Source organism: Chrysemys picta, chromosome 17 (assembly GCF_011386835.1).
Source record: "Chrysemys picta bellii isolate R12L10 chromosome 17, ASM1138683v2, whole genome shotgun sequence".
NCBI classification, from domain to species: domain Eukaryota; kingdom Metazoa; phylum Chordata; order Testudines; family Emydidae; genus Chrysemys; species Chrysemys picta.
In genome coordinates, this window is record NC_088807.1 from 22,182,452 (window position 1) to 22,322,560 (window position 140,109).

At 55.7% G+C, this 140,109-nt stretch overlaps 4 protein-coding genes and 1 long non-coding RNA gene across 7 annotated transcripts in view; all 5 read right to left on the minus strand.

The window, feature by feature from the left end:
• Nucleotides 1-4,194, minus strand: part of LOC122173306 (osteoclast-associated immunoglobulin-like receptor) — a 12,306-nt gene extending 8,112 nt beyond the window's left edge. The window contains exons 1-4 of the mRNA XM_065571545.1: nucleotides 4,104-4,194; nucleotides 3,778-3,813; nucleotides 2,999-3,112; nucleotides 866-1,156 (exon numbers count right to left, since the gene is read on the minus strand). Of these exons, the coding sequence (XP_065427617.1) occupies nucleotides 866-1,156; nucleotides 2,999-3,112; nucleotides 3,778-3,813; nucleotides 4,104-4,134 (472 nt within the window). The 5' untranslated portion in view covers nucleotides 4,135-4,194. The remainder of the gene's footprint in view (nucleotides 1-865; nucleotides 1,157-2,998; nucleotides 3,113-3,777; nucleotides 3,814-4,103) is intronic.
• An 18,567-nt stretch (nucleotides 4,195-22,761) lies between these two features.
• On the minus strand, nucleotides 22,762-41,746 carry LOC101938264 (immunoglobulin superfamily member 1-like). The gene is made up of 9 exons (XM_042847557.2): nucleotides 41,496-41,746; nucleotides 35,245-35,306; nucleotides 32,536-32,751; nucleotides 32,170-32,205; nucleotides 30,732-31,016; nucleotides 29,373-29,663; nucleotides 27,216-27,494; nucleotides 25,895-26,015; nucleotides 22,762-25,797 (listed from the first exon to the last, which is right to left on the minus strand). The coding sequence occupies exons 3-9, from the start codon at nucleotides 32,564-32,566 to the stop codon at nucleotides 25,728-25,730; spliced, it is 1,113 nt and encodes a 370-aa protein (XP_042703491.2). The 5' UTR covers nucleotides 32,567-32,751; nucleotides 35,245-35,306; nucleotides 41,496-41,746; the 3' UTR covers nucleotides 22,762-25,727.
• A 7,356-nt stretch (nucleotides 41,747-49,102) lies between these two features.
• On the minus strand, nucleotides 49,103-57,990 carry LOC103307065 (V-set and transmembrane domain-containing protein 1-like). 2 transcript variants are annotated; one of them, XM_008177119.4, is made up of 8 exons: nucleotides 55,083-55,276; nucleotides 54,519-54,554; nucleotides 53,024-53,308; nucleotides 52,500-52,622; nucleotides 51,935-51,962; nucleotides 51,631-51,680; nucleotides 51,073-51,110; nucleotides 49,103-49,566 (listed from the first exon to the last, which is right to left on the minus strand). In XM_008177119.4, exons 1-8 carry the CDS (start codon nucleotides 55,111-55,113, stop codon nucleotides 49,411-49,413), a joined length of 747 nt encoding a protein of 248 aa, XP_008175341.1. In that variant the 5' UTR covers nucleotides 55,114-55,276; the 3' UTR covers nucleotides 49,103-49,410. The 2 variants fall into 2 exon arrangements, with proteins under 2 accessions (XP_008175341.1, XP_065427797.1); XM_065571725.1 differs by lacking the exons at nucleotides 54,519-54,554; nucleotides 55,083-55,276 and adding an exon at nucleotides 57,816-57,990.
• Nucleotides 57,991-73,745: 15,755 nt separating this feature from the next.
• LOC122173010 (immunoglobulin superfamily member 1-like) lies at nucleotides 73,746-83,206 on the minus strand. Of its 2 annotated transcripts, XM_065571727.1 has the most exons (8): nucleotides 83,041-83,206; nucleotides 82,762-82,797; nucleotides 81,658-81,948; nucleotides 80,530-80,814; nucleotides 78,483-78,773; nucleotides 76,958-77,248; nucleotides 75,595-75,867; nucleotides 73,746-74,301 (listed from the first exon to the last, which is right to left on the minus strand). In XM_065571727.1, exons 1-8 carry the CDS (start codon nucleotides 83,069-83,071, stop codon nucleotides 74,297-74,299), a joined length of 1,503 nt encoding a protein of 500 aa, XP_065427799.1. In that variant the 5' UTR covers nucleotides 83,072-83,206; the 3' UTR covers nucleotides 73,746-74,296. The 2 variants fall into 2 exon arrangements, with proteins under 2 accessions (XP_065427799.1, XP_065427800.1); XM_065571728.1 differs by lacking the exon at nucleotides 82,762-82,797.
• A 34,771-nt stretch (nucleotides 83,207-117,977) lies between these two features.
• Nucleotides 117,978-119,532, minus strand: LOC135976387 (uncharacterized). Its single transcript, XR_010593529.1, has 2 exons — nucleotides 119,246-119,532; nucleotides 117,978-118,537 (listed from the first exon to the last, which is right to left on the minus strand). It is a non-coding gene; the product is annotated as an uncharacterized LOC135976387 (long non-coding RNA).
• Between the last annotated feature and the right edge of the window lie 20,577 nt (nucleotides 119,533-140,109).

The following is a 140,109-nucleotide window of genomic DNA, read 5'->3' on the forward strand; positions in this document are numbered from 1 at the left end:
TTCCCGGCTTCCCCCACATCTCATCGGCCCTGTTTAGCTGGTCCACCCTTGCTGGGCAGCCTCCCTCCAAACTCTACCAGCCATTTCCACCAGGAGCACTGGGGGTGGGAGAGGAGCTGCTGGCTGCTGTCCCTCGCTGTTTTCTTTCTCACCCCACAACAAAAAATCCCGCCCCAGGCTCGAGCTCCCCCCACTTCCACTGCCCGGGAATCCTTGGGGGTCTCCCCACAGCTGTTGTTTCCAGGCTGCCTCTGAGCAGCCAACGTGTGCAGCTCCCACTGCTCTTGAACCCTACAGCCCCCTGCCCCGGTGAGCACCACACAGCCAGCCCTGGAATGCAGGCACAGGTGGGGGGGCAGGACTGGCTGGGCAGCCCCTGGGCCCCGACTCCTCTCTGCATCCCCAGAGCGGGGAAGGCTGGGGCAGCATCCCCCTGGGAAAGTCCCTTGCTCTGCAGCTCCCTCTGGGGCAGGGATCCCTCCTTCCTCTGCCTTGAACCTTCAGCAGCTGCTGCTGCCCCCTTGCTGGGGAACCCACCATTAATTCCGTCCCTGCCCCCTAGCCGGGCGTCCCCTCTGCTGGGCCCAGGGCTCCGGGCAGAGCCTGGCTCTGAGTGCCCCATTGGTGCAGAGACCCCCCTGATCAGGGGCATTAACAGGAATAAAAATGTGGTCGCTTTTGGAGAGACACTTTGTGTGCCCCCCGCAGCCAGAGGAGCTGGCTCTGCTCCCCCAGAGGAGTTCTGTGCTCCGGCCCCATTGATTCAGTCGGCCCTGCACCTGCTTCCCCCTTGCACATGCCCCTGCCCCTGAGAGTCTGGCTGGGGGTGGGGCTGGGGGTGGGGATACTGAGCCGGGCCTCTCACCTGCTACCACCAGCTCCACGGGGTCACTGGGATGTGACCAGATGAACGAGAACCAATAGTGGTGATAATAGCAGCTGTAGTTCCCTGCGTCTCTCCGGCTCACGTTGCGAATGAGAAACTCAGCCAGGTCCCCAGCAGGCTCCGCGTCCTGCAGTGTGGTCAGGTTCCCTTCTTTGTACAGAAGGAACCTCATGTTCCAACCCCAACCCCTACACCAGACAGTCACAGCTCCCCCCAGGGGGACCCCCCCGCTGGGGCTCAGCGAGATGGAGGGTTTGGGGTAGCTGAGCTCTGCAGTGAGAAGGAGACAGGCCGTGAGACAGACCCCGGCACAGTCACTGCGCCCCATCCTCACCGCACGGTCCCAGAGACGGGGCCCCTGGGGGAAAACCCAGCCAGAGGAACCTCTCCGAGATCCCAGAGATTCCTGGGAGCTATGCCCGAAACTGCCTGAAATCCAGAGCACCCCTCTGTACCCTATACCTGTCTATCTACCTAAATGGGCCCAGAATTTCTCCACAATAGCAGGACCATTCTCCCGCTGACACTAGGAGCGGGGTCAGTGGCAGCCCTGCCCGTCCATCCGGAGAGTGAAACGAACCGGTTCCTCCCCCAAAGCCGGGCTGGGAGTCAGGACTCCTGGGTTCTATCCCTGGCTGTGGGAGGGGAGTGGGGTCTAGTGGTTAGATTGGGAGGGGGCTCAGAGTCAGAGGTGCTGGGTGCTCCACAGACACAGTGAGAAAAGGCCCCCGCCCTAAAGCCAAGTCCTGACGATCTAACCTGCCACAAGGTGCAGGAGGGATGATTATCCCCCATTCGTACAAGGGGAAATGGAGGCACAGGCAGGTTAAGTGACACCCAAGGAGTGTTACACCTGCCCAGAGACCCCCATGACAGTCTGGTTGGGTGTGGGGCTGGGAGTGGGGACGCCGAGCCAGGCCTCTCACCTACAACTATGTCCTACTACAGGAACGGCTGCATTGTGCCCCAGGACCCAGGGAACCTGACTGCAGGGGCCTCAGTGACCCCGGCCAGAGAAGGAGCTCAGCAGCGGAGGGTGCCCAGGGGACAGAGCAGCCCCGTGCTCCCTGGGGGCAGGACCCAGGGAGAGGGGCTGGGGGGTGAAGAGGGTGCTAAGCCCCTGCCTGGGGTGGTGCTGTGGAACCTGCAGATTTGGGGTGGGAACAGGCTGGAAATCACTTTCCTCCCCCTTCACCCCCACCTGAGCTTAGCTGAGGGGCAGAGAGGCTTCCCCATGCCAGCGCTGTGCGGGGCTGTGGCCAGGGCCGACAAGGGGTGGGAAGCCGGTACAAATTACCCGGGCCTGGCAGTCCGGAGGGGGCCCGGGGCCCGGCTTCCCCCATCTCGTCGGCCCTGTTTAGCCGGTCCGCCCCTTGCTGGAGGACCTGAAAATTTTTTTCACCGGGGCTTGAACCCGCTCTTGGCGGCCCTAGCTGTGGCACACCCAGGGCTCGGCTCCTCCTGGCCAGTGCCCCAGGCCGGAGGGTCTTGGGCTTTCCCGGGTGGTGTCCCAGCCAGAGGCAGTGGGGGGAGGAAGGGAGGAGCCTGCCGGCCAGGTTGTGGGTGAGCTGAGCGCTCTGACCAGGGGCTGGGTCTCCCCACAGCGCTGGGTTGGGCTGCGCCCCGCTGGGGGGGATATGGAGGTGCAGCCGGGCTCCGGGGGAGGTGAAGGGGCAAAGCAGGGAGAGGACAGTGAGAGGGGGTGACATTAAGGGCCGATGGGTGGGCAGCAGAGGTGACACGTCACCGTCCGCTGCCTGGCACCTGCCTGCACCCACCAGCCACCGCAGCTTGTGCCGGGTGGAAACGGGATGGGGGGCAGGGCCCTGCTGGCCAATAGATGGCATGAAGTGACTCTATTGGCCGCTGTAGCTCCCTGCATCTCCCCGGTCTGTGGGGCCCCCGTGGTGGGGCTGTGCGTTGGGGGGAAGCTCTCCCAGGCCCTGTCCCCACCAAGCCAATCTGGCAACTGTCCAGTGACACCCCCCGGCATATGAAATGAGTCCGTGGGCAGTGTTCAGATGGGGCATTCAGTGTGGGGATCTGCCCCCATCCCACCCAGCCATCTGTTTGTGACTCCCCCCCGGGGGCGGCTCCTTGGGCTGTACAAACCTCTTTCTGGGAGAGTTGATGTCGAATGCCTGCCCCCAGCACTGGTAACTGGCTGTATGCTGCTTAGGAAGGTGGGAGCTGGCGTGGTTGTCATGTGAGGCAGGTCAGTTCCCCCTGCGGGAATAGAACCAGCGTCTGTTAAGGGCAGGGCCTGGGGGTGAGAAAGCTGGAGCCCTGGTGTCTGTGGTTAGTTATACAGGGACCCCCTCTCCCAGTCGGCCATGGTGGCTCTTCCCCTGGGGAGAGGACGGGACCCAGGGATTCGGGCCGGCTCAGCACCCCCGGGATCCCAGAACGGGGAGGATCGGCCCAGTGACACCCGCAGCAGGGGTTGCGCTGATGGACTAGCAGGGGAGCTGCCAGCTCCACACACTGCATCTTTGCCCCACCACCAGCCTTGCACACCCAATGCGTCATCTGTCATTGGACTCCGCCGCTCACCATTGGTGGGCAGACGGCTGGCGAGCAGGGATCCGGCCAGTACTGATGGGGGGAGACAAAACATACAGGACAATTTGCCTGTTTTTCAGAAAAAGTCAGGACAGCTGCAGGAGGGTTAAATATAGGACTGTCCCTTTAAAAACGGGATCAGGACTCACCCCCGACTGAACTGGAGGCAGGGTCAGGTTCTGATCTCAGCCCCCTGGGATCAATACAAGGAGGTTGAACTGATTTTGGGGGTAAAGGTTCAGGTCTCAGCTCCTCTTTTCCACTCCCCTTTTCCCCCTCCCCATCTGATTCCTGAACACGATAGTTTCCCCTGCTCCACAAATACTCACAACCTGACACCTCGCTCTGCCCGGCCAGCCAGCAGCCTGGAGAGGAGATGGGTCATTAGGGACCAGATCCCAGAGCAACTGGATCCTACACCCTGGTCTCAGATCCCCTCCGCGCCCCCCGGACACACGCCCTGGTCTCATATCCCCCCATGGACACACGCCCTGGTCTCATATCCCCCGCATGGACACATGCTCTGGTCTCAGATTCCCCCTCCTCCTCGCATGGACACATGTCTTGGCCTCACATCCCCCACCCCCATGGACACACACCCTGGTGTCAGATCCCCCCTCCATGGACACATGCCCTGGCTGTCTCAGAAACTCACTGAGGATGAGGACGACGAGAGCAGATGCCATGACGGGAACAGCAAGGGGCCCCTCAGGGCTGCCTCCAACACCCGGTGTCCAGCTCCACTGAGCCCTGAATGAGGAACTCAGCTGGTGGCTCCAGCTACAGGAAGTCGATGATCTCGCATCTCTTCCTGCGTCTATCATACATTGTCTCTAATGTGCAGGTGAAATCTACAGAGGTCAGAGTAAGCAGAGGGCTTTGCAAAACCCCCAAACCCCAGGGACTGTCAGCCTGGCCAAGCATCATGCAGCTCCCAGCTTGTGTGTGTCTCTGTGGAGAGGGGGGACAGGTCACCCTCAACCTATCCTGCAGCCTTGAGAAAGATGCATCAGGCTGAGAGCCGGGCGAACATGGGGTCTGGTCTTCAATCTTCCACTGACCACAATTTCCATGAAAATTCCATCCCCTTTTCATTCTGGGTTCAAGCCTGGCTGGTGAGCCATGTCACTCTCTGTCCGGATGGGCAGGGCTGCTGCTGACCCCGCTCCTAGTGTAAGTGGGGGAATGGTCCTGCTATTGTGGGGAACTTTCCTGGCTTATATATACCCCGGTGGGATTGGCTAGAGAAAGAATCTGAGTCCTCGCTCCCACTCTCTTTACCCAGAGGCCTGCCTGACCTCGAGGGCTCCCCTTCCTCCCTCCCGTGCAACAGAGTCCTTGTAACCCCAGCAAGGCTGGGCCCGGATCCCTGGGAGCTCGACCCTCAGTATTGTCATGGTCACTTAGGACAGGGGCGAGGGTGTCCCCACTCTGGGGCACTCTCTTTGCACCGGATGCTTCCCTGACCCACTGATCATTACACAGAGTTCAAAGCACGTACAATTTATTAAACAGCAACTCATAGAAAATACGTAAAAATGGGGAAGGATAAAGGAAACAAGACACCCACCCTGTGGGCACGGAAACACCAGAAACAGCCGCCTCCGCAAGGGACAGGAAGTTCACAGTCTGTTCCTCTCACATCCCAGGTCTCTTTCCCAGGCCCAGGCCATGCCGCCGGTGATAACACAGGGTGACAATCTGTACCTCAAACTGAGTCCCACCCCTCTCTGCCTGCAAACCATTGGAAAAACAAGGAAAAAATGAGAAACCCCCCCACTTTGTCACAATGTGTTACCCTTGTATGGGAAGTTCTGAAGCATTGCTGTGTGTGCTACTGAAATATGTCGTGAGGTTGGCAGATGCCCACAGCCAAACTTTCAACTGCAAGAGAGGACCAGCCAGATACAGTTAATGGCTCATCAACACCCCTCAAGGAAAGAATCCACTATCCCAGTGACTATGTGCAATGGAGATTGTTGGACGAATGGGGACTGCCTGATCCCTGGGTCAGAGCAAAGATCTTTCCAGCAAACTTTAAAAAAAATATAAAAGAGGGGAAGGGACATAATCCCTGGGCTTCTCTTCCCCACAACGTAACACTTGGAGGAACATCTGGAGGACAAAGACTTTGCACTGGGGAAGGGTGGCCCCAGGCTGGAATGGAGTCCAGTCTGTGTATTGAGGATCTGTAACCTGCTTGTCCCATCTGACGGGGGAGACACTGCCTGATTCAAATCCTGTTTCGTTTGTAGAACTTAGACTGTGAATATATTTTTATTTCTTAAGCAACCAACTCTGATCTCTGCACCAGCTCCTTATAACCACTTATAATCTCTCCTTCTGCAGTTAATAAATCTGTTTTATATTTGACCTAAAACAGTGTGTTTTGGTTGAAGTGGTTGGGAAATCTCAGCTCAGTACCGTTCTTTGGCACTGGGAGCTGGGCAACCAAAACCCCCACAACGTGTCAGTGAGGGGCCAACACTCCCCTCACATTAGCAAACGGACAGATGGGAGGCTGGGGAGAGACAGGATGGAAATGGGGGTGAAATGCAGCTTCTGGGGATGGTGTCAGGCGCTGGACATGGGTTAGTGACAAGCGGGTGCGTTGGCTGGGAAGGTGACTCCGACCCCTGCTGCTCGGACCCTGGGTGGTTACAATCCCGGCAGGGCCGGTCCTGTGTTGGGTCCGGTCTCTTTATGCAGGGCAGGCGGGGTGGGTGCCACACACCCGACTGCAGCATCCAATGGAAAGCCAGGAGTGTGAGCTAGGAGAGGAGGCAAGACAGAGTAGGGCAGAAAATAACCCAACCAGGGAAGGGAAAAGGATCTCCAGGGCCTTCGCGGCGCTGCTAATCACCTATCCCCACGGGCGAGATGGGGGTGTGGGCCCAGATGCCCCCAGATAGGGTTGCCAACTGTCTAATCATTGAAACCCAAACAGCTATCCCACAGTTCCCGCAGTCTCCGCTGCCCATTGGAATTCTGGGTTGAGATGCCAATGCCTGATGGGTCAAAAACAGTGTCGCGGATGGTTCTGGGTACATGTCATCAGGCCCCCGCTCTCTCCCTCCATGAAAGCAACAGCGGACAATTGTTTCGAGCCTTTTTCCCTGGGTTACCAGTGCAGATCCCATACTATGGCAAGCATGGAGCCCGCTCAGCTCACTGTCACTATATGTCTCCTGGGTGCTGGTAGACGTGGTACTGCATTGCTACACAGTAGCAGCTCATTGCCTTTTGACAGCAGACGGTGCATTACAACTGGTAGCCGTCATCGTCATCTCCTGGGTGCTCTTTTAGCCGACCTCGGTGAGGTCGGTCAGGGGCGCCTGGGCAGACATGGGAGTGACTCCAGGTTGTTCTCTTTTGAAGTTTCGTCTCATGGAGATTCAGTCCTGTCTGCAGTTGTACTGTGAGCAGCCAAGACGACGATGACTAGCAGTGATACTACACCGTCTGCGGCCAGCCTAAGATGTATAAGAGAGATGGAGTGGATCAAAAAAAGAAAAAGACCAGATTTGTTTTGTAGTCATTTGCTCCCTCCTCCCTCTCTCTGTGCATAGTGGGGGGAGGGATAGCTCAACTGTTTGATCACTAGCCTGCTAAACCCAGGGTTTTGAGTTCAATCCTTGAGGGGGCCATTCTGTGTGACAGTTGTGTGTGTTTCTCCTTGATGCAAACCCACCCCCTTTGTTGATTTTAATTCCCTGTAAGCCATGTCATCAGTCGCCTCTCCCTCCATCAGAGCAATGGCAGACAATCATTTCGTGCCTTTTTTCAGCGGAGACACCATAGCACGGCAAGCATGGAGCCCGCTCAGATCACCGCGGTAATTATGAGCAGTGTAAACACCACACCCATTATCCTGCAGTAAATGCAGAACCAGAACCTGCAAAAGCAAAACCAGGTGAGGAGGCGACGGCAGCGCGGTGACGAGAGTGATGAGGACATGGACACAGACTTCTTACAAAGTACGGGCCCCGGCAACATGCACATCATGGTGTTAATGGGGCAGGTTCATGCTGTGGAATGCCGATTCTGAGCCCGGGAAACAAGCACAGACTGGTGGGACCACATAGTGTTGCATGTCTGGGACGATTCCCAGTGGCTGCGAAACTTTCGCATGCATAAGGGCACTTTCATGGAACTTTGTGACTTGCTTTCCCCTGCCCTGAAGTGCAAGAATATCAAGATGAGAGCAGCCCTCACAGTTCACAAGCGAGTGGCGATAGCCCTGTGGAAGCTTGCAATGCCAGACAGCTACCGGTCAGTCGGGCATCAATTTGGAGTGGGCAAATCTACTGTGGGGCCTTCTGTGTTCCAAGTAGTCAACGTAATCAAAGAGCTGCTGATATCAAGGGTAGTGACTCTGGGAAATGTGCAGGTCATAGTGGATGGCTTTGCTGCAATGGGATTCCCTAACTGTCGAGGGGCGATAGACGGAACTCAGATCTGTGAGAGTAAGGGGGAGAGGTTTATGGTGGGGTGGGAGGTTGAGGCAAATTGCCTGGCTGCTGATTATGTGCAGCCAGACACCAGGGCGATTAGAAGAGCACACCAGGAAGCGCTGTGCATCAGAGAAGCTTTGAAAACCAGTTTCATGACTGGCCAGGCTAGAGTGTGAAATTTCTGTTTGTTTCTCCTTGATGAACCCCCCACCCCTTGGTTCACTCTACTTCCCTGTAAGCTAACCACCCTCCCCTGCCCCCTTCGATCACCATTTGCAGAGGCAATAAAGTCATTGTTTCTTCACATTCATGCATTTTATATTAATTCATCACACAAATAGGAGGATAACTGCCAAGGTAGCCCGGGAGGGCTCGGGGAGGAGGGAAGGACAAGGCCACACTGCACTTTGAAACTTATTGAATGCCTGCCTTCTGTTGCTTGGGCAATCCTCTGGGGTGGAGTGGCTGGGTGCCCGGAGGCCCCCCCACCGCGTTCTTGGGCGTCTGGGTGAGGAGGCTATGAAACTTGGGGAGGAGGGTGGTTGGTTATACAGGGGCTGTAGCGGCGGTCTGTGCTCATGCTGCCTTTCCTGAACCTCAACCATACGCCGGAGCATATCAGTTTGTTTCTCCAGGAGACTCACTGTTGCCTCTTGCCTTCTGACGCCACCTATCATCTTCAGCCTGCCACTTATTATCTTCAGCCCGCCACCTGTCCTCGTGTTCATATTGTGCTTTCCTGGACTCTGACATTGTCTGCCTCCACGCATTCTGCTGTTCTCTTTCAGTGCGGGAGGACTGCATGAGCTCAGAGAACATTTCATCGAGAGTGCATTTTTTTTGCCTTCTAATCTTCGCTAGCCTCTGGGAAGGAGAAGATAGTGTGAGCGTTGAAACATTTGCAGCTGATGGAGGAAAAAAAGGGAAAGTGGTAGTTAAAAAGACACATTTTAGAGAACAATGGGTAGACTCTTTCACGATAAACCTTGCTGTTAACATTACATAGCACACGTGCTTTCGATACAAGGTCGCATTTTGCCTCTTATTGAGGGTATGCCAGTTTGGTGTGTGAGATCACTCATGCAGGGCCAGGCAACAGAATTCAGCTTGCAGGCAGCCATGGTAAGACACAGTCTTTTGGCTTCTTTAACATTCACAACATGTGGGAATGGTTTCAAACAGCAGTGCCCTCATTTCCCATACCAAGCGGCCGTTGGGTTGGCCATTTAAAATGGGCTGGTAATTTAAAAGGAGGGGCTGTGCTTTTCGGGTTAACATGCAGCACAAATCCAACTAACCCCCCCCCCCCACACACACACACACACACACACAATTCTCTGGGATGATCGCTTCACCCTGTGACAAACTGGGACTGTTCTTACTGTGGTCTGTGAATGCTGACAGGGGAGTGTGGCTAGGATAGTCTGCATTGGGGGATGGGAGACTGACCGATGGAGAATACCTGAGCATGTAACATGAGAACCCAGGAAGGGGTTAGAGGCCAGGTGACACCTTTGCCCGGGAAACTGAACGAAGTCTGTGGGAGGGGTCGCTGAAGGCAGAGTTTCAGGAGCGGGCTGGTGATGTGGCTGGGAGGCAGACAGGGCTCTGACCTCCCAAGGGGGCTGTGGTGCCCTGGGACCCCAAGATGGACCTAACTGAGGGGGGTCCTGTTGTCTGTGCCTGCAAGACCCGTCTTGGACTGTGTTCCTGTTGGCTAAATAAACCTTCTGCTTTACTGCTGGCTGAGAGTCATGGTGAATCGCAGGAAGCCAGGGGTGCAGGGCCTTGTGTCCCCCCACACTCCGTGACAACTGGTGGCAGAGGTGGGATCTACTGCACCCCGTGGACGGCGCTTCCTGCAGTAAGTGACTGGGGAGCAGTAAAACGAAGGGGGATCGATGGGGACCAGGTGGGCTGAAGAGTCAGAGAGAGACGGTTCAGGGGGCAATTGACCCCTGGGAGTGTGTGACCAGAGAGAAGGACTGTTGCAGTAACAGGATACCCCGGGGGATCGCAGCGAGCGGGCCCGGGGTGGAGGAGTCTGCAGCTCGACCCTGGCAGAGAGGTGGTGACCTGAAGAAGGGCTGGCACACTAGGGGTCTCCCTGGAACGGTGGAAAGCGGAGAACACAGGCCGGTGAGTGGCCAGCAGGAGGATGTATGCTAAACGCCTTAAGAGCGACCTGGTGGAGCTGTGCAGGCAGAGGGGGCTGCGCATTGGGAGGTCCACCAAAGAACAGCTAATTGCCCAGCTGGAGGAGAGGGATCGCTTGGATGAACCGAGCCCTGTCCCTGAGGGAAGCCACCCGGCGGATGCTGCATGGGCCCCGGGGCCTGACATGGTTGGGAGGGGTCAGACTGCTGCTAAGGACATCCCGAGACCCTGCCTACCTATACCTAGGGGAGGGGTTGGGGGAAGCCCAGCGAATACCGAGGGTGCCCTGACCCCGGTGGCCAGCAGGGGATCGTCCCGGCAGAGCTCCCCATCACGGGAGCCGATGCAACTGGAATATGACAGGGAGCTGAGAATGAAAGAGCTCGAGTTAAGGCAGCAAGAACTGAAGCAGGAGCGGGAAGAGAATGAGGAACAAAGTCAGCATGAGCAGGAAGAGAAAGAGAAACAACATCAGCATGAGCGGGAAGAGAAGCAGAACCAGCATCAGCATGAGCTGGAACTGGCCAGGCTGAGGAGCAGTGGGGCCCCAGCTGCGTGGCCCAGCGTAAGGAGGGGGAGGACATGGATAACTTCCTGACGGCCTTTGAGAATACCTGTGAGCTGCTCCAGGTTGACCCTGCAGACAGGCTCCAGTTTCTCATCCCCTCACTGGACTCCACAGCCAGGGAGGTGTACAGCCGACTGAAAGGGGCAGAGACAGGGGACTACGAACTGTTCAAAAAGGCCCTGCTATGCGAGTTTGGGCTGACCCCTGAGATGTACCGGAAAAGGTTCTGGAGTCAGCGTAAAACCTGTGAGGTCACATACCTACAACTAGCCAACCGGGCGCAGGGGTATGCCCGCAAGTGGACAGCAGGGGCCCAAACTATAGAGGACCTCCTTGACGTATTCGTACTGGAGAATGTGTATGAGCAGTGCCCATCCGACCTGAGACGATGGTTGATGGACCATAAGCCAGAGAACCCGCAGCACGCAGGCCAGTTGGCCGACGAGTTTGTGAACAGTCGGGCAGGGGATAATAGGGAGGAGTCCCAAAGGAACAGTCCCTCCACAATGCAGAGAGAGGGTCACCATGGGACCTCCCAGCGGGGAAATATGGAGAACCCCCACCAAAGGGGAACGTCCAGCATCAGGTCCATTTGACCCACTCGAGGGGACCCATGGGACATGGGATGCTATCACTGTGGCCAAAGAGGTCACATACGGGCCCAGTGCCTCAGGCTCAGGGACAGACTGAGCGAACCCAACCCACAGAGGGTTGACTGGGTAGAGACCCAGCCGGACGAGGGGAAGATGGCCCAGGCAAGGGGGGCTGACAGCTTCCCAATGGCTCAGGAGAGAGGAGGGCCCCAGGCCAGCTCCTCTGGGGGGCTGGATGCTCCAGACTCAGGGTTTTTGGTCTATACGGTGGGCGCAGGGCTGTCCCTCTGGAGAGAGTACCTTGTTCCCCTGGAGGTGGATGGGAGAAAGGTCAATGGATACTGGGATACGGGCGCAGAGGTGAGGCTAGCCCGGCCCGAGGTGGTGGCCCCAGATCGAGTGGTGCCCAACACCTACATGACCCTGACAGGGGTGGGTGGGACCCCATTCAAGGTGCCTGTGGCGAGGGTACACTTGAAGTGGGGGGCCAAGGAGGGCCCCAAGGACGTGGGGGTACACCCGTATTTGCCCACTGAGGTGTTGATGGGGGGTGGACCTGGAGCACTGGCCAAGCAACCTCCAGGGTGCCCTGGTTGTGACCCGCAGTCAGAGCTTGCGAGGGGTACTGCACCCTGACCTTGGGGAGGGGGCCTTGCCCGAGGCGCAGGACCCTAACCTGGTGGGAAGGGAACACCCAGGGACACGATTCAGGAAGGCTGCAGCTTCAGACCCCGGCGAGAGAGAGCAGGTGGCCATCTCTGTCCCAGCTGCTGAGTTCCAGGCTGAGTTGCAGAAAGATCCCTCCTTGCGGAAGATAAGGGACCTGGCCGACCTCAGTGCAGTACAGACCATGGGGAGAGGTGGCCGGAAAAGGTTCCTGTGGGAGAAAGGGTTCCTGTACCGAGAATGGGCTCCCCCAGGGAAAATGGAGTCAGGGGGGATCAGGAGGCAGCTGGTGGTACCCCAGAAATGTCACCGCCAGCTGCTGTACCGGGCCCATGACATTCCCCTCTCAGGGCACCAGGGAACCTGGCGTACCCAGCAGAGGCTGCTACGGAGCTTTTACTGGCCTGGGGTCTTTGTTACTGTCCGACAGTACTGCGGATCCTGTGACCCCTGTCAGAGGGGGAGGAAGGCCCGGGACAAGGGGAAAATGGCTTTAGGACCCTTACCCAGCATAGAGGAGCCTTTCCAGAGGGTGGCCAAGGTTCAAAGGGGGGCTCTGAACCAAGAGAGCCCGAATCACCGACCTCCAGACTGGAACGCTGGGAGAAGACCCCAGCCCAGTTGGAACCCCAGGGGTATTGGGGTGGGAAAAGGGCACAGGCCGCATAAACCTTCCCACATGTGAACTACGAGTGCCATCGAGCACCCCTGACCTAAGGGGGGGTATGAAACTGGAGGGGCCTGGTGTAATTCTCCCCAAGGAATGGGAGGGATGCTGGGGCATCCACGGGAACGGGGGTAGGTTTGAACTTCCACGGGTCACTGGCTAAAGTGACCCCTCTCAGTTCGGTCTCGAAGGGGGAAGAGATGTGACAAACTGGGACTGTTCTTACTATGGTCTGTGAATGCTGACAGGGGAGTGTGGCTAGGATAGTCTGCATTGGGGGATGGGAGACTGAGGGATGGAGAATACCTGAGCATGTAACATGAGAACCCAGGAAGGTGTAAGCAGAGTCAGGATGAGCTCTACCCTGACATCTGGTGGTGAATTATGGCGAGTGTGGAAAAGAACTCCAGGGGCTGATCTTGTTTGCATAGGCACACCCACTCGCCTGGCATGAAACAACAGCAACTGAAAGTAGTTACTTTGGCTGGTGTGGGATGCCCAGTTTTCTCCATTATTGGGGCAGGAAGAATAAAGTTTTGTTACCCTGATTTTGTGACTCAAGGCCAGTGGAACTGTTGTATGACAGAAGGACTGAGTGAGTCTTTCACCATTACCTAAGTAGCACTTGCTTGACAAGGGCCCCTCAGCGCTGCCACGAATACCCCAGTGCCCAGGTCCGCCAAGCCCGAAATAAGCAACTCAGCTGGTGGCTGCAGCTAAAGGAGGCCGATGATGTCTCATTTCTTCCAGTGCCCATCACACCTTGTCTCTAATCTTCAGGTGTAATCTCGTGCAGTCAAAATAAGCAGAGGTCTCACTTCTTGCATCTGAAGAAGTGAGGTTCTTACCCACGAAAGCTTATGCTCCCGAAACTTCTGTTAGTCTTAAAGGTGCCACAGGACCCTCTGTTCATATTTTTTCATGGTTTTCCAATGGTTTGCATGGAGAGGGGGTGGCACTCAGTTTCCCTGGGTGTTACTGGTTTAACGAGGTGAGGGGAGAGGGAGTTTGTGGGTACACAGGACTGGAGAGAGAGCTTGGGACCCCAGCCGATGGCCGGGAGAATGGAGACCCCAGCGACTGGTGACCTGACGACCCGGAGACCCAGCTCAGGAGTCGCAGCCGGTTCTGGCCAGTGGGAGGACAATGGTCTGCGATGAGAGGACCCCGGTGACCTGACCAGCTGGTTCCAGCCAGAGGAGGGCGGAGAGGAGAGGAGGCCCAGACGACCCTGTTTACCTGGAAAGAAGACAATGGACAGAGGCGGGGCCTGGAGCCGGTGATCTCAGATGCCGTCTGGGAAGCAGGGGGGCTCTGGGCTGGAGGGAGTGAGCAGCCAGAGCCCACCTGGATGCAGGGAGACTGGGATGTGCTGGGCTGGGGAGGCCAGGCCTGAGGGTCAGAGAGTTTCCTGTGCTGTCTTCAACGCTCAATAAACCCTCCTGTTTTACGCTGGCTGAGAGTCACTCCGGTCTAGAGAACAGAGTTGCATCGTCCCCTTCGGGGGTGGAGGCCCCGGGGGTCCAGAGTGAGTGGACTCCCTGAGGGGGCCCACAGCGAGAGACGGACGTGCTCAGGCTCAGAGAGGTGCGGCTCCAGGAGGTGGAGGGGCCTGACCCCGAGAGAGAGTGGACCCCCGAGAAGGGATGTCTCACTGAAAGGGGCACCCCCCACGGACCGCACGGGGCCAAGAGTGGGCACGATCTGTGAGTCCGTGACACCCCCGGTACCTGGCCCCGCGCTGACCGGGTGGTTGGGAGTCGGCATCGCTCCAGGCAAAGTCGGGTCGGTTGCCCCAGGCAGGAGTTTGGGGTGCAGGCTGCCCCAGGGCTGCAGCGGGGAGAGAGGACTCCCCCCAGCCCTCTCTCACTGCAGCAGCCTGGGGCTGGGGGAGAGGTGCGTCTCCTTGGCCACGGCAGCTTAGCGGGAACTTACGGGCAGGGATCCCCCTTCCCTCAGCCCCGAATCTGCAGTGGCTGATGCTCCCGCACAGGTGAGGACCCCCCCAGTGACTCCGTCCCCTCTCCCCGGCTGAGCATCCCCTCTGCTGGGCCCAGGGCTCTGGGAAGTGCCTGGTTCTGAGCATCCCATTGGCACTGAGCCCTGCCAAGGGTTCGGCTGGGTGTGGGGCTGGGAGTGGGGACACTGAGCCGGGCCCCTCACCTGTTACCACCAGCTGCACGGGGTCGCTGGGCTGCGAGGAGACAAAGGGCTTTGATCAGGGCTGGTAACTGCAGCTGTAGCTCCCTCAGGGTCTGGCCCTGGGTCTCTTCCCCAAAATGGCCTCTGCTGAAAGTCACTGGTTTCTGTGCTAACAAGCTCTGTTCTACACTTTGTTCCTGTCAACTAATAAACCACCTGTTTTACAACGCTGGCTGAGAGTCATTGCTGACCATGGAGCGGGGATGCAGGGCCCTCTGGCTTCCCCAGGGGTCCCGTCCAGGTGGACCCGCCAAGGGGAAGTGCACGGTGTGACCAGGGATGCTGAATGCTCCGAGGTCAGACCAGGAAGGCAGTAGCCCAGGATGCTTTTTGCCCTGGACAGCGTGCCCTTAGGGGAGTTGCACCACCCTACAGTCTTGGCTGGCTGCATACAGAGCAGTTCCAGAGCATCAGACCTGTGACTACTGGTGGCAGCGGTGTGATCCACTGCAGCCCCTGGACGGAGCATCCCGCAGTAAGTGACTGGGGAGCAGTAGAACAAAGGGGGATTAGTGAGAGACAGGCGTGTTGAAGGTTCAGACAGGTGCGGTTCCAGGAGGAGCCTATAGCTTAACCCTCGATGGAGATTGTGATCCCTGAGAAGGGCTGTCGCACTGAAGGGGATCCTCCCAGGGACCGTGAGGAGCTGAGAGAGCACAGGCCTGAGTCCGTGACCACTTGGGAACAGGGTGGAGATGGCCTGTAACCATCTCCTGAAGAAGGACATTGCAGAGCTGTGCAGAGAGATGGCTGCGTGTTGGAAAGCTCACCAAGGCACAGCTGTTTGCTCAGTTGGAAGAGGACGGTCGCTCTGAGCCGGTTCCTGACCCAGCTGGGGCTGCGAGGGAGGCTGGGAGCAGCCGGGCGTCCCCTAGACCCATGTCCCTGACCAGCAGGGGCTCCCCCCGGGGGCAGCTCCTTGGGCTGCACAAACCTGTTTCTATGAGGCTTGATGGCGATTTACTGCCCCCAGACTCAGTACCTGGCCCCACGCTGCCTGGGTGGATGGGAGTCGGCACCGTTCCTGAATGAGTTGGGTCAGTTTCCTCTGCGGGAATAGAACCAGCGTCTGTCAGGGGTGGGGTGCAAGGGTGAGAAATCTGGAGCCCTGGTGTCTGTGGTTAGTTATACAGGGACCCCATCTCCCAGTTGGCAATGGTGGGTCTTCCCCTGAGGATAGGACGGGATCCATGGATTTGGGCTGTCTCAGTGCCCCTGGGATCCCAGAATGGGGAGGATCGGCGCAGCGAGACCCCACATGCTGCATCTTCATCCCCGCCACCGGCCTTGCACCCCCACCTCTGTCGTCGGCCATTGGACTCCACCGCTCACCGTTGGTGGGCATGCAGTTAGCGAGCAGGGATCCGGCCAGTACTGATGGGCTGGGGGGAGACAGAAAATACGGGACAATTTGCCTGCTTTTAAGAAAAAGTCAGGAAACCTGCAGGAGGGTTAAATACAGGACTGTCCCTTTAAAAATGGGAGGTCTGATCATCCTACACCCCTGCCCTCAACCAAGAGCCACCCCTGACTGCACTAGGGGCAGGGCCAGGTTCTGATCAGCCCCCTGGGATCAAAACAAAACAAGGAGGTTGAACTGATTTTGGAGTGGGGAGTCAGACAGCGAAGCCTATCTGCAGGGTCAATCTGGTTCAGTTCACAAGCCTTCTCAAAGGCTGTGAGGTAGGCATCAATATCCCCCCCCTCCTCGAACTGGGGCAGCAGTTTGGTGTCTAAACTCCCCCAACACCGGCATCTCTGGGCCCTTCCCCACTTACCCCCCGGCAGGCCCTCTTGGCCCACCTCTTGTCCATCTCCAACTCATGCTTCTGCTGTTCTGAACGGTCCACCAGTCTCCGATCCTCCAGCTCCAGCTCCTTCACTTTCAGCTCCAGCTCCAGTCTCCGCAGCTCCTCTAGGGAGGAACCTGACTGGGGTCTCCCTGTACTGACTGGGGATTCAGGACTGACCCACTCCCGGTCACTACACAGACTGCCCCCACAGCTACTCCCCGGCTCTCCGGGCACCCCGGGAGCGCCCCTGGGGTCTGGAGCCTGTGCCTCAGACGGGTCATTCTCTACAAGCAGAGCAATCAGCCGCTCCTTAGTGAGCTTCCCCATGTTCAGCCTCTCTCCCTGCAGAGACGTGCCAGGTGGCTCTTACAGACCTGGTTCTAGGCCATTTCCAGGCTGGTTCCGTTCAATACCCTCGTTCTATCGCTGGCAGCCACTCACTGCAAAGTGCCTGCACCCGCAGCCAACGTCTACAGGGTGCATCTACAAAACATCCCACTGCTGACACCATGTTGTCACGGACTCACAGATCGTGCCCACTCTTGGCCCCGTGCGGTCCGTGGGGGGTGCCCTTTCAGTGCGACAGCCCTTCTCGGGGGTCCACTCTCTCGGGGTCAGGCCCCTCCACCTCCTGGAGCCGCATCCCTCGGAGCCTTAGCACGTCTGTCTCTGCCGTGGGCCCCCTCAGGGAGTCCACTCGCTCTGTACCCCCCGGGCCTCCACCCCCAAAGGGGTTGATGCCACCCTGTTCTGTAGACCGGAGTGACTCTCAGCCAGCGTAAAACAGGAGGGTTTATTGAGAGTTGAACACAGCACAGGAAACTCTCAGGGCCTCAGGCCTGGCCTCCCTCAGCCCAGCATATCCCAATCTCTCTGCATCCAGGTGGGCTCTGCCTGCTCACCCTCTCCAGCCTAGAGCCCCCCTGCTCCCAGCTGGGCATCTGAGATCCCCGGCCCCTCTGTCCATTGTCTTCTCTTCAGGTAAACAGGGCCGTAAACTGGGGCCTTCTCTCCTCGCTTCTGTCCTCTGGCTGGAACCGGCTGGTTAGGTCAGGGGGTCCTCACTCTGCAGCCCATTGTCCTCCCACTGGCCAGAACCGGCTGTGTCTTCTCAGCTGGGCCTCCATGTCACCAGGTCACCAGGTCACCAGTCGCTGAGGTATCCATTCTCCAGGCCATTGGCTGGGGTCCCAAGTTCTCTCTCCGGTCCTCTATAACAACAAACTCCCTCTCCCCTCACCTCGTTAAATCAGTAACCCCCAGGGAAACTGAGTCCCACCCCCTCCGCATGCAAATCATTGAAACCCCACTGAAAACAAGGAAAAAACAAGAAAATCCCTCACTTCGTCACATTGTGCCAAACAAAGTGTTGTGTAAGATCCTAGTCCAGCGTACATCAGAGGCAGTTGATAGCGTTCTCAGAAAAGAGCAAGCTGGTTTTCGGAAAGGGCGTGTGGATGCACAGACCAGATCTTCACTCTACGAAACATAACAGAACAGTGCTTAGAATGGCAACAGCAACTCGACATACGTTTCATAGACTGTGAGAAGGCTGTTGATAGCATTCACAGGACCAGCCTATGGCGCATTCTGCGGGCATGTGGAATTCCTTTCCGTATCATCAACGTCATCAAAAGCTTCTATTTCAACTTTACAGGCAGTGTTAATCACAGTGAGCTCAGTTCTGAAGTCAAAGCAGAAGTACGTCAGGGATGTGTCATGTCTGCAATCCTCTTCAGCATTGCCATCGACTGGGTAATGTGGCGTACAACAGAAGACATGCCAAGAGGCATTAAATGGACACTCTTCTCATCCCTTGAAGACCTGGACTTCGCAGATGATGTCACTCTCCTATCACATACTCAACACCATATAGAAGAAAAACAACTCGACTCAATGCATTCAGCCAACAAATTGGACTGAAAATCAACCGCAATAAGACAGATATCATGATCTTTAATATTACCTCACCAGTACGGAGAGAGGATTATGTTCTCACCAATGTAGAAACATTCACATACTTGGGCACCACCATCAGCCAGGACGGTGGAACAAGCCAGGACATCCGGAACAAAATCAGTAAAGCCAGGAACACCTTCAGGAGTTTAAATACAGTCTGGAAATCATCAAAATACAACACCAACACCAAACTCAAGATTTATCAGAGCTGCGTACTTTCAACACTACTTTATAGTGCAGAATGCTGGGGAATGAGAAAGTCTGACATGTCCAAACTGGCTTCATTCCATACAACCTGCCTCAGAAAACTCCTCCGTATCTTTTGGCCCAGAACAATCTCAAACCAAGATCTATTGACACAGTGCAGCCAAGAGGATCTGAGCAGGGTCATTGCCAGGAGGCGTTGGAGATGGATCGGTCGTGTGCTTCGGATGGAAACTGATTCCATCACCAGAGTAGCAATCAGATGGTCACCTGAAGGGAAGTGAAAACGAGGCCTCCCAAAAACAACATGGTGAAGAGCTGAGGAAGTCGAGCTGAAAAACCTGGGGCACAGCTGGAGAACCATTGAAAGACTTGCCCGAAACAGACAGGAGTGGAGGAGCTTCGTCACTGCCCTAAACGCCAGAGGTGTCATAGGAACATGATGATGATGATGAAGGGCGGGCAGGAGGGGGTCAATCAAGTGGGGTCAGAGCAAGCAAGATTTGGGGGATTTAGGTGCTAGGGGGCGCAGGTCTGCAGGGGGCTCAGTAGGGGGCGCTCTCCCATGGCAATCAGGCCTGGCCCCAATGTCCCTGTGTGGCACTAGGGGGTGCTGTCTGAGTAATCATTTCCATCCCACTGCCGCTCGCCACTGCCCCTCATGGTACCATGGCACCAGCCAGGCCTGGCCACACCAGCTGAGGCTGAGGGGCCCATCTAGCCCGGCATCCTGCCTTCCATGCTGGCTGCTCCTGACTGCTTCGCAGGGAGCTCCAGCCCCATGGCCACTGATGGGCCCAGCTGCCCCCAGAGAAAGCCTCCGGCCACCCCATTAAAGGAAGGCTCGTGTCTGAAGCAGGAGGCTTCTCTCCCCTCCCAAATCCGTTGGTGAGTTTGGGAGGAGTCACTACCCCTGAGAACAGCCTCCATGCCTCTCCCTAAGCAACCACGGGGGGAAACTGCCCCATAATCTGTGACTCAATAGATTCCCTGCTGGCCCCAGTACCTGGCCCCGCACTGCCCGGGCGGGTGGGAGTCGGCGCCACTCCAGGCTGGGTCAGGTCGGTTCCCCCTATGGGAATAGAACCAGCATCCGTCAGTGATCCCCCCTCCCCCCACCGTGACTCAGCATCGATTATCAGGGTCCATCCCGGTGTGTGTGTGGGATTTACGTGGCTGGGACGGTGCCGGCTAGTCAGCCCCTGGGCCCCAACTCCTCTGTGCGTCCCCTGAACAGGGGCAGCCTTGGGGAGCATCCCCCTGGGAAAGGCCCCTGCTCTGCAGCTCCTCCCTGGGCCCAGGGTCCCCCCTCAGGACCTCCAGCGGTAGCTTTTCCTCTCTGGCTGCGGCCCCCTAGTGACTCTATCCAACTCTCCGGCTGGGGGCCCCCTCTCCTGTGCCCAGGGCTCAGGGCAAAGCCTGGCTCTGAGTGTCCCATCAACACAGAGACCCCCACAGAGGCTGGCTGGGGGTGGGGCTATGAGCAGAGACACTGAGCCGGGCCCCTCACCTGCTACCACCGCTGGGATGTGACCAGATGAACAGGTACCATTTGTTGTGATAATGAAGCTGTAGCTCCCGGCGTCTCTCCGGCTCACGTTGCGGATGGGAAACTCAGCCTCTGCCAGTTCAACATCCTCCAGCGCGTTCGGGTTCCCATCTTTGTACAGAAGGAACCTCGCGTTCTGGTGCCAACCCCAACACCGGACGGTCACGGCTCCCCCCAGGGCGACCCCCATGCTGGGGCTCAGGGAGATGGAGGATTTGGGGTAGCTGAGCTCTGCAGTGAGAAGGAGACAGGTCATGAGACAGACCCCGGCACAGTCACTGTGCCCCATCCTCACCGCACGGTCCCAGAGACGGGGCCCCTGGGAGAAAACCCAGCCAGAGGAACCTCTCCGAGATCCCAGAGATTCCTGGGAGCTACGCCCGGAACTGCCTAAAATCCAGAGCACCCCTCTGTACCCGTCTATCTACTTAATGTGGCCCCACAGCCTGGGAGCCAGGACTCCTGGGTTCTATCCCTGGCTCTGGGAGGGGAGTAGGGTCTAGTGGTTAGATCAGGAGGGGGCTCGGAGTCAGAGGTGCTGGGTGCTGCACAGACACGGCGAGAAAAAGCCCCTACCCTAGAACCAAGCCCTGATGATCTAACCAGCCACAAGGTGCAGGAGGGATGATTATCCCCCATTTGTACGAGGGAAAATGGAGGCACAGGCAGGTTAAGTGACACCCTAAGGTCGCCTGGGGACAGGGATCCTCATCCCCTAATCTCCAGGGGCTGGGAAACCCCCCTTTTACTCAGTCCCTGATACTCACCTGGGAGTCCCCCTGCTGGGCCCCAGGCTCAGGTGAGAGCCTGGCTCTGAACCTGCCATTGGCCCAGAGACCCCTGTGCATCTGGCAGGCTGTAGGGCTGGGAGTGGGGATGCCAACCTGGACCTCTCACCTGCTACAACAATCCACACATAATCACTGGGATCTGACCAGCTGGGTGGCTCTAATCTGGAGCGAGATCGGCAGCTGTAACTCCCTTCCTATCTGGCGCTAGGGATGGTGAATTTACCCCCATCCCCATAGCATCTAGCTCCTGGATTCGGCATCCATCTTTAAACAGAAATAACCTCCTGGCCTCACACCGACACTGACAGCGGATGGTGACGGCTCCCCCCAGGGCGATCACCCCGCTGGGGCTGACGGAGATGGAGGGTCCGGGCACAGGGAACTCTGCGTTCACACACAAACAGGAGTGAGTTGGGGAGACACAAACCCCTTCCCGTGTGTCTGTAACCTGCCCTTAGCGCCCAGTCCTAGGACAGCACCAGGGCTAACAGGCTAGGGTTGCCAATTTTGGTTGAATGTATTCCTGGAGATTTCATCACAGGACATAATATTTAATTAAAGATTAATCTTTAATTTCTGGAAACTACAGGCCAATCCTGGAGGGTTGGCAACCCTAGAACAAGCACAATTCAGCTGTTCTGCTTAATTTTGTTTTTTCCCCCGCAGAAAATACATTCTGCCCAAGAAGTGCTGAAGTTCCACCTTTTGCCCCCAGAGGCCGCTGTGGCGCCAGACCACCCAGCAGCATGAACACAGCCCTCTGTTCTGGCGCCACAGCGGCCCCTGGTGGGCATAAGGTGGAACTGCAGCACTTGTGGGGCAGAATGTATTTTCTGTGGGGAACAAATTTCTCTGCCTGCCCCGTGCTGCAGAATTCCCCCAGGAGCAGAAGTTCATCACAGCACCTGCCGCAGAGCCAGGTTAGGGCAGAGTGGGGCACCCAGGGCTGCTGGGGGGTCACAGACTGGGGCTCAGGAGCTAGTGGGGTGACAGCATTGAGTCTGGGGATGGGGAAAGGGGCCTGCAAGGACATATGGGGGTTGTGGGGACAGGGGCTGATGTGCCTGACTGAATGGGAGAGGCTTGAGGTGAGATAGGGTCTGCATGGGGGAGGCTTCCCAGATCCCTAACAATCCCCCCTCCCACCAAAAAACCCTTCTCCCACCCGCACCCAACCCCTTCCAGTTTCACTCATAGGCTCCTTCCCTGTCCCTCAGCTCCTCTGTTACCCCTGAGTCCCCCATGGCTTTGCGCTGCTTCTGACAGGTGCAGGAAATATAATTCTGTAGTGTGATTTAAATGAATTACTCAAAGTTCTGTGTAAATACGCGGTGACGTGTTTGGTCATGGAGATGCCCTTGGGACTGTCACCTGACATGCTGAAATTACCTCTGAGCTCGTTTTTCCTGCCAACTTGGTACCTTAGAAGACCCTGCCTTGTTGAGCCAGACACGCTAGTCCACTGCAACACAGACCCAGGTCTGGTCCACACCCCAAAGCTGCAGACTAAACTGAAAACAGCTCAGCAAGTATTCCTCTCTCCAGCACCCAGACACCCAGTTCCCAATCGGATCCAAACCACAAATAAATTAGTTTTCCTCTGTATAAAGCTTATACAGGGTAAACTCATAAATTGTCTGCCCTCTATAACACTGATAGAGAGACATGCACAGCTGTTTGTTCCTCCGGGCATTAATCACTTACTCTGGGTTGATTAATAAACAAAAGTGATTTTATTAATTATTAAAACTAGGGTTTAAGTGAATTCAAGTAATAACAGACAGAACAAAGTAAGTTACCAAGCAAAATAAAACAAAACACGCAAGTCTAAGCCTAATATATTAAACTGAATATTGGTAAATCTCATCCTCAGTGATGCTCCAATAAGCTTCTTTCACAGACTAGACTCCTTCCTAGTCTGGGCCCAATTATTTCCCTGGTACAGTCCCTGTTAGCTCCAGCTCAGGAGGTAACTAGGGGATTCCTCATGACTGGCAGCCCCCTTTGTTCTGTTCCACCCCCTTTTATAGCTTTGGCACAAGGCGGGAATCCTTTGTCTCTCTGTGTTCCCACTCCTCCTTCTAAATGGAAAAGCATCAGGTTTACGATGGATTCCAGTATCCTGTGACATGATCACATGTCCTGTGAGCCCTCTTGTTTCTTTCAGGATTGGCCCACAGATATGCAGTGGAGGCTTGCAGGAAAACAGAGCCATCTACAGTAACTCATCCTAGTCAATGGGAGCCATCAAGATTCTAAACCACCATTAATGACCCACACTTTGCATGATTACAAGAGAACCTCAGAGTTATGCTACATATTTCTAGTTTCAGATACAAAAATGATACATTCATACAAATGGGATGAACACACTCAGTAGATTATAAGCTTTGTAATGATACCTTACAGGAGACCTTTTGCATAAAGCATATTCCAGTCACATTATATTCACACTCATAAGCATATTTCCATAAAACATTATTGAGTTCAACATCACACCTTCCTCCTGAACTTACTGCCAGAGACTTGGACACTGTCCGTGGCAGAGACACGATACCTAAGATTCCGGTTTTCTGGACAGGGCATCTGCTACCCAGTTCTCTTTTCTTCTCCTCCTGGGCAGCTTTCAGTGCTTCGATCTCTTTGTCTTCTAAGTTCAGTGCTTGCTGGTGTGCAGCCCTTTGTCTGGCTGCTTCTGCCTCCACGGCAGCTTTTTCCCGGGCAAACTGTGCATCGATTTCCATTTGTTTCCCCTCGAGACTGTCACCTGAGGGCCTGGGATACCACTGAGAACAACCCTCCTGCCAGTACAGCTGCCTCTTCACTCCTGTCTTGCTGAGTTAGATATTCCAGGTAGCTTCAGCACAGACCGAGAGGTTGGGCCACGTCTCTCTGCAGTTCACTGAATTTGAGATTCACGCAGCTCAGGGGCTTCTCAGTTAACCGGGACTTTTTTCCCAGCGCTCAGTGTTTAGCCTTTCTGGGCACTCTGCAACCTGTGCAGTTCTAGCTTCTTCTGAGCTTCTCTCTTACTTATTTCGCTTACTTTTCTGTGCCTATTTCCCTTACCCAAAATAAGCAAACAGAAAACAACAAACCACTAAACACTTGGTCTGTTCTCCAGCCACCACACTTAAAACTCACTTAAAATCACTACCAGTATCTCAAAGAAATCAGCTGTGCACAGACCCTGCTTGACTACGCCACTGGGATGGATTCAGTCACAGAGACCTCCTTGGGACTGTCACCTGATGTGCTGAAATGACCTCTGAGCCTGGTTTCCCTACCAGCTTGGGACTCCAGAACCCTGCCTTGTGGAGCCAGACACACCAGCCTGCTGCAACACAGACCAGGTCTGGTCCACACCCCGAAGCTACAGACTTTATCCAAAAACTGCTCAGCAGGTCACCTATCTCCAGCACCCAGACACCCAGCTCCCAATGGGATCCAAACTCCAAATAAATTCATCTTACTCTGTATAAAGCTTATACGGGGTAAACTCATAAATTGTCCGCCCTCTATAACACTGATAGAGAGATATGCACAGCTGTTTGCTCCCCCAGGTATTAATCACTTACTCTGGGTCAATTAATAAACAAAAGTGATTTTATTAAGTATAAAAAGTAGGATTTAAGTGGTTTCAAGTAATAACAGAGGGAACAAAGTAAGTTACCAACCAAATTAAAACAAAAACACTCAAGTCTAAGCATAATATATTAAGAAACTGAATACAGATAAATCTCACCCTCAGAGATGTTCCAATGAGCTTCTTTCACAGACTAGACTCCTTCCTAGTCTAGGCCCAATCCTGTCCCCTGGTACAGTCCTTGTTAGCTCCAGCTCAGGTGGTAACTAAGGGATTTCTCATGACTGGCAGCCCCCTTTGTTCTGTTCCACCCCCTTGTATAGCTTTGGCACAGGGGGAATCTTTTATCTCTCTGTGTGTTCCCACTCCTCCTTCTAAATGGAAAAGCACCAGGCTAAAGATGGATTCCAGTATCCTGTGACATGATCACATGTCCCATGAGCCCCCCTCCATTCTTTCAGGATTGCCCCACAGGTATGCAGTGGAGGCTTGCAGGAAAACAGAGCCATCTAAGTAACTCATCCTAGTCAATGGAAGCCATCAAGATTCTAAACCACCATTAATGGCCCACACTTTGCATGTTTACAAGAGGACCTCAGAGTTAACTTCATATTTCTAGTATCAGAGGGGAAGCTGTGTTAGTCTGGATCTGTAAAAAGCAAGAGAGAGTCCTGTGGCACCTTTAAGACTAACAGATGTATTGGAGCATAAGCTTTCGTGGGTGAATACCCACTTCGTCAGATGCATGCTCCAATACATCTGTTAGTCTTAAAGGTGCCACAGGACTCTCTCTTGCTTTTCATATTTCTAGTTTTAGATGCAAGAAAGATACATTCATACGAATAGGATGAACACACTCAGTAGATCATAAGCTTTGTAATGATACCTTACAAGAGACCTTTTGCATAAAGCATATTCCAGTTACATCATAGTTACACTCATAAGCATATTTCCATAAATGTATGGAGTGCAACGTCACACACGGCATCGGGGGTTCAATCCTGGGGTGCCGCTGTCAGGTCGAGAGCTGTTTGTGGGGGAGATTCTCTGAGGCAGGGGTGTTTGGGGGCAGGGGGTTTGTGCCGGTGTCTCAGCACCCCACGGGGAAGCCACTTGTCCCCCAGGGAGATTCTCTTCCCTGCATGGCTGGATTCAGGCTCCTGGGGGTGCAGAGAGACGGTGCGTTAGAGGGGTCCGTGTCACCCTCAGCCCAGCCGCTGGGGGAGCAAGGGGCACAGAAGGGGGGGGTAACCTCACCTAGGGTGCCCCCTTGGGCGGCTGTAACAGGCCTCAGCCAGGATCAGCCCCAAGATGAGCAGGACCACGGCACTCAGCCCCAGGCGGGCGATGTTGGCATTGGTGAAATCCAGGGGGGCTGCTGCGGGGGAAGGGTAAAGTCACTCGGTGGCTCAGACGAGGAAATCAGCAGCTGGTGCTACCCTGGGATCGGAGCCCCCAACCGCCCGTCCGGCAGGTCCAGCCCAGCCCCCTCTAGGGTCTCCCAAGTGCTGCAGCTCTAGGGCCTCCCTGGGGCCAGACCCCCTCAGGGGAGGCTGCATCCTACTGCCCCGGGGGGCTGAGCCTCAGTTTCCCCGGTGAAGGGGGCTCCCAGGTGGATGAACTGCCCCAAGACACCCGGCATCCCAGCACTGGGCCAGGGGATGGGGACAATCAGAGCCTCAGTGTCTTAACCCCCCAGAACTGGGAACCACCCCAGCTCCCTGTCCCCATAGGATCCCTCTGTCCACCCCCACAGGTGCCTCTGCCCCGGCCTGTCTGCTGTGAGGTGAGCCTGTCCCCGGGGTATCTCAGCTGCTGCCAAACACAGCCAGGCAGTGCGCACGGGGGGGGGAGAAGCTGGTACTTCAACAGCTGCCCCCCACCCTCGGGCGGTGGCCAGGGCCCTGGGGACCAGGGCACAGCCAGAGGCAACAGAACATCTACTGCGGGAAGGCTCAGGGGTCCCCTGGGAAGCAAGAACAGAGGGAATTCTGGGTAATACTCACTCCTATTGCCAGCGGGATGTCATGTGGCCCAAGAAGGGGGGTTATTGCCCCAGGACTATGGCACCTAGTTGGTCCCAATTTCACAGTCCAGCCCCCCAGATCCTGCCCCTCCCCTGGCATCCCCCAGCAGATTCTAGGCAGTGACCTGCAGGGCAGGAGGCATTGGGGGGGCTGGGGATCTGGCAGTGAGTGAGGGGCAGGGGGCTGCCCCTCCCACTCATGTCTGGGCCCCACCCACCCAGAGTTACTGCCCCCATAACCTCAACCAGCCCCAGCCCCTAGGCACCATGACCTGTTTCCATGGCTGGTTCAATGGTGGATTCCACCTCCCACCCCCGCCCAGACCAGGGGGCAGAAATCCCCCCCGTCAGCCCTGAAACTCCAGCTGCTGCTGCTCCCCCAAGCTGGAAACCCTCTAGTGACTCCATCCCTGCTCCCCGGCCTGGCGTCCACTCTGCTGGGTCAGGGCTCAGGGCAGAGACCAGACCTGAGTGTCCCATTGGAACCGAGCCCTTGTGAGGGTCTGGCTGGGGGTGGGGCTGGGAACGGGGACGCCGAGCCTGGCCCCTCACCTCTCACCACCAGCTCCACAGGGTCACTGGGGTACGACACGGCGAACGGCTCCGTTCTGCTGTGATAGGAGCAGCTGTAGTTCCCACTGTACTCCCGAGACATGTTGATGGAAAATACAACTTCAAACCTGTCCGAGTTCACAGCTTGGAAATGGCGTCCATCTTTATTCAGCACGAACCGCATTCCCTGGCGCTGCCCCCAACACTGGACAGCCATGGCTCCCCCCAGGGAGACCCCCCTGGGGCTCAGGGAGATGTTGGGTTTGGGGTAGCTGGGCTCTGCAGTGGGAAGCAGACAGGCCATGAGACGCAGACCCCGTCACTCAGTCCTTGGGCCTGTCCTCACCATGTGGCCTCAGTGGTGGGTCAGACCCGGCGGCCCTGGGGACGGGCTCCTGGATGCCTTTACACAGGGGCCAGAGTTTCCTCTGAGCGCTGGGCTAACAGCATGAGACACGGAGCAACCCCAGCCCCTGGGGGCCCAGAGCTCTGCTCCTTGGCAGGTGACAGCCCAGTCTAGTCTCCAGGGTCCATTCACTGCCTGGCTTCTCTGCTGGGAGGGCTGGGAGCCAGGACTCCTGGGTTCTGTCCCTGGCTCTGCAGGGGTGTGGGGTCTAGTGGGGCGAGCAGGGAGGATGGGGGCCAGGACTCGTGGGTTCTGTGCACAGCACCACCACTGACTTGTAGGTAGGGTTACCATATTTCAACAAGCAAAAAAGAGGACGGGAGGAGCCCCGCCCTAGCCCCGCCCCTGCCCCTCCCACTTCCCGCCCCCCCAGAACCCCCAACCCTCCCCCTGTTCCTTGTCCCCTGACTGCCCCCTCCTGGGACCCCTGCCCCTAACTGCCCCCCAGGACTCCACTCCCTATCTAAGCCTCCCTGCCTCTTGTCCCCTGACTGCCCCAACCCTTATCCACACCCCCACCCCCAGACAGACCCCTGGGACTCCCACGCCCCATCCAACCAGTCCCCACCCCCTGACAGCCCCCCCCAGAACTCCCAACCCATCTAAACCCCTCTGCTCCCTGTCCCCTGACTGCTCCGATCCCTCTCCCCACTCCTGCCCCCTGACAGCTCCCCCCCAGAACTCCCAGCCCCCCACCCCCCCGCTCCTTGTCCCCTGACTGCCCCCTCCTGGGACCCCTGCTCCTAACTGCCCTCCAGAACCCCACCCCCTACCTAAGCCTCCCTGTTCCTTGTCCCCTAACTGCCCCCTCCTAAGACCCCCCCAACTGCCCCCCAGGACCCTACCCCCTACCTGTACCCTGACTGCCCAAAACGTTCTCCACTCCCCCCAAAAAGCCCCCCCCGTTTCTTGACTGCCCCCTCCAGAACCTCCCTGCCCCTTCTCCTGCCCCCTGGCCCCCTTACCCTGCTGCTCAGAACAGGGTGTTGGGCTCTGTGCCAGCCGGACACGTGGCTGAGCTCCCCAGCACAACAAAACCCGGTCCCTGGCCCTGCACAGTGCTGCCGGACCGGGCTGCAGGGGAGAGCTGCCCTTGTATCAGCACAAAGTGCTCTCGCTCCCGTTTTGCTACGCTGCATGGCAGAAACCGCTCCCAGTTGCAAAAGGGGAGGGCTGCACTTTGTGCTGATACACTTGCTCAGAATGCAGGGCGGATCCGGCTCCTCTACAGCTGCTCCGGAGTCCAGCCCGGGACTTTCCTGCAGCCCTCCCAGCCGCTCGCTCTGCTCTGCTCTGCCGGGGGAGGGGGGAAATCCCGGACATTGTGAGTGATTTACAAATTCCCCCCGGACGCTATTTTTAGCACAAAAAGGAGGACATGTCCGGGTAAATCCGGACGAATGGTAACCCTACTTGTAGGGGACTGTGCAAGTCTGTACTATACACTGAGGTTTAAAACCTTCAGCTCCGCCCATCACCCCCTAACTGATGTGTTGCCTGGAAAAGGCCCTCCCTGCTCTGCAGCTCCCGGGATCCCCCCTCCCTCTGCCCCAAATCTTGTGTGTCTGCTGCTCCCCCTGGCTGGGGAACTCCCCAGTGACTCTGTCCCCACTCCCTGGCTGGGCGTCCCCTCTGCCGGGCCCAGAGCTCAGGGCAGAGCCTGACTCTGAGCATGGCATCCGTGGAGAACCTACCCGAGGATCCGGCTGGGGGTGGGGTTGGGAGCAGAGACACCGAGCTGGGCCCCTCACCTGCTACCACCAGCTGCACGGGGTTGCTGGGCTCTGAGGAGACAAAGGGCTCTGATTGGGGCCGGTAGCTGCAGCTGTAGCTCCCTCCATGCTGATGGCCCACGGTGGGGATGTGGAACTCAGCCCCATCCCCAGCAGGGTCCATGTGTCGCTGCGGGTTCAGGTCTCCAGCCTTGTGCAGGAAGAACGTCACGTTCCGGCGCTGTCCCTGACACCGGATGGTGACGTCTGCCCCTGGGGCGGTGACCCCAGTCGGGCTCAGAGAGATGGATGGTCTGGGTAAGCTGGGATCTGCGCACAGGAGACAGTCTGTGAGAGCCAGACCTGGTCACCCACCCAGCCCCGGCCTCCCCGTCCGGCTCCAGCCATGGGCAGATCCAGGGACCCCACACAGAGATTTTCTCCCTGATCCCAGAATTTCCCCCACCCAGAATCCTTGCCCTGCGAGCTGGGCTCCCAGCCCCACAGACACTGAGCCGCAGCTCCCTAGTGCTTGGGATCCTCATATGCCCATGTGTGGGTGTGGCCCCCACCTCATTCACTGCGTCTGCCCCCCGAGCACAGAGCGACTGACGGGCTGGTCTCTGGTGCCCAGCACCACAGGGCCCAAGCTCCACACAGGAAGGGAGTCAGCCCCCGTGGGGAGATAGGGAGGGGTCCTTATCAACTTCTACACAGGGGAAACTGAGGCACAGAGATTCATTTTCCTTAGTGAGCTCCCAAGGCAGCGACTGTCTCTTCACTCTGTGTTTATGCAGCACCTGGCACAACGGGGCCCTGATCATGGCAGACAGGCCCATGCTCCCCCAGTGCTATTGAGGCCAATGCTTGTAGAGGTCTCCAGTAATGGTGGTTGCCTCGGTTTGTGGGGGCTCGGCTTGAGATGCCCCAAGACTGGGGCCCCCCCACAAGGAAGGACACTTTTGAAAACCGCGACGTGCTCCCATCACACAGAGTCTGTGGCCCCACCAGGAGCTGGGCCAGATCTCCTGGGTCCCAGCCCAGTGCCATGTCCACCAAGCCACCGCTTCTCCTGCAGCCCCTGCCTCATTCAGCTCCGGCCGCGGCACTGCCTGGGGCAGGGCCTGGCGAACAGAGGGGATGGGATCACGGGATTAAATAGCGACTCACGGCTCGTACGCACAAGGGGCAGCGTTAAAGTCACCTCCCTGCCCTGAGTCTCCAGGGGCTGCTGCTCCCTCCTGGCTGGGGAACCCCCCAATGACTCCGTCCCCGCTCCCCGGCTGGGCGTCCCCTCTGCTGGGTCATGACAGAGACAGGATCTGAGCATCCTATTGACACGTGAGGGTCTGGCTGGGGGTGGGGCTGGGAACGGGGACGCCGAGCCGGGCTCCTCACCTCTCACCACCAGCTCCACGGGGTCGCTGGGGTACGACACGGTGAACAGCTCCGATCTGCTGTGATAGGAGCAGCTGTAGTTCCCGCCGTGCTCCCGGCGCACATTGCTGATGGGAAACACAACCTCAAACCCGGCCGAATCCACAGGTGGGAAATGGCGTCCTTCTTTATTCAGCACGAACCGCACGCCCCGGTGCTGCCCCCGACACCAGACGGTCACGACTCCCCCTAGGGAGACCCCCCCGCTGGGGCTCAGGGAGATGCTGGGTTTGGGGTAGCTGGGCTCTGCAGTGGGAAGCAGACAGGCCGTGAGACGCAGGCCCCGTCACTCAGTCCTGGGGCCCGTCCTCACCACACGGCCTCAGTGGTGGGTGCAGGGCCGGCTCCAGGCACCAGCTGAGCAAGCTGGGGCTTGGGGCGGCAGATTGTTCGAGGCGGCATTCCGCCCAATCCTAGGGCGGCACGGCCGCTTTTTTTTTTTGGTGGTGGTGTTCTGCTCCAGCCGCCCTGTAGGGGGCGGTGGCGTGGAGGACGGGAGTGCCCTGCAGCAAGCGCGGCAGGGCAGTCCTCGTCCTTCCCTCATAGCCGACCGGAGCAGCGCAGAGCCCTCCCCGCCTCACCTGCCCCCCCCACCCCGCCTGAGGCCAGCCAGGGAGCCTGACCAGCAGGGCCGGCTCCAGGCACCAGCTTGCCAAACAGGTGCTTGGGGCGGCCACTCCGGAGAGCGGCGGCACGTCCAGCTGTTCGGCGGCAATTCGGCAGACGGTCCCTCACTCCTGCTCGGAGCAAAGGACCTCCCACCGATTTGCCGCTGCAGATCACGATTGTGGCTCTTTTTTTTTTGTGCCACTTGGGGCAGCAAAAACCCTGGAGCCGGCCCTGCTGATCAGTGGGCCCCCTGCAGCTCTGCCACCCACCCCGGGGTTGGAAATAGAGTCTGTGACCCTACGGGAGTCACACAAGACCCACCTTTCCCCAGGCCTTGGGATGCAGGGGGGGGACTGTGAGAGCAGGGGAGGGAGCTGTTAGGAGTGGATCTGGGGGCAGGGGCAGATCTGGGGGGTTCTCCCCACGGCTGCACAGACAGTGAATGTTTCGGTTCCCCGAGGGGATCTAGAGCCCACAGACGGATCCTGTTAGTGTTTGTATGAGCTGAAATAAATCCACAGGCCGCCCCAACTCCCTACCCCCAATCCTCACAGCCTGGGGGGGGGGGGGCAGGACATTGAACCAGGGGACGGTTCCCATCTGCTTTGTCAGACCCTGGGAGCCAGATTCAGCTCCTAGTTACTGCATGGGGTTGCGGGGCTGGGTCTGAGCTCACAGGGGGAGTTTGGGCTCAGTTTTGTGGGGTTCAGGGCTCAGTTCCTCTTTTCCCCACCCCATGCAACCCCCCCCATCCTTGATGTTACCGTCCTCCCCACAGACTGATACTCACCTCCCCACACCCTGTTGTGCCCGGCCAGCCAGCAGCCTGGAGAGGAGACGGCTCGTTAGTGACCAGATCCCAGAGCAACTGGATCCTACACCCTGGTCTCAGATCCCCGACCCCCATGGGCACATGCCCAGGTCTCAGATCCGCACCCCCCAGGATCACATGCCCTGATTTTGGATCCCCCGTCATGGGCAGATGCCCAGGACTCAAATTCCCCCTATGGGTGCACGCTCTGGTCTCAGATTCTCCCCCCCCCCCCCCCCCGCATGGACATGCCCTGGTCTCAGAATCCCCCGCCCATGGACTCACTCCCTGGTCTCAGATCACCACCCCCCATGGGCACACGCCCTGGCTGTCTCCGATACTCACCGAGGAGGAGGACGGTGAGAGCAGATGCCATGACAGGGGCAGTGGGGGCCCCCTCAGCGCTGCTACAAACGCCTCAGTGCTGAGCACCTCCAAGTCTGAGGCCCGAGTGCGAGCGGAATGAGGAACTGCACTGGGGGCTGCAGCCCCAGAAAACCCGTGATACACTCGGCCCCTTTCTCCTCATCAGATGGTTTCTCTGCAATCTCCAGGCCAAATCTACCGTGGTCAGAACAAAGCCAGATCCCTCCATGCCCAGCAAACCACATCCCCTCCTACAGCTCCTTGGTTCCCCCCCCTCCCCCACCTCCCAGCCCCACAGGGAGCTGCCCAGTCTGGAGACCAGCTGGGAACGGGGCAATCTCAGGAGGTATCAAGAGGTGCCGAGGTTGCCCTGATCTTTTCCAACAGGCCCGTTTAGCCTCCCTAGAGCAGCAGTTCAGAGCAGAGGAGGGCTCCCCACCACACACACACACTGTGCCCCCCACCGAGTGACCCTCTCCCATGGAGCGGGGCAGAGATTCCTTCCTGACCCAGCTGGGTCCAGAACCTACCCTGGAGCATGAGGGTGGAGGAACCTGACCAACCGCCTTCTCAGGTAGAGTCACTGCCGATGCTGTTCTTAGATAAGTGATGTGAGACAGAGACCAGGCAGAGGGGCTGTCGGTGCAGGCCCCTGTGAGGGAGGGATACATTTGGATCCTAAGTTGCTAAAGGAGCAGCCAAAAAATGTGTGAAAAGGAGATGTGTGTCCAGAGCCAGCGCCCGCTTGCTGTTTCTGTTATTGCCTGTGAAACTCAGCATAAACCTGATTCTCCGGCAGCGCCCCTGTAATTTATCCCAGCTCTGGGAGGGGACGGGGTGTAGTGGTTAGAGCAGGAGGGCCCCCCTGCCCCCCCCTCGAGCAATCCCATCTCCCCTAGGTGTGACACACACTCCCGGAGCAGGGATGGGGGGCTGGGAACTGCCCACGGGGGGGGGGGGGCTGGTTTGTGGTTCTGTATTTATTACAAATTTGGATTGGAGATTTAACAGGATGCAAAATCACTTAAAAGCTACCTCAATGTGTCCTCTCCCCTTCCCTCTCCCCCTCCTGGTGCTGAGCTCTCCCCGGCCCCCCACATGTGGGCCTGGGCAGGGGGACAGCAGGTCAATGACCCCCTGTTCTGCAGCTCCCCCTGGGGGCAGGGATCCCCCCCTCCATCTGCTCTGAATCTCCAGCAGCAGCTGCTGCCCCCAGGCTGGGGAACACACGAACACCCCTAGTAACTCCGTCCCTGCTCCCTGGCTGGGCTTCCCTGTGATAGAGTGGGAATTTTCTGTAAAGTTTGTACAAATTCCATGTTTGCCTCAGTTTCTCCTCTATGTTGCATGGTTAACTAGGTCGCGAACAAAGGCTGTTTACTCCCGGCCAGGCCACGACAAATGTCTGAACGGTGTCTGGGATTTGGGGGGCCCCAGGGCAAAGCCCATCTCCGGGACATTTGCTACCTGCCGCCAACTAACGACCATGGATGGCCCAGCCCCCGCAGGAAGCCAGCTGGGTGTGACCAGCCGGACAGCCAAGGACTGAGGAAAGGCGGGAGGCCGGGGCTCGTCCGGGAACCTGAACAAAGAGGGAGCCGAGGGACAGATCAGGGGCCCAGGGGGGCACAGCTTGGTAGGGGCTCTGGGGAGCCAGGCTGGACCCGGCTATAACGTTCTTCTCTCTGGGCAAACCCGGAACTTCCTGTGCTGGGTGCAGTGGCCTCCTAGCCCAACCAATGTGACTGCACAGCAGCGTGCCCTGCAGAGGGACATGTTGCTCCCCAAGATTGTACCAGGCTCCCTTAGGGTCTGCCTCAGGGGGACTCACCAAACATCGCCCGTGATGGGGAGCCGGGGGGCAGCCGGGCCAGGGGTCCAGCCTAAGGAGGCGGGGGAGCCGCGGGGTTTGCCCTGAAGGAAGAGTGAGACCCCCAGGGGGTCTGGCACATTGACGAGTGCTCCCAGAGGCTGCTCCAAAGCTGGGACCATTGCCCCGATCCGGTGGATCTGTGACAGTCCCTTTGCTGGGCCCAGGGCTCAGGGCAGAGCCTGGCTCTGAGTGTCCCATTGGTGTGGAGCTGCCCTGTGGGGCTGGCTGGGGGTGGGGCTGAGAGTGGAGACGCTGAGCCGGGCCCCTCACCTGCTACCACCAGCTGCACCAGGTGTCAGGATCCGAGTCAGGGGATAATAGCAGGTATTGCTGCCTCCCTCTGCCCGGCTCACTTTGGGGATGGGAAATTTAACCCCAGCCAAGTCCCTGCCCCATGCTGCTGAGTTCCTGGCCCCAGCCTTGTCCAGAACAAACTCCAGACCCCGGCGCTGACCCCGACACTGGACGGTCGCGGCTCCCCCCAAGATGACCCCCCCCCACTGGGGCTGAGGGAGATGGAGGGTTTGGGGGAGCTGAGCTCTGTGGTGGGAGGGAGACAGGCATGAGAGACCCCAGCACGGCCACTGCGCCCCATCCCCAGCGGGGAGTGTCAGTGATGGGGCAGAGACAGGGTCAGGGTCTCTCCTGGTTTCCAGGGCACAAAAGCACCACAGCGCCAAGAAATCCCCCCTCTACCCAACCTTCACTGGTTGGGCTGGACATCCCATCTGCTGGGCACCAGGGCTCACGGAGATCCCGTGGGCATCTGGCTGAGTGTGGGGCTGGGAGCCGAGATGCTGGACTGGGCCCCTCACCTGCTACAATGATGTGCACAGGATCACTAAAGTCCAAGTAGGCAGCTTCTCCTGTTCTTTAGCTGTAACGAGAAGTGTAATTTCTGCTCTGTTCCCGTCTGGCGCCGGTGATGGGAAATTCAGCCTCAGAGCCAGCAGGGTCTGTGTAAGTCAGATAGTTCCCATCTCCAGCCTTGTAGAGGAGGAACCTCATGCCCAGGTGCTGATGCCGACACCAGATGGTGACATTTCCCCCCCCCCCCCCCACAGCGATCACCCCACCCAGGGATTTCCCTACACCCCCCCCCCCCATGGCTCTGAATTTTCCCAATACCCCCCCCCCCCAGTTTTGTGAACTAGTCACGTGCAGTGTTGCCAATTTAGTGACTGTTGGGACATTTGAATTGAAATTGAAACATTAAGACAAAAAGAACAGGAGTACTTGTGGCACCTTAGAGACTAACAAATTTATTAGAGCATAAGCTTTCGTGGACTACAGCCCACTTCTTCGGATGCATATGTTATGTAGTCCACGAAAGCTTATGCTCTAATAAATTTGTTAGTCTCTAAGGTGCCACAAGTACTCCTGTTCTTTTTGCGGATACAGACTAACACGGCTGCTACTCTGAAACCAAACATTAAGACACACTTTAAAAGCATATAAAGTGTATCATAAAATAGGTCTCTGAAAAAGTAGAATAGATTTGAAGAGTATGAACAGACTAGCTTCATTATACAGTTGTTTTTATGATCATGTCAGTGCATTCATTTCAGTAATGTTGGCCAACCTAATAATTTCAAATGATGATTTGTAAGCAAAGTCTAGGAGCTCTCCCTGCCAGCTAGTGATGAGCTGTGGGCTGTGGGGAAAGGCTTCAGGACCAGATTGTATTTACATTCACACCTAATCTGCCTAGGTATCCAGCAAACAGAGCTGTGTTGCCCAAGTGATCGATTTTGGCTGGGGTTGGGTTACAAATCAACATTTCATTACTCCTGCAGTCAAGTGTTGTTCTTATTGTATGAGTAAAGGGCAGTAGAACTGTACTTAGCCTGTGCTGATTGAGGGCATCAAGAGAGAGGGTGGGGACAGGTGTCTTGCTTGATGGTCTGCCTGAGTCACAAGTACTATTTGACCTGCCCCTCTCCCTTGTTTAAAGACAGAGCTGATTAGGCTCCAGAGAGAGTCTTTTGTTTTGTTAAGTGATCACTACAGCTGAAATCACTGATAATCAGGTCTAAGTGCTTAGACCTGCTCTGGGACAGTTTCTGTGGAAGAGATGGCCAGCCTACACTAGCAGCGAGGTTCCCCCACTGAGAGCTCAGCTGAAATCACGGAGAGCTGGTGAAACCTCAAGAGACCAACTTGCAGAGGTCACAGTGGCAGGTGGCCGCAGAAGGTGACGGCGCAGGGCCATTGGCAACACAGCGATGGAGTGAACGGTGGCACAACGAACAGCAGTGGCTAGAGCGAACAGTGAGCAGCTGGAGGATCGAGCAAGGTACCTTCTTGCCCCCACCTGGGAGGTGAACTCATGTGAAACCACCTCTGAACTCTGAGTCTCCACTAAGCAAGGGCAACACCGGTGTGTTAATGAGAATACTGGAGACATAACAGTTCATGCGAACAAACATGGCCGTGGCATCCTACTTTCTATTTAAGCAAGAGATAACATTGGCCTCCAGTTTGTAGTGTGTGGTAAGTGCATTGTCACTTGTTCATCCTGAAGTTGAACACTGGTTCCAAACAAGACCAGCAAATGCTCACTATCTTCCTGCAAGAAACTCGACTGACCGGCTAGACGCATGTGGTGCAACAGTGAAAGACTCCACAGTTGAAAAAGTGAAGAACTCTCTCACCACATTCAGAAAATTTGCATACATGGCTGGTGAATGCACCGATGCAAATGGGTATCAAGTAGTAAGTCATTGTGTACGTTATCTTGATGTCAGTGGTAGGCCAGTAGATAGATTTCTAGATGTTCAAGTTTCATAGATTCATAGATTATAGGACTGGAAGGGACCTCGAGAGGTCATCGAGTCCAGTCCCCTGCCCGCATGGCAGGACCAAATACTGTCTAGACCATCCCTGATAGACATTTATCTAACCTACTCTTAAATATCTCCAGAGACGGAGATTCCACAACCTCCCTAGGCAATTTGTTCCAGTGTTTAACCACCCTGACAGTTAGGAACTTTTTCCTAATGTCCAACCTAAACCTCCCTTGCTGCAGTTTAAACCCATTGTTTCTGGTTCTATCCTTAGAGGCGAAGGTGAACAAGTTTTCATGTCCCCTCTCAGTCTTCTCTTTTCCAAACTAAACAAACCCAATTCTTTCAGCCTTCCTTCATAGGTCATGTTCTCAAGACCTTTAATCATTCTTGTTGCTCTTCTTTGGACCCTTTCCAATTTCTCCACATCTTTTTTAAAATGCGGTGCCCAGAACTGGACACAATACTCCAGCTGAGGCCTAACCAGAGCAGAGTAGAGCGGAAGAATGACTTCTCGTGTCTTGCTCACAACACACCTGTTAATGCATCCCAGAATCATGTTTGCTTTTTTTGCAACAGCATCACACTGTTGACTCATATTTAGCTTGTGGTCCACTATAACCCCTAGATCCCTTTCTGCCGTACTCCTACCTAGACAGTCTTTTCCCATTCTGTATGTGTGAAATTGATTTTTCCTTCCTAAGTGGAGCACTTTGCATTTGTCTTTGTTAAACTTCATCCTGTTTAACTCAGACCATTTCTCCAATTTTTCCAGATCATTTTGAATTATGACCCTGTCCTCCAAAGTAGTTGCAATCCCTCCCAGTTTGGTATCATCCGCAAACTTAATAAGCGTACTTTCTATGCCAATATCTAAGTCGTTGATGAAGATATTGAACAGAGCCGGTCCCAAAACAGACCCCTGCGGTACCCCACTCGTTACGCCTTTCCAGCAGGATTGGGAACCATTAATAACAACTCTCTGAGTACGGTTATCCAGCCAGTTATGCACCCACCTTATAGTAGCCCCATCTAAATTGTATTTGCCTAGTTTATCGATAAGAATATCATGCGAGACCGTATCAAATGCCTTACTAAAGTCTAGGTATACCACATCCACCGCTTCACCCTTATCCACAAGGCTCGTTATCGAAGAAAGATTGGCTACACCTGTGACAACCCACATCTTAGAAGAGTTAAATGCTTGTCAGTTGGACCCCAAACAGATATCTGCTTGTGCATTTGATGGAGCTGCAAACTTTTCTGGAAGACATGGTGGAGCACAAGAGAAAAGTGTAACACTAATCTCTCCTATACACACTGCAGAGGTCATCTACTCCAACTAGCGCTAGTACGAGCTGCAGACTCTTCAAAAGACATTTTTTTTAAAAAAAGCTATAAATTTAATGTCTTCATTATATTCTTTTTTCCAGCAAGAGTCCAAAAAGACTGAATATTTTGGAAAATGTAGAAGATACACTGGGACTGAAGTTCAAATTAGTCCAACCTGGGAAAAACCGCTGGCTTTCTCACGAGCGATCCTTGGCTGTTGTCTTAAAATTACTCCAGCCGTTATTATTGGCTTTGGAAAGTATCTACCAAGATGGGATGGATCTAAGTAGTGAGGCTGGTGGATTATTTTTGCTACTACGTTCAGAGAAGACTATTGACATTCTCTCTCTCTGTTGAAACCACTTGGGTCATTAATCAATGCCATCCAGGCATCTGCTAAAACAGCAGTAGATCTTTGTCCAGCAGTAAAAGCTACATTTGGATCAGAGAACTATCCATTGAAAAAGTACTGGAAGAAGCAAAGACTTCCGTCCAGAAGTTGACTAATGAAGGCATTTACATTGAATCCTTAAGTGAAGAGGACAAGACGTGGTTGTTAAGACAACTGAAAAAGTACAGACTTGATTCTTAAAAATCTACAACTGCGACTTCTAGATTCTACTCAACTTCTACGTAGCTTTTACAGATCCCTGTCCTATAAAACACCAACAGTTGAGTGAAGTGAGGCACTACCAGCAATGGGGCTGCCATGTGCTCAGGACAGAATAGAGAATTTAACCACAGAGTGGAATATCATACAACGAATGAATGAAGATTTGACTTCAACTTCTTTTTTATCATCACTAGTGGCTCGATCCCATCTTTATGCTATGTTTCCTGGGATGAAAGAAGTAGGAATTCATCTCTTGCTACTCCCAGTCACAACAGCTACAGTTGAGTGTTCTTGTTCATCATTGAATAGAATTTTGTGTTTTGAAAGAAGTTGCCTTCTGCCTGATCACGTGAATGAACTAATGAGCATATCAACTGAAGGAATGGAAGTACCGGACACATGAGAAGCCACCAAAGATTAATGCATTGCGTTCACGAAGTTCATTAACAGAGTTGTGCAAAATTATAACAAGAAACCAAGAAGGATGTAGATGTAGTGCTTCATAGAAGGCTTGAGTAGCCAACTTTAATTTGTTTGAGGATTTTAAAATCTAATAAAATGGTCATGAAACATTTTTCAGTTTTTACTAGGGTGCCATATAACCCTTCACCCTCACGGTCTCACCCCTCATCAGCCCTGACCCCACCCCCATAAATTTGAAACCCTCCCCCTAATTTCAGTTCCTGGGGAAAAACACTGAGACGGAGATGGAGGGTTTGGGGTAGGACCCCTGAGTCACAAACAAACAGGCAGTAAGTGGGGGTGACACAAACCACGTCCGTCTGATTCAATCCTCTGCCCATCTGTCGTTCCAGCGTTTTACCGCCTGCCCGTCCCTGGGGTGCAGGCCCGGCCCCATGGCTCACACCCGGGGTGAGACACAGCAGGGGGGAAAGGATATTTCCCATCTCTGATTGCTTTAGTTATGCAGGGTCAATTCAGCCCTGCCCCTGCTGCAGTCAGGGGTGACTCCGGATTGACCTCAAAGAGCTGAGATCAGAACCTGTCCCTGCCCCCATTGCAGTCAGGGGTGTGGCGAAGTGGGGAATTTTCTCGTTTTCGGTGGGGTTTCAATGGTTTGCACGCGGAGGGGGTGGGACTCAGTTTCCCTGGGGGTTACTGGTTTAACGAGGGGAGAGGGAGTTTGTTGTTACAGAGGACCGGAGAGGGAACTTGGGACCCCAGCCAATGGCTGGGAGGATGGATACCCCAGTGACTGGTGACCTGAGCCCCCGACCCAGAGCCCCAGCTGAGAAGACGCAGCCGGTTCTGGCCATTGGGCAGACAATGGGCTGCAGAGTGAGGACCCAGTGACCTAACCAGCCAGTTCCAGCCAGAGGACAGAAGCGAGGAGAGGAGGGCCCAGTTTACAACCCTGTTTACCTGGAGAGAAGACAATGGACAGAGGCGGGGCCAGGGATCTCGGAAGCCCAGCTGGGAGCAGGGGGGCTGGAGGGTGGGGGAGCAGGCAGAGCCCACCTGGATGCAGAGAGACTGGGATGTGCTGGGCTGAGGGAGGCCAGGCCTGAGGCCCTGAGAGTTTCCTGTGCTGTTCAACTCTCAATAACCCCTCCTGTTTTATGCTGGCTAAGAGTCACTCCAGTCTAGAGAACAGGGTGGCGTCAACCCCTTCTGGGGTGGAGGCCTGGGGGGTCCAGAGGGAGTGGACTCCCTGAGGGAGCCCACGGTGAGAGACAGAAGTGCTAAGGCTCAGAGAGGTGCGGTTCCAGGAGGTGGATGGGCCTGACCCCTAGAGAGAGTGGACCCCCGAGAAGGGCTGTCGCACTGAAAGGGGCACCACCCACCGACCGCACGGGGCCAAGAGTGGGCACGATCTGAGAGTCCGTGACAAGGGGTGACTCCAGATTGACCCAGAGGAGCTGAGATCAGAACCCAGCCCTGCCCCCACCACAATCAAACGGTGAATTGGGATCTTCCCTGTGGGGATCTTCCCTGTGGTCCAAATTTGGGTCATTTGAGCAAGCAGCTCCCAGGACAGGCAACGAAGAAAACATGTTTACAAAATCTCCGAGTTGTTCTAGCAGGTTCCCTTCCCTGTAATGAGTAGGGCAAGGTCTCATTCCCCACCTCTGGGTGTCTGACAGGATCATCCCTTTGGGGGACTGGTGCCCCTTACCCCGCACCCACATCCCTTGTCCTTAATGTGGAAATTCCCCCAGCTGCCCCATTCCCCACAGATACTCACGTCCTGACACTCCAGCAGCCTGGAGAGGAGATGGGTCTTTAGGGACCAGATCCAAGAGTGACTGTATCCTACACTCTGGTCTCAGATTCCCCCCGCATGGACACACTCCTGCCTATCTCCAATACTCACCGAGGAGGAGGACAGTGAGAGCAGATGCCATGACAGGGCAGTGGGGACCTCTCAGCGCTGCCACCAACTCCCCGGTGCCCAGCTCCACCAAGCCTGAGGCCCGAGTGCGAGCAGAATTAGGAACTGCGCTGGGGGCTGTGGCCCCAGGAAGCCCGTGATGCACTTGGCTCCTTTCTTCCCCAGCGCCCACCCTGGAGAATGAGGGTGGAGGGATCTGGCCAACCTCCCTCTCATGTAGTGTCGCTGCAGAATCTATTCTTAGCAGAGTGGCATAGGACAGAGACAGGACAGATGGGTGGGAGGCTAGGAGGGGTTGTGGTTTCCGGCCCCCCATGAGCGTGCAAGAAATGGGTAAATTTAGATCTTGAGTGGTTAAAGGAGCAGCTGATAAAGCCATGAAAGGGGAAGTCTGACCAGAGCCGGCGTTCGCTTCCTGTTTCTGCTACTGCCAGTGAAACTGTGTGTGAACCTGATGCCCGGCACCTACCCTCTTATATACCCCGACTCTGGGAGGTAAATGGGGTCTAATGATTGGGGCAGGGAGGGGCTGGGAGCCAGGACTCCTGGGTTCTCTCCCTGGCTCTGCTTGTGGGGTGGGGTCTGGTGCTTAGAGAAAAGGATACAGATCACAGCCAGCCCCTTAGAGGTGAAAAGCCCCGTGTCCCTTCCCCAGCCCATCCCCGGGGCAGTGGGTCCGTGCAGCTCAGGGCCTGGGTCAGAGCTCACAGGGGCCGACAGCCGAGCCAAGCTTCCCTCTCCGACCCCAGGATGCTGCGAAAGGGACACGGAGGCGGGAGCCGACCAGCCCCCCAGAAATGGGAGGGGGAAGATCACAGGGACAGAGCTTAAGATAAACTGCCCCCCCCCAGCAGATGCCCCAGCTCTGGCTCCCCATCTCATTTGCTCTTCACCCCCCCCCCACCCCTGACGTTCACGCATTGGGCCCCTCAGCCCCCCGTTCTGCTCCCTGACCTGCATCCCCTCATGTCTCTGGCTGTCCCCCCTGTTCTATCCCTGCAGCCTGTAGTTCCCTCACATCCCCCCCCATCAGCTCCCCACCCTCCTAGTGCTGCCCCATCCCATGTCCCTTCACCCCGTTGTGCCCCTCATGCCCCACGTCCCATCCCCATTGTAGGGGATGCTCCCCCCTCATGCTCACTCCCTCCCCTCCCCTCCCCGCCCCCCTGGCGGCCCTCAGTTAACATGGCCACCCCATCACCCCCTGCAGCGCTCACAGGGCGGCCATGCTGCCCCCTGGCTAAGATGGCTGGACTGTCGGGGCGGGGTGATGGCTGCATGGGAACGAGCCCTCCGGTTTCTCGGACCCTAGACTGACCCCCAGCCTGTGCCCCCAACTCCCATCTCTTGATCCCGCCCCGTGGCCATGGGGAGTTGTTGTCTCCCCCGACCCCTCCCCCCCACCGGAGCTGCCCCATCTTAACTGGGAGTTAGTGTGAAAACCATCCTGCCCCCCACTTTGCTGTGTAGGGGGAGTTACATGGGAAAGACGCCCCCCCAGCCTGCTCCCCCCTCATGCTCACTCCCTCCCCTCCCCGCCCCCCATCAGCCCATCTCCCGCCTGGCCTGTCCCCAGCAGGGAGGGAGGCTGAGGGGATATGGGGGCCATTATAAGACAGGCAGAGGGTGGGGTGGGGGAGGGGGAGGACTGGGCAGGACAGTAAGAGGGGAGGGGAGGGGAGATTTGGGATGAGTAGGGTCCCCCTGTGTGTGTTTCAGGCTGAACCTGCCCCATGGCCATGGGGGCACCTCCATCCCCTCTCCCTCCCCCCGCCTGGCTCTGCAGGGCTTTTGGCAGGAAAAAATCATGCTCCCCCCACTTCAGATCTACAGGGTAGGGGCTATATGGCAAAGTGTGGGAGCAGAGAAAGGGGGGGGTCAGGAAAGGGCATTGGGGGGCTGGGAATGTAGGGGGAGTATCTGGAGGGGCAGAAAGGAGGAAAAGGGGAGGGGATGGTGAGGCATGGGGGGGTCATTATGGGGCAGGGAATGTGGGGCAGAGGGGAGTGTGGGGACAGGAGACTGAGGGGAAGAAAGTTCGGGACCCAGGACTTAAGGGGGGGGAGCAGGAGGGGGCAGTGAGAAGGGAAGCTGCTGAGGGGTGGAAATGGCAGCTCCCTCCCAGCTGGCACCATCTGCCCCTCCCCCCTCAGACACCCCAACAATCCTACACCCCCCCCTCCAGCTCTGACCTTCTGTGGGAGCCTGTCTGCCCTCAAACTCCTGTCCCCCATCCCGGCCCCCTCAACCCCCCTCCTGACAGCTGCCACCTACCTCCCCCAAACTCTCAGCTCCCCCCAGCCGGCTACCCCCAAATGCCTGCCATGGGGGGGGGGGAGACCAGAAGCTAAATCACTCTGTGCCCGGTTGTGTTCCTGGAACATGCCCCAGCCCCCCACTGCACAGGGTTAAACACAGGCTGGGGGCGCAGCTGCTGGTAAAGTCCGACCCTGTTTCTTCCTGGGTTGGGGGTTCAGCTGGGGGAGGGGCGGTGGTGTCGGGGTCCCTCTCTCCAGCCGCTCTGCTCAGGACGTCTCCGCAGAGCAGGGTCCAGACAGCCCAGGGGGTCCAAGGGATGGGTGGTGGCAGCCAAGACGGTGAAGCGAGTCTTTCTTTAAGGCCCCAAAGGGGTGGGGGGCGGCACAGCCTATCCCCGCAGTATTTTATCCACCAATGAGGCCTCATTTCCAACACCCCAATTTTGGGTCATGGATTTCTGCTTCCCCACTTCACCCCTGTCCCAGGCGGGTCCCAGCCCAGCAGCCGCTCGGGTTGGACTAATCGCGTCTTTCTGTCTCACCAAACTCCCCCCCCCGCCACCGTTCATTCGTCCAGGTTCTCGTGACACTGCCTGAACTAATCACTCACCTTCATCAGCTGAACCCCCCACGAGGGGACATTTGGAGGCTCCGGTATCAGAGCCCCTCCTGGGGTGGGGAGATTTGGGGGGCTGGGGAGAAGGAAGCTCTGGGGGTTTGTACAATAGAAATACAGGGCAGGGGAGATCTAGAGAGAAGGGGGAGAGAAAAGGGGCTGGGGGACCTCACTGCAGAGAGGAGGGGGACAGACACTGAGGGGGCAGTAAGTGCTGTTATTCCAGCGCCAGGTCCAGATGCAGCGCCCCACACACAGGGGGCCGGGGCTCTTTCTTGGGGCACTGGGATTCTGCAGAATGGGGGGGGGGGGGCGCAAGCTGGGCAATGAGCCCTGGTGGTCCTGGGGGATTTAACTACCCAGCCGCCGGTTGGAAAGTGCTAGGGCCAAACACACCCTGCCCAGTGCGGCCCTGGGTGGATGGGGGACGATGGCAGGGGGAGGCTGTAACTGCGGGCGGCTGGTTTAGACTCAATGGGGACCCCCAGGCAGGAGCTGGCTGCAAAGGGGCAGGTGGCAGGTAGGTGGGGTGACCGTGGCTGTGAAATGCCGGGTGCCCGGCCCTAAGGAAAGGGAGCAGAGCAGATGGTGCTGGGAATCCAGCCAGGAAGGGATTAGTTATCGAGTGCCCAGCCCCCTTAGTGCTCTGGGCTCCCCACAGACGCAGGCGGTGCCCTCCCCATGCTGAGCCCTGCTACGGCCCTGCTCCCCCCTGACAGCCCTGGGCAGAGACCAGCCTGACTGGGCCAGCAAGTGGTATCCTGGCACCCTCCAGGGGCTGCTCTGCAGGGGAGCCCAACATGTCCAGCCCAGGAGCGGCTCCTCTAGCTGGTACCGCGGGGGCTGGTGCTCGCGGCATTGGGGGTTCAATCCTGGGGCGCTGCTGTCTGGGGGGAGGGGTTTCTCCCAAGCTGGGGTGTCTGGGGGCAGGAGGTTTTGTGCAGTGGCTTGTCCCTGGGGAGATTCTTTTCCCTGCACTGCTGGGTCCAGGCTCCTGGGAGTGTAGGGAGATGGTGAGTTAGAGGGGCCCATATTGCCCTGGGCCCAGCCCCTGGGGCAGCAAGGGGCACAGAAGGGGGGAGTCACCTCACCTAGGGCACCCCCCTCAGGCAGTTATAATAGGTCTCAGCCAGAATCAGCCCCAGGACGCCATGCCCAGCACCAGGCAGACGATGTTGGTGAAGTAAAATTCCATGGGAAGCAAGTCTAAGGTGAAAAACAATTGAAGACATTGGCAGTTTTTCAAAGAGACATTATTAAGGGCACAAGAGCAAACTATCCCGCTGCGTAGGAAAGACAGGAAGTACAGCAAGAGACCACCCTGGCTTCACCAGGAGATCTTCAATGATCTAAAACTCAAAAAAAAAAGAGTCCTACAAAAAGTGGAAACTCGGTCAAATTACAAAGGATGAATATAAACAAGTAACACAAATACGTAGGGACAAAATTAGAAAAGCCAAGGCACAAAACGAGATCAAACTAGCTAGGGACATAAAAGGAAACATTCTACAAATACATTAGAAACAAGAGAAAGACCCAGGACAGAGTAAGGCCATTACTCAATGAGGTCTGGTTCTGTTCAATATCTTCATCAATGATTTAGATCATGGCATAGAGCATACACTTAGAAAGTTTGCAGACAATACCAAGCTGGGAGGGGCTGCAAGTGCTTTGGAGGACAGGATTAAAACTCAAAATGATCAGGACAAACTGGAGAAATGGTCTGAAGTAAAGAGGATGAAATTCAATAAGGATGAATGCAAAGTACTCCACTTAGGAAGGAACAATCAGTTGCACACATACAAAATGGGAAATGACTGCCTAGGAAGGAGTACTGCAGAAAGGGATCTGGGGGTCATAGTGGATCACAAGCTAAATATGAGTCAACAGTGCAACGCTGTTGCAAAACAAACACGCAAATACAATTCTGGGATGTATTGGCAGGATGTTGTAAGTGTGGCAAATTGCCAGCACGACTATGATGGGATCTTGTGCTTTCTCTTCTGGGGGAAAGGGGGATTCAGGGCACCATTTCTTGCCCCTAACTGGGATATTAACTACCCCACTAGTGTCCTAGAGGAGGGGAGTGGAGAAGGAGGGACCCGTGCCCACCCTCTACTCCAGGTCCCAGCCCAGGGGCCCTAGGGATAGCAGTAAACCACTTGAACTATCAGAGGGGTAGCCATGTTAGTCTGAATCTGTAAAAAGCAACAGAGGGTCCTGTGGCACCTTTAAGACTAACAGAAGTATTGGGAGCATAAGCTTTCGTGGGTAAGAACCTCACTTGCATCTGAAGAAGTGAGGTTCTTACCCACGAAAGCTTATGCTCCCAATACTTCCGTTAGTCTTAAAGGTGCCACAGGACCCTCTGTTGCTTTTCACTTGAACTAGTGGCTCCTTCCCCTGGCCTACTTCCCTCTCCTGCCCTTCAGCTTGTGGGGGCTTCCTACCCTCCCTCTGCACAAGCCAGGTGTCCCTTTACCTAAGGTCTTCTTAGCCCACCACTCCAAACTTTCCTCTGCCACCCTCCAAACTGCTCTCTGCTCCAACACCAATCCTCTCTGCTCCAGCTCCTCCCCTGTCTGATTTAAGCAGGGGGTTTTATCAGGTGACTGGCTTCAGGTGCTCTAATTGGCTTCAGGTGCTTTAATTAATCTATAGCAAACTTTCTTCCCTGTACAGGGAACAAGGCTCCCTTCTAACCCACTCCTGCAGCCCTCTGGCCATGCTGTATCACATAAGCAAGACACGAGCAGTCATTCTGCTCTACTCCGTGCTGATTAGGCATCAACTGGAGTATTATCTCCAGTTCTGGGCTCCACATTTCAGGAAAGATGTGGAGAAATTGGAGACAGTCCAGAGAAGAGCAACAAAAATGTTTAAAGGTCTAGAAAACATGACCTCTGAAGGAAGATTGAAAAAACTGGGTTTGTTTAGTCTGGAGAAGAGAAGACTGAGAGGGGACATAACAGTTTTCAAGTACATAAAAGGTTGTTGTTGGTGGTGTCTGTAGATCGGTGGCTCTCATACTTTTGTACTGGGGACCCCTTTCACATAGCAAGCCTCTGAGTATGACCCCCTTATACATTAAAAACACTTTTTTATATATTTAACACCATTATAAATGCTGGAGGCAAAGTGGAGTTTGGGGTGGAGGCTGACAGCTCATGACCCCCCATGTAATCACCTCCCGACCCCCTGAGGCATTCCGACCCCCAGTTTGAGAAACCCTGCTAGAGATGGAGGTGGAAGAGAGAGAGCATGGCAAACTACTCTCCCTTTTATCATGTCTTTTCTTCCCTCTTGGCTTTGCCCCCCCGCTCCCCTCTTTGGAGTCAGGTGAGCATTACCTCATCGCAGTCCCAAACTGACCAAAGGGGGGTGACTTGAGAGTCCAACAGATCCTTTGTTGCTGCCTAGGCCAGCGACCTGTGTTCCTGTGAGGCTGGGCTGGGTTTGTCCCACACAGGCCCTGATGAGGTGTGAACTGCTTCTGAAGAGTTTTTGTCTGGACTTGTTTTAAGCCATGAGGACACATTTTCAGCCTCATAACTATATGTGTGAAATTACAACCTATAACATCACTGTAACAACAATGCTCAGTGCATCATGAGCCTTCCGAAGACACCCGATGTGACAAACTCTGCAATGGATCCCACACAATCATATTACAAGGATGAACATGGGGGCGCCGGGTGTTCCCCCGATGTACAGAGTGTTACAGGTGAGGACGAGCAGGCTCAGGGGGGCTCTTTAAGCAGGAGTTAAGGGAAACTGAGGCATTGGGGAGACAGACGACCTCTGAGCGCCCAGGGGCAGATGGACGTGGGTCAGTCGTGTCTCTCCAGGCCAATCTGTGGGTCCGGAGGTTGCAGGGGCCAGGGTCTCGGGGGGGGGGGGAATCTCATGCAGGGACCAGGATCTCGGGGGGGAGGAGAATCTTGTGTAGGGACCAGGATGGTGGAGCTGAGGGGACTCCTCTTCCGCACACCGCTGAACGGCAAGAAAGACTCATTCAAAGGAAAACAGCCCCCCACTCTCTGCCGGGGGGATTCAGAACTGCCCCGCTCTGTGTCCTAGCCCCCGCACTGCTCCCAGGAAGTGGCGATTCCTATGTTGCCCAAGAGGCAGGGCCAGGGGCTGGGGCCCGGGCCCTTGTGGGGAAGTCTCAAGTGGGGGATTCGCTGTGAGGCTCTCTGTGTGCCCATGTTGTCCGGCCCAGGGTCCCGAGGAGGGGAACATTGGGGTCACAGGGTGATGACCCCCGCAATCTTTCATACGGGCACCGCCCAGGGATCACTTCCTCTTTGCCACCCCAGCCCGGCTCACGGCGATGGATCCCCCAGCACAGCGGGGAAGGGATGACCCCATGGAGGGGATGTAAACAGCCGGCGCCAATTGGTCACAGGCATCAGACCCTTCTGCAGCTTCACCCAGAGTCAGGGTGTGAACCCCGGCGCCTTGCCCAACTGACGCCCTTCCCCAGAGGGGCTACAACCCAGTGCTGGGCGAGGGGTCCCTGTAGAACCAGTGCCCCACCCCAGAGGGGCCGCATCCCAGCACTGGTAGAGGGTTCTCTCTATATTCAGCCCCCGGACCCCAGAGGTGGCCGCATCCCAGTGCCAGGTGAGGGGTCCCTGTATAACCAGCCCACGCACCCGACCCCATCTCCCCCAGGTGTTACACACATTCCCGGCACGGACACAGGGGGGCTGTGGGGTGCCCAGGTTGGGCTGGTTTGTGGGTCTGTGTTTATTACAAATCTGGAGATTAACAGGATGCAAAATAATATAAACAGCCACTTCAGTGCATCTCCTCCCCCTTCCTGTGCTGAGTCCTCCACACTGGTCCCCACATGTGGGTCTGGGGGGGCAGGGGGACAGCAGCTCCATGGGATGGGGCTGTAGTGGGGGGAGGGCAGCGTCCCCCATAAATCTTCCCTATAAGCAGAATTCTTTGGGTTTGGCACTGCAAGGGGGTGTCGCCCCCCTGGGGGCTAGCGCCCCATGGCTGTGGGGGAATCTCACTGCGGGGGCCCCCGGCTCATGTTGATCATGGCGTACATTCTGGGCTGGGTGGGCTCGGGGGCAGGGGCCAGGCCCCCCTGCTTGGCCTGCAACGCCTGGCCGTCCAGCTCTGCGTAGGTGAGTCCGTCGGCACCGGGGTCGGGCTCCTGGGGCTGGGAGGGGAGAGAGTCACGGGGAGGGGGGAGGTCTGAATCCACCAACACCCCAATACACAGAAAGCACAGGATAAGTACATACACATAGGGTTACCATACGTCCGGATTTTCCCGGACATGTCCGGCTTTTGGGGGCTCAAATCCCCGTCCGGGGGGAAATCCCCAAAAGCCGGGCATGTCCGGGAAAATCGGGAGGCTCGGCTGGGGCCTCTTTGTCTGGGGCCGGGGGCATGGTGCCGGGCCGGGAGCCGGGCCGGGCGCGCGGTGCCGGGCCAGGGTCGCAGTGCCAGGCTGGGCTGGGCGCGGGGCCGGGGTCCGGGCCGGGAGCCGGGGTCGGGGAGCCGGGCCGGGGAGCCGGGAGCCGGGCCGGGGAGCCGGGCCCGCGGGGCTGGGAGCCGGGGGGTGCGCCGGGCCGCCGGGGGTGGTCGGCCGGGGCCGGCACCCCAGGGCCCGAGCCGACCCAGGCTGGAGCCGCCGGGGGGCCAGCCTGGGCCACGCCTCCTCCCCCCCACACACCCCCTTACCTGCTTCAGGCTTCCCGCGAATTAAATGTTCGTGGGAAGCAGGGGAGGGGGCGGAGACTTTGGGAGGGGGCGGAGTTGGGGCGGGGGCATGGGCGGGACTGGGGGCGGGGCCCCGGGGAGTGTCCTCCATTTGGAGGCACAAAATATGGTAACCCTACACACACACACACACACACACACACACACGGTGATCCCAGCAGCCCACTCCCCTCCCAGCAGCCCACCCCCCACATAGTGGCGTAGCCAGGTTCTAAGAGCAGGGGGAGCAAACATGTAAAAAAGGTGCCCCCCCTTGGCTCCTCCTCTGGCCACGCCCCCCATTGGCTCCTCCTCCAGCCATGCCTCCCCTTGGCTCTTCCGGCAGCGCTGCGGCCATGCTGCGCCCCCCCTCGCTCCTCTGGCCATGCCGCGCCGCCCCCTTAGCTCCTCCGGCTGCACCGCGCCCCCCTTGCACCTCACTCCTCCGGCCGCGCCCCCTCGCTTTTTTTTTTTGCTCGGGGCAGTGGCAAAGAAGTTAGAGCCAGCGCTGCGCTCTCTGCCCCAGCTCACCTCTGCTCCACCTCCACCTCCCTGGGCCTGAGCGCGCCGCCGCTTGCTTCTTTGCCCTCCCAGGCTTCCCGCGCGAACAGCTGATTCGGGGGAAGTGGGGGGGGGGCGGAGAAGCAGAGCAGGGCAGCGCGTTCAGGGGAGGAGGCGGAGCAGAGGTGAGCTGGGGATGGGGGATGGGGGATGGGGTGGGGTGCTGCCGTTGGGTGCTCTGCACCCACCTACTGAATTTTGGAGCACCCATGAGTCAGCGCCACTTTTGGATATGTGCTCAGTGTGGGAGCGGCCGCTTCCCCTGCTCCCCCCCAGCTATGTTAGTGCCACCTCAAACCAGTGAGTGTGCCAGGAAAGGATGGGGGGGTGAGGGGGCTGCTGGAGCCCATGTGGGTCAGGATTGGGGGTCAGGCCCCATGGGAGAACAGGGGACACTTACCAGGTTCTGCGTCTCTTTCCATTCATCAATGGAGGCATCTGCAGAACAGAGACACCCGCTGAGCTGCACCCCCGGCTGGCCCAGAGCAAAACCCCACACCCAGCTCCGACCCCTCTGTCCAGCCAGGGGGCTCAGAGACCAGCACAGCCACCCCTCCCACACCCTGCAGCATGGGCCAGGGTCATTAGCCCCATGTTACAGAGAGGAAAACTGAGGCACAGAGAGGTCTGTTACAGTGGGGGCAGGGGGCTGGGAGTCCGAAAGCCTGTGTTCTCGCCCTGGCTCGGGAGAGGAGTGGGGTCTAGACTAGTGGTTAGAGCAGGGGGCTGGGAGCCAGGAGTGGGTGGGGAACTAGAGTGGGAAGGGAGGGTGGCCCCAGGGAGCTCCTGGGAGTCCAACACTCTCAGCCGACACCGGCTACCTCTGGGACGGTCTCCTTAGCCCTGCCCAGCAGCAGCTGTAAATCAGACCCTGCCCCTTATGGGTGGAGCCCCCACCAGCCCCTCCCTCCCCTGGGGTCCTGCCCCACCCTGATTCCCACTTGGGTGAGTTACTCACAGACGGGGTCTTGCTGAGCCAGTGCCTTTAATGCCCCCATAGGGCTGGTGCTAAAAGAGAAAATCCCCTTGTAAATGTCATATCCCCCCACCTGTGGGGAGATTCCCCAACACACCCAGAGAGTCCCCCATCCTGCCTCACCCTGAACCCAGTTTCCTGAGCCCCCCTTGCCCCAACCACCAGACCACCCCCACTCCCCAGCTCTAACCACTAGACTCCCCTCCCCTCCCTGAGCTGGGAGAGAAACCAGGAGCCCTGTGACTCCAGCAGGTCGATCGGGAGGGGGGAGAAGTGGGGTTCCTACCTGCTCGGTCTCAGTGCGGCTCCTTTTCCTGCAGAGGGACACAAACCAGAATCTCCCATGAGCCAATCAGGATCCCCCGGTCCCAGCGCCCGGCCACTCACCCCCCACAGGCCAGCAGGGATGGGGGTGCCTGGGGGGCTCCCCTCTGCTGCTGAACCTGGATCCCTGCTGGGATGGACCAGCAGGGGGCAGCGGAACACCATAGCATGGATCAGGGGGAGGGGCAGATTAACTCGGTGGGGGCTTTTCCTGTCCCCAATCCTCCCTCGTTAGTGATTCGTTATAACGAAACTGATCCAGGCCAGTCGGCTCCTCTGTCACCCCAGGTACCTGAGAAGCACAGTGCCGGCGGCTGATTATACAGGGACCCTTAGCCAGGCACTGAGACGCGGCCACCTCTGGGGTGGCACCGCTGTGTATACAGGGATTACACATGCAGCAGCTCCCTCTGCTGAGCCCCCCCACTCCTTGGCTTTCCCGGCACAGTCCCCCATCCAAGCCGTGACCCCATCCTGCCCTGCTTAGCAGCAGGTTTAACCCTTCCCTCGCTGGGCGGGGCACTTACTGGCTCGGGTTATTCTGAAGCAGACGAAGGCCACAAGGAGGATGAGGAGGACGGCGGCTGCCGCGCTCACCCCGGCGATGATGGGGCTGGTCAGACCCGGAGGTGCCGGCGATTCCGATCCACCTGGGAAACAGCAGCAGCTGTGAGTGCCGGGAGCGGCTGGTCTGTTCCCCCCAGCCCCTCCCACCCCAGGCGGCGCCCAAGGGGCTGGGACACCACAGGGCGGAGGCAGCAGAAAATTTTATGGGGAGGATGTCGGGGGGCCCAGGGGAATCAAGTGGGGTCAGAGCCAGCAAGATTTGGGGGATTTATAGCACAAGGGGGCAGCGGGCTGCAGGGCGGGGGGCTCAGTAGGGGGTGCTGTCTGATCCAGCCTGGGCATCATTTCCGGTGCTCAGGGTCGGGGGGCTGAAACCCCCAGTGACTCACTCCCTGCTCCATGGCTGGGCCCTGGTTCTGAGCATGGCGGAGACCCCCCCAAAGGTCCGGCTCGGTGTGGGGCTGGAGGGAGGTCGCCCCCTCACCTGGTACCACCAGCTCCACGGGGTCGCTGGGCTCTGACCAGTCAGCTGTTTGTGATTTGGTGTGATACTGGCAGGTGTAGATTCCGCTGTCGTCCGGTCCCACGCTGGGGATGGGAAATACGGCCTCACTCCCAGAAGGGTCCTGAATCTTTTTATAGGCTCCGTTTTTACTCAGAACAAACCTCATGCCTGGCTGTTCCCCCACACACCGGAAGGTGACGTTTTCCCCCGGCTCAGTCACCCCCCGGGGGCTCACAGACAGGGAGGGCTTGGGAAAATTTCTCTCTGGATTAAAAAAAGAACCAGGAGTTCAGTGGGGTGGGGGCCAGCCCCTGCCCCATTGGTGTCTGTCTATCTGTCCTGCCCCCACCCATTCCCGAGGTGTCCAGAAACTGCCCTGTCCTCACAGCCCCTGGATATACTAGGGTTACCATATTAAAACATTTTAAAAAGAGGACCCTCCACGGGGCCCCAGCCCCGCCCCTTCCCCGGACCCTCCCCAACTCCGCCCCCATTCCAACCCCTTCCCCAAAGTCCCCGCCCCAACTCCGCCCCCTCCTCTGAGCGCCCCGCATTCCCCCTCCTCCTCCCTCCCAGCCACGCAAAACAGCTGCCCGAGCGCTACCGGCTTCACGGTTTGCCGGGCAGCCCCCAGACCTCCAGACCCTGCATCCCCGGCCGGGTGCTTCCCCAGTGCAGCCGGAGCCCGGGAAGGGAAGCGCCCGGCCGGGGGCGCAGGGTCTGGAGGTCTGGAGGCTGCCCGGCAAACCGTGAAGCCGGTAGCGCTCGGGCAGCTCGGCTCTTCAGCTGCCCAGAGCTGAGGTGTCTGGGGAGAGCAGCAGCAGCCGCTGCCGCTCTAAGGTAAGCAGGGGACAGGGATGCCGGCAAAGCATTTTCCCGGACATGTTCGGCTCTTTGGCAATTCCCCCCGGACGGGGATTTGAGGACCAAAAAGCCGGACATGTCCGGGAAAATCCAGACGTATGGTAACCCTAGAAATGCACAGCAGGGTGAGCAGGGCCTGTCAGATCCACCGCCTCTGTGAACAACACCCGCCTGTCAGGCTCTGATCTCAGCCCCCCCGGGGTCAATCCGGAGTCACCCCTGACTACACAGGAAGCAGGGCTGGGTTTTGATCTCAGCTCCACCCCGCCCCCACCGGTGCCAATCTGGAGTCACCCCTGGGGGCAGGGCTGGATTCGGATCTTCTCTTGCAGTCAGTCCGGGCACTCTAGATTCCCACTCTCTAGAAGAGGAGCAGGCAGTGGTTTGATGGGACGTTTTTTTAGGCCTGGCTGGGTCTGGTGGGGGGGGGGGGGGCATATTTTGGGTCCTGCACGGCAGGATGTGGGACTCCCTTTGACCTGGGAACAGCGGTTGAGGGGGTCAGTGTGAGGTTGGGGTAACGGTTCAGGGTTTGGCTCTCTGTTCCCTGTCCCTTCCCCACCATCCTTAATGGTAACGTTCCCCCATATCCCACCCCATGGATACTCACCTCCTGACACCCCACTCTGCCTGGCCAGCCAGCAGCCTGGAGAGGAGACGGCAGGTTAGGGACCAGATCCCAGAGCCACTGGATCCCACACGCTGGCCTCAGATCCCCCCATGGGCACACGCCCTGGTCTCAGATCCCCCCCATGGGCACACGCCCTGGTCCAGGGGTGGGCAAACTTTTTGTGGTGAGGACTGCATCAGGTTTCCAAAATTGTATGGTGGGCCGATTAGCGGAGGCTGTGCCTCCCAAAACAGCCAGGTATGGCCTGGCCCTGCCCCCTATCTGACCCCTCCTGCTTCTCACCCCCTGGCGACCCCCCCGGGACTCCTGCCCCATCCAACTCCCCCCCCGTTCCCTGTCTCCTGACAGCCCCCAGAACTCCTGCCCCTGACTGCCCCCCCGCCACCCCATCCAACTCCTGCTCCTTCCTGACTGCCCCCCGGGACCCCTACCCCCATTCATAGTTTGCCCACCTCTGCTCTAGTGTCACACACACACACACACACGGGCACACGCCCTGGTCTCAGATCCTGGGCATGCGCCCTGGCTGTCTCTGGTACTCACCGAGGAGGAGGATGGTGAGAGCAGACGCCATGATGGGCAAGTGGGGACCCCTCAGCGCTGCCACCAACGCCCTGGTGCTGAGCTCCACCGAGTCTGAGGCCCGAGTGCGAGCGGAATGAGGAACTGTGCCGGGGGCTGCAGCCCCAGGAAGCCCGTGATGCGCTCGGCCCCTTTCTTCCCATCAGATGGTTTTTCTGCAATCTCCAGCCCAAATCTATTGCGGTCAGAGCAAAGCCAGCTCCCTGCCACACCCAGCAAAGCATGTCCCCTCCTGCAGCTGCCTGGTCCCCCCCTACTCCCCTCATCACCTCCTGCAGCAGGGCAGAGATACCTTCCTGACCTGGCTGGGAAAAGCACCCGCCCTGGAGCATGAGGGTGGAGGGGCCTAGACAACCTCCTTCTCAGGTAGCGTCGCTGCAGATGCTATTCTTAGCACAGTGGTGTGAGACAGAGATGGGACAGAGGGGTGGAGGGGTTGTGGTTTCTGGCACCCGTAATGGGAAGGGGGAGAGATAAATTTAGATCCAAAGTTGCTAAAGCAGCAGCCGAAAAATCTGTGAAAAGGGGAAGTGTGTCTTGCAACAGCCCACAGCTCTGGGGTGTCGGCTCTCGGCCTCCGGCCCGGCCACAATCAGGGTCAAGTTCGTCTGGGCAGGGGACAGAACTTCCTCCGGGTCTGGGTCTGGGTCCAGGCTGCAGAACGAGCTCCCCCAGCAGCCAAGAGCCCCCCAAACCTCTCCACCTCCGGCTCCAAGCCCAGGCGCCCTCCCCTGGCCGGCCTACTCCGTTATTGACCCGGGGCAGCGTGGCCATTGACCCCCCAAACCACCCCAGACCAGACCCTCTGCAGTGGGCACAGACCTCCCCAGGGGAAAAGACGAGAGAGAACGACCTGCCCATGACAGACGGGGCCACGTCGCTTAATGCTCGACTGGCAGGCGCCCGACACCGCGGTGACCAGGGCAGCGTCAGACCATGTGCAGGGTGGAAGGCTGCTCCCCCCGGCTGGGACCCTCCCAGTGACTCTGTCCCTGCTCCCCGGCTGGGCGTCCCCTCTGCTGGGCCCAGGACTCAGGGCAGAGCCTGGTTCTGAGTGTCCCATCAATGCAGAGCCCCCCCCCATCGCAAGTGTGCGGCTGGGCGTGGGATGTTACCTGCACAGATTAGTTCACCCCACCTTTTCCCAATCCGTAGGGCTCCAGGCGAAAAGCACCTACCCGGACCCAATCCGTAGGGTTCAGGGTGTAACTAACCTGGTCAATTTAAGTACCCACACCCTTTCCCAATACATGGGGCTCTGGGTGTATACTGCTTCTGCAGGTGTGCAGGATCTTTTACCAGTGAAAGAGCGTTACACGGTCATATCCTACATAACCTTTGTTTAGTAACAATCACCCAAACCAGACTGCTAGGGTTACCGTAGGTCCGTATTCTCCTGGACATGTCCGGCTTTTTGGTTCTCAAGTCGCCGTCCGGGAGGCATTTCCAAAAAGCCAAACATGTCCGGGAAAATAGGGAGGCACGGTAAGCCTAGAGTTGCTGCGTGTCTGGGATGCTCGCCCGGCCCCGGCTAAACGTGTAACCTGCTTCCCCCGCACTGTGGGAGGGGGCGCTGCCGCTTTGATGGGCTCCGGCCAGCCAGGAAGCGATGTCATTTCTCTTCCGGCCCCACCCTGGCTGGGGGCGTGGCGCTGTGGGAGTGGGAGCCATGCGGGCGCCGCCTGGCTCTGGGCACGGGCCCTATTGCTGTGCTGCTGCCCGGCGGGTCCCCGGCTCCTCTGCTGGCCTGGGCTGAGTCCTCCTGCTCGGCTCCGGCTGCTCCAAGCCGCTCTCCCCAGGAGTACCCACCACCCTGCCCACAGCCAGCCCCTGTCTCCAGCCCCTGCCGCACCCCCTGCCAGCCAGCTCCACCCATAGGCGCTGACTCAGGGGAGGAGGCGGAGGCAAGCTGGGGTGGGGGGGTGCAGCAGGGAGCTGCCGGTGGGTGCTCTGCACCCACCAATTTTTCCCGGCGGGTGCTCCAGCCCTGGAGCACCTACGGAGTTGGCGCCTATGCCCACACCCGCTGCCCTGCCTCCAGCCAGCCCCACACCCCCTGCCCTGCCTGCAGCCAGCCCCTGTCTCCAGCCAGCTCCGCACCCCCAGCCCTGCAGCCAGCCCCTGCCACACCCCCTGCCCTGCCTGCAGCCAACCCGCACCCCCTGCCTCCACCCCACCCCACACGCCCCCATCTCCAGCCAACCTCGCATTCTGTCTCCAGCCAGCTCCTCACCCCCTGCCCTGCCCGCAGCCAGCCCCGCACCCCCTGCCTCCAGCTAGCCCTGCCCCATGCCCCTGTCTGCAGTCGGCCCCACGTCCACTGGTGTCCTGCAGTTCCCAGGGCAGGAACCCTGCACGCCTGCTTCAATGAGGGGGGCAGGGAGCAGCTGGGACCCACACATGTGAAACAGAACTCATTTCTAGTTCAGGCCCATCTTTTTAAAAAAGAACTTTAGATAGGGTTACCATACATCCGTGGACATGTCAGGCTTTTTGGTGCTTAAATTGCCATCCAGGAGGAATTTTCTACATTTTAAAAATTCCTCCCAGGAAAATATGGACATATTTAAATATCTAAAAACATCCAAGAGGGCAGCTGCAACAGCAAAGGTCCCCCCCATGGAGTGTCCTCTTTTTTGAATGTTCAAATATGGTAACACTACAGACGGCACACACTACACAGACAGTGCTCACCACTCCCAGTAAGACAGATGAACTTTTCTTCATGGCCAGTCAGGATCAGGTCCATCTGGGAGACTCCAGTTGCTACCCGGTGTCATTGGCAGAGCGTTGAGGTCCGGCAGCTCTGATCTCTGGGGCTGTGTCCTGAAGTTGGTTCCCAAAGAACTTCCTTTTGGACCCCAGTTTATATGGTGAAACTCGAACCCTGCTTAGCTATATCTTAACCAATCAGTATACTCAAATTTTACTAACCAATCCTAACATAGTGTAACAAAATTCTCTAACCAATCCTACCCCACCACCTTAATTAATTTACACCTGGCAAAATTAATTATGTAACAGACAGAAACTATTAAAGAACCAGACCGAGACCATTACAGACAAACAATAGGGAAGTGGAGACCATAATGACAAACCAATCAAGCAATGAGGGTTTCACAACCACAACTATTGAGAAGTGATTTCTTGCCAGACAGGATGTTATCAAACCAAGTTTTCTTTAACCATCTTAAGATCTGTTTCTTTCTCTGGTGATAGTGGGGGCCACCCCTCTGCCCCGTGGGTGCTCGAATCCCCACCCCTACCCCACCCTTGCCCTGCCCCAATTCCACCCCCTTCCCCCAAGTCCCCACCATGGCCCTGCCTCTTTACTGCCTCCTCCCCTGAGCGTGCCATGTCCCCACTCCTCTCCCTCCCTCCTGGAAAGTCCTAAGTGCCGCCAAACAGCTGGTGGGGGGGGGGAAGCTTGGCTGCTGGTGAGTGGGGACTATGCTGCCAACCCTGATTCTGTGAGGGGGGAGCCCATCCCCATCCCCCTGTCCCGCTCACCCCCATTCCCCTTCCACCTCCTCCTCCTCTCCAGTCTCCCCTCAAACTCCCGTCCTGTCACCCCTCCAGCACGCACCCACCTGCCCCGTCTCTCTCCCCTCAAATTCCTCTCCCCACTCCCTCCCTGATCTCAGCCAGTCTCACCTCTAATCCCTTCCCCCCGCACTAGGCCTGTCCCCCCAAACTCCGGTAGCCCGGCTGCTCTTTGCAGAGGGTCTCACTGGCCCAGAGGGTCTAAGGGGTTTGTAATCTCTCTCCCTTGCCAGCGTTACACAGGCTGTTTCAAACCAAGCCCCTGGTCCTACTTGGCTCCTGGGCAAACCGCCAGCAGCAGCCGTTCAAAGGCAAAGCTTTCGGGTTAAACCCCTGGACAAGGAATCAAACCCGGCCTGTCTATTGAAATGGGGTTAGGGTTAGGGTTAGCAGCCAACGGCTGGAGTCAGACTGGCTCCAAGTCTCGCTCCTTTGGGAATCACCGGAGCAGAGCTGCTTGTTTCCAGAACAGCTGGGCTTTGGGGGGAGGAACCGATTCATTTCACTCTCCAGACGGATGGGCAGGGCGGCCGCTGACCCCGCTCCTAGTGTAAGCGGGGGAATGGACCCGCTATTGTGGGGAACTTTCCTGGCTTATACACGCCCCGGTGGGATTGGCGAGTGAAAGGATCTGAGTCCTCGCTCCCACTCCCTTTACCCAGAGACCTGCCTGACCTCGAGGGCTCCCCTTCCTCCCTCCCATGGAGATTGCTTGACCAATGGGGACTGCCTGATCTCCAGGTCACAGCAAAGATCTTTCCAGGAAGCTGGAAGAAAATATAAAAGAGGGGAAGGGACATAATCCCTGGGCTTCTCTTCCCCACAACTCAACATCTGGAGGAAAATCTGGAGGACTCTGAACTGGGGAAGGGTGGTCCCAGGCTGGAATGGAGTCCAGTCTGTGCATTGAGAATCTATAACCTGCTTGTACCATGTGTCAGGGGGAGACACTGCCTGATTCAAACCCTGTTTCATTTGTAGAACTTAGACTGCGAATATATTTTTATTTCTTAAGTAGCCAACTCTGATCTCTGCGCCTGCTCCTTATAACCACTTATAATCTCTCCTTCTGCAGTTAATAAACCTGTTTTATATTTGACCTAAACCAGTGTGTTTTGGTTGAAGTCCTTGGGAAATCTCAGCTCAGTTTACAAAGGCTAGTGCGTGTCCAGTCCACACTGAGGGAGGGGGGAACTTAATGAACTGACACCGGACTGGCTTCTGACCAGTGCAGGATGGTACCAGTCTGGGGTGCAAGGTTGGGGAGCTGGGGAGAATTGGCTGGAGCCGCCCTATTGATGGTACCTGAGTGGCTGGGAGATCATTGGTGTAACACAGCTGGGTGGGTCCCTGCCTGTGGCTGGCTGTGTGAGTGCAGAGCCTCTCCCAGGTTCTTAACTTGACATCAGCATCACAGGGTCAGAGGCAGCCTGAGGGTTCAGCGGCCCCACAGGCCGGCTTGCACCCTGGGGACCCCGTCACACACAGGTCAGACACTTGCTCTGGTGGTGGCCACACCCCCTCAGGTGATATTCAGTGGCGTAGGCAGGTTCTAACATCAGGGGGAGCGAACACATAAAATAAGGCGCCACCCGACATATCAAATTACTAATGACATATTTTTAAATTCATTATATGTATTTATTTTGTACTTAAAATAAAAACACAAGAATGATCCAGCCACGAAAGGGTTTGCACAACCGGCATTGCACAGGAGAACACCCACAAACCCAGCAGCCAGACGCGGTGCCTTGCCGAGGAAGCCAGAAGGGGGAGGGGGGAAGAAAAAATAAAATAAAAACCCATCGGGTCTCCTTTGTCCCCCCTCCCCAATCTGAGGCACTCCTCCCTGCAGCCCAGAGCCATCACCTGCACAACTCCCAGCGGGCCGGGCACCCAGGCACTGCCCGAGGCAAAGCACAGCCTGCCCGCGCCCCGAGATGCGCCCAGCTCTATTTCTAAAACAACACACGCTCACGGCGCTTGGAGAAAACTATCCTGGGGAAACAGCACCGTTCAGTGCCCCGGGGGGCGGCCCGGGACTCCTGCACTCCACAGGGGGCCAGGGCTAAGGCAAGAGAAGGCGATGGAGGGGGGCCATTAGAAGCAGTTACCTGCAGTCCTCGCCTGGTCCTGCTCCCAGCTCGGCTTGGCTGCCGCTCCCTCCTTAGCTCACCCGCTCTGCCTCAAGCAGCTCCAGCTCAAAGGGAGGACGGGACCCAGGGCTCCTGACTCTCTCCCTGTCCTGCCTGTCCTCTCAGTCGGGCTGATCTGGAGCATTGGCCTCTCCCCATTGCCCCTGGGGATTGTCGGTCTCAGGGTCTTGATTTCCCATCAGCCCTTCCCTTTTCTTTGGCTCTGGGAGCTGGCCAACCAAAAACCCCACTGTCAGTGAGGGGCAAACACTCCCCTTACATTAGCAAATGGACAGACGGGAGGTGGGGGAGAGACAGGATGGAAATGGGGGTGAAATACGGCTTCTGGGGATGGTGGCGGGTGCTGGATACGGGTTAGTGACAAGCAGGTGTGTTGGCTGCAAGGTGATCCCGACCCCTGCTGCTCGGACCCTGGGTGGTTACAATCCGGGCAGGGCCGGTCCCACGTTGGGTCTGTTCTCCTTAGGTAGGGTTATCATACGTCCTCTTTTTCCCGGACATGTCCGGCTTTTCGGCAGTCAAACCCCCGTCCGGGGGGAATTGCCAAAAACCCGAACATGTCCGGGAAAATGGCGGCTCTGCTCCTCCCCTGATTCTTCGGCTCTGTTTAAGAGCCGAGCTGCCCCAGCGCTACCAGCTTCGGGTAGCCCCCGTGCCTCCGGACCCTGCACCGCCGGAGCCCGGGAGGGGAAGAGCCCGGCTGGAGGCGCAGGATCTGGAGGCATAGGGGCTGCCCAAAGCCCAAGCGCTACCGGCTTCACCGTTAGCCGGGCAGCCTCCAGACCCTGCGTCCCCGGCTGGGCGCTTCCCCTCCCGGGCTCCAGCTGCGCTGGGGAAGCGCCGGCCGGGGGCGCAGGGTCTGGGGGCTGCCTGGCAAACCGTGAAGCTGGTAGCACTCGGGCAGCCCTTTCCGCGTGGCTGGGAGTGAGAGGGAGGAGGGGGCGGAGTTAGGGTGGGGAAGGGGCGGAGTTGGGACGGGGCTAGGGCAGGGAAATGGGCGGGGCCAGGGCCCGTGGAGGGTCCTCTTTTTTATTTATTAGATATGGTAACCCTATCCTTAGGCAGGGCAGGTGGGGTGGGTGCCACACACCCAACTGCAGCATCCGATGGGAAGCCAGGAGAGTGAGCTAGGAGAGGAGGAAAGACACAGCAGGGCAGAAAATAACCCAGCCAGGAAGTGAAAAGGATCTCCAGGGCCTTTGCAGCGCTGCTAATCAGCTATCGCCGCGGGCTTGTTGGGGGCTGCAGGTCACGGCAATGGGACGACTTCCAGCTCGCAGGACCCAGGGCAAGGAGGAGGGGGGTGAAGAGGGTGCTAAGCCCCTGCCCGGGGGGCTGCTGTGAAGCCTGCAGGTTCGGGGTGGGAACAGGCTGGAAATTGCCCCCCCCCACTCCAGAGCTTAGCTGAGGGGTGGAGAGGCTCCCCTGTGCCAGTGCAGGGGCTTTGGCACACCCAGGGCTCGGCTCCTCCTGGCCAGTGCCCCAGACCGGAGGGTCTTGGGCTTTCCCGGGCACCGGCCCAGCCAGAAGCAGTGGGGGGAGGAAGGGAGGAGCCTGCCAGCCCGGCTGTGGGTGAGCTGAGCGCTCTGACCAATGGCTGGTTCTCCCCTCAGTGCTGGGTTGGGCTGCGCCCCGCCGGGGGGCGGATAGGGAGGAGCAGCGGGGCTGGGCTGGGGGTGAAGGGGCAAAGCAGGGAGAGGACAGCGAGAGGGGGAGCACGTATAGTGCTGATGGGTGGGCAGCAGAGGCAACATGTAACCAGCTGGTGTCTAGCACCTGCCCGCACCCACCAGCCACCGCAGCTCGCACTGGGCAAAAACGGGACAGGGGGCAGGACCCTGCTGGCCAAAAGCTGGCACAGTGGGGGCTGTGCTGATGGACCAGCAGGGGAGCGGCCGGCTCCACACGCTGCATCTTCGCCCTGTTACCAACCTTGCACACCCACCCGTGTCGTCAGCCACTGGGGGCAGGCAACTGGTGAGCAGGGATCCGGCAGGTACTGACGGGGGAGACAGAAAATACAGGAGAATTTGCCTGTTTTTAAGAAAAACTCGGGACACCTCCAGGAGGGTTAAATATGGGACTGTCCCTTTAAAACGGAAGGTCTGGTCGCCCCCCTCCCCCCCCCCCCCGTCAATCAGCACTCACCCCCGACTGCACAGGGGGCAGGGCCAGGTTCTGATCTCAGCCCCCTGGGATCAATACAAGAAGGTTGAACTGATTTTTTGGGTGAAGGTTCAGGGCTCAGCTCCTCTTTTCCAATCCCCCATCCCCCTCCCCATCCTGAACACTAAACTTTCCCTTGCCCCACAGATACTCATGTCCCGACACCCCACTCTGCCCAGCCAGCCAGCAGCCGGGAAAGGAGACAGGTCGTTAGGCACCAGATCCCAGAGTGAGTCAGTTCTCCCCCACCCCATGGCACACGCCCTGGTCTCAGATCGGCCCTCCCCATGGGCATGCCCTGGTCTCTGATAGCCCCCATGGACACACGCCCTGGTCTCAGATACCCCCCGCACACCCACATGGATACACGTGCAGGCTGTCTCCGAAACTCACAGAGGTAGAGGATGATGGGAGCAGATGCCATGATGGGGGCAGCGAGGGGCCCCTCAGCCCTGTGAGTCCGTGACCACTTAGGAACAGCGTGGAGATGTGGAGTGGGAACCAGTGCTTCTCCAGACGGAGTTGGGTCGGTTCCCCATGTGGGGTCTGTCAGGTGTGTGTGGGGGGTCATGAGAAAGCTGGAGCCCTGATGTCTGTGGCTAGTTATACAGGGACACTCCCCCCACCCCGCAATCAGCATTGGTGACTCTTCCCTGGGCTGAGCTGGCGTTCCTGGGGAGAGGACGGGACCCAGGGATTCAAGCCAGCTCAGCACCCCCGGGATCCTGGAATGGGGAGGATCGGCCCAACGATACCCTCAGCACAGATACAGCCCCTGCCTGGCTCCACGGAAACCGGAACCAAAATCATTACTGACTCGTATTAATTACCAGGAGCCCCTGTCGTGAACCAGCTCCCCCATGTGCTCGGAGCTGTACAGACACATGACACAGATGGTCCCTGCCCCAGCCAGGTGCCATTCACACCTGGAGTCACTGCGGAGCAGGTCTGGACGCGGATGTTCCTATTTCGGAGGTGTGACGAACTGGGCCTGTTCTTACTGTGGTGTGTGAATGCTGACAGGGGAGTGTGGCTGGGATAGTCTGCATTGGGGGATGGGAGTCTGCCCGAAGGCGAATACCTGAGCGTGTAACATGAGAACCCAGGAAGGGGTTGGAGGCCAGGTGACACCTTGGCCCGGAAAACTGAACAAAGGCTGTGGGAGGGGTCGCTGAAGGCAGAGTGCTGGAAGCGGGCTGGAGAGATGGCTGGGAGGCAGAGATGGCTCTGACCCCCCAAAGGGGGGTGGGCTGGGATGCCCTGGGACCCCAAGCTGGACCTAACTGAGGGGGTCCTGTTGTCTGTGCCTGCAAGACCTGTCTTGGACTGTATTCCTGTCATCCAAATAAACCTTCTGCTTTACTGGCTGGCTGAGAGTCATGGTGAATCGCAGGAGGCCGGGGGTGCAGGGCCCTGAGTCCCCCAATACTCCGTGACAGGAGGAGGAACGTCCCTGTGTCTATAGAGATACAGGGGAGCTTGTCTGCCAAACGGGGCTGTATCAAACCAGGGGGCGCTAATACCGACAGCTCAGACTCGCGCTGAGATCACCAGTGGGGGTTGGGAACCACCCAGGATTTGTCATTTCAGGTCCAGTTTTCATGGAGACGAGTTCTTAGTCCATCTTTCTATCCATCACCAGATGTGCTCCCATCTGTCCACCGCCCTATGTTCCCATGGACCCACATTCCCACCGATCCATGGCCGTCCGTCCCCAGTGATCTATCCATCACCCTCTATATAGAAGAATTGAACCCATCAGTTCTGTCTGCAGGGACCATGCCCGAATGGCCCCTTGGGCATCTGAGTGGGGAGCCTTAAAGATAAGAAGGTAAATAAAAAGAATCCAGCTACGCAGTGTTTGTTTTTAACAGGGGCTCAGTCATCTTGATGTTAATTTGAAGGTTTGCACAGCGTAGTTCTGACTGATTGTCATTGAACTTGCTTGAATACGGGTAATTTTACCAGGTGTCCCATTATTCAGCAGAGGGAAATAGCTGAATTTGATAGCAGCCTTCAACTACCTGAAGGGGGTTCCAACGAGGGTGGAGCTCGGCTGTTCTCAGTGGTACCAGATGACAGAACAAGGAGCAATGGTCTCAAGTTGCAGTGGGGGAGGTCTAGGTTGGATATTAGGAAAACTATGTCACTCGGAGGGTGGTGAAGCACTGGAATGGGTTCCCTAGGGAGGTGGTGGAATCTCCTTCCTTAGAGGTTTTTAAGGTCAGGCTTGACAAAGCCCTGGGTAGGATGATTTAGTTGGGGTTGGTCCTGCTTTGAACAGGGGTTTGGACTAGAACCTCCTGAGGTCCCTTCCAGCCCTGATATTCTATGATTCTATGAAGGGGTTTGGGTCCCGGCAGCGCTTACCGGGGCCCAAGGAAACAGCCACCTGGTCCCTGAGGCAGCTCTGTGGGGGGTGCGCCGCCTTCGTGCCCTCAGGCTCCGCTCCCCGCAGCTCCCATGTAGGTAAAATTAATATGTGATCATGCAATTAAAGGGGGCAGAGTTGAGGAAAACTTAACTGTGGCATTTCCTGGTGCTGGAGGATTCCCTCAGCCTTCCCTCTCAGCCTGAAAACCCACCCACCTGTGACATGAGCCGTGGCACCGTGTGAGGAGCGGGTGTGATGGGGAACACCTGGGTTTGCTGCCCCTTGCGCCATAGCTGAGTGGTGATGGCGGGTTTACACTGTAACACCTGGTTCTAAGGGGCTTTTCTCAGTGTGTGAATTAAATCAACCAGGTTCAAAAGAAAATCAGAGAAAGAGAAATTCCATCCCGGGCCCCTGTAGAGGGAGCCCACGTGCAGGCACCAGAGTGGGTGGAGCCACCGCCGCCTGTCCCCGCCCCCCAGAAGTCAAGGGGCGGGACAGGAAGTATAAAGGCCGGCCGCCAGAGCTCAGTCGGCGGCCAGCCACCACAGGGAGCAGACGTGCGGCCGGGAGCTCCCGGCCAGGAGACCGAGGCCTGGACCCAACTGGCCAGAGCTACCCCGGGCACGCTACGAGGAGGAGCCGCCGGAGCCTGTCCGCCCCCGTCACTGGGAGAATCCCTGGGAACCCCACCCCACCAACCCTGAGGGCGAGACTGCACCAGAACCCCTCCGCCCCTGCTGCTACCCAGAGGAGCCGCCCGAGGATTGTTGGCCTGACTTCCCGGCAGAGCTACCGGACCTGCCACCGAGCCCGGGCAGAGAGGAGCCCATGCAGGTGGACTGGCCCGATCCCGGCGCTACGAACGAGGTAGGCTTTGAGGGGGATCACGGAAGTAGCCCGGGGGTAGCCGACCCCGGTCCGGCTGCAACTGAGTGTGAGCCTATGTCAGTGTGTTGCGGTCTGGATACCCCACTGACCAGCAGCGGCAGCAACCGCTGTTAGGGCCCCGGGCTGGAACGCAGTGGAGTGGGTGGGCCTGCGTTCCCCCCCCCCCCCCCCCCCCCTGCTCACGGGTGGCAGGCTTCCCCCTCACCCAACGCTCGGCTACAGGAGCCTAGGCGTGCCTTGCCTGAACTGCTTGCTCGCTCAGCCCCCTGCCAACAAGGGCCCGAGCTAAACTGTGTTTGCCCCGCCCTGACCCAGGGCCTGGGCTCTGAACTATGTACCCGCTCAGTCCCCTGCAACTGAGGGCCTGAGCCCTGAGCTAACTGTCGGCTTTGCTCCACCCTGCACCAGAGGGCCGGAGCTTCGGGACTAACTGACTGCTTGTTCCCCCAGTAGTGAGTCGGTGTGGCTCCCCTCCTGCCCGGAAGGGGGACCGATTCCAGCCCCCAACGGGTCACCAGCCGGGAGAGACCCAGGGACTTTCTAATGCCCCCGCAGAGACCCTGCCCCCGAGCTGGAGGAGACACTGTCAGTGGTTATGTGGCCAGGCCCCTAGAGAGGGACGTGACACAGGCTTTGTTTATACGCCATTGGCTAGAGGGCAGCAGGAAGCTGAGGGTCAGGGGGTTCTATTACCGGCTCTGGGAGGGCAGTGGGGTCCAGTGGTTAGAGCAGGGGGCTGGGAGCAGGACCTGGGTGTGGTCGTTGCGCCGTCGCCCATCCATTCTCACACAGCGCTGGGTAACGCCGGGGGCACCGTGACTCGGGGACAGCGTTAAATGTGCTTCAGCCACCCGGCTGGATGGTCCCAATGGCCTTCGTAAATCCTGAAGCCCCCCTGCTCACCTGCCGCCCCCCAACCACTCGGGAGCCTCCCCCCCCACAGCTGCTCTCGGCCCCACGGAGCAGGAGGGGAAGGAGCAGCAGATTTGTTGCTTAGCAGAGTCACTCCCTCCAAGCCTGACCCCCTATCTCCCATCCTCCGCCCGGTCTATCCCCCTTCAAATGCCCCCCAGCCTGCCCCCTGCCCCTCCGATCTCCCCTACAGCCCCCAAGCTCCCACACTGTCCCTTCTCCTCTCAAACCTCTGCCCCCTACCCCCATCTCATGTACCCTCTGACCCCTTGTCTCGGACTCCCAGGCCTTTGTCCCCCCACTGGCCAGAACCAGCCGCTCCCAACATGGGCTGGGCCTCCGGGTCATCACTTCCTCGGTTCCACCACATCCAGGCGTTGTCCAGTGTCCAGGCTGCTAGGAGAGGTCACACCTGGCCCTCTGCACCAACAACCCCCCCTCCCACCACCTCGTTACACACACAGCACACAGGGGAAACTGAGGCAATCACAGTGCTCATACAAAGCACCAAGAAAATTCCCCACTTTGTCACATGGAGGGACCTGTCCAACCTCCTTCTCAGGTGACATCCGCTGCAGGATCTATTCTTAGCCAAGTGGTGTGGGACAGAGATGGGATGGGGGGGCTGGGAGGGGTTGTGGTTTATGGCCCCTGTGAGGCGGGGACGTAGGGTAAATTTAGATCCTGCGTTGTTAAAGGAGCAGATGGGGTAAAACCACAAAAGGGGAAGTCTGCCCAGAACCGGCGCTCGCTTGCTGTTTCTGCTACTGCCAGTGAAACTCTGCGTAAAGCTGATGCCCGGCACCTACCCTGTTATATACCCCAGCTGTGGGAGGAAAGTGGGGTCTAGCAGTTAGAGCAGGAGGGCCCCATGCCTCTCCCCCCCGAGTGATCCCATCTCCCCCAGGTGTTACACACACTCCTGGTGTGGGGACAAGGGGGCTGTGGGGTGCCAGTGGGTGGGGCAGTTTGTGATTCTGTGTTTATTACAAATCAGGAGATTAACAGGATGTGCTCTCCCAGGGAGGGGCTGGGTCACCATCCCAATTGCACAGATGGGGAAACTGAGGCACCGAGTGAGGGGACCTGGTCAAAGTCCAGACCTGGGAATAGAACCCAGGAGTCCTGAGGCCCAGCCTGGTACTTGGTCCACTAAGGCAGTGGTTTTCAAACTTTTTTTCTGGTGACCCAGGTGAAGAAACTTGTTGATGCCCATGACCCAGTGGAACTGGGGCTGAGGGCTATGGGGTGTGGGAGGAGGCTCTGTGCTGGGGCGGGGGGGTGGGGGGTGGGAGAGGGTCAGGGCTCTGGGCTGGGGGTGCAGGCTCTGGGGTGGGGCCGGGGATGAGGGGGTCAGGGTGCAGGAAGGGGCTCCAGGTTTGAGGGGACTCAAGGCTGGGGCGGGGGATTGGGGCACGAGGTTGGGGCACAGGCTTACTTCCAGCTGCTCCCGGTCAGCGGCGCAGCCGGGATGCAGAGGCAGGCTTCCCATCGGTCCTCGCACCACAGATGGCGCTGCACCCCAGAAGCAGCCGGCAGGTCTGGATCCTAGGCGGAGGTGTGCAAGCGGCTCCTCGTGGTTCTCGCCCGCAGGCACTGCCCCTGCCATGGAACTGGCCAATGGAAGTGTGGAGCCGGTGTTTGGTTCGGGGGCAGCGCGCGGAGCCCTGTAGACCCCCTGCCTATGAGCTGGACCTGCTGCTGGGACTAGTAGTTTTATTAGTAGTTTTACCAGTACTTTTTACTGGCCGGCCTCCGGGGTCCCTGGGGGCTGAGCAAGGCGACCCAGTGCCTGGCATTCCACGACCCATCACTGAGTCACGACCCGAACTTTGAAATCCACTGCACTAGGGCACAGGACCCATGTGATTGACACGCAGAGCAGGGCCCAGCCCCTCCAGCAGGGGGCGGCAGGGACACACACACTGTTACTCCTGGGGGAATTCTGCGCATCTGCAGACATGCAGAATTCATCTGTCCCACGTAAATTTGTTTTTTCCCTGCATATAATCCATTCTGCCCATTTCATACATTTTTCTCTATGCAGAAGAATAAATGGACACAAATCTGACATCAGGAATCATAACATTCAAAAACCAATAGGAGAACACTTCAATCTCTCTGGTCACTCAATAACAGACCTAAAAGTGGCAATTCTTCAACAAAAAAACTTCAAACCCAGACTCCAACGTGGAGCTGCAGAACTGGAATTAATTTGCAAACTGGACACCATCAGATTAGGCCTGAATAAAGACTGGGAGGGGTTGGGTCATTACAAAACCTAAACCTAATTTCCCTACTACTAATTTCTCCTACAGTTAATCACACCTTCTTGTCAGCTGTCTGTAATGGGCCACACTCTTACCACTTCAAAAGTTATTTTTCCTGCCTTAGTATCCTGCTGTTAATTGATTTGTCTCGTTTGACTGACCTCACACTTGGTAAATCAACCCCCATTCTTTCATATATTTATACCTGCTCCTGTATTTTCCACTCCAGGCATCCAAAGAAGTGGGCTGTAGCCCAGGAAAGCTGATGCCCAAATAAATTTGTTAGTCTCTAAGGTGCCACAAGGACTCCTCCCTTGTTTCTGCCCAAGTGCTGCAGTTCTGCCTTTTTCCCACCAGAGGCCACTGTGGCGCCACAGCAGCCAGCAGCATGAACACAGCCCGCTGTTCTGGCCCCACAGCGGCCCCTGGTGGGCAACAGGCGGAACTGCAGCACTTCTGGGGCAGAATGTATTTTCTGTGAGGAAATAAATTCTCTGCCTGCCCCATGCTGCAGAATTCCCCCAGGAGCAGAAGTTCATCACAGCACCTGCCGCAGAGCCAGGTTAGGGCAGAGTGGGGCACCCAGGGCTGCTGGGGGGTAACAGACTGGGGCTCAGGAGCTAGTGGGGTGACAGCGTTGAGTCTGGGGATGGGGGAGGAGGCTGCAGGGACACATGGGGACGGGAGTTGCGGGGACAGGGACGACTGATGTGCCTGACTGAATGGGAGAGGCTTGGGGTCTGCATGGGGGAGGCTTCCCAGCTCCCTAACAACCTCCCCCCCCACTGAAAAAAACCAACCTTCTCTCACCCACACGCACACCTTCCAGGTTCACTCCCAGGCTCCTACCCACTCCCTCAGCTCCTCCGTTACCCCTGACTCCCCCAAGCCTTTGCAGTGCTTCTAGGGTGACCAGATGAGAGGAAGAAAATATCAGGACACATGGGGGGGTTGCCAACGGAGCAAAAAAAAAAAAACCACTGGAGTGCCGTCGGCGGAGCAAAAACACCCCAAACAAACATTCATTGCAGCTGGAGCCATCTTCTTGCACTGTCTTTCTTGGCTGTTGTGAGTAGAGTGACCAGATGTCCTCTTTTTATAGGGACTGTGCCGATATTCAGGGTTTGTCTTATATAACACCTAAAACCCTCCACCCCCTGTCCCGACATTTCACCCTTGCTATGTGGTCACCCTAGTTCTGAGTTCCAGCTCAAATCAAGACAGCTAGTCCTCCATGCCATCTCTGTCCCTTCTGAACGGGACGTTCTCCCTGCCAGCTCTGTGTCTGGCCCCTTTGATGACACAGCTCAGCCACCAGGGTCCCTTTCCACTGGCTCCCCACTCACTGCATCCCTTCATTTCTGGTGCCGGTTGCTACCTCGCTGGTTGCTGGTGTCTCTCTCCAGGGGCTGGGCAGCCTCCCTCCAAACTCTATGAGCCGTTTCCACCAGGGCTGTGGGGAGCTGCTGCCTGCTGTCCCATCTGTTTCTTTCTCACCCTACTTCAGCTGCCCAGGAATCCTTGAGGTTCTCCCCACCGCAGCTGTTTCGTGGCTGTTTTCACGGAATCCCCCCTCCCTCAGCCCCAAATCTCCAGCAGCTGCTCCTTATCGCAGCTGGGAACCTCCAGTGACTCTGTCCCCACTCCCCAGCCAGGCCTCCCCTCTGCTGGGCGCAGGGCTCAGGGCAGAGCCTGGCTCTGAGCGTCGAAATCCCCTGAGTGTCTGGCTGGGGGTGGGGCTGGGAGCAGGGATACTGAGCTGCGCCCTCACCTGCTACCACCAGCTCCACGGGGTCTCTGGGCTCTGACCAGACGGGCAAGTCTAATTTGGTGCTATATCGGCAGCTGAAGCTCCCTGCGTCAGTTCAGTGGCATTTCTTTGTCTGTCTGTAACACGATATTTTTTGAAGACTGTGTTAAATTGATTCCAAAATTTCTGGGCATCGGTGGGAAGAACCTTGTTGGTTTTGGTGACAATTGGAAAACAGCAGCACCAGAAAAGCCTGATTTTCTGCACCACTCCCATTTAATTGGTGCTGTAGGAGGAGGCGCTTTGTGACATCAGAGTTAATTCAGCCAGTCAGTGCTAACTCTCTCCAGGAGATTTGCATAATTCAACCCCATTGGTTAAAATGAGCTAACCTGCCGGTTTCAAAGGGAGAGATGACCCAGGCAGGCGGCAGGGTGAGGATTTAAGATCAGGGTTAGTGGAGGGAGTGAGTGATGGGCGGGTTGCTGAGTTGTGGTTGATGTCACAAGGTTACTGCTCAGCTCCTCTGTCTGCAGCGCCACATGGGCACCAACTGCCGAGGGGAAGTTTTTGTTCATCTGAAACTTCTGAAACAAGAAGCACAGACGAGTAATGGCTCAGACGATTTGACAATAAACTGTAGGGTTTGGGGCATTATCCCGTGCAATTGTTACTGGTTCAGGGATGGAAACTGGGCCTACAGAAACAAACAAGTGTCTGACCCTCTAGTTAGTCTCTTTTAAGATCAAGTAAATAATTTTCAATGAATTATTGATATGATGAATTTTGCTGCCTTCTCTCCTATAACCGAATATGAGCAGTTTAGGATTAACTTGAATGTGGAAGTTCTTCTAAAATCAGGGTGGATCAAAAGGATTTTTTCAAAAACAAAAAAACCACAAAAGGGATTTAAGAAAAATGTCAATTGGATTATTTTCATTTAAATAAAAAACTTCTTTGTTTGTTTGTTTAAAAACAAGACTATTGGGGATTAAATTTGAAATTATGACAACCCATGTTAATGCCTAGACTTGCTGTAGTTTAGTCCGTGTTTGCTGCCCTGTTTTAATGGACGTCAAGCCACTGAATTTGTGGAAGTCGTTGGCCGAGCACCTGGAACCAGAGTTTGCTGAAAGGGTAAAACCAGCTTTTGACAGCAGTCGCCTCTTCTGCAGGCACAGAAAGAATCTTTTCTTCAGTTCAGTGTATTCAGCTCGTTCAGTTCAATGACACGTTCCTTCAAATTTCAGACACTGACGGGGAGTTGAGAAAGCAGGAAAGCTTCTTTTCCTCTTCCAATCTATGAATAAATACTACACGTGGGGGGATCAGATCTACTAGTTCTAATATCTGAGAGATACGATGACTAGAAACTGTAGAACTGATTAATGAAATTGTTTTTAATTGTTCACTTTATTAATGTAACTTCATAAGTAAAGTTTTATGAATGAAACAACATTCATTCATAAAACCGGTTACCCCAATAACTGGCTAATTAACAGTTAAGATGCTTGTTAAGAGCCATAGCTGTTCAGTCAGCTGCCTTTGTAAGTTTCACTATCAATCCAATTCCTGCTTAAATCACTGAGACTTGCACTGTTTCAGTATTGGAACTTCTGTTCACCATTTATTACACTTGCCTACAGTGTAACTTCTCTTCACTGTTTGCCATCCATTGTACTTGTCTATATTGTAACTTCTGTTCACTGTTTGCCATATTGTAATTCAAACCCCATTTTACAACGCTTACTCCATTTTGTAAGGGCTTGCTGCAACCTTCATTTTTGCAAACCCTGCTGTAATCTTATTAGTTTAGTTTAGATATGTGAATGAGGGATGGATGGATGATGGAATCAACCTCCAGCCCCAGCCTGTCCTGATTAAATAGAGTTCAAACACCAAGGGCTGAAGATGCAGACAAGAGCCCTAACAAAGTAAGAAGAATCCACCCTAAAAAGAAAAGGTACAATAGAAGGAAGATCAAAGCCAGATCCGAGGCTGAAAGTCATGTCTGCAATTGACGGGTGATCAATCACCAAACCCAGAGGCAGCGTGACACAGCAAGACCTATAGACTCTGGATTCAAACTAAAGCCTACAAAAAGGATGGGTGAGATGGAAAACTTCGGAGGAGGGTAACATTCTGCTGCCAACATGGAAGGGCATCGGTGCATGCCCAACAGAGACCCAGCTCGTCCTTGTGCCCGGCTTTCCTGGCCAGTTACCGCCACAAGCTACGAACCCAAGCTGCAAACTCAAGCCACAGACTCAAGCAAGACTGGTAACTATGCAGCAGCTGCAGAACATCTGATGGGTTTGTGTGTGTGTGTGTGTGTGTGTGTGTGTATGTGTGTGTATAGGTATTAGGTATAATGTATGTGTATAAGGATTAAGATATTAGTTATTGGTCATAAATCAAATTGTTATCAAAATAAATGTGACATCTTTATCTTGTCCCCTTTAATAAGATCCTGCTAGTTTTTATTGGTATAACAAAACAATCAGTTCATGTCATTAACTGCAGATACCTCCTTACATCAGTTAGGTTCAAATGAAAAATACGTTTCGATCCACTTTTTTGTTATTATGTATTCAGCACATTTAAGGTCGTTTTATTTAATTAATAAACATATTGAAAATGCTGTTTCTGTGCATTTGAATTTCCATCCAAACAGCGCTTGGACAAATCAGAAGTAAGAAAATCATCATAATCTAGGCAATAAATGTATCATTTGCCATTTTCCAACATATTCAAAATGTCAAAATTAGACTGAAGAAATGTAAATGACTCCATATAACTGCTTCAATCAACGTGGATAGATACAGTTTGCCATCATGGTTAGCAAAAGAAAAAGCACCAGATTTAGTGTAAAGACTATATTTAGTTGCAAATCAACATTTTTAATGGTTATCAACTAATGAGAATCAACCTATCATTAGGAAAATAACTAAAAAGTACAACATTAAAACCTCCTCGCCCCCCTGGTGTAACCACTGGACACCACTTCCCATCCCGAGCCGGGGAGAGAACCCAGGAGTCCTGAATCCTAGGGCAGGTAGATCGGGGTGGGAAGCAGAGCTGGGGTCTCATCTGCTCTGTCTCGGGGCTGGTCCTTACCCTGCAAAGACATGAAGCAGATTTATACATGAGTCGACCCTGATCCCCATGTATCAGCCCTGCCCCTCAGCCCTACAGGGCAGCGGGGCCAGGACAGAATCCCTGCCCCCCACGCTCTGCCAGGGGGAGCCCTGCCCCCTCCAGCTGCTGAGCCTGGATCAACCTAGAGACAGGTTCCCACCCCCGGCAGCACAGTGGCTCCTACCGAGCCCCCTGCCCCACCCCCTGCAGCCCAGCGCCCCCTAGTGCTGCCCAGGGGCTTTGGGGCCAGCTCTCACTGCCAGGGGAGAGCACCCCCTGCTGGGCCCCTGCCACAGCCCCTGGGTTTCCTTCTCTGTCTCCCATCCAAGCTATGACCCCTTTACAGCCCGGCTTAGTCAGAGCAGGTCTGGGCGCAGTTGTCCCTATTTTAGAGGAAGAACATCCCTAGTTCTTGTGATCCTCATATGCCAATGTGTGGCCCCTGCCCCATTCACTGCATCCAGCCCCGAGAGCACAGAGCGACTCACGGGCTGGTCTCTGGTGCCTGGCACCACCCAGCACCACAGGCCCCGAGCCGCACACAAGAAGGAAGTCAGCCTCCCATTCTACATAGTGGGAAACTGAGGCACAGACACAGTCACTTTCCTCAGTGAGCTCCCAGGGGAAGGGACTGTCTCTTCACTCTGTGTTTATGCAGCGCCTGGCACAACAGGGCCCTGATCATGGCGAGGGCCCTACATGCACCCGCAACACAAGGGATCCAGCGCGATTGAGGCCAGCATTTGCAGAGATCTCGGCTATCTGTGGGCATCTCGGTTTGCGGGCGCTCGGCCTGAGAACCCTGAAGATTGAGGCCCCCCCACAATGAAGGACACTTTTGAAAACCGCGACGAGATCCCATCACACAGTGTCTATGTCCGCAGCAGGAGCTGGGCCAGATCTCCTGGGTCCCAGCCCAGCGCCGTGTCCACCAAGCCACTGCTTCTCCTGCAGCCCCTGCCTCATTCAGCCCGGGCCGGGGCACTGCCTGGGCCGGGCGCTGGAGAACAAGGGGGATGGGATCACGGGATTAAATAGCGACGCACAGTTCATACAAACTGGGGACAGCGTTAAAGTAGCTTCCAGGGCTGCTGCTCCCCCCTGGCTGGGGAACCCCCCAGTGACTCCATCCCCACTCCCCAGCCGGGCGTCCCCTCTGCAGGGTCAGTGCTCAGGGCAGAGCCTGGCTCTGAGTGTCCCATTGGCACCAAGCCCCTGTGAGGGTCTGGCTGGGGGTGGAGCTAGGAACAGGGACGCGAGACGGGCCCCTCACCTCTCACCACCAGCTCCACGGAGTCGCTCCACCTGACGAACGGCTCCGACCTGCTGTGATGGGAGCAGCTATAGTTCCCGCCCTGCTCCTGGCGCACGTTGTTGATGGGAAACTCAAACACCGACTTTACCGTATCCACGTGTGCAACATGGCGTCCCCCTTTATTCAGCACGATCCGCACGCCCTGGCCCTGCCCCCAACACCAGATGGACACAGCTCCCCCCAGGGAGACCTCCCCGCTGGGGCTGATGACGGGCTTGGGCAGAGTGGGCTCTGGGAGCAGAAGGAGACAAGCCGTGAGACGCAGACCCTGGGCGGGGAGGGGCCGACACAGCGACCCAGCCACCCGCCCCCACCCAGCACAGCTCCTCATTGAGTGCTGGGGATCCAGGGGAGTGGGGAGGGGCCGGCTGAGCAGCCCCTGGGCCCCGAGCCCTCTGTGCGTCCCCGGAGATGGGGAGTATCCCCCTGGGAAAGGCCCCCTGCTCCGCAGCTTCCCCTGGAGCCAGGGATCCCCCCTCCCTCAGACTGAAATCTCCAGCGGCTGCTGCTCCCCCCAGTGACTCCATTCCCCATGGGCAGTGCGTGGACCCCCATTTCCGGGAGGCTAGCCCTGCAACCTCAGCCCCCCACTGCACAAAGCCCCGGTTCTAGTGGCAGGAGCCCTGAGTGCCCCTCACCACCCCCTCCCCACGCCAGAAAACCCCCGGACCAGCCAGAACCCCGAGACAGCCCCCCACCCCCGCTGCCCGAGTACCCCCGGCACAGCCCCAGTCCCTGGTCAGCCACAGCCAGCCAACCGACCGGAGCCCCAGCCATGCCGGCCGACTGACCCCAGCCCCAGCCTGGCCAGCCCGAGCAGCCCCAGTCACGCCAGCTGGCCCGAGCGACCCCAGCCCTGCGCTGGCCAGAGCAGCCCCAGCCCCCGTCTGACCAACCCCAGCCCCCGGCCGGCTGGCCAGCCCCAGCCCAGACCCGGGTCAGCCACAGCGACACAACCAACCTGAGCCCCAGTCATGTGATGCCAAGAGCCCCAGCGGCGCCAGCCGGCCCGGGTGACCCCAGCCCTGTGCTAGGCCAGAGCAGCCCCCAGCCCCTGGCCCCGGCCAGCCCCAGGCCCCGGCCAGCTGGCCAACCACAGCCCAGCATCCCTCAGCAGTGGCTCCAGCCAGGGAAGGCAGAGCTTTCCCTGGCCTATTATACCTGCCACCCACGTCATCCCCGCACCCCGGCAGGCATCCCCTCTGCTGGGCCCAGGGCTTAGGGCAGAGCCTGGCTCTGAGCATCCAGCAGCATGGAGCCCCCAGCAAGGGTCTGGCTGGGGGTGGGGCTGGGAGCCGGGACACTGAGCCGGGCCCCTCACCTGCTTCCACCAGCTGCACGGGGTCGCTGGGCTCTGAGTAGACGAAGGGCTCTAATTGGAGCCGGTAGCTGCAGCTGTAGTTCCCTCGGTGCTGCTGGCCCATGGTGGGGATGTGGAACTCGGCCCCCTCCCCAGCACGGTCCATCTGTCGCGGCGGGTTCAGGTCTCCGGCCTTGTGCAGGAAGAACGTAACGTTCTGGCGCTGTCCCTGACACCGGATGGTGACGTCTGCCCCTGGGGCGATGACCCCAGTGGGGATCAGAGCGATGGAGGGTCTGGGTAAGCTGGGATCTGTGCACAGGAGACAGGCTGTGAGAGCCAGACCTGGGCACCCACCCAGCCCCGGCCTCCCCGGCCAGCCGCAGCCAGGGGCAGATCCTGGGGCCCCCGGGCAGAGATTCTCTCCCAGATCCCAGAGTTTCCCACCCAGAATCCTGGCCCTGTGAGCTGGGAACCCAGCCCCACAGACACCGAGCAGGAGCTCTCTAGTTCTTGGGATCCTCATATGCCCATGTGTGGCCCCTGCCCCATTCACTGCATCCAGCCCCGAGAGCACAGAGCGACTCACGGGCTGGTCTCTGGTGCCCGGCAGCACCCAGCACCACCGGCCCCGAGCCACACACAAGGAGGGAGTCAGCCTCCCATTCTACATAGTGGGAAACTGAGGCATAGACATATTCAGTTTCCTAAGTGAGCTCCCAGGGGAAGGGACTGTCTCTTCACTCTGTGTTTATGCAGCGCCTAACACAACAGGGCCCTGCTCATGGGGGGGCCCTACATGCACCCGCAACACAAGGGATCCAGCACTATTGAGACCAGCGTTTGCAGAGGTCTCCGCTAACTGTAGGCATCTCGCCTTGTGGGCGCTCGGCCTGAGAACCCTGAAGATTGAGGCCCCCCCACAATGAAGGACACTTTTGAAAATCGCAATGTGCTCCCATCACACAGGAGCTGGGCCAGATCTCCTGGGTCCCAGCCCAGCGCTGTGTCCACCAAGCCACCGCTTCTCCTGCAGCCCCTGCCTCATTCAGCCCGGGCCGGGGCACTGCCTGGGGCGGGTGCTGGAGAACAGAGGGGATGGGATCACGGGATTTAATAGTGACTCATGGTTAATACAAACTGGGGACAGCGTTAAAGTCACATCCAGGAGCTGCTGCTTCCTGCTGGCTGGGTAACCCCCCAGTGACTCTGTCCCCACTCCCCAGCCGGGCGTCCCCTCTGCGGGGTCAGGGCTCAGGACAGAGCCTGTCTCTGAGTGTCCCATTGGCACCAAGCCCCCGTGAGGGTCTTGCTGGGTGTGGGGCTGGGAACGGGGACACCAAGCCGGGCCCCTTACCTCCCACCACCAGCTTCACAGGGTCGCTGGGATATGACACGGCGAATGGCTCCGATCTGCTGTGATAGGAGCAGCTGTAGCTCCCGCCGGGCAGAGCCAGGCTCTGAGCGTCCTAGCAGCATGGAGCCCCCTGCGAGGGTCTGGCTGGGTGTGGGGCTGGGAGAGGGGATGTCTAGCTGGGCCCCTCACCTTTTACCTCCAGCTGCACGGGGTCGCTGGGCTCTGAGGAGACGAAGGGCTCTGATCGGTTCCGGTAGCTGCAGCTGTAGTTCCCTCCGTGCTGCCGGCCCACAGTGGTGATGAGGAACTCGACCCCGTCCCCAGCAGGGTCCATCTGTCGCTGCGGGTTCTGGTCTCGAGGCTTGTGCAGGAAGAATGTCACATTCCGGCGCTGCCCCTGACACCGGATGGTGACGTTTGCCCCTGGGGCGGTGACCCCAGTGGGGCTCAGAGAGATGGAGGGTCTGGGTAAGCTGGGATCTGTGCACAGGAGACAGGCTGTGAGAGCCAGACCCGGGCACCCCTCCAGCCCCGGCCTCCCAGGCCGGCCACAGATCTGGGCAGATCCTGGGGCCCCAGGGCAGAGATTCTCTCCCAGATCCCAGAGTTCCCCTCACTCAGAATCCCGGCCCTGCGAGCTGGGCTCCCAGCCCCACAGACATGGAGCCACGGCTCCCTAGTTCTTGGGATCTTCATATGTCCATGTGTGGACCCCACCTCATTCACTGCATCCAGCCTCCCGAGCACCAGAGCGACACACGGGCTGGTCTCTGGTGCCCGGCGCCGCCCAGCACCAGGCCCGGAGCTGCACACAAGAAGGGAGTCAGCCTGCCATCTACATAGCGGGAAACTGAGGCACAGACAGATTCACTTTCCTTAGTGAGCTCCCGGGGGCCGGGACTGTCTCTTCACTCTGTGTTTATGCAGCACCTGGCACAACAGGGCCCTGATCATGGTGGGGGCCCTACATGCACCCGTAACACAAAGGATCCAACGCTACTGAGGCCAGCGTTTGCAGAGGTCTCCGCTAAGTGTGGGCATCTCGGGTTGCGATCGCTTGGCCTGAGAACCCTGAAGATTGAGACCCTGTCACGGAGTCGCCGGGCGATGCTCTGGAACTGTTCCCCACAAAGCCAGTCAGGACTTCGGGGAGCCTCCTCTCCCTCGAAACAGACCGTCTTCAGGGCAAGAAGCTCACACGGCTTCACCTACTGGGTCTCTCCTGGGAGCATTCAGCATATGCCCCTCCGTGCGCTTCCCACAGTGAGTCCGCCCAGGCGGGGTCCTGGGGAAGCCAAAGGGTTCTGCACCCCCCACTTCGCGGTCAGATGTGACTCTGTGCCAGCCAGTAAAACAGAGGTCTATTAGATGACAGGAACATGGTCTAAAACAGAGCTTGTAGGTCCAGCGAACGGGACCCCTCCACCGGGTCCATTCTGGGGCCAAGCGAGGCAGACCCCTGTCTGCTCTCCCTTCCAGTCCCCAGCCAGCTCCAAACTCCAACCCCCATCCAGCCCCTCCTTCTCTGGGCTTTGTCTCTTTCCCAGGCCAGGAGGTCACCTGATCCCTTTGTCTCCAACACCTTCAGTTGGCACCTTTGCAGAGGAGGGGTCCAGGCCATCAGTTGCTAGGAGACAGAGTGTCGGGCATTTATGTGCACTGGCCCTTTGCTCTGCAGCAACCATACACCCTTATCTCACCACCTAGATACTTAAGAACTGCATAGGGGAAACTGAGGAAAACATTAAGAACAGTCCCACTTCGTCACAGGTCCCCCCTCATACACACAATGAAGGACACTTTTGAAAACCGCGACGTGCTCCCATCACAGAGTGTGTGGCTGTGCCAGGCACTGGGCCAGATCTCCTGGGTCCTAGCCCAGCACCGTGTCCACCAAGCCACCACTTCTTCTGCAGCCCCTGCCTCATTCACCTCCGGCCAGGGCACTGCCTGGGGTGGGCGCTGGAGAACAGAGGGGATGGGATCACGGGATTAAATAGCAACTCACGGTTCATACAAACAGGGGACAGCGTTAAAGTCGCCTCCAGGGTTCCTGCTCCCCCCTGGCTGGGAAACCCCCCAGTGACTCCGTCCCCGCTCCCCAGCCGGGCGTCCCCTCTGCGGGGTCAGGGCTCAGGGCAGAGCCTGGCTCTGAGTGTCCCATTGGCAGTGAGCCCCTGTGAGGGTCTGGCTGGGGGTGGGACTGGGAATGGGGATGCCGAGCCGGGCCCCTCACCTCTCAGCACCAGCTCCACGGGGTCGCTGGGGTACGACACGGTGAATGGCTCCGATTTGTTGTGATAGGAGCAGCTGTAGCTCCCGCCATCCTCCCGGCTCACGTTGCTGATGGGAAACACAGCCTCAAACCCGTCCGAATCCACAGGTAGGAAATGGTGTCCCTCTTTATTCAGCACGAACCGCACGCCCCGGGGCTGCCCCTGACACCAGACGCTCACGGCTCCCCCCAGGGAGACCCCCCCGCTGGGTCTCAGGGAGATGCTGGGTTTGGGATAGCTGGGCTCTGCAGTGGGAAGCAGACAGGCCGTGAGATGCAGACCCCGGGGGGGGGGGGGGGGGGGCGACACGACGACCCAGCCACCTTCCCCTCCCCAGCACAGCTCCAGACTGAGTGCTGGGTTTCCAGGGGAGTGGGGAGGGGCCAGAGCCAGCTGACAAGCCCCTGGGCCCCGAGCCCTCTGCATCCCCCGAGATGGGGAGAATCCCCCTGGGAAAGGTCCCCTGCTCTGTAGCTCCCCTGGGGACAGGGATCCCCCCTCCCTCAATCTCCAGTGGCTGCTGCTCCCCCCAGTGACTCCATCCCCCATGGGCGGTGGGTGGACCCCCCTTTCCGGGAGCCCTGCAACTCCACCCTGACGCACAAGGCCCCACTTCCCATAGCAGGAGCCCTGAGTGCCTCTCACCACCCCCTCCCCTTGCTGGAGAAACCCCAGCTGGCCAGAACCCCGAGACAGCTCCCCACCCCCACCTCCAGAGGACCCCCGGCACAGCCCCAAGCCCAGGTCAGCCCCAGCCAGCCAACCGACTCCAGTTCCAGCCATGCGATGCTGAGCAGCTCCAGCTGCGTTTGCCGGCCCGGGTGACCCCAGCCCTGTGCTAGGCCAGGGCAGCCCCAGCCCCCAGCCACAGCCCCCGGCCTTCCTCTGCCCCAAATCTCCAGTGGCTGCTTCTCCCCCCTGGCTGGGGAACCCCCAAGTGACTCCATCCCCGCTCCCCAGCCGGGCGTCCCCTCTGCTGGCCCAGGGCAGAGCCTGGCTCTGAGCATCCCATCGGTGCAGAGACCCGCTGTGGGTCTGGCTGGGTGTGGGGCTGGGAGCCCGGGCACTGAGCCGGGCCCCTCCCTCACCTCCTACAATGATCTCGACGGAGTCGCTGGGATAGGATGTGCGATTCTGATCGGTTATGGAGCGATAGTCGCAGGTGTAGCTCCCTCGATCTTCCCGGCTGACATTGACGATGGGAAATTCAGCCACGGTCCCATCAGGCACCGTCTGCCTCTGCGGGTTCGGGTGTCCAGTTTTACGCAGAAAGAACTCCATGCCCGGGTACAAACCCGCACAGCGGATGGTGACGTTTCCCCTGATCGCCACCACGCTGCTGGGGCTCACTGAGATGGTGGGTTTGGGGTAATCTTGCCCTGCTTTCAACAAGAGACAGGAGTTAAACAGGGGAGACACAGCCCCCACTTCTGCCACCCGAATTCAGTCCATCCGTCATTCGGCCTCTCTAGGAGTCTGTCCCCTACCAGGGTTGGCACTGCCTGCCCATGGGGCTTGGGGGCAGGGGGTTCACCCAGACATAGCTCAGGACCCAGCTGAATGAGAGATCCCCTGCCCCCCCGGTCCCGCCTGAGGCCAGCCAGGGAGCCTGACTAGTGGGCCCCCTGCAGCTCTGCCCCCCACCCTGGGGTTGGAAATAGAGTCTGTGACCGGCAGGAATCTCACAAGACCCACCTTTCCCCAGGCCTAGGGATCGGGGCAGGGCTGTGAGTGCAGGGGAGGGAGGTGTTGGGGTGGATCTCGGGGCAGGGGAGGATCTGGGGGTTCTGCCCGCGGCTGCACTGACTGTGAAAGTTTCGGTTCCCCAAGGGGATCTAGAGCCCATGGACGGGCCCTGTTAACGTTTGTATTAGCTGAAATTCATCCACGTGTCACCCCCACCCCTAATCCTCACAGCCTGGGAGCGGGGGGTGGGTGGGGGCAGGACATTAAACTAGAGGATGGTTCCCGTCTACTTTGTCAGACCCCACGAGCCAGATTCGGCTCCTAGTTATTCCCTAGCGGGGCCGGGACGGGGGAGGTTCGCAGAAGAACGGGGACAGGTCTGAGCTTAGGGGGGAGTTTGGGTTGAGTTTTGGGGAAGGTTCAGGGCTCAGTTCCTCTTTTCTCCACCCCACGTATCCCCTCCCCCGTCCTTGATGTTATTGTCCTCCCCACAAACTGATACTCACCTCCCCACACCCCACTGTGCCCGGCCAGCCAGCAGCCTGGAGAGGAGACGGCTCGTTAGTGACCAGATCCCAGAGCAACTGGATCCTACAACCTGGTCTCAACCCCCACTTCCCCCCATGGGCACACACCCTGGTCTCAGATCCCCCCATGGGCACACACCCTGGTCTCAGATCCCCCCATGGGCACACGCCCTGGTCTCAGACCCCATCCCCCAGGGGCATACGTCCTGGTCTCAGATCCCCCCCTGGGCACACACCCAGGCTTTATTCGATACTCACCGAGGAAGAGGACGGTGAGAGCAGATGCCATGATGGGGGCAGCCAGGGGCCCCTCAGCGCTGCCACCAACACCCCGAAGCCCAACTCAACCAAGCCCCAAATGAGGAACTCAGCTGGTGGCTCCAGCTACAGGAAGTAGACGATGTGTCGTCTCTTCCTGCATCTATCATATGTTGGCTCTAATCTGCAGGTGAAATCTAGGGCAGGCAAAGCAAGCAGAGGTCCCTGCAAAGCCCAGGAAACCCTGGGCCCGCGGTAACAAGGGCGAGGCAAGTGAGGCACTTGCCTCGGGCACGCAAAGTTGGGAGGGTGCAGAAAGTGGTGGAGAGGGGGAAAAAAGCTGCTGGCATGGAGGTATTTATAACCCAGGTGATCTCCCCCCCCCGGCCCCACCTGCGCCCCCCCGAGTGTCCCCCGACCCCGACTTGCTTTCCCCTCCCCCGTTCCCAGCCCTGGAGCAGGGCAGCTCCATGCTGCCTCCCTGCCGCAGGGTTCTAGTGCCCCCTTCTCCCCTGACTCTGAGCCTGCCCTTCCCCCTCAGACCCTTCCCTTTTCTGGCAGGACCCTCCAGGAGCACAGGAGGCCCCCCCCCCACAGTCACCGCTCCTGCCCCATGCTGGGCAAGGAGGGACCCCCATCCCTCACCCCCAGTGAGGCTACAGTCAGGGGCCACAGTAGGGGAGGAGGCGCACGCAGCAACCCCCGGCACCCACCACGGGGGAGGCGAGGGAGATTCCAGGACCTGAGAGGGGCCCTAGGAGCACATGCAGTGACAGTGGTGGGGGTGAGTGTGCTGCTGGGGGGGCAGGAAAGGGGGGCTCCTCCCCCAGAGCTTGCTGCTGCTGGCAGGGAAAGGGCTGGGGGGAGTCCTCCTCTCTAGCCCCTGTCCCAGAGCAGTCTGCCTGCACCCCAAACTCATCCCCACCTCAGATGCCACACCCCCAGTCAGAGCATTCACCCCCCACCGCACCCTCAACCCTCTACCTGAGCCCTGAGCCCCTCCAGCACCCCAAACACCTTATTGCCAGTCCCAGACAGAGCCCTCACCCCCCACACCCCAACCCTCTGCCCCAGCCCTGAGCCTCTCCCACACCCTAAACCTCCCATTCCCAGCCCCAGCCAGAGCCCTCAACCCCCACACTCCTACTCTTGCCCTGATCCCCTCCCACACTCCAAAACCCTCATCTGCAGCCACAACCCACAGCCCTCACCCCTGCACCCCATCTCTCCGCACCCCCTCCCATCCCCAAACTTCCTCCCAGAGCCTGCACCCCAATCAACTGCCCCAGCCTAGGGCCTGTACCCCAGACCTCCTCCCTCACCCAAACTCCCTCCCACAGGGGGGTGGGGGGCAGAGTTTGGGTGGGGGCAGGTTCTGGGCACCACCAAAATTTCTACAAACCTGCCACCCCTGATCCTGCCCTGCAAACCTGAACTCCCAGCATTCTCAGGACACATGCTGATCCCTAGTGGCCACTGCTGATATCCAGCACTTCCCTCCTCTCTTAACCTGTGAGTCCCTCTCTGGATTGGAACTGGACTGGAACCAAAGACCATCTTGGAAGCAACATTACCAGCCCAAGCAGTCAAAAATCATGAGTTAGACCCCCCCCCAAATCACAGGCTCTACCGCCGTCGCTTCATTCATTCTTCGGCAGCAATTCGGCGGCAGGCCCTTCTCTCCAAGAGGGACTGAGGGACCCGCAGCCAAATTGCCGCCGAAGAGCTGACCCTGGGGGAGGGCGCAATTTTATATTCTTGCATCGGGTGCAAAAATACCTAGTTATGGCTCTGCCCTGGCCCCTCTGCCTGGCCAAGCATCATGCAGCTCCCAGCTTCTCTATGTCTCTGTGGGGACTCAGGAGAGGTCCCTGTGATGCAGCAGGGAGTGGGAAGTATTGACCTAGGAAGGTTGCAGGGGAGTTTGGCTGGGAATGTCTGCATGGGGGACGGGAGACTTTCCTTGAGGGAAGATACCTGAGCATGTAACATGAGAGCCCAGGATGGGGGGGTTGGGGCCAGGTGACACCTTCTGCCTGGGAAACTGGACAAAGGCTGGAGGAGGAACCAGGGAGAGGGGGTGTGAGACAGCTGGAAGGGGTTTCAGTTTGGAGCTGGCTGGGGAAATGGAGGGAGTCCCAGGATTGATCCCAGCAAATACAGACCAGTAAGTCTAACGTCAGTACCGGGTAAGAATAAAATTGTCAGACACATAGAAGAACATAAATTGTTGGGAAAAGTCAACATGGTTTCTGTTAAAGGGAAATTGTGTCTTACTAATCTATTACAGCTCTTTGAAGGGGTCAACAAACATGTGGACAAGGGGGATCCAGTGGACATAGTGTACTTAAGATTTCCAGAAAGCCTTTGACAAGGTCCCTCACCAAAGGCTCTTATGTAAATTAAGTTCTCATGGGATAAGAGGGAAGGTCCCTTCATGGATTGAGAACTGGTTATAAGACAGGGAACAAAGGGTAGGAATAAATGGTAAATTCTCAGAATGGTGAGGAGTAACTAGTGGTGTTCCCCAAGGGTCAGTCCTAGGACCAATCCTGTTCAACTTATTCATAAACGATCTGGAGAAAGGGGTAAACAACAGTGAGGTGGCAAAGTTTGCAGATGATAAAAAAATGCTCAAGATAGTTAAGACCAAAGCAGACTGTGAAGAACTTCAAAAAGATCTCACAAAACTAAGTGATGGGGCAACAGAATGGCAAATGAAATTTAATGTGGATAAATGTAATGCTCATTGGAAAAAATAATCCCAACTATACATACAATATGATGGGGGCTAATTTAGGTACAACAAGTCAGGAAAAAGATCTTGGAGTCATCGTGGATAGTTCTCTGAAGATGTGCACGCAGTGTGCAGAGGCAGTCAAAAAGGCAAACAGGATGTTCGGAATCATTAAAAAGTGGATAGAGAATAAGATGGAGAGTATCTTATTGCCCTTATATAGATCCATGGTACGCCCACATCTTGAATACTGCATACAGATGTGGTCTCCTCATCTCAAAAAAGATATACTGGCATTAGAAAAGATTCAGAGAAGGGCAACTAAAATGATTAGGGGTTTGGAACAGGTCCCATATGAGGAGAGATTAAAGAGGCTAGGACTCTTCAGCTTGGAAAAGAGGAGACTACGGGGGGATATGATAGAGGTATATAAAATCATGTGTGGTGTGGAGAAAGTAAATAAGGAAAAATTATTTAATTGTTCCCATAATACAAGAACCAGGGGCCACCAAATGAAATTAATGGTCAGCAGGTTTAAAACAAATGAAAGGAAGTTCTTCACACAGCGCACAGTCAACCTGTGGAACTCCTTGCCTGGGGAGGTTGTGAAGGCTAGGACCATAACAGCGTTTAAAAGAGAACTGGATAAATTCATGGTGGTTAAGTCCATTAATGACTATTAGCCAGGATGGGTAAGGAATAGTGTGTCGGAGAAAAACACAGTTCTCACTCTTTTGGTTGGGTACAGCAAAGTCAGATACTTTATTCTCTCAAGCAATTGCGTAAAGGGAGAGAGCTGAACAGGTCTCTCAACAGGTAAACAATTACAGCCAGCATTTATACCTTTTGTTACAGACAAGGAAAAGCAACCGCAGCATTTTGTTTATACATAGGTCATTCTGATATCTTGTTTTTCTCACTAATGTAGACTCTCAGTCTACATTCCATATTGTCTGCACATTATCTACACATTATCTACACAAGGTCGCAACAACTTCTCACACAGTTCTTTCCCACTCGCCTCACACAATCCTCGCTTCTACAACTCTCGCGTTATTAGGGTTACAGTTAGCCTGACTCTTGCTAACAAACTGTCATGCATTGCAATCCGCTTCCTGTCAGTTCCACACCTCCCCCATTTTGTATTACTAGTACAACAAACATTCTCAAATCTCTATTTGCATTAAGTCTTGGAATTCAGATTCTACATCAGATGCTTCAACCTTAGGGGTACTGATTGGATGTAATGACAATGCATGATGAGCATGGACATGAAAGGTATTAGTATTAGTACGTCCTTTACAACAACAATAACATAATCCTAAGATAACTAACAACAATACAAGCAATAACATTCCCATAGCAATAATATGATGGGGTTGTTGTACAGTTTTAGTCATAAAACACAATACATCATACTTAGTACATAAAGTAGACACTCTATAAGCTGTATAAAAGGCATTCTTTTCAACGTGATATATATTTTGAAGCATATGAATTTGCCCTTGTAATTCAGAGATTCTTTGAACCTCTGGTAACAGTGAAAGCAAATTTTGAAATCGATCAGGTACTAAACTAGTCCAATTAAAGGGTATCTGGAACCTAAGGGCTACTTGCAAATTACTATCTGCAGGCCAAGAAATAATATGATTGCCTGAAGTAGTAGTGAGATTAAAATGTATATCTTGCAATGTGGTGGCTTTAACATACACACAGCTATCATTAGCTTGAGAAAGTAAGTGTCCTGTCAGGGTAGTTTCTTGTCCCCTACCCTCCCAGCAAACGTAGTCATGAACAGTGACAACTTCTCCTGGCTTCGGTTTACATGTACACTGAAGCTGTGGGGGTTCTAACGGCCAAAATGTCCATTGACTCTCTAACTCCATCCAAATGTCAGGTGTTATCCCAGGAGCACTGACTAAAAATCGATTGGGCAAACCAGGAGGTCTAACTTCCCAGATGTCTCGGTGAATTACCCAATCCCACATGCATCCTCCCCATGGACCCGGCAGGATTCAGTATGTGGGAGCCCACACCCACCTAACTGGTCCATATGCTCGGGAGGAGCACTGAGAACGTCCGCACTTCCACCCAGAAAATCTCCAAGTATGTCTCCATGGCCACAGATTAGATGGTACCTCTGATGTGTCTGTAAGGGCAGTGGGCCATGCCTGATGCTCTAGATCATTCCAAACGGCCATTAGCTGGTCATTCAGGAAATCCTGAATTTCTGAACATGCTAGATCCCACTGCAATGCCTTCCCAGCCTCAGTGATATTCAATACCATCTCTGTCAGCAACTTCTGGGTCATAGAACTAAGGACGGAAATAACATGTAACTCACCAACTCCAGCCTGTACCTGGGTTAGTTGTGCCCCAGAATTAAGGCTAGTGGCCTTCTCTAGTTGCCCCAATTGCTCATCATGTTCTTGGTTCTTAAAAATATTCCAAACTGCTGCTGCACTATTGGCCCCATCCCATAGGGATCCGGTCAAGTCTCTCTTCTTTCTAGAGGAAATAACCCAAGCCCTCTGTTGTGCTAATCTATGGCAGCCCCCTTTGAACAATTTGGGTATGTAGAGGTGATCTGGAAACTGGATAAGGGCAATGAAAATTTAACAGTCCCTAGTGTAGTGTTAATCACAGTCCATCGATATCCTAATACATCTCACTTTGGTGTAGTACTGTACCACATCTGTTGGTTGAACATCTTTATGTACTTCCAGGAGGCTTGCAATAAGGTACAGGTAACACTATTAGTCACTGGAATAATTTCTATGCAGGTAAAATTTCCAGTGGCAGAACAAACTCTTTGGGTATTCGTTAAATTGTTCACTAATTGGGTGACCAAATACCAATAAGGGCCTCTCTCATTTAACACAGTGCAAATTCCAGGAACAGCCATCGTATCTACTTCGCTATAGAACCCATCAATTTCAATTACAGATTCTTGGGGTCCACTAGTAGTGATATCACATATCTCTATTTCCACTGATCCATTTATTTTCCATTCAATTGTTTGCTTATATGGGATATCCTGAATCTTAAAATATTTTTTTCAAACAATATTTAAATAAATCACTAAAGTGTGAAGGCCTTGGCCATTGGTTTCATTGGAATATACAGTATTGTTTGTATCTGGGTAAGTTACAGGGGTAACAGTGTAATGGAGGAGATGGCAGGGGCAGTGGCAACAAGGTGCCTTTGGTACTTGTCATTTAAAATCCAATTAGGGAGGGCAATATATGCTGAAGGACTTATCCAAAACACAGGGCGCAGCCTGTAGAATAAACCCCAAAATCCAATCAATACCACTTTCCTAAGCATGGGTCCCACAAGTTTCTTCTTGCCAGTGTATAATTCTTTGTTTCTTCACCAGGGTCAGTTCTTAATGTCTTTTGTAGTCAGGAATCCCTGGACTTTGTGGTTTCAATGGAGCGCGTGTTCCTTCTTCTCTTTTCCTGAAACAGTCATGGTTCCGCATCATACAGGGGAGAGGTTACCAGCACATCATCCTGTAATGGTTCTGCTTCTTCTAGAAAAATCCAAAGGCACAGTAGGTCTGTCAGTGGACAAGGGAGAGGTTACTATCACTTCACCTTGTCCTCCTTCCCTGCTGTCCAGAAGGCACAGCAGAGCTAGAAGGAGGAATAGGCTCATCAGTGGGAGAGTCCTCCCAAGGTGGAGGGGTCTTTTTACAGTGAGAAGCATGGGTTTAGGTAGGCAGTCCTTGGCACTGCACAGCAGTGTTGGTGGATAACAGGACTTGGAAAGGGCCTTTGTAGCATGGAGCCAAAGCAGTCTTTGGTTGGTGGATGTTTACATAGATCCAGTCTCCTGGTTTCAATGAATGGCAGGGCTGCTAGCGTCTTTGGGTAGCACTTCTTTACCTGTGAGAAAAAACCTAACACATTTCATTAATGCCTGGCACTGTTTTGCAGATTTTACAGCTGCTTGGGCACATTCTTTTCTTCATTGTCAGCCAAGTCTTAGCTGTGAGCAGTGTCCTAGGATGGGGCCAGCGTCTTATCTTTGGACTGAGCTTGCTAGCTACTTTTTTCCAGTGAACTCGTTCTGTTCTTTTTCCTTTTTCCCTTCTTGGTTTCTTTTAACCTACAAAGATAACTTCCACTCTTCACTCACACACCTTTCCCAACAATGAACACATACACATTGCCATTATACAGTACATTAGTCTTAGTATTCAATGTATGCCACATACACCCTTCCAGTAAAATAACTTCTATACAGAGCTTTGGAGCAACAAGCCAGGACAAGCACACCCACTTTTGAGGAGTCCACTCGGTACAACCTCTGGTGTTCAATAGCTTTCCTCCCTCCCAAACCTCTGGCTAGAAATCTGAGGTAGCCAGAAGGATCCTGTAGTAGTTCCGGGGTGGGGCTCGTCCCTTCCTGGGGTACCTGGGAGCCAGGCCGCCCCGCTACAAAGTGAATAACAGTTAGGGCCCAGACCTTTGGGCAGGGGTTGAGCACACAATTGATAGTTCAGGGCTCAGGCCCTTAGGCAGGGACTGAGCACACAATTAACAGTTCAGAGCTCAGGCCCTTAGGCAGGAACTGAGCACACAATTAGCAGTTCAGAGCTCAGGCCTTTGTGCAGGGACTGAGCACACAATTAGCGGCTCCGGCCCTGGATCAGGGCGGGGCAGCAAACCAAGAGTCAATCAGTGGCCCAGGCCTTGTAGCAGGGGCTGGGTCAGTTTGGGTTAGCCCAGGCCCTAGGGCAGGGCGGGGCAGCCAACAAATAGTCTGTCAGGGGCCCAGGCCCCTTGGACAAGGAGGAGGAGAGACTGCCACCCAGCACGGGGTGGCAGGGGGGAACACAGGCCCACCCACTCCACTGTGTTCCAGCCCGGGGCCCTATCCGCAGCAGTCCGTCTGCCGCGCAGTCAGTGGGGATCCTGACCGCAACACACTGACATGGGTTCGGGGTCTGCTATCCCCGGGCCACTTCCCATCTCCTCCTCCATGGGTACCTGTTCCTCCTGAGTTCCGTCTGCTGGGTCGCAGATCATGGGCTCCTCCGGGCCCCGAGCACCAGGTAGGTTTGTCGCTCCTTCTGGGCCCTCGGCAGGGGGAAGCTCAGACCGCTCCTCAGGATACCGGGCTCTCGGCAGGCTCGGCCAGTCTTCCTCGGGATACCGGGCTCTCGGCAGGCTCAGGTCCGCGGGAGCTCGGGCACCAGCGTCTGTCCTCTCCCGCTGCCGGCCAGCTACTGAGCGCTGTGGCCTGGCCTTTATACTTCCTGTCCCGCCCCTTGACTTCCGGGGGGCAGGGACAGGCCGCGGTGGCTCCACCCACTCTGGCGGCTGTTCTGGCTCGTCACTTCCAGGGGCGCCTGGGAGCCAGGCCGCCCCGCCACAGATCCCATGGGCAATATGGGGAGTGGGTTAACCTTTCATGTCCTTGCTTCCAAAGACTGTTGGTATGCAAATTTTAACAACAATTTTTTCAATTAAAAGATCTGGCCAATGAAGTTTCTTTTTCTTACTTAAGCAAATGTATTAGACTTAGTATATCACATTTTCCTGATTTATCCAAACACTTTGTATTCCAAGTTAAATAAAACATGTATCTGCTTTTTGATTTAACCCTTCTATTTAATTTTGATCTAGACTGTCTTATGAAAACATTAAACACAACAATTCTGGCCACAAGACAAACACCACAAGACAGGACATAGAACACAGAAATAATTCCTATTGTGCCAGTGAATGCATGGTACATTGAATGCTGTTCAGCTGGCATCCGTTTTCTCTGATGATCTGAAAGACAAAAGAACAGAGGTCTACCCCGTCTGGGCAGTCAGTCATTGCTTAAAATATTTCCTTTATATACAAATACTCTTGTTGATTTCAGGCAAAACAAAGGAATTACCCATATTTCCTTGTATTTGGTTCATAGGCAGTGCAGGTTTCAGTGGCTTTCACCTTATCAGTTAGATAATTTGCATTAGTACAGATGCTTTCTGGCTTGCTTCCGGGTCCAAAGCTATTCACAGCTTAAAGATTTTTACTTAAAAAAAGAACACAATTCACTTTCCCAGACCTTTGATTGCCTTTTACTTCTAACTCCTGCTTTCAAACACACAGCGATCTGAAAAAGACAACACAACCTATATTGGTAGGTTTGCATTTCTTTTACCTCTGCTACAATATACCCTGCACATGTTCTGGGGAAAATGCACATTCTCTCCACAATTCAATTTCCACTACACTAGCCACATCAATTTCTGCACAAGGTGTAACTGTTTCTTTTGTGCTTACAAAATCTCCATGCACCCACAGCAAAGTGACAGCTCGACCACACAGAGCCTGGGGCACTGTCCTTCTCTCTCTTTACCAGATCTTTTATCTGCTATTTTGTTACCCAAAACCAAATGCAAATCTTTTATTCTCCGGGCTTTGACTACCCTGCTGCAGCCACAACCTTTGGTCTTTATTCAAAACATTTTAAAGCTTGTAAAGCATTAAGTCACCTTAAGGATTAAATGCCTAAATACCATATTAAACAACACTAGTTTCCTGTGTCTGCCAAAAGTATTCTTAGTTTTGCAACTTTAAAAATAACACTTCATCTCAAACGTATAAAATACAGATTGTACACAGCAGGAGTGTTCTTCAGCAAATTCGACCAACTTATTCATAGTCGAATAATTCCACTTAAATAAGCTCTTGCCTGGATTACTTGCAGACATTCCTACCAAGTTTCACTGCTTGATTCCCTCTAGGAACTACAGAGTTAACTTCTCACTCTCTTTTCTTAAATCACTTGCTTGTCTCCCAAAACGACACCAAAACAACTCAGATTTTACCAGTCCAATTATTGTCCTGGAGGTTTGAAATCCCCATGCTTATAATTACTTACGCCTTCCCTTCCACTATGCCCTCAAAATTTCCAACCTGTTTTCCAAATACTCTATCTGTTGCCTGCCTGCTTGGGCCTGATCCTGCTTTTCTCGCTGAACCATCCCTTCCGTGGGCACCGGCTTGTTCCACTACCAATTTAGCTAGGAGGGTGGGCTTCTCAACTAGCCCCAACCCTTCCTGGTCTTTTCCCTTAAACATTCTTACTCACAAGGCTAGCCGAGTCCTCCCTTGTGAGGCTCGCCACCTGGGCAAAACGCATGGCCCATTGGCATTTAACTATTCAATGTTCTCTTGTGGCAAACACATTATTGTTACGGCATATGCTGAGCACAAATGGTTACATTTTGACAAGTCCCTGCAGGACCAGTACTTGTTTAGCCAGTGCTTCCTTTTCGGCCTGGAAGTCCTGTCTCAAAGCTTGCAACTTGCCCTGGGCGTAGGTTTGAGTTGCTGCCTGGTTCATGATCTATGCTCTTAATTGCTCAATTCTAGTTATCAAGTACACATCTCTTCCCTTTTCTCCAACTTCTCTATTGCCCAGTCCTGCTACGACTGGGGGTAGATCCACCTGACACCCTTCCCGGTCAACCGAGTGGAGAGAGGAATGCTAAATCCCTCTCCGGTTCTCAGACTTACTGCGGCTGAGAGTGGACACACTTTCATACTCACACACGTACGTCCAGACTGGCCATGTCTGTGTATAACGTCCAGAGAAGGCGTTGGGCAATCTCCAACTTGCTTCCTCTCTTGGAAGGGCAGTTCTTTTACACCCTGGGGTCTCCTGGGGCATCTCTTTCAGAGATTTCAGTCCAGGCCGACTGCCTGTGGCTTCTTCAGCATCTCCAAACCACGCCGGCTCCAGGGTCACAAAGGCAGACTGTTGGATCTCACTGGACAGTTAAGCTTTGCAAATGTAATCTCAGCACTGTAACTGGTATTGCCTTTGGTTTGCCTCTGTCTATATTTTTTCCACAGCCAGCTGGGGCCGAACGCAGTTTTTCTTTGTACTTTGCATTCTCTGCATTGATTCTTGACCTTGAACGCAGAGCAACTTTCTCTTATCTCTGGACCAAGCTGAATTTCAAATTAACCCGTTCCTTTCCTCAATAAACAAATTGCTCCCACTGTGTGTCAGAGGCTTTTTGGTGATTAAAAGCTCCTCTGAGATGTATGATCTTATCTAGATTGAAGGTACCTTCTAGTGGGCATTGTTTAGATGGATTTTCACGCGTGTAATGATTCCAATTCTCTAAATACCTGCAGGTTTTAGTACCATAATGTTCGTACATGAAGTAAGCTGGGGTACCCTTAGGGGGTGAAAGGGAATACTTAGACTATCCCCCACCCATTTTCCAATCACACACACAGGGAAAACACCCTGTCTGCGCTAGCAGCTCATAAAGGAAGGATCTCACCCTACAGGGTACTCACACAGGAGAGGATGGCCACGACCCTCCTACACCTCCCTTCAGCAAAGAGCGTGGGCTAGTCTCAGAGAGATGGCGTCGCTCACTTTCTTTGCATCCAGCGAGACGATCAGACTGTCAGCGTCTCTCACAGAGAGGAAAAGGGGAGGGAAGATGGGTTCACACACTCCTAGACCCAGGTAGCTTCCTCGCCAGATGATGCCAGGCCGAGTCAGGCTACAGTGGGTCGGATCTTCTATAGATCCTCTAGTTACCGGGCTTGGGTTAGAGTAGATCTGGTCACGAGCCAAACGACTTCGCAGAATACTCTGGGCGTCTTCCGGTAACTTTCATTCACACTGGTGTACACGCACACACACACACGCACGCACACACACACACACCAAGGCCTCTATTTCTAAATACCACGATGCATATATACCTTATGTCCGGACTCAATACACTATGAGGCTGTAACAATCCCTCTTGAGGTGGTAAAAACCCCTCAGCACTGGTGCATACCTAATGCATTTCCTTTATGCATTAACCTTATTGGGAGTGGCCAAACTATAGTCCCCAGTACCGCATACAACTACCTTATTGAGGGTGGCAAACTAAGTCCTCAGTACCACTTCAACTAACCTTATTCGGGGCAGCAAAACAGTTCCCCAGTACTGCTCTGCATCTGATCTTGCTGCACGGTCAATAAGTTCAGATGGCGTAAGCCCAACAGGGACAGACAGCCCTACAGACAGTCCTCCTCTGACACCCCAATAGAGATTTCAGAAGGTCTCATACCTCTCTTGTGGCACCATGGGGTTCGAAGGGGAACGATCCGCAGCACCTGCCGTTGTCTCAATAGGCGTTGCCATCCCGGACGAGCCCCCAAATTGTCGGAGAAAAACACAGTTCTCACTCTTTTGGTTGGGTACAGCAAAGACAGATACCACTGCTCTACGGCCAAAATGCTTCTGAAATAAATGTAGTCAAACTTTACTAATTCTGGGTCACTGAGAACGAAAATGATGCTTAAAATTGTTGTTTGGCTCTAGTTTTCAAGATATGCTATTGGGTCAGTATATACGACCCTTGACTTGGGAATGGAGGAGGATAAGTGAGTTATAAAGGGAAGGGATCTCAATTTAAACGAGAAATGACTACAATACATCTTTGACTGGATCTATGAATAAATCTATGACTGGGTTTGGACAGTACTTGCTTTTTATGCAAAACAATGAATGATACAATCTGAAGCTGGTATTGCGTCATACATGATATGAATTGCATCATGTTATTCCTAGAAGTCATGGATGATGCAATCATAACGAAACTTACATCACTCTGCTGAACAAATTGCCCTATATCAGCTCTAGAAATCATACAGTGTCGTGCTCTCTTATTTGTCAGTGTTTGATTTTGCAAAGGGACACATTTCTGTTTAGCCAAAGTGAGCAGAGATGCCTCGTACTTGTGTGAACAGTGCAGATAACTTCTGCTATGTTTGTGGTGAAGTGACTTTTGCATCAGAAAAGCGCAGTATAACCACTATGGTTAAGAAAGCCTATCACCTTTATTTTGGATGCAAAATTGGAGATCAGGACAAGAGGTGGGCCCCACACATATGCTGCAACACTTGTGGAACAAATCTTCGCCAGTGGTTGAACAGGAAAAGGAAATCTATGCCTTTTGCAGTGCCAATGATTTGGAGAGAGCCAACAGATCATACCAGCAATTGTTACTTCTGCATGGTGCCTCCAGTTGGGAAAGGTGTGTCAAAGAAGAAAAGGTGGACTGTGCATTATCCAAACATTCCATCAGCTATACGCCCAGTACCCCACGGAGAAGGACTGCCGGTTCCTGATGCACCAGAATCATTCTCACTTGAGTCAGATGAGGAAGAGGAAGAGGATGAAACTTCTGGTCCTGAACTATCAATGTCACAGGACCCACATTTTCTCCCATCCTCCTCCTCTGAACCACACCCCATAACACAAGGTGAACTGAATGACCTTGTCAGGGATTTGGAACTACCCAAGAGTAAGGCAGAGTTGTTGGGCTCCAGACTACAGCAGTGGAATCTCCTGGCAGGTGATGTTAGGGTTTCCATGTTCCGTGACCGTCAAAAGGATCTTGTCCCATTCTTCTTCATGGAAGATGATCTTGTAGCCTGCAACAACATCGATGGTGTGATGGCAGCCCTCAACATCATTCACGATCCAGATGAGTGGAGACTGTTCATTGATTCATCGAAGACGAGTCTTAAAGCTGTTTTACTGCATAATGGCAATGTTTTGCCATCAATTCCAGTTGGTCATGCAGTCCATATGCAGGAAACCTATGACAACATGAAACAACTTTTGAGGTGCATAAACTATGACCAACATCAGTGGCAGCTTTGTGGTGATTTGAAGGTTGTTGCTCTCTTGCTTGGTCTGCAGACTGGATACACAAAGTACTGCTGTTTTCTCTGCGAATGGGATAGTCGTGCAAGAGATTCCCACTACATCAAGAAAGATTGCCCACTCCGACAGTCATTGGAGCCTGGGAGGAAAAGTGTTCAACATCCACCACTTGTTGAATCAAGGAAGATTTTGTTACCACCCTTACACATCAAGCTGGGTCTGATGAAGAACTTTGTCAAGGCCATTGACAAAACACAAGCAGCTTTCAAGTACCTCTGTGGAAAATTTCTAGGGTTAAGTGAAGCTAAGATAAAGGAAGGTGTCTTTGTTGGTCCTCAGATTCGTGAACTTCTTCGAGATGATGCATTTGACCATGCACTGCGTGGCAAGGAAAAGACGGCATGGAAAGCCTTCCAGTTAGTGGCAATAAATTCTCTCGGAAACAACAAGGCAGACAACTACAGGTTGTTGGTGGAAAACCTCCTCAAGGCATACAAAAGCCTTGGTTGCAACATGTCACCAAAGAGACATTTTTTGCACTCTCATCTAGATTTTTTTCCACCGAACTGCGGAGCAGTGAGCGACGAGCACGGCGAGCGATTTCACCAGGACATTGCAACAATGGAGAAACACTATCAGGGCAAATGGAGCCCATCAATGCTTGCAGACTATTGCTGGACAGTGACAAGAGATGCTCCATTTAATGAATACAAGAGACAAGCCAAGAAGCGCCGAGTAGACACTGAATAGGACTAAACTACGTACATAATAGTTTTTTGCCTTTTGTTTCATAATAAATTTTATTTAAATAACCCTTTTGCTGATTTTTAAAGTGTTACTAAACAGGACAGGTGAAATATTATCATGTAAAGCAACCATAAACGCATGAAAAGACCTAGGTTTACAATTTATGATTAAAACTCTACTATCTACACAATATACATAGACATAAAATGTACAAACTTAAATATCTTAGAAACAGTAGCCAATCAGATGTTTTAATTGTCATATTTGAATTCAGCACATCAAAATACATAATAAATAGCACATTTTATCTCTGAAGCAGACGACTTCTCAAAAATTGTAGACCAGTGTACTTTATTCTCTCAAGCAATTGCATAAAGGGAGAGAGCTGAACAGGTCTCTCAACAGGTAAACGATTACAGCCAGCATTTATACCTTTTGTTACAGACAAGGAGAAGCAACCGCAGCATTTTCTTTATACATAGGTCATTCTGATATCTTGTTTTTCTCACTAATGTAGACTCTCAGTCTACATTCCATATTGTCTGCACATTATCTACCCAAGGTCGCAACAACTTCTCACACAGTTCTTTCCCACTCGCCTCACACAATCTTCGCTTCTACAACTCTCGCGTTATTAGGGTTACAGTTGGCCTGTCTCTTGCTAACAAACTGTAATGCATTGCATCCCCTTCCTGTCAGTTCTTTCTCTGCTTCCACAGGTGTCCCTAGCCCCTGTTTGTCAGAGGGTGGAGATGGATGGCAGGAGAGAAATCACTTGACCATTACCTGTTAGGTTCACTCCCTCTGGGGCAGCTGGCATTGGCCACTGTGGGTAGACAGGATACGGGGCTAGATGGACCCTTTGGTCTGACCCAATACGGCCGTTCTCATGTTCCTGTTCTTATGACTGGGGTCTAAGCTCCCTGCCCCCCAGAAGGACTTGACTGGTGGGTCCAAGCTCTGCTTGGGAATGTGTTCCTGTCATCCAATAAAGCTTCCGTTTTACTGGCTGGCTGAGAGTCACAGTGAATCGCAGAAGTGGGGGGTGTAGGGCCCTGACTCCCCACACTCCGTGACAGTCACCCTCAGTGTACCCTGCAGCATTGGGGAAGGTGCATCGGGCTGGGAGCCAGGAGACCACAGGGTCTTGTCTTCAATCTTCCACTGACCACTATGGTAGAACCTCCGAGTTACGAACTGACCAATCATCCACACCCCTCATTTGGAACAGGAAGTGAGCAATCAGATGGCAGCAGAGATAATTTAAAAAAAAAAAGCAAATACAGAACAGTTCTGTGTTAAACATAAACTGCTAAAAACATAAGGGGGAAGTTTAAAAAGAAAGATTTGACAAGGGAAGGAAACTGTTTCTGTGCTTGTTACATTACAAATAAGATGGTTAAAAGTAGGGTTACCATTCGTCCGGATTTACCCGGACATGTCCTCCTTTTTGTGCTAAAAATAGCGTCCGGGGGGAATTTGTAAAGCACTCACAATGTCCGGGATTTCCCCCTCCCCCGGCACAGCAGAGCGAGCGGCTGGGAGGGCTGCAGGAAAGTCCCGGGCTGGACTCCGGAGCAGCTGGAGAGGAGCTCCGCCCTGCATTCTGAGCAAGTGTCTCAGCACAAAGTGCAGCCCTCCCCTTTTGCAACTGGGAGCGGTTTCTGCCATGCAGCGTAGCAAAACGGGAGCGAGAGCACTTTGTGCTGATACAAGGGCAGCTCTCCCCTGCAACCCGGTCCGGACCAGGGACCGGGTTTTGTTGTGCAGGGCCAGGGACCGGGTTTTGTTGTGCTGGGGAGCTTAGCCACGTGTCCGGCTCGCACAGAGCCCAACACCCTGTTCTGAGCAGCAGGGTAAGGGGGGGCAGGAGAAGGGGCAGGGAGGTTCTGGAGGGGGCAGTCAAGAAACGGGGGGGGCTTTTTGGGGGGAGTGGAGAAAGTTTTGGGCAGTCAGGGTACAGGTAGGGGGTAGGGTCCTGGTGGGCAGTTGGGGGGGGTCTTAGGAGGGGGCAGTTAGGGGACAAGGAACAGGGAGTCTTAGGTAGGGGGTGGGGTTCTGGAGGGCAGTTAGGAGCAGGGGTCCCAGGAGGGGGCAGTCAGGGGACAAGGAGCGGGGGGGGGCTGGGAGTTCTGGGGGGGAGCTGTCAGGGGGCAGGAGTGGGGAGAGGGATCGGAGCAGTCAGGGGACAGGGAGCAGAGGGGTTTAGATGGGTTGGGAGTTCTGGGGGGGGCTGTCAGGGGGCAGGAGTGCGGAGAGGGATCGGAGCAGTCAGGGGACAGGGAGCAGAGGGGTTTAGATGGGTTGGGAGTTCTGGGGGGGGCTGTCAGGGGGTGGGGAGTGGTTGGATGGGGCGTGGGAGTCCCAGGGGTCTGTCTGGGGGTGGGGGTGTGGATAAAGGTTGGGGCAGTCAGGGGACAAGAGGCAGGGAGGCTTAGATAGTCCTGGGGGGCAGTTAGGGGCAGGGGTCCCAGGAGGGGGTAGTCAGGGGACAAGGAACGGGGGGAGGGTTGGGAGGTCAGGGGGGGCAGGAAGTGGGAGGGGCAGGGGCGGGGCTAGGGCGGGGCTCCTCCCGTCCTCTTTTTTGCTCGCTGAAATATGGTAACCCTAGTTAAAAGCAGCATTTTTCTTCGGCATAGTAAAATTTCGAAGCTGTGCTAAGTCCATGTTCAGTTGTAAACTTTTGAAAGACCAGCAATAACCTTTTGTTCAGCGTAGTGAATATTTCAGTTATGAACAACCTCCAATCCCGAGGTGTTTGTAACTCTCATGTTCTCCTGTATTTCCAGACAGATTCACAAACAGACCCCCTCCGACTCCACACACACACACCCCCACCTGCTTTGTTGTGTGAAGAATTGGGGGATTTTCTTATCTTTTCATGGTTTTCCAATGGGTTGCATGCAGAGGGCCTGGGACTCAGTGTCCCTGGGTGTTGCTGGTTTAACGAGCTGAGGGGAGAGGGAGTTTGTTGTTGCAGAGGACCGGAGAGGGAACTTGGGATCCCAGCTGATAGCCTGGAGAATGGACACCCCAGCGACTGGTGACCTGACGACCGGGAGGCCCAGCTCAGGAGTCGCAGACGGTTCTGGCCAGTGGGACGACAATGGGCTGCAACGAGAGGACCCCATGACCTAACCAGCCAGTTCCAGCCAGAGGAGGGCAGAGAGGAGAGGAGGCTCAGAAGACCCTGTTTACCTGGAAAGAAGACAATGGACAGAGGCAGGGCTTGGGGCCGGTGATCTCAGATGCCCAGCTGGGAAGCAGGGGGGCTTGGGGCTGGAGAGGGGGAGCAGGCAGAGCCCACCAGGATGCAGGGGAGACTGGGATGTGCTGGGCTGAGGGAGGCCAGGCCTCAGGCCCTGAGAGTTTCCTGTGCTGTGTTCAATGCTCAATAAACCCTCCTATTTTACGCTGGCTGAGGGTTGCTCCGGTCCAGAGAACAGGGTTGCATCATTCCCTTTGGGGGGTGGAGGCCCGGGGGGGTCCAGAGGGAGTGGACTCCCTGAGGGGGCCCACGGCAGAGACAGACAAGCTAAGGCTCTGAGAGGTGTGGCTCCAGGCAGGGCCGGCTTTAAGCCAATTCGGCCGATTTCCCGGAATGGGGCCCCGTGCCTAAGAGGGCCCCACAGCGTCCGGGGCTGCCGGCAGAGCAAGAAAAAAGCCGCGTCCTGCTTCTCCCCCCTCCTCCAGCACTTGCACCGCCATACAGCTGATCAGCGCAAGCCTGGGAGGGAGGGGTGAGGAGGAGGAACGCGGCGTGCTTGTGGAAGACGCTGGGCCAGGGCAGGGATTTGGGGAGGGATGCAATGGGGCAGGGAGGGGGTGGGGGCGGGGCGGAGTTGGGGCCGGGGGGGCATGAGACAATTCAGGTCCCGGCTTGGGGCCCCGCACCTGCTAAAGCCGGACCTGGCTCCAGGAAGTGGAGGGGCCAAACCCAGGAGAGAGTGGACCCCCGAGAAGGGCTGTCTCACTGAAAGGGGCACCCCCCACAGATCACACAGAGCCATGAGTGGGCACAATCTGTGAGTCCGTGACATGTTGCATTCTGAGTTTAAAGCTGGCTGGTGACCCATGTAGGTAAAATTAATACGTGATCATGCAATTAAAAGGGGCAGAGTTAAGGAGAACTTAACTGTGGCATTTCCTGGTACTGGAGGGTTTGATTCTGCAGCCTTCCCTCTCAGCCTGCGAACCTGCACACCTGTGACACAAGTCGTGGCACCGTGTGAGGAGCGGGCACGATGGGGATGCCTGGGTTTGCTGCCCGCTGAGCGGTGATAATAGATTTACACTGTAATGCCTGGTTCTAAGGGGTTTTTCTCAGCATGTGAAATAAATAAACCAGGTTCAAAAGAAAACTGAAGAAAGAGAAATTCCATCTCGGGCCCCCAATGGGTCACCAGCCGGAAGAGACCCAGGGACCCTCTAATGCCCCCACAGAGACCCTGCCCCTGAGCTGGAGGAGACACTGTCAGTGGTTATGTGGCCAGGCCCCTAAAGAGGGATGTGACACAGGCTTGTTAATATAGACATCCCATCTTCCCTCAAATCCCCATCCTCTCTGCCCCTGTCCTGTCTCCCCTCCAACTGCTGCATCCTGCACCAACTCCAGCCCATCTCCCCCACGTCCTCTCCCCCCTCCAACCCTCACTGCCCTCTCCCATCTCCCCTCCAACACCTGCCCCGTTTCTGTCTCTTCTCGAATTCCTGTCCCCACTCCCTCCCTGATCTCAGCCCATCTCCCCTCTTATGCCTATCCCCCAACCCTCAGCCTCTTCCCCCAAACTCCCGTGCCCGGCTGCTCTTTGCAGAGGGTCTCACAGGCCCAGAGGGCTCAGGGGGGTTGGAAACTCTCTCCCTCACCAGCGTTACACAGGCCGGGGGCTGGGGCCCATTTCAAACCGAGCCCCTGGTTCTACTCAGCTCCTGGGCAAATCCCCAGCAGCAGCCGTTCAAAGGCAAAGCTTTCGGGTTAACCCCACGGACAAGGAATCAAGCCCGGCCTGTCTATTGAAATGGGGGCTGAACGACCGCGGCCGACAGCAGGAGTCAGACCGGCTCCAAGTCTCGCTCCTTCGGGAGTCACTGGAGCAGAGGCGCTTTTTTCCAGACCAGCCGGGCCATGGGGGGAGGAACCGGTTCATTTCACTCTCCGGACGGATGGGCAGGGCGGCCACTGACCCCACTCCTAGTGTAAGTGGGGGAATGGTCCTGCTATTGTGGGGAACTTTCCTGGCTTATACACACCCTGCTGGGATTGGCTAGTGAAAGGATCTGAGTCCTCACTCCTACTCCCTTTACCCAGAGGCCTGCCTGACCTCGAGGGCTCCCCTTCCTCCCTCCCATGCGGCAGAGTCCTCATAACCCCAGCAAGGCTGGGCCCTGGATCCCTGGGGGCTCGACCCCTAGTCTTGTCGTGGTCACTTCGGACAGGGGCGAGGGTGTCCCGACTCTGGGGCACTCTCTTTGCACCGGATCCTTCCCTGACCCACTGATCAGTACATAGAGTTCAGAGCACGTACAATTTATTAAACAGCAACTCATAAACAAATAAGGAAAAGATGGGGAAGGTTAAAGGAAACAAGTCACCCACCCTGTGGGCACAGGGACACCACAAACAGCCGCCTGTGCAAGGGAAAGGAAGTTCACAGTCTCTTCCTCACAGGTTCTGGCCTCGTGCCCAGGCTCTAGCTGCGCCAGGGTGATACCACAGTGTGACAATCTGTACCTTAAAATAGCTCCCTGGAGCCCCCGTGTTCCTCACTAGAATAGAATTATGATCGGTTGGGTACAAAGTTGCCTTGTGAGGCATCATTTTAAAAGTCTTGATCTGTTGAACATTCATGTCCTGTTGGACTGTATGTGCTCTCCTTGTGTGGGACGTTCTGAAGCATTGCTGTGTGTGCTACTGAAATATGTTGTGAGGTTGGGAGACGCCCACAGCAACCTTTGAACTGCAACGGAGGACCAGCCAGACAGTGTTAATGGCTCATCAACACCCCTCAAGGAAAGAATCCACTATCCCAGAGATTGTGTACAATGGAGATTGCTTGACCAATGGGGACTGGCTGATCCCCGGTCACAGCAAAGATCTGGAAGAAAATATAAAAGAGAGGAAGGGACATAATCCCTGGGCTTCTCTTCCTCACAACTCAACACCTGGAGAACCATCTGGAGGACAAAGACTTTGCACTGGGGAAGGGTGGTCCCAGGCTGGGATGGAGTCCAGTTTGTGTATTGAGGATCTGTCACCTGCTTGTCCCATCTATCAGGGGGAGACACGGCCTGATTCAAACCCTGTTTCCTTTGTGGAACCCCAGGCCGGCCCCAGTCCTGGGTCAGACCCAGCCAGCCAATCAACCTGAGCCCAGCCATTCCGGCCGACTGACCCCAGCCCTGTGCCAGCTGAAACAGCCCCAGACCCAGCCAGCTGGTCAACCCCAGCCCCCGTCCAGCTGGCCAGCTCGAGCAGCCGCAGTCCACCATCCCTCGGCAGCGGCTCTAGCCAAGGAAGGCAGAGCCATCCCTGGCCTGTTATACCCGCCACCCATGCTGTCCCCACTCCCCGGCTGGGTGTCCCCTCTGATGGGGCCAAGGCTCAGGGCAGAGCCTGGCTCTGAGTGTCCCAGCCGCATGGAGCCCCCAGCGAGTGTCCTGCTGGGGCTGGGAGCGGGGATGCTGAGCCAGGCCCCTCACCGGCTACCACCAGCTGCACGGGGTCGCTGGGCTGTAAGGAGATGAAGGGCTCTGATCGGGGCCAGTGGACCACCAGACAACCCCCGGAGGGTAAACTGGGATCCACCCCATCACCTGGAAGAATGAGAAACACAAACTTTGGACAGTGTGGAGCCACCAGGAATGTGCCATCTTCTGATTGAGTCAGGAACAGCAGGATGCAACAGCTCTCATAGACTAACATAGGAATTAATTCCTATAAGAATGGACACTAAAGACTGAGGACTTTGAGTCTCTGGTTCTGCTGCCAACCTCCAGGAGCATCAGGTGCATCTGACACAGACTCGGCTCCATCCTCATGACCAAGATACCTGGCCAGTAACTTGGCATGAGCAGCTTCTAGGCTGGTAACTATAACACCTATACAGAACTTGAATGAATGATTGTGTGAATAAATATATATATATATGGTTACAAAGTAGCAGCCGTGTTAGTCTGTATTCGCAAAAAGAACAGGAGGACTTGTGGCACCTTAGAGACTAACACATTTATTTCAGCATAAGCTTTCGTGGGCTACAGCCCACTTCTTCAGATGCATCATATATATGTGTGTGTGTGTATAAGGAATAAGTAGTGATAGGAATAAGTTGTCAAACAATGTTGTTTACTTTTATCTTTGCTTTATTATTATATTTACAATAAATGTGGCATCTTTGCCTTATCCCTCGTAACCAGATCCTGCTGGTTTTTATTCTATTGGTATAACATTTTGGTGGAGAATTGCAAAAGGGGGATTATTGGTAGGAAAGCCACAGGTATTGTGAAAAATTGGTGTGCACACCACCAGCTATATTGAGCTTGGCATTTCTATTTTGTTAGATAAACCTGCTGGCCTCCAGGGAGGAAGTAAAGTAAAGATTTGAAATATATCCTGCTACCCTCCAGGGAGGTAGTAAGGAGAGAGATTTGGAATATATCCTGCTAACCTCCAGGGAGGTAGTAAGGAGAAAAATTTAAATAAATCTGTTGACCTCCAGGGAGGACTGTATTATACTACCCAATACATGTTTAGAAAAAGACAGGATGGATCAGTGACAGAAGTAGAAATGGAACCAGAAGGAGCGCCTACCTCACCTTTGTTAAAGAAATAACACCTTATAAACAAATCTTTCAAAATTATGGACACAGTCTTTGGACTGAACAAGCCCTTGCAGATGTTTATACTATTTCAGATCTAGAGGATAGATCGGCACAATACATCCTCATGTACAAACCTTCTAGCACTGCCAAACGCAACGCGGCAGCAATTTGGCTATTATAGGAGTCATGTAATGACAGTTACCTCCGCTTAGCTAACTGCAAAGAAAAGAAAAACTCTCTGCAGGAAAAGCTAAACCAATTGGAAAAAGGGATAGAGAATTGGAAAATTATGGCAATAAACTCACAGAATCAAATGGAAATGATAAAAGAGGTAATGCTGGAATTTAAAGGTACAGAAAAATTCTTGACAGATCAAGTTACAGCACTTAGGGGACTAGAAAGCGAGAACCAAGCCCTGAAGTTTTTTTGCTGTAAGATGGCTACCTTTAAAGCAAAAACAGCAAAAAAATAGCAAAAAAACTTCAGGACCAGACTCCAAAGAGAAACTGCTGAGCTCCAGTTCATTTGCAAATTTGACACCATCAGATCAGGATTAAACAAAGACTGTGAATGGCTAGCCAACTACAGAAGCAGTTTCTCCTCCCTTGGTGTTCACACCTCAACTGCTAGCAGAGCACCTCACCCTCCCTGATTGAACTAACCTCGTTATCTCCATACTGATTATACCTGCCTCTGGAAATTTCCATTACTTGCATCTGATGAAGTGGGCATTCAACCACAAAAGCTTATGCTCCAATACTTCTGTTAGTCTTAAAGGTGCCACAGGACCCTCTGTTGCTTTTTAGTTGAGAAAGGTATACAACCCCAGAACAGAGGCGAAAAGCCTGGTCCAGATATGCGCAGAATGACTTGGAAATTACTAATGCAATTGGGAGGAGATCGGGACAAATAGAATGGGGCTCCCACGACTGATACCATGAAAGAAATCCTGAGAGTGCAAAACCTTCAGAGGAAGGTAGCCGGGGTCACTACCCCAAGCGCCCCTCCGATGAATGCACCTCCCTTCCCTGACGGGGAGCATGACTATTTCTAGGAAAGTCCGCTGAACATAGAATCTCCACCTGGCATAGATTCATAGATTCTAGGACTGGAAGAGACCTCGAGAGGTCATCGAGTCCAGTCCCCTGCCCCCATGTCTGGAGCAAATACTGTCTAGACCATCCCTGATAGACATTTATCTAACCTACTCTTAAATATCTCCAGAGATGGAGATTCCACAACCTCCCTAGGCAATTTATTCCAGTGTTTAACCACCCCGACAGTTAGGAACTTTTTCCTAATGTCCAACCTAGACCTCCCTTGCTGCAGTTTAAGCCCATTGCTTCTTGTTCTATCCTTAGAGGCTAAGGTGAACAAGTTTTCTCTCTCCTCCTTATGACACCCTTTTAGATATCTGAAAACTGCTATCATGTCCCCTCTCAGTCTTCTCTTTTCAAAACTAAACCAACCCAATTCTTTCAGCCTTCCTTCATAGGTCATGTTCTCAGGACCTTTAATCATTCTTGTTGCTCTTCTCTGGACCCTCTCCAATTTCTCCACATCTTTCTTGAAATGCGGTGCCCAGAACTGGACACAATACTCCAGCTGAGGCCTAACCAGAGCAGAGTAGAGCGGAAGAATGACTTCTCGTGTCTTGCTTACAACACACCTATTAATACATCCTAGAATCATGTTTGCTTTTTTTGCAACAGCATCACACTGTTGACTCATATTTAGCTTGTGGTCCACTATAACCCCTGGATCCCTTTCTGCCGTACTCCTTCCTAGACAGTCTCTTCCCATTCTGTATGTGTGAAACTGATTTTTTCTTCCTAAGTGGAGCACTTTGCATTTTTCTTTGTTAAACTTCAATCAGTTTAACTCAGACCATTTCTCCAATTTGTCCAGATCATTTGAATTATGACCCTGTCCTCCAAAGCAGTTGCAATCCCTCCCAGTTTGGTATCATCCGCAAACTTAATAAGCGTGCTTTCTATGCCAATATCTAAGTCATTAATGAAGATATTGAACAGAGCCGGTCCCAAAACAGACCACTGCAGAACCCCACTTGTTATGCCTTTCCAGCAGGATTGGGAACCACTAATAACAACTCTCTGAGTACGGTTATCCAGCCAGTTATGCACCCACCTTATAGTAGCCCCATCTAACTTGTATTTGCCTAGTTTATCGATATTAGCACAGCAGTGGAGATTCATAGGATCCTGGAGGCAGACCCCACATATATATTCACCAGGGTACTCAAGCTCCTACCTTAACCCTAATAGATACCGGAGCCTCGGTATCCCTAATTAAAGCAAACCCCCGCACTGGCATAAAAGGGCAGGAGGTGATCTTGCAATCATTTCAAGGGAAACCGAGCATAGGACAAGAATGGGTTTAAGTCCCCTTCACGGCACAGGGTTTTCCCTTCTCGGTACAATGCTTTAACACGACCAGGAATCTAGTTCAAACAAAATACATGATTAACGATGTCATTCTGGGGATGGACTGGTTATTTAAAAATAACATCATAACTGATTTACCCCGGAGTGCCCTATGGAGGCTGGAAGCCCTCCCCCTTTTCTACCAACAGAAAACCAAAATGACATTGTTGCCAAAAGAGGACACCATCCGATCGCAGCCCTCACCGCAGAGCAGCAGGAGGAATGGCGTTCAAAGTTCCCCATGGTCTGGACCCATAAGAAAACAGATTGTGGTAGAATTAACGCTTGTGTTAAAATTGTAGGTGAATTGGTGTCCCCACAGAAGCAATATCGGTATCCCAGGGAAGCAGACACACAGCTCGTCCAAATCATTCAGGACCTGGAAGAGCAGGGAGTGATTAGAAAAACTAACTCCCCTTTTAACTCCCCTGTCTGGCCAGTCATGAAGGCAGACGGGCAATCCTGGAGACTAACCATTGATTACAAGAGAATCAACAAAGGAAGTATACCATGGCCCCCATCGTGGCAGATATGACACAAGTCATCCAAAAGGTGCAAGCCACCTCCAGGTATTTTTCAGTTCTAGATCTGGCTAACTGTTTCTTTGCCATCCCATTACATCCTGATTCATGGGACCGGTTTGCCTTCACCATCAGAGACCAGCAGTACACATTTCAGCACCTACTCCAAGGATTCCAAGACTCTCCAGCTATCGCCCACGAACATGTGGTAAATATTCTGGACAAGTTAAGTCCCTATGACCGACCACTCATCTTTTCCTATGTGGATGATATTTTGGTTTCTGGCCAATTCGAGGCACAGGTGCAGAGACTTACAGAGGACATCCTTGCATTGATCCAGGACACCGGCTTCAAGATAAGCCTGGAAAAAGCACAATTGGTGCAAAACCAGGTCCTCTACCTAGGTATTATCATTGGCCAGGAGGGAAGGCAGGTAGATCAAAGGAAGGTACGGGCTTTAATTGAAATGCCAGCCATTACCAATGTGCACTCCTTAAGGATTTTGCTGGCCGGATTTAACTTTCTACGACCCCATATCTATAAATATGCAGAGATCACACTTCCTTTATGGAAACTGCTAAAATAGAAGACGCATTGGGAATGGGGTCCAGACCAGGAGAACGCTTTAAATATCCTGAAGCAAAAAGCCCTAACAGCCCCTGCTTAACGCTTCCTGGATTAATATAAAGCATTTGTTATCCAGTTAGCAGCTAATGAGGTGGCCATGGCAGCTACTCTCTTGCAACAAAATGAAAATCAAACATTGGTACTTGTGACTTATGAATTTAAAAAACGACAGGGAGCTGAACTAAATTTTGACGCCTGTGAACATGAATGCCTGACAGCCACATGGGCAGTTCAGTCTCTTGAGCCACTTACCGGCAGTGCCCCAATTACTATACAAAGCACACATACTCCTCTGAAATACATCCTATCTGGAAAACTAATCGGAGGCAGGGTGTCCAACACCCGAATGGCACAATGGACTCTAACGCTGGTAAACAGAGGAGTCCAGGCTGACACTGTATCCAGACTCGACATGCTGACACATGATCTTATTGAAAAGGGAACTAAGCATGTATGTCCAGCAGTCACACTAGAACAGAGGATAGCCCAAGCCCAAGCACACACACCCCCCTGGAAGAATTGGATCCCATGGGTCAGGAGAGACATATTTGGTTCACCGATGGCAGTTCCATGGTGGTGCATGGTAAAAAGAGAATCAGATATGCAGCCATCAGTTTAGAAGAGGAGGTACTAAAGGGGTATTTGGATCATGGCTCAGCCCAACATGCTGAACTCCATGACATATACCAAGTCCTAAAACAATATGAAACAGAGAACTGCCCCAAGACTGTATACATCTATGCTGACAGCAATTACTGTGTAAACAGGGTGCAATATTGGATGTTTGATTGGCAGAGGAACAATTGGAAAGCCACAGATGGGAAAGATATAGCATATATAGATGAATGGAGATGGATCTATGCCTGAGTTACCTCTCATCCCAACCAGCTTAAAATCAAACATGTCAAGGCACATGGAAAAGCCTCCGCAGCTGAAACAGTATGGAATAACCGTGCTGATGCCATAGACAGAGATTATGAAGGGATAGCAGCAGTGACCCGAAGGCAGAAAAAGAAGGTATTGGAAGCAGTCCGCGTCCCCGGAAGAATTGAAAGACAGGAACTGGTGAGCATAGCTCATCAGTTCATGCATGAAGGAGTGGAAGGGACGCTGGGAAGATTAAAGCAAGTGGCAGAATGGAAGGGGATGAGAGATGATGTGAATACATGGGTCAGGAATTGTATACAGTGTGCCAAAGATAAAGTTCGTCCTCCACACCAGCCTCAGATGCTACCTCAAAGAAGGCTGGGACCCTGGCATAGAATCCAAATTGACTTCATTGATAAATTGCCAAGGAGTAAAGAAGGATTTCGATATCTACTTGTAATCATAGAATTCTTTTCAGGTTCGGTGGAAGCTTTCCCTACTAGGAACAATAGCGCCCACACAACCACTAAGAAACTATTCTCTGAAGTGCTTTGCAGATATGGGTCTCCCGAGATTATTGACTCAGACAACGGAGGATCCTTTGTGGGAGACATATTTACTCTAATGATTAAAGCATTAGGGGTTTCACACAAACTCCAGAACCCATACAGACCGCAGTCTTCAGGACAACTAGAGAGGATGAACCGCACTATTAAAGAAGCCCTTAGGAAAGTTGCAGACAACACCGGTTAAAACTGGCCAGAAATACTGCCGCTAAAATTAGCAGCCATTCGCAGCAGTAAAAGGCTGAGAACTAAGATCCAGCCATACCAGATCCTCTTCAGACAGGCAATAAGGTTGGCCATCAATCCAGAACAAGCGGCAGACACAGAGACGAACAATCCGAGTAGTATACCACTCGATAGTATCCATCACCGTGCAATTTTGACAGGTCTGTATGCCCAATTAGGGCCCATTTAGGGCTTATGTCCCGCCTACCCACCCCATTTCCGGTGGAGCCAAAGTTTGGCGCTGTCAGCCATTTTGAAAAAATGTGTGTATGTGTGTTTCAGTAGGGGTAGTGTTGTGTGTGCTTGTGCTTGGGTACATGGAAAGAAAAAGGTTGAAAGAAGAGAGTGAGAGAGTGTAAAGATGAAAAAAGAAAGTTTGAGTAAGATTTAGAGAAAAAAAAGGAAAGAAAGGTTCTTTGGGGTGGTTGAGTTAGGAGAGAGGTTGGTAAAGATAAGTTATTCAAGAATAGAAAAATAGAACTTAAAGAAAAAAGGAAATATTTGTTTTTAAAGGGTTGGTTTAAGAAAAGAGTAAAACAATATTGAAAACTAGGTTTAAAAAGGAAATTTACTAAGGCAAACCCTGTTTTGTAAACCCAAGGTAAAAAGTAAATAAAAAACCATTAAGCTATTCAATATCCATTTAGGTTAAGAAAAAAACATTTAAAAACAATAAAACTAAGTTTAAAAAGTGAATTACTAAGGCAAAGACTGTTTCGTAAGCACAGAGTAAAAAAGTAAATAAAAAACCATTAAACTATTCAATACCATGGTAGGTTACGGAAAAAGCCTTTAAAACATTAAATAATATTAAAAACTAGGTTTAAAAAAGGAATTTACTAAGGCAAAGCCTGTTTAGTAACCCCATGCTAAAAGGTTGGCTAAGAAAAAAGCCATTAAATTATTCAATACCAGGGTAGTATAAGAAAAAAGCCTTTAAAACTTTAAATAATATTAAACTAGGTTTAAAAAGTGAATTACTAAGACAAAGCCTGATTCATAAGCACAGGGTAAAGAGGTGAAGAAAGAAGACATTAAACTATTCAATATCCATGTAGGTTAAAAAAAAGCCTTTAAAACATTAAATAATATTAAAACTAGGTTTAAAAAGTGAATTACTAAGGCAAAAGTAAATAAAAAACCCTTAAACTATTCAAGACCAGGGTAGGTTAAGAAAAAAAGCCTTTAAAAACATTAGAAACTAGGTTTAAAAAGGATTTTACTAAGACAGGACCTGTTTGGTAAGCCCAGGGTAAAAAAATGAATAAAAAACGTTTAAACTATTCAATACCCATGTAGGTTAAAAAAAGAAAGGTTAAAAGAAAGATCAGGGCAAGAAAAGGGAAAAGAGAGCCCTCTTTGCAAAGGGCAAAAATAGAGAGCACATGGTAAAATCAGAATAAGAAAGAAAAATAAAAAAAGAGAGAAGCAGGTAGAGCCTGTTTGGTAAGCACCGGGTAAAAAAGTAAAGAAAAAAGCATTCAGTATCAGGGTAGGTTAAGAGAAAGAGAGAGGTTAAAAGAAAGAACAGGACAGGAAAAGAGAGCTCCCTTTGCAAAGGACATAAATAGAGAGCACATGGTTGAATCAGAAAGAGAGAGAGAGAGGGAGAATTCTTACCTATCAAGTCTTTCTGTAGAATGAGGCTATTTTCCTGGTTCAGACCATCTCAGACGTATTACCACCGCCTTTGGATCAGCCCAATTAGAGGTTGTTTTACAGCAGCGTCATAGAATTCATTTTTCTGATCCAATCCTAGAGTCCCAACAAAAGCTGCACCTTCATATTGTGCTTACTAAATAAATAACCCCTGTTAGTTTAAAATCTAGGAAAATTTTTTTAAAATTGTTTGTTACTAAAAGCTTATGGTTTTATCTTTTATAAAAAAAAACCCTCTGTGCAAGGGTTACATGGCAGGAGAAATGCTGGGGGTCTGTTTCTATAGATAAGAATTAAACAGTTAAAAGGGGGGAAGAGAGAAGAGGGGTGGGGGAAAAGGAGGGAGTTGGCTCTTGTTTAGTCTTGGGACTCTAGGATTGGATCAGAAAACAACCTCTTATTGGGCCGATCCAAAGGCGGTGATAAGAAATCTGAGAGTGTCTGAACCAGGAAAGTTGCCTCGTTCTACAGAAAGACTTGAAAGGTAAGAATTTAAACCTAGTTTTTAATATTATTTAATGTTTTAAAGGCTTTTTTTCGTAACCTACCATGGTATTGAATAGTTTAAATGGGCCCTAATTGGGCATACAGACCTGTCAAAATTGCATGGTGATGAATACTATCGAGCTGTATACTACTGAAGTGACCAAATTTTTAGACCAGACAGATGACCAAGTGGGAAATCGAACTATTGATATTATACATGCCAATGGAGACATGTTACGAATTGCCACCGCAGAGAAACAAATTACAACCTACCACTGGTATGATATATTCTCTGGATGGTCCCTGACTACCACTGGCATTCTATCAGTAATGCTACACCCCTTGATAGTAGTCTTGATATTACATTGTATTTGTATAATTGGTATGTGTGGCATGTGTTTTCAGATAAAAAGAATGTACGCTAAATTGGAATCAGAAACACATATTGACTCACAGTACCTTCTCTTAAACAGGTTAAAAAGAAAGTGACACTAACGATTATATAAATATCGTAGTGTCAAAAGGGGGATAATGTAGGGATATTAAAGAAGGTACTAACAGTGATTCCCCCAAGAAACAGTGATTACCCCAAGTGACAGTGACCCCCCCCCATAATTTGTCCCCCACACTTTAAAATCCAACGGTTTCACCAAGTACAAAAATCTCTTGTGTCTTCTGTTAAAACTTGTAAGCTACTGTCTGTAGAAACCATGGATTGTTTCTGTCCTGTGAAAGATACTTTATTACTATGTAAAACTTACAAACAAGTTAATTGACTTTGTTCTTGAAGTGAACACTATGTTACTAGCCCTGCTGTGAGCCTTAAGCCATTAATTGACACTGTGCTTCAGGCAGTTTATTCTGTAATTGTTACAATATAAACAAATGCTATAAGCCGTTAAGTGACTTTCACTACATTGTAAGAGAAATGGCTATTAGGAAGAGACCCCCAGTCTCAAATGAATTAGCACACACCCCGAAAGTGGTGGAGACAGTAAATTAAAAATATGGTTAAGATATGGAATGTATATTGATGAATGCTTGATGTACATGAATGGTTAGGGAGGTGCCAGCCTAGAAAGGGAGTATCCATCGGCCGAAGAATGTGTCAAGTGGACCACCAGACAACCCCCGGAGGGTAAACTGGGATCCACCCCATCACCTGGAAGGATGAGAAACACAAACTTTGGACAGTGTGGAGCCACCAGGAATGTGCCATCTGCTGATTGAGTCAGCAACAGCAGGATGCAACAGCTCCCATAGACTAATATAGGAATTAATTCCTATAAGAATGGACTCTAAAGACTGAGGACTTTGAGTCTCTGGTTCTGCTGCCAACCTCCAGGAGCATCAGGTGCACCTGACACGGACTCGGCTCCATCCTCATGACCAAGATACCTGGCCAGTAACTTGGCATGAGCAGCTTCTAGGCTGGTAACTATAACACCTATACAGAACTTGAATGAATGATTGTGTGAATGAATATATATTGTGACAGACCCAGATCAGTGGGGTACAGGAGTCTGGTAGAGGGCAAATATACTGGTCACTGGATGAGTAGTTTTCTGTTCCCTGAGTGACCAGAGCAGGGGCTGCACTAGAGTAATCAGGAACCTGCTAGAACCAGTTAAGGCAGGCAGGCTAATTAGGACACCTGAAGCCAATTAAGAAGAAGCTGCTAGAATCAATTAAGGCAGGCTAATCATGGCACCTGGGTTTTAAAAGGAGCTCACTTCAATTTGTGGTGTGAGTGTGAGGAGCTGGGAGCAAGAGGCACAAGGAGCTGAGAGTGAGAGGGTGTGCTGCTGGAGGACTGAGGACCACAAGCATTATCAGACACTAGGAGGAACGTCCTGTGGTGAGACTAAGGAAGGTGTTTGGAGGAGGCCATGGGGAAGTATCCCAGGGAGTTGTAGCTGTCATGCAGCAGTTACTGGAGGCTCTATAGACAGCTGCAGTCCACAAGGCCCTGGGCTTGAACCCTGAGTAGAGGGCGGGCCTGGGTTTTCCCCAAACCTCCCAATTGACCTGGACTGTGGGTTTTTCCAGAGGGGAAGGTCTCTGGGCTGTTCCCCAACCCACATAGTGAATCTCTGAGGCAAGAAAATCCGCCAATAAGCACAGGACGCACCAAGATAGAGGAGGAACTTTGTCATATATATATAATGTGTGTGTGTGTGTGTATAAGGAATAAGTAGTGATAGGAATAAGTAGTCAAACAAGATTGTTTACTTTTAGCTTTGCTTTATTATTATCTTTACAATAAATGTCGCATCTTTGCCTTATCCCTCTTAACCATATCCTTCTGGTTTTTATTCAATTGGTATAACAGTTGGGGGTTCCCTGGGGAGGGGAGACCCTAAGACAGAGGGGTTACTGCCAGGGGGCAGTGTCATGGACTCACAGATTGTGCCAACTCATGGCCCCATGCGGTCCATGGGGGGTACCCCTTTCAGTGAGACAGCCCTTCTTGGGAGTCCACTATCTCTCGGGGTGAGGCCCCTCCACCTCCTGGCACCTCTCTGAGCCTTAGCACACCTGTTTCTCGCCGTGGACCACCTCAGGGAGTCCACTTGCTCTGGACCCCCAGAGCCTCCACCACCCCCGAAGGGGTTAATGCAACCCTGTTCTCTAGCCCGGAGTGACTCTCAGCCAGCATAAAACAGGAGGATTTATTGAGAGTTGAACACAGCACAGGAAACTCTCAGGGCCTCAGGCCTGGCCTCCCTCAGCCCAGCACACCCCAGTTTCTCTGCATCCAGGCAGGCTCTGTCTGCTCCCCCTCTCCAGCCCAGAGCCCCCCTGCTTCCCAGCTGGGTATCTGATATCCCCTGCCCCAAGCCCCGCCTCTGTCCATTGTCTTCTCTCCAGGTAAACAGGGTCATAAACTGGGGCCTCCTCTACTCGCTTCTGTCCTCTGGCTGGAATCGGCTGGTTAGGTCACTGGGCCCTCACTCTGCAGCCCATTGTTCTCCCACTGGCGAGAACTGGCTGCAACTCCTGAGTTGGGTCTCTGGGTCGGGGTTTCAGGTCACCAGTCACTGGGGTATCCATCCTCCAGGCCATTGGCTGCGGTCCCAAGTTCCCTCCCCGGTTCTCTGTAACAACAAACTTCCTCTCCCCTCCCCTCCCCTCCCCTCGTTAAACCAGTAACACCCAGGGAAACTGAGTCCCACCCCCTCCGCATGCAAACCATTGAAACCCCACAGAAAACAAGAAAAAACCCCACTTCATCACAGGCAGCACCCCAGGTACAAGGGCACCAAGGTCCAGGGAGGGACACGGGGGGGCCAGAGGACAGATGGATCACTGGCCTCCAGAGGGTGTTCCAAGGTGTGAGAGCTAATTCCCGAAGATGACCAGCAGGAGGCGCCGCAGGCGTGAGTCCGCACTCTACAAGAACACTTCAATCTCTCTGGTCACTCAATAACAGACCTAAAACTGGCAATTCTTCAACAACAAAACTTCAAAACAGACTCCAACGTGAAGCTGCAGAACTGGAATTAAATTGCAAACTGCACAACATCAGATTATGCCTGAATAAAGACTGGTAATGGGTGGGTCATTGCAAAACCTAAACCTAATATCCCCAATACTGATTTCTCCCTACTGTTACTCACACCTTCTTGTCAACTGTCTGTAATGGGCCACACTCTTACCACTTCAAAAGTTATTTTTCCTCCCTTAGTATCCTGCTGTTAATTGATTTGTCTGGTGCCGGTTGCTACCTCACTGGGGGCTGGTATCTCTCTCCAGGGACTGGGCAGCCTCCCTCCAAACTCTACCAGCCCTTTCCACCAGGAGCATTCTGGGCTGTGGGGAGCTGCTGCCTGCTGTCCCATGTGTTTTCTTTCTCACCCTACTTCAGCTGCCCAGGAATCCTTGGGGTCCTCCCCACCACAGCTGTTTTGTCACTGTTTTTGAGGAATCCCCCTCTCCCTAAGCCCCAAATCTCCAGCAGCTGCTCCTTATCCCAGCTGGGAACCCCCCAATAACTCTGTCCCCACTCCCCAGCCAGGTGTCCCCTCTGCTGGGCCCAAGCCTGGCTCTGAGCGTTGAAATCCCCTGAGTGTCCGGCTGGGGGTGGGGCTGGGAGCAGGGACACTGAGCTGCGCCCTCACCTGCTACCACCAGCTCCACGGGGTCTCTGGGCTCTGACCAGACGGGCAAGTCTAATTTGGTGCTATATCGGCAGCTGTAGCACCCTGTGTCAGTTCAATGGCATTTCTTTGTCTGTCTGTAACACGATAATTTTTAAACAACATTAAATTGATTTCAAAATTTCTCGGCATCCGTGGGAAGAACCTTGTTGGTCTTGGTGACAAGTGGAAAACAGCAGCACCAGAAAAGCCTGATTTTCTGCACCAGGCTCATTAAATTGGTGCTCTAGGCAGAGGCGCTTTGTGACATCACAGTTAACTCAGCCAGTCAGTGCTAACTCTCTCCAGGAGATTTGCATAATTCAACCACATTGGTTAAAATGAGCTAACCTGCCGGTTTCAAAGGGAGAGATGACCCTGACAGGTGGCAGGGTGAGGATTTAAGATCAGGGTTAGTGGAGAGAGTGAGTGATGGGCGGGTGCTGAGTTGTGGTCGATGTCACAAGGTTACTGCTCAGCTCCTCTGTCTGCAGCGCCACATGGGCACCGACTGCCGAGGGGAAGTTTTTGTTGGTCTCAAACTTATAAAACAAGAAGAACAGACGAGGAATGGCTCAGACGATTTGACAATCAACTGTAGAGTTTGGGGCATTATCCCGTGCAATTGTTACTGGTTCAGGGATGGAAACTGGGCCTAGATAAACAATCAAGTGTCCGACCCTCTACTTAGTCTCTTTTAAGATCGAGTAAATAATTTTAAATGAATTAGTGATATGATGAATTTTGCTGCTTTCTCTCCTATAACGAAATAGAGAGAGTTTGATTAACTTGAATGTGGAAGTTCTTCTAAAATCAGGGTGAATCAAAAGGATTTTTTAAAAAACAAAAAAAAACACAAAAGGGATTTAAGAAAAATGTCAATTGGATTATTTTCATTTAAATAAAAAACATGTTTGTTTGTTTGTTTGTTTAAAAACAAGACTATTGGGGATTAAATTTGAAATTATGACAACCCATGTTAATGCCTAGACTTGCTGTAGTTTAGTCCGTGTTTGCTGCCCAGTTTTAATGGACGTCAAACCACTGAATTCGTGGAAGTCGTTGGCCGAGCACCTGGAACCAGAGTTTGTTGAAAGGGTAAAACCAGCTTTTGACAGCAGTAGCCTCTTCTGCAGGCACAGAAAGAATCTTTTCTTCAGTTCAGTGTATTCAGCTCGTTCAGTTCAATGACACGTTCATTCAAATTTCAGACACTGACGGGGAGTTGAGAAAGCAGGAAAGCTTCTTTTCCTCTTCCAATCTATGAATAAATACTACACGTGGGGGGATCAGATCTATTAGTTCTAATATCTGAGAGATACGATGACCAGAAACAATCAGTTCATGTCACTAACTGCAGATACCTCCTTACATCAGTTAGGTTCAAATGAAAAATACATTTCGATCCACTTTTTTTTATTATGTATTCAGCACATTTAAGGTAGTTTTATTTAATTAATAAACATATTGAAAATGCTGTTTCTCTGCATTTTTGAGTGCATTTGAATTTCCATCCAAACAGAGTTTGGACAAATCAGAAGTAAAAAAATCAGCATAATCTAGGAAATAAATGTATCATTTGCCATTTTCCAACATAATCAAAATGTAAAAATTAGACTGAAGAAATGTAAATGACTCCATATAACTGCTTTAATCAATGGGCATAGATATAGTTTGCCATCATGGTTAGCAAAAGAAAAAGCACCAGATTTAGTGTAAAGACTATATTTAGTTGCAAATCAACATTTTTAATGGTTATCAACTAATGAGAATCAACCTATCATTAGGAAAATAACTAAAAAATACATTAAAACCTCCTCGCCCCCCTGGTGTAACCACTGGACACCACTTCCCATCCCGAGCCGGGGAGAGAACCCAGGAGTCCTGAATCCTAGGGCAGGTAGATCAGGGTGGGAAGCAGAGCTGGGGTCTCATCTGCTCTGTCTCGGGGCTGGTCCTTACCCTGCAAAGACATGAAGCAGATTTGTCCATGAGTCGACCCTGATCCCCATGTATCAGCCCTGCCCCTCTGCCCTACAGGGCAGCCGGGACCGGGGAGGGCCCAGGACAGAATCCCTGCCCCTCACGCTCTGCCAGGGGGAGCCCCGCCCCCTCCAGCTGCTGAGCCTGGATACCCTAGAGACAGGTTCCCGCCCCCAGCAGCACAGTGCCCCCTACCGAGCCCCCTGCCCCACCCCTGCAGCCCAGCGCCCCCTAGTGCTGCCCAGGGGCTTTGGGGCCAGCTCTCACTGCCAGGGGAGAGCGCCCCCTGCTGGGCCCCTGCCCCACCCCATGGGTTTCCTTCCCTGTCTACCATCCAAGCCATGACCCCTTCCCAGCCCAGCTTAACAGCGGCTTTAACCCTTCCCTTCCTGGGCAGGGCACTCACTTCCTCAGGTTTTCCTGTAACAGAGGAAGGCCAGGAGACAGTCCCTGCCCCACCCAGGTGCCATTGACACCTGGAGTCACTGCGGAGCAGGTCTGGGTGTGGCGGTCCCTATTTGGGAGTAGGAATGTCCCTGTGTCTACAGAGTTACGGGGGAGCTTGTCTGCTAAACGGGGCTATATCAAACCTGGGGGCGCTAATTGCGACAGCCCAGACTCGCTCTAAGACCCCCCCATGAGGGTGGATGTGGGGCTGGGAGCGGAGACGTAGAGCCGGGCCCCTCACCTGCTACCACCAGCTGCACGGGGTCGCTGGGCTCTGAGGAGACGAAGGGCTCTGATCGGGGCCGGTAGCTGCAGCTGTAGTTCCCTCTGTGCTGCCGGCCCACGGTGGGAATGTGGAACTCAGCCCCGTCCCCAGCAGGGTCCATGTGTCGCTGGGGGTTCTGGTCTCCAGCCTTGTGCAGGAAGAAGGTCACATTCTGGCGCTGCCCCTCACACCGGATGGTGACATTTCCTCCTGGGGCGGTGACCCCAGTGGGGCTCAGAGAGATGGAGGGTCTGGGTAAGCTGGGATCTGCGGAGAGGAGACAGGCTGTGAGAGCCAGACCCAGACACCCACCCAGCCCCAGTCTCCCCGGCCGGCTGCAGCCATGGACAGATCCTGGAGCCCCCAGGCAGAGATTCTCTCCCAGATTCCAGAGTTCCCCCCACCCACAATCCCGGCCCTGCGAGCTGGGCTCCCAACCCCACAGATGTGGAGCCTCGGCTCCCTAGTTCTTGGGATCCTCATATGCCCATGTGTTGCCCCTGCCTCATTCACTGCATCCAGCCTCCCGAGCACAGAGCAACTCACGGGCTGGTCTCTGGTGCCCGGCACTGCCCAGCACCACAGGCCCTGAGTCGCACACAAAAAGGGAGTCAGCCTCCCATTCTACATAGCGGGAAACTGAGGCACGGACATCCTCACTGTCCTCAGTGAGCTCCCAGGGGAAGGGACTGTCTCTTCACTCTGTCTTTATGCAGCGCCTGGCACAAAAGGGCCCTGATTATGGCAGGGGCCCTACATGCACCCGCAACACAAGGGATCCAGCGCTATTGAGTCCAGCATTTGCAGAGGTCTCCGCTAACTGTGGGCATCTCGGCTTGTGGGCGCTCGGCCTGAGAACCCTGAAGATTGAGGCCCCCCACCAATGAAGGACTCTTTTGAAAACTGCGACGTGCTCCCACCGCACAGAGTCCGTGGCTGCACCAGGAGCTGGGCCAGATCTCCTGGGTCCCAGCCCAGCGCCGTGTCCACCAAGCCACCGTTTCTCCTGCAGCCCCTGCTTCATTCAGCCCGGGCCGGGGCACTGCCTGGGGTGGGCGCTGGAGAACAGAGGGGAGGGGATCATGGGATTAAATAGCAACTCACAGTTCATACAAACTGGGGACAGCGTTAAAGTAGACTCCAGGAGCTGCTGCTCCCCCCTGGCTGGGGAACCCCCCAGTGACTCTGTCCCCACTTCCCAGCCGGACGTCCCCTCTGTGGGGTCAGGGCTCAGGGCAGAGCCTGGCTCTGAGTGTCCCATTGGCACCGAGCCTCCGTGAGGGTCTTGCTGGGGGTGGGGCTGGGAACGGGGACGCCGAGCCGGGCCCCTCACCTCTCACCACCAGCTCCACAGGGTCGCTCCACCTGACGAACGGCTCCGACCTGCTGTGATGGGAGCAGCTATAGTTCCCGCCCTGCTCCCGGAGCATGTTGTTGATGGGAAACAGAAACTCCAACTTCTCCGAATCCACGTGTGCAACATGGCGTCCCCCTTTATTCAGCACGATCCGCACGCCCGGGCCCTGCCCCCGACACTGGACGGACACAGCTCCCCCCAGGGAGACCTCCACACTGGGGCTGATGATGGGCTTGGGCAGAGTGGGCTCTGGGAGCAGAAGGAGACAAGCTGTGAGACGCAGACCCCGGGCGGGGAGGGGCCGACACGGCAACCCAGTCACCGGCCCCCACCCAGCACAGCTCCCCATTGAGTGCTGGGCGTCCAGGGGAGTGGGGAGGGGCCGGCTGAGCAGCCCCTAGGCCCCAAAAGCTCTGTGTGTCCCCGGAGATGGGCAGTATCCCCCTGGGAAAGGCCCCCTGCTCTGCAGCTTCCCCTGGAGCCAGGGATCCCCCCTCCCTCAGACTGAAATCTCCAGCGGCTGCTGCTCCCCCCAGTGACTCCATCCCCCATGGGCAGTGTGTGGACCCCCCTTTCCAGGAGGCTAGCCCTGCAACAGCAGCCCCCCACTGCACAAAGCCCCACTTCTAGTGGCAGGAGCCCTGAGTGCCCCTCGCCACCCCCTCCCCCAGCCAGAGAACCCTTGGCTCGGACGGAACTCCAAGACTGCCCCCCACCCCCGCCACCAGAGGACCCCCGGCACAGCCCCTCTCCCGGGTCAGCCGCAGCCAGCCAACCGACCGGAGCCCCAGCCATGCCGGCCGACTGACCCCAGCCCCAGCCTGGCCAGCCCGAGCAGCCCCAGTCACGCCAGCTGGCCTGAGCGACCACATCCCTGCGCCGGCCAGAGCAGCCCCAGCCCCCGGCTGACAAATCCCAGCCTCCGGCCGGCTGGCTAGCCCGGCTGAGTCCTGGGTCAGCCACAGCTACCCAACCAACCTCAACCCCAGTCATGTGATGCCAAGAACCCCAGCAGCGCCAGCTGGCCCGGGTGACCCCAGGCCTGTGCTAGGCCAGAGCAGCCCCTAACACCTAGCCAGCCAGCCCCAGAACCCGGGCAGCCCCAGGCCCCGACCAGCTGGCCAACCACAGCCCAGCGTCCCTCGTCAGCGGCTCCAGCCAGGGAAGGCAGAGCTTTCTCTGGCCTATTATACCTGACACCCACGTCGTCCCCACTCCCCGGCCGGGCGACCCCTCTGCTGGGCCCAGGGCTTAGGGCAGAGCCTGGTTCTGAGTGTCCAGCAGCATGAGCCCCCCGTGAGGGACCGGCTGGGTGTGGGGCTGGGAGCGGGGACACTGAGCCAGGCCCCTCACCTGCTACCACCAGCTCCACGGGGTCGCTGGGCTGCGAGGAGACGAAGGGCTGTGATTGGAGCCGGTAGCTGCAGCTGTAGTTCCCTCCATGCTGCCGGCCCACGGTGGGGAGGTGGAACTCGGCCCTGTCCCCAGCAGGGTCCATGTGTCGCTGCGGGTTCAGGTCTCCAGCCTTGTGCAGGAAGAACCTCACGTCCCGTCGCTGCCCCTGACACCGGATGGTGACATCTGCCCCTGGGGGGGTGACCCCAGTGGGGCTCAGAGAGATGGAGGGTCTGGATAAGCTGGGATCTGGGCACAGGAGACAGGCTGTGAGAACCAGACCCAGGCACACACCCAGCCCCGGCCTCCCCGGCCGGCCGCAGTCATGGGCAGATCCTGGGGCCCCAGGGTAGAGATTCTCTCCCAGATCCCAGAATTTCGCCCACCCAGAAACCCAGCCCTGCGAGCTGGGCTTCCAGCCCCACAGACACCGAGCCCCAGCTCCTTACTTCTTGGAATCCTCATGTGCCCATGTGTGGCCCCTGCCTCATTCACTGCATCCAGCCCCCCGAGAACAGAGTGAGTCACGGGATGATCTCTGGTGCCCGGCAGCACCCAGCACCACAAGGCCCAAGCCACACACAAGAAGGGAGTCAGCCTGCCATTCTACATAGCGGGAAACTGAGGCACAGACATAGTCACTTTCCTCAGTGAGCTCCCAGGGGAAGGGACTGTCTCTTCACTCTGTGTTTATGCAGCGCCTGGCACAACAGGGCCCCGCTCATGGCGGGGGCCCTATATGCACCCGCAACACAAGGGATCCAGCGCTATTGAGGCCAGCGTTTGCAGAGGTCTCTGCTAACTGTGGGCGTCTCAGCTTGTGGGCACTCTGCCTGAGAACCCTGAAGATTGAGGGCCCCCCCAATGAAGGACTCTTTTGAAAACCGCGACGTGCTCCCACCGCACAGAGTCTGTAGCTGCACCAGGAGCTGGGCCAGATCTCCTGGGTCCCAGCCCAGCGCCGTGTTCACCAAGGCACCGCTTCTCCTGCAGCCCCTGCCTCATTAAGCCCAGACCGGGGCACTGCCTGGGGCGGGCGCTGGAGAACGGGGGGGATGGGATCACGGGATTTAATAGCAACTTAGGGTTCATACAAACTGGGGACAGCGTTAAAGTAGCCTCAGGGCTGCTGCTCCCCCATGGCTGGGGAACCCCCCAGTGACTCCGTCCCCGCTCCGCAGCCGGGGGTTTCCTCTGCGGGGTCATGGATCAGGACAGAGCCTGGCTCTGAGTGTCCCACTAGCACCGAGCCCCCATGAGGGTCTTGCTGGGGGTGGGGCTGGGAAAGAGGATGCCCGAGCCGGGCCCCTCACCTCTCACCAGCATCTCCACAGTGTCGCTGGGGTACGACTCAGCTAATGGCTGTGATCTGCTGTGATAGGAGCAGCTATAGCTCCTGCCGGGCAGAGCCTGGCTCTGAGCATCCTAGCAGCATGGAGTCCCCCCCGGGGGTCTGCCTGGATGTGGGGCTGGGAGCGGGGACGTCGAGCCGGGCCCCTCACCTGCTACCACCAGGTGCACGGGGTCGCTGGGCTGCGAGGAGACGAAGGGCTCTGATCGGTTCCGGTAGCTGCAGCTGTAGCTCCCTCTGTGCTGCCGGCCCACAGTGGGGATGCGGAACTCGGCCCTGTCCCCAGCAGTGTCCATGTGTCGCGGCGGGTTCAGGTCTCCAGCCTTGTGCAGGAAGAACCTCACGTCCCGGCGCTCCCCCTGACACCGGATAGTGACATTTGCTCCTGGGGCGGTGACCCCAGTGGGGCTCAGAGAGATGGAGGGTTTGGGTAAGCTGGGATCTGCGGAGTGGAGGCAGGCTGTGAGAGCCAGACCGGGCACCCACCCAGCCCGGGCCTCCCCTGCTGGCTGCAGCCGTGGACAGATCTGGGGGCCCCTGGGCAGAGATTCTCTCCCAGACCCCAGAATTCCCCCTCCCACAATCCTGGCCCTGCGAGCTGGGCTCCCAGCCCCACAGACACCGAGCTCCAGCTCCTTACTTCTTGGAATCCTCATGTGCCCATGTGTGGCCCCTGCTTCATTCACTGCATCCAGCCCCCCGAGCACAGAGTGACTCACGGGCTGATCTCTGGGGCCCGGCAGCACCCAGCACCACAAGGCCCAAGCCACACACAAGAAGGGAGTCAGCCTGCCATTCTACATAGCGGGAAACTGAGGCACAGACATAGTCACTTTCCTCAGTGAGCTCCCAGGGGAAGGGACTGTCTCTTCACTCTGTGTTTATGCAGCGCCTGGCACAACAGGGCCCCGCTCATGGCGCGGGCCCTACATGCACCGAAACACAAGGGATCCAGCGCTATTGAGGCCAGCGTTTGCAGAGGTCTCTGCTAACTGTGGGCATCTCTGTTTCTGGGCACTCGGCCTGAGAACCCTGAAGATTGAGGCCCCCCCCCAATGAAGGACTCTTTTGAAAACTGCGACGTGCTCCCACCGCACAGAGTCTGTGGCTGCACCAGGAGCTGGGCCAGATCTCCTGGGTCCCACCCCAGCGCCGTGTTCACCAAGGCACCGCTTCTTCTGCAGCCCCTGCCTCATTCAGCCCGGACCGGGGCACTGCCTGGGGCGGGCGCTGGAGAACGGGGGGGATGGGATCACGGGATTTAATAGCAACTTAGGGTTCATACAAACTGGGGACAGCGTTAAAGTAGCCTCAGGGCTGCTGCTCCCCCATGGCTGGGGAACCCCCCAGTGACTCCGTCCCCGCTCCGCAGCCGGGCGTTTCCTCTGCGGGGTCAGGGATCAGGACAGAGCCTGGCTCCGAGTGTCCCACTGGCACCGAGCCCCCATGAGGGTCTTGCTGGGGGTTGGGCTGGGAAAGAGGACGCCCGAGCCGGGCCCCTCACCTCTCACCAGCATCTCCACAGGGTCGCTGGGGTACGACTCAGCTAATGGCTGTGATCTGCTGTGATAGGAGCAGCTATAGCTCCTGCCGGGCAGAGTCTGGCTCTGAGCATCCAGCAGCATGGAGTCCCCCCCGGGGGTCTGCCTGGATGTGGGGCTGGGAGCGGGGACGTCGAGCCGGGCCCCTCACCTGCTACCACCAGCTGCACGGGGTCACTGGGCTGCGAGGAGACGAAGGGCTCTGATCGGTTCCGGTAGCTGCAGCTGTAGCTCCCTCCCTGCTGCCGGCCCACGGTGGGGATGAGGAACTCGACCCCGTCCCCAGCAGGGTCCATCAGTCGCTGTGCATTCCGGTCTCCAGCCTTGTGCAGGAAGAACGTCACGTCCCGGCGCTCCCCCTGACACCGGATGGTGACATTTGCTCCTGGGGCGGTGACCCCAGTGGGGCTCAGAGAGATGGAGGGTTTGGGTAAGCTGGGATCTGCGGAGTGGAGGCAGGCTGTGAGAGCCAGACCGGGCACCCACCCAGCCCCGGCCTCCCCTGCTGGCTGCAGCCGTGGATAGATCTGGGGGCCCCCTGTCACGGAGTATTGGGGGACTCAGGGCCCTGCACCCCCGGCTTCCTGCGATTCACCATGACTCTCAGCCAGCCAGTAGAGCAGAAGGTTTATTTGGATGACAGGAATACAGTCCAAGACAGGTCTTGCAGGCACAGTCAACAGGGCCCCCCTCAGTTAGGTCCAGCTTGGGGTCCCAGGGCATGCCAGCCCACCCCCCTTGGGGGGTCAGAGCCATCTCTGCCTCCCAGCCATCTCTCCAGCCTGCTTCCAGCCCTCTGCTTTCAGCGACCCCTCCCACAGCCTTTGTTCAGTTTCCCGGGCCCCGGAGTCACCTGACCTCCAACCCCCTCCTGGGTTCTCATGTTACAAGCTCAGGTATGTTCCCTCGGGCCGACTCCCATCCTCCGATGCAGACCATCCTAGTCACACTCCCCTGTCAGCATTCCCACACCCCAGCAAGAACAGTCCCAGTTCGTCACACCCCTGGGCAGAGATTCTCTCCCAGACCCCAGAGTTCCCCCCACCCACAATCCTGGCCCTGCGAGCTGGGCTCCCAGCCCCACAGACACCGAGCCCCAGCTCCATACTTCTTGGAATCCTCATGTGCCCATGTGTGGCCCCTGCCTCATTCACTGCATCCAGCCCCCCGAGCACAGAGTGACTTCGGGCTGATCTCTGGTGCCCGGCAGCACCCAGCACCACAGGGCCCAAGCCACACACAAGAAGGGAGTCAGCCTGCCATTCTACATAGCGGGAAACTGAGGCACAGACATAGTCACTTTCCTCAGTGAGCTCCCAGGGGAAGGGACTGTCTCTTCACTCTGTGTTTATGCAGCGCCTGGCACAACAGGGCCCCGCTCATGGCGGGGGCCCTATATGCACCCGCAACACAAGGGATCCAGCGCTATTGAGGCCAGCGTTTGCAGAGGTCTCTGCTAACTGTAGGCATCTCAGTTTCTGGGCGCTCGGCCTGAGAACCCTGAAGATTGAGGCCCCCCCCCAATGAAGGACTATTTTGAAAACCGCGACGTGCTCCCACCGCACAGAGTCTGTGGCTGCACCAGGAGCTGGGCCAGATCTCCTGGGTCCCAGCCCAGTGCCGTGTTCACCAAGGCACCGCTTCTCCTGCAGCCCCTGCCTCGTTCAGCCCGGACCGGGGCACTGCCTGGGGCGGGCGCTGGAGAACGGGGGGGATGGGATCACGGGATTTAATAGCAACTTAGGGTTCATACAAACTGGGGACAGCGTTAAAGTAGCCTCAGGGCTGCTGCTCCCCCATGGCTGGGGAACCCCCCAGTGACTCCGTCCCCGCTCCGCAGCCGGGGGTTTCCTCTGCGGGGTCAGGGATCAGGACAGAGCCTGGCTCTGAGTGTCCCACTGGCACCGAGCCCCCATGAGGGTCTTGCTGGGGGTGGGGCTGCGAAAGAGGACGCCCGAGCCGGGCCCCTCACCTCTCACCAGCATCTCCACAGGGTCGCTGGGGTACGACTCAGCTAATGGCTGTGATCTGCTGTGATAGGAGCAGCTATAGCTCCTGCAGGGCAGAGCCTGGCTCTGAGCGTCCAGCAGCATGGAGTCCCCCCCGGGGGTCTGCCTGGATGTGGGGCTGGGAGCGGGGACGTCGAGCCGGGCCCCTCACCTGCTACCACCAGGTGCACGGGGTCGCTGGGCTGCGAGGAGACGAAGGGCTCTGATCGGTTCCGGTAGCTGCAGCTGTAGCTCCCTCTGTACTGCCGGCCCACTCATGGCGGGGGCCCTATATGCACCCGCAACACAAGGGATCCAGCGCTATTGAGGCCAGCGTTTGCAGAGGTCTCTGCTAACTGTGGGCATCTCAGTTTCTGGGCGCTCAGCCTGAGAACCCTGAAGATTGAGGCCCCCCCACAATGAAGGACTCTTTTGAAAACCGCGACGTGCTCCCACCGCACAGAGTCTGTGGCTGCACCAGGAGCTGGGCCAGATCTCCTGGGTCCCAGCCCAGCGCCGTGTTCACCAAGGCACCGCTTCTCCTGCAGCCCCTGCCTCATTCAGCCCGGACCGGGGCACTGCCTGGGGCGGGCGCTGGAGAACGGGGGGGATGGGATCACGGGATTTAATAGCAACTTAGGGTTCATACTGTGACGGAGCAGGGAGCAGGGCAGATTTGACCTGGGAATGTTGCAGGGGGGTTGCAGTGGGGATGTGGGACTTTCCTTGAAGGAAGCTACCTGAGCTGTAACCTGAGCCAGGAACGGGGGTGGGGAGAATTAACACCTTCTGCCCGGGAGACTGAACAAAGGAGAGGAGCAGCGGGAGGAGTTGGGAGTTTAGTTTCGGTTTGGGCTGGGTGGTGCAACGCAGTGAACCCCAAGCTGGGGTCTAAGCTCCCTGAACCTCCCAGAGGGACCTAATTGAGGGGGTCTGGTCGTACCTACACGCTCTGCTTGAGACTGTGTTCCTGTCCCTAAATAAACCTTCTGCTTTACTGGCTGGTTGAGAGTCGCAGTGAATCTCGGGAAGAGGGGTGCAGGGCCCTAACTCCCCCACACTCCGCAACAACTGGTGGCAGCGGCGGGATCTACTGCACCCCGTGGACGGCGCTTCCTGCAGTAAGTGACTGGGGAGCAGTAAAACGAATGAACTGATCCCTGTGTCTCAGGGAAGCAGCCTGGCAAATGCAGCGCAGGCACCAGTGTCTGTCCCAGCTGGGAGTGGTCAGCCGGCTGCTGAGGGCTTCCCGAGACCCCTCCTTCCTATGCCTAGGGGAAGGGTGGGGAGGAGCCCAGCAAATACCGAAGGTGCCGTGACCCCCCCGGCCAGCAGGGGATCCCCCCGGCGAAGCCCGCCGGCCAGCAGAGGATCCTCCCGGCGACGTTCGGCATCCATGGAGCGGAATTGGCTGGAATGGGAGAAAGAGCTAAAACTGAGAGAGCTGGAGGATCGTGAACGACAGAGACAGCATGAACGGGAGGAGAATGAGAGACAGAGACAGCATGAAGAGAGACAGCGTCAGCATGACCTGGAACTGGCGAGATTGAAGGGCAGCGAACCCCCGGCTGCGGTGAGTGAGGGGAGACCCGGGACTGCACGGCGCTTTGATAAGTGCATCATGGCCCCATACAAGGAGGGGGAGGACATGGATGACTTCCTGGAGGCCTTTGAGAAGGCCTGCGAGCTGCACCGGGTTGATCCCGCGGACAGACTCCGGGTCCTTACCCCCTTACTGGACCCCAAAGCCGTGGCATTGTACCGCCAACTGGGAGAGGCAGAGAAAGGGGACTACGAACTATTCAAAAGGGCCCTGCTATGTGAGTTTGGGCTGACTCCTGAGATGTACCGGGAAAGGTTCCGGAGTCAAGATAAAACCCCTGAGATCTCATATCTGCAACTAGCCGTCCGCATGGAAAGATACGCCAGCAAGTGGGCTGGTGGGGCCAGACGAAGGAGGACCTGATTAAACTGCTGGTACTGGAGCAACTGTATGAGCGGTGCCCATCCGACCTGAGACTGTGGTTGGTGGACAGAAAGCCAGAGAACCCGCGACACGCCGGGCAGCTGGCTGATGAGTTTGTAAAGAGCCGGTCAGGGGGTGGCAGGGAGGAGCCCCAAAGGAACAGGCCCGCCGCGATGCAGAGAGAGAGTCACCCTGGGACCTCCCAAAGGGGGAATATGGGGAATCCCCTCCCACGGGGAATTCCCAGCATCAGGGACAACCGACCGGCTCGAGGGGACCCACGGGACCTGAGCTGCTATTACTGCGGCCGAAGAGGCCACGTTCGGGCCCAGTGCCCCAAGCTCAAGGACAGACTGAGCAGACCGAACCCGCACCGGGTTAACTTGGTAGAGGCCCAGACGGACGAGGGGCAGGCTTCCCACGCAAGAGGGGCTGGCAGCTTATCAACAGCTCAAGAGAGAGAAGGGCCCCCAGACAGCTTCTCTGGGGGGCCAGATGCTCCGGATTCAAAGTTCTCCGTTTACAGGGTTGGCGCGGGGCTGTCCCTGTGGAGCGAGTGCCTTGTTCCCCTGGAGGTGGATGGGAAGAAAGTTTATGGATACTGGGACACGGGCGCAGAGGTGACACTGGCCCGGCCCGAGGTGGTGGCCCCAGATCGGGTGGTGCCCAGCACCTTCCTGACCCTGACCGGGGTGGGCGGGACCCCATTCAAGGTTCCCGTAGCGAGGGTGCACCTGAAATGGGGGGCCAAGGAGGGCCCCAAGGACGTGGGAGTGCACCACCATTTGCCCACTGGGGTGTTGATGGGGGGGGACCTAGAGGACTGGCCAAGCAGCCCCCAGACCGCCTTAGTCGTGACCCGTAGCCAGAGCCGGCGAGGGGCACTACGCCCTGACCTTGGGAAGGATGTCCCACCGGAGGCACCGAACCCTTCCCGGGTGGGGAGGGAACACCCAAGGACAGGCCGCGGGGTGGCTGGGACTTCCGACCCAGCCGACGAGAGGGAGCAGGTCCCCATCCCTTTCCCAGCCGCCGAGTTCCAGGCCGAGTTACAGAAGGACCCCTCCCTGCGGAAGCTAAGGGGCCTGGCTGACCTCAGTGTGGTACAAACCATGAGGAGAGGATGCAAGGAGAGGTTCCTGTGGGAGAAGGGGTTCCGGTACCGAGAGTGGGCTCCCCCAGGGGAAGTGGAGTCGTGGGGGATCAGGAGGCAGCTGGTGGTTCCCCAGAAGTTTCGCCACAAGCTACTGTACCTGGCCCATGACATCCCTCTCGCAGGGCACCAGGGGATCCGGCGCACCAGGCAGAGGCTGCTACAGAACTTTTACTGGCCCGGGGTCTTCACCAACGTCCGGCAGTACTGCCGATCCTGTGACCCCTGCCAGAGGGTGGGGAAGGCCCGGGACAAGGGGAAGGCAGCATTGAGACCTTTGCCCATCATAGAGGAGCCTTTCCAGAAGGTGGCCATGGACATAGTGGGACCTCTCAGCAAGACGACCCGGTCTGGGAAGAAATACATCCTGGTGGTGGTAGATTTCACCACCCGCTACCCCGAGGCAGTGCCCTTATCGTCCATTGAAGCAGACACTGTGGCGGATGCGCTGCTGACCATTTTCAGCCGAGTGGGGTTCCCCAAGGAAGTCTTGACGGACCAAGGGTCCAACTTCATGTCGGCCCTACTCCGGTGCTTGTGGGAGAGATGTGGGGTCCGGCACAACTGGGCCTCAGCATATCACCCCCAATCCAACGGGCTGGTGGAGAGGTTCAATGGGACGCTAAAAATGATGCTGAAAACATTTATGAATCAGCACCCTCAGGACTGGGACAAGTACTTACCTCACCTGCTGTTTGCGTACAGGGAGGTACCCCAGGAGTCTACCGGGTTTTCGCCTTTCGAACTGCTATATGGAAGGTGGGTAAGGGGGCCCCTGGACCTGATGAGAGACGAATGGGAGGGAAAGGCCACTCCTGACGGAGAGTCGGTGGTGGAGTATGTCCTGACTTTCCGGGAACGACTTGCCGAGCTCATGGGCCTGGCCAGGGAGAATCTGGCCAGAGCCCAGAGGAAGCAGAAGGTCTGGTATGACCGCACAGCACGGGCCCGCGCCTTCGCCACTGGGGATCAGGTGATGGTCCTCATCCCCGTGAGGAAAAACAAACTCCAGGCCCCCTGGGAAGGGCCCTTCAAGGTTGTCAAGCAACTAAACGAGGTAAACTATGTGGTGGAGCTGTCGAACCGGGCACACCACCACCGGGTGTACCATGTGAATATGATGAAGCCATATTATGACATGGGGAATATGGTGTTGGCCGTGTGTGGACAGTGGGAGGGGCAGGGAGATGACCCTTTAGTAGATCTATTCCCTGGGACAAGAGTTGGCTTCCTCCTGGAAGCAATTCCCCTCTCTGATCGGCTAACCCCTGCCCAGCGAGCTGAGATCGGAGGGGTGCTGCATCTGTACCAACAGCTGTTTTCCAACCAGCCTGGACGCACTAATCTGACTGTCCACCGGGTGCAGACAGGATCGCACCCGCCTATAAAATGCTCCCCCTTCCGAGCCACAGGGAAAACTGCTCAGGACCTGGAAAGAGAGGTCAATGACATGCTGGCTTTGGGGGTGATCCAGCCGTCTTCCAGCCCTTGGGCCTCGCCGGTGGTGCTGGTCCCCAAAAAGGACGGGTCGATCCGGTTCTGTGTGGACTATCGGAAGCTCAATGCCATCACTGTAGCCGATGCCTACCCCATGCCCAGGCCGGACGAGCTCCTAGACAAGCTGGGAGGTGCTCGGTACCTTACCACCATGGATCTTACAAAGGGCTATTGGCAAGTGCCGCTGGATGCAGATGCCAGGCTGAAATCGGCCTTTGTCACCCCTCTGGGGCTCTATGAGTTCCTGACCCTGCCCTTCGGCCTCAAGGGAGCGCCGGCCACCTTCCAGCGCCTGGTGGATCAGCTACTGAGGGGGATGGAGAGTTTTGCCGTGGCGTATATCGATGACATCTGTGTCTTTAGCCAGACCTGGGAGGACCACGTGTCCCAGGTTAGACAAGTGCTGGACCGACTCCAGAAGGCTGGGCTGACCGTAAAACCGGAGAAGTGCAAGGTGGGGATGGCTGAGGTATCCTACCTAGGCCACCGGGTGGGAAGCGGCTGCCTAAAGCCGGAACCAGCCAAAGTGGAGGTGATCAGAGACTGGCCCGCTCCTCAAACCAAAAAGCAGGTCCAAGCCTTTATTGGGATGGCAGGGTACTATCGGAGGTTCGTGCCCCACTTTAGCGCCATAGCTGCCCCCATCACTGAGCTGTGCAAGAAGGGGAAGCCAGACAAAGTGGTCTGGACCGTGGAGTGCCAGGAGGCTCTCCGGACGCTGAAGGAGGCTCTGGTCAGTGGCCCAGTTCTGGCAAACCCAGACTTTGACAAGCCCTTTATGGTGTTCACCGACGCCTCAGACACAGGACTGGGGGCGGTGTTAATGCAGGAGGATGAAAAGGGGGAGAGACACCCCATCGTGTACCTGAGCAAGAAGTTGCTACCCCGGGAGCAGAACTACGCGGCCATCGAGAAGGAATGCCTGGCCATGGTGTGGGCCCTCAAGAAACTAGAGCCATATCTCTTTGGGCGTCACTTCACCGTGCACACCGACCACTCTCCCCTGACCTGGCTGCACCAGATGAAAGGAGCCAACGCCAAGCTCCTGAGATGGAGCCTGCTCCTGCAGGATTATGACATGGACGTGGTCCACGTGAAGGGACGTGACAACCTGATAGCGGACGCATTGTCCCGGAGAGGGAGCCCTGAACTTCCCCAGGTCACTGGTCAGAGTGACCCCGCTCAGTTCAGTCTCGAAGGGGGGAGAGATGTGACGGAGCAGGGAGCAGGGCAGATTTGACCTGGGAATGTTGCAGGGGGGTTGCAGTGGGGATGTGGGACTTCCCTTGAAGGAAGCTACCTGAGCTGTAACCTGAGCCAGGAACGGGGGTGGGGAGAATTAACACCTTCTGCCCCGGAGACTGAACAAAGGAGAGGAGCAGCGGGAGGGGCTGGGAGTTTAGTTTCGGTTTGGGCTGGGTGGTGCAACGCAGGGAACCCCAAGCTGGGGTCTAAGCTCCCTGAACCTCCCAGAGGGACCTAATTGAGGGGGTCTGGTCGTACCTACACGCTCTGCTTGAGACTGTGTTCCTGTCCCTAAATAAACCTTCTGCTTTACTGGCTGGTTGAGAGTCGCAGTGAATCTCGGGAAGAGGGGTGCAGGGCCCTAACTCCCCCACACTCCGCAACAGAGCCAGACCGGGCACCCACCCAGCCCCGGCCTCCCCTGCTGGCTGCAGCCGTGGACAGATCTGGGGGCCCCCGGGCAGAGATTCTCTCCCAGACCCCAGAGTTCCCCCCACCCACAATCCTGGCCCTGCGAGCTGGGCTCCCAGCCCCACAGACACCGAGCCCCAGCTCCTTACTTCTTGGAATCCTCATGTGCCCATGTGTGGCCCCTGCCTCATTCACTGCATCCAGCCCCCCGAGCACAAAGTGACTTCGGGCTGATCTCTGGGGCCCGGCAGCACCCAGCACCACAGGGCCCAAGCCACACACAAGAAGGGAGTCAGCCTGCCATTCTACATAGCAGGAAACTGAGGCACAGACATAGTCACTTTCCTCAGTGAGCTCCCAGGGGAAGGGACTGTCTCTTCACTCTGTGTTTATGCAGCACCTGGCACAACAGGGCCCCGCTCATGGCGGGGGCCCTATATGCACCCGCAACACAAGGGATCCAGTGCTATTGAGGCCAGCGTTTGCAGAGGTCTCTCACCTCTCACCAGCAGCTCCACGGGGTCGCTGGGGTACGACTCAGCTAATGGCTGTGATCTGCTGTGATAGGAACAGCTATAGCTCCTGCCGGGCAGAGTCTGGCTCTGAGCATCCTAGCAGCATGGAGTCCCCCCCAGGGGTCTGCCTGGATGTGGGGCTGGGAGCGGGGACGTCGAGCCGGGCCCCTCACCTGCTACCACCAGGTGCACGGGGTCGCTGGGCTGCGAGGAGACGAAGGGCTCTGATCGGTTCCGGTAGCTGCAGCTGTAGCTCCCTCCCTGCTGCTGGCCCACGGTGGGGATGTGGAACTCGGCCCTGTCCCCAGCAGTGTCCATGTGTCGCGGCGGGTTCAGGTCTCCAGCCTTGTGCAGGAAGAACCTCACGTCCCGGCGCTCCCCCTGACACCGGATGGTGACATTTGCTCCTGGGGCGGTGACCCCAGTGGGGCTCAGAGAGATGGAGGGTTTGGGTAAGCTGGGATCTGCGGAGTGGAGGCAGGCTGTGAGAGCCAGACCGGGCACCCACCCAGCCCGGGCCTCCCCTGCTGGCTGCAGCCATGGACAGATCTGGGGGCTCCCGGGCAGAGATTCTCTCCCAGACCCCAGAGTTCCCCCCTCCCACAATCCTGGCCCTGCGAGCTGGGCTCCCAGCCCCACAGACACCGAGCCCCAGCTCCTTACTTCTTGGAATCCTCATGTGCCCATGTGTGGCCCCTGCCTCATTCACTGCATCCAGCCCCCCGAGAACAGAGTGACTCACGGGCTGATGTCTGGTGCCCGGCAGCACCCAGCACCACAAGGCCCAAGCCACACACAAGAAGGGAGTCAGCCTGCCATTCTACATAGCGGGAAACTGAGGCACAGACATAGTCACTTTCCTCAGTGAGCTCCCAGGGGAAGGGACTGTCTCTTCACTCTGTGTTTATGCAGCGCCTGGCGCAACAGGGCCCTGATCATGGCGGGGGCCCTACATGCACCCACAACACAAGGGATCCAGCGCTATTGAGGCCAGCGTTTGCAGAGGTCTCTGCTAACTGTGGGCATCTCAGTTTCTGGGCGCTCAGCCTGAGAACCCTGAATATTGAGGCCCCCCCCAATGAAGGACTCTTTTGAAAACCGCGACGTACTCCCACCGCACAGAGTCTGTGGCTGCACCAGGAGCTGGGCCAGATCTCCTGGGTCCCAGCCCAGCGCCGTGTTCACCTAGCCACGGCTTCTCCTGCAGCCCCTGCCTCATTCAGCCCGGACCGGGGCACTGCCTGGGGCGGGCGCTGGAGAACGGGGGGGATGGGATCACGGGATTTAATAGCAACTTAGGGTTCATACAAACTGGGGACAGCGTTAAAGTAGCCTCAGGGCTGCTGCTCCCCCATGGCTGGGGAACCCCCCAGTGACTCCGTCCCCGCTCCGCAGCCGGGCGTTTCCTCTGCGGGGTCAGGGATCAGGACAGAGCCTGGCTCTGAGTGTCCCACTGGCACCGAGCCCCCATGAGGGTCTTGCTGGGGGTGGGGCTGGGAAAGAGGATGCCCGAGCCGGGCCCCTCACCTCTCACCAGCAGCTCCACGGGGTCGCTGGGGTACGACTCAGCTAATGGCTGTGATCTGCTGTGATAGGAGCAGCTATAGCTCCTGCCGGGCAGAGCCTGGCTCTGAGCGTCCAGCAGCTTGGAGTCCCCCCCGGGGGTCTGCCTGGATGTGGGGCTGGGAGCGGGGACGTCGAGCCGGGCCCCTCACCTGCTACCACCAGGTGCATGGGGTCGCTGGGCTGTGAGGAGACGAAGGGCTCTGATCGGTTCCGGTAGCTGCAGCTGTAGCTCCCTCCCTGCTGCTGGCCCACGGTGGGGATGAGGAACTCGGCCCTGTCCCCAGCAGGGTCCATGAGTCGCTGTGCATTCCGGTCTCCAGCCTTGTGCAGGAAGAACGTCACGTCCCGTCGCTCCCCCTGACACCGGATGGTGACGTTTGCCCCTGGGGCGGTGACCCCAGTGGGGCTCAGAGAGATGGAGGGTTTGGGTAAGCTGGGATCTGCGGAGTGGAGGCAGGCTGTGAGAGCCAGACCGGGCACCCACCCAGCCCCGGCCTCCCCTGCTGGCTGCAGCCGTGGACAGATCTGGGGGCCCCCGGGCAGAGATTCTCTCCCAGACCCCAGAGTTCCCCCCACCCACAATCCTGGCCCTGCGAGCTGGGCTCCCAGCCCCACAGACACCGAGCCCCAGTTCCATACTTCTTGGAATCCTCATGTGCCCATGTGTGGCCCCTGCCTCATTCACTGCATCCAGCCCCCCGAGCGCAGAGTAACTCACGGGCTTATCTCTGGGGCCCGGCACCACCCAGCACCACAGGGCCCAAGCCACACACAAGAAGGGACTCAGCCTGCCATTCTACATAGCGGGAAACTGAGGCACAGACATAGTCACTTTCCTCAGTGAGCTCCCAGGGGAAGGGACTGTCTCTTCACTCTGTGTTTATGCAGCGCCTGGCACAACAGGGCCCCGCTCATGGCGGGGGCCCTATATGCACCCGCAACACAAGGGATCCAGCGCTATTGAGGCCAGCGTTTGCAGAGGTCTCTGCTAACTGTAGGCATCTCAGTTTCTCGGCGCTCAGCCTGAGAACCCTGAAGATTGAGGCCCCCCCCCAATGAAGGACTCTTTTGAAAACCGCGACGTGCTCCCACCGCACAGAGTCTGTGGCTGCACCAGGAGCTGGGCCAGATCTCCTGGGTCCCAGCCCAGCGCCGTGTTCACCAAGGCACCGCTTCTCTTGCAGCCCCTGCCTCGTTCAGCCCGGACCGGGGCACTGCCTGGGGCGGGCGCTGGAGAACGGGGGGGATGGGATCACGGGATTTAATAGCAACTTAGGGTTCATACAAACTGGGGACAGCGTTAAAGTAGCCTCAGGGCTGCTGCTCCCCCATGGCTGGGGAACCCCCCAGTGAATCCGTCCCCGCTCCGCAGCTGGGCGTTTCCTCTGCGGGGTCAGGGATCAGGACAGAGCCTGGCTCTGAGTGTCCCACTGGCACCGAGCCCCCATGAGGGTCTTGCTGGGGGTGGGGCTGGGAAAGAGGATGCCCGAGCCGGGCCCCTCACCTCTCACCAGCAGCTCCACGGGGTCGCTGGGGTACGACTCAGCTAATGGCTGTGATCTGCTGTGATAGGAGCAGCTATAGCTCCTGCCGGGCAGAGCCTGGCTCTGAGCAACCTAGCAGCATGGAGTCCCCCCCAGGGGTCTGCCTGGATGTGGGGCTGGGAGCGGGGACGTCGAGCCGGGCCCCTCACCTGCTACCACCAGGTGCATGGGGTCGCTGGGCTCTGAGGAGATGAAGGGCTCTGATCGGTTCCGGTAGCTGCAGCTGTAGCTCCCTCCCTGCTGCTGGCCCACGGTGGGGATGCGGAACTCGGCCCTGTCCCCAGCAGTGTCCATGTGTCGCGGCGGGTTCAGGTCTCCAGCCTTGTGCAGGAAGAACCTCACGTCCCGGCGCTCCCCCTGACACCGGATGGTGACATTTGCTCCTGGGGCGGTGACCCCAGTGGGGCTCAGAGAGATGGAGGGTTTGGGTAAGCTGGGATCTGCGGAGTGGAGGCAGGCTGTGAGAGCCAGACCGGGCACCCACCCAGCCCGGGCCTCCCCTGCTGGCTGCAGCCGTGGACAGATCTGGGGGCCCCCGGGCAGAGATTCTCTCCCAGACCCAGAGTTCCCCCCTCCCACAATCCTGGCCCTGCGAGCTGGGCTCCCAGCCCCACAGACACCGAGCCCCAGCTCCTTACTTCTTGGAATCCTCATGTGCCCATGTGTGGCCCCTTCCTCATTCACTGCATCCAGCCCCCCGAGCACAGAGTAACTCACGGGCTGATCTCTGGTGCCCGGCAGCACCCAGCACCACAGGGCCCAAGCCACACACAAGAAGGGAGTCAGCCTGCCATTCTACATAGCAGGAAACTGAGGCACAGACATAGTCACTTTCCTCAGTGAGCTCCCAGGGGAAGGGACTGTCTCTTCACTCTGTGTTTATGCAGCGCCTGGCACAACAGGGCCCCGCTCATGGCGGGGGCCCTATATGCACCCGCAACACAAGGGATTCAGCGCTATTGAGGCCAGCGTTTGCAGAGGTCTCTGCTAACTGTAGGCATCTCAGTTTCTCGGCGCTCAGCCTGAGAACCCTGAAGATTGAGGCCCCCCACCAATGAAGGACTCTTTTGAAAACTGCGACGTGCTCCCACCGCACAGAGTCTGTGGCTGCACCAGGAGCTGGGCCAGATCTCCTGGGTCCCAGCCCAGCGCCGTGTTCACCAAGCCACCGCTTCTCCTGCAGCCCCTGCCTCATTCAGCCCGGACCGGGGCACTGCCTGGGGCGGGCGCTGGAGAACGGGGGGGATGGGATCACGGGATTTAATAGCAACTTACGGTTCATACAAACTGGGGACAGCGGTAAAGTAGCCTCCAGGGCTGCTGCTCCCCCATGGCTGGGGAACCCCCCAGTGACTCCGTCCCCGCTCCGCAGCCGGGCGTTTCCTCTGCGGGGTCAGGGATCAGGACAGAGCCTGGCTCCGAGTGTCCCACTGGCACCGAGCCCCCATGAGGGTCTTGCTGGGGGTGGGGCTGGGAAAGAGGACGCCCGAGCCGGGCCCCACACCTCTCACCAGCATCTCCACAGGGTCACTGGGGTACGACTCAGCTAATGGCTGTGATCTGCTGTGATAGGAGCAGCTATAGCTCCTGCAGGGCAGAGCCTGGCTCTGAGCGTCCAGCAGCTTGGAGTCCCCCCCGGGGGTCTGCCTGGATGTGGGGCTGGGAGCGGGGACGTCGAGCCGGGCCCCTCACCTGCTACCACCAGGTGCACGGGGTCGCTGGGCTCTGAGGAGAGGAAGGGCTCTGATCGGTTCCGGTAGCTGCAGCTGTAGCTCCCTCCCTCCTGCCGGCCCACGGTGGGGATGAGGAACTCGACCCCGTCCCCAGCAGGGTCCATCAGTCGCTGTGCATTCCGGTCTCCAGCCTTGTGCAGGAAGAACGTCACGTCCCGGCGCTCCCCCTGACACCGGATGGTGACGTTTGCCCCTGGGGCGGTGACCCCAGTGGGGCTCAGAGAGATGGAGGGTTTGGGTAAGCTGGGATCTGCGGAGTGGAGGCAGGCTGTGAGAGCCAGACCGGGCACCCACCCAGCCCCGGCCTCCCCTGCTGGCTGCAGCCGTGGACAGATCTGGGGGCCCCCGGGCAGAGATTCTCTCCCAGACCCCAGAGTTCCCCCCACCCACAATCCTGGCCCTGCTTGCTGGGCTCCCAGCCCCACAGACACCGAGCCCCAGCTCCATACTTCTTGGAATCCTCATGTGCCCATTTGTGGCCCCTGCCTCATTCACTGCATCCAGCCCCCCGAGCACAGAGTAACTCACGGGCTGATCTCTGGTGCCCGGCAGCACCCAGCACGACAGGGCCCAAGCCACACACAAGAAGGGAGTCAGCCTGCCATTCTACATAGCGGGAAACTGAGGCACAGACATAGTCACTTTCCTCAGTGAGCTCCCAGGGGAAGGGACTGTCTCTTCACTCTGTGTTTATGCAGCGCCTGGCACAACAGGGCCCCGCTCATGGCGGGGGCCCTATATGCACCCGCAACACAAGGGATCCAGCACTATTGAGGCCAGCGTTTGCAGAGGTCTCTGCTAACTTTAGGCATCTCAGTTTCTCGGCGCTCAACCTGAGAACCCTGAAGATTGAGGCCCCCCCCCAATGAAGGACTCTTTTGAAAACCGCGACGTGCTCCCACCGCACAGAGTCTGTGGCTGCACCAGGAGCTGGGCCAGATCTCCTGGGTCCCAGCCCAGCGCCGTGTTCACCAAGGCACCGCTTCTCTTGCAGCCCCTGCTTCGTTCAGCCCGGACCGGGGCACTGCCTGGGGCGGGCGCTGGAGAACGGGGGGGATGGGATCACGGGATTTAATAGCAACTTAGGGTTCATACAAACTGGGGACAGCGTTAAAGTAGCCTCAGGGCTGCTGCTCCCCCATGGCTGGGGAACCCCCCAGTGAATCCGTCCCCGCTCCGCAGCTGGGCGTTTCCTCTGCGGGGTCAGGGATCAGGACAGAGCCTGGCTCTGAGTGTCCCACTGGCACCGAGCCCCCATGAGGGTCTTGCTGGGGGTGGGGCTGGGAAAGAGGATGCCCGAGCCGGGCCCCTCACCTCTCACCAGCAGCTCCACAGTGTCGCTGGGGTACGACTCAGCTAATGGCTGTGATCTGCTGTGATAGGAGCAGCTATAGCTCCTGCAGGGCAGAGCCTGGCTCTGAGCGTCCAGCAGCATGGAGTCCCCCCCGGGGGTCTGCCTGGATGTGGGGCTGGGAGCGGGGACGTCGAGCCGGGCCCCTCACCTGCTACCACCAGGTGCATGGGGTCGCTGGGCTCTGAGGAGATGAAGGGCTCTGATCGGTTCCGGTAGCTGCAGCT

Coding starts and splice junctions, on each gene's coding strand:
- LOC101938264 (XM_042847557.2), bottom strand. CDS start 32,566: ATGGCATCTGCTCTCACCGTCCTCCTCCTCG. Junction 31,017..32,169: donor GCACAACAGGGTGTGGGGAG/GTGAGTATCAGT, acceptor TTCCCACTGCAG/AGCCCAGCTACCCCAAACCC. Junction 26,016..27,215: donor TGTGGAGCTGGTGGTGAGAG/GTGAGGGGCCAG, acceptor CTTCCCCCGCAG/CAGCCCCCCTGGATTTCACC.
- LOC103307065 (XM_008177119.4), bottom strand. CDS start 55,113: ATGGCGTCTGCTCTCACCATCCTCCTCCTCG. Junction 51,111..51,630: donor GGCTCAGCAAGACCCCGTCT/GTGAGTAACTCA, acceptor TCTGTTCTGCAG/ATGCCTCCATTGATGAATGG. Junction 49,567..51,072: donor GGAAAGAGACGCAGAACCTG/GTAAGTGTCCCC, acceptor CTCCCCTCCCAG/CCCCAGGAGCCCGACCCCGG.
- LOC122173010 (XM_065571727.1), bottom strand. CDS start 83,071: ATGGCATCTGCTCTCACCGTCCTCTTCCTCG. Junction 80,815..81,657: donor CGTCGAGATCATTGTAGGAG/GTGAGGGAGGGG, acceptor TTCCCACTGCAG/AGCCCAGCTATCCCAAACCC. Junction 78,774..80,529: donor CGTGGAGCTGGTGCTGAGAG/GTGAGGGGCCCG, acceptor TCCTGTGCACAG/ATCCCAGCTTACCCAGACCC.